This window comes from Uranotaenia lowii, chromosome 2, assembly GCF_029784155.1.
Source record: "Uranotaenia lowii strain MFRU-FL chromosome 2, ASM2978415v1, whole genome shotgun sequence".
NCBI lineage: Eukaryota > Metazoa > Arthropoda > Insecta > Diptera > Culicidae > Uranotaenia > Uranotaenia lowii.
Genome location: NC_073692.1, coordinates 168,639,729 through 168,778,511, shown reverse-complemented (window position 1 = coordinate 168,778,511; position 138,783 = coordinate 168,639,729). Strand labels below are relative to the sequence as shown.

General features: G+C 35.7%; 1 protein-coding gene across 2 annotated transcripts; it reads left to right on the top strand.

The window, feature by feature from the left end:
- The first annotated feature begins 20,542 nt into the window (after positions 1–20,542).
- Positions 20,543–129,472, top strand: LOC129745772 (proton-coupled amino acid transporter-like protein pathetic). 2 transcript variants are annotated; one of them, XM_055739109.1, is made up of 5 exons: positions 20,543–21,041; positions 119,936–120,522; positions 120,589–120,954; positions 121,017–121,173; positions 127,857–129,472. In XM_055739109.1, exons 1-5 carry the CDS (start codon positions 20,964–20,966, stop codon positions 128,115–128,117), a joined length of 1,449 nt encoding a protein of 482 aa, XP_055595084.1. In that variant the 5' UTR covers positions 20,543–20,963; the 3' UTR covers positions 128,118–129,472. The 2 variants fall into 2 exon arrangements, with proteins under 2 accessions (XP_055595084.1, XP_055595085.1); XM_055739110.1 differs by lacking the exon at positions 20,543–21,041 and adding an exon at positions 57,820–58,211.
- The last annotated feature ends 9,311 nt before the right edge of the window (positions 129,473–138,783 follow it).

Sequence of the window (138,783 nt, the reverse complement as noted above, 5' to 3'; positions counted from 1 at the left end):
CTGTCTGTCTGTCTGTCTGTCTGTCTGTCTGTCTGTCTGTCTGTCTGTCTGTCTGTCTGTCTGTCTGTCTGTCTGTCTGTCTGTCTGTCTGTCTGTCTGTCTGTCTGTCTGTCTGTCTGTCTGTCTGTCTGTCTGTCTGTCTGTCTGTCTGTCTGTCTGTCTGTCTGTCTGTCTGTCTGTCTGTCTGTCTGTCTGTCTGTCTGTCTGTCTGTCTGTCTGTCTGTCTGTCTGTCTGTCTGTCTGTCTGTCTGTCTGTCTGTCTGTCTGTCTGTCTGTCTGTCTGTCTGTCTGTCTGTCTGTCTGTCTGTCTGTCTGTCTGTCTGTCTGTCTGTCTGTCTGTCTGTCTGTCTGTCTGTCTGTCTGTCTGTCTGTCTGTCTGTCTGTCTGTCTGTCTGTCTGTCTGTCTGTCTGTCTGTCTGTCTGTCTGTCTGTCTGTCTGTCTGTCTGTCTGTCTGTCTGTCTGTCTGTCTGTCTGTCTGTCTGTCTGTCTGTCTGTCTGTCTGTCTGTCTGTCTGTCTGTCTGTCTGTCTGTCTGTCTGTCTGTCTGTCTGTCTGTCTGTCTGTCTGTCTGTCTGTCTGTCTGTCTGTCTGTCTGTCTGTCTGTCTGTCTGTCTGTCTGTCTGTCTGTCTGTCTGTCTGTCTGTCTGTCTGTCTGTCTGTCTGTCTGTCTGTCTGTCTGTCTGTCTGTCTGTCTGTCTGTCTGTCTGTCTGTCTGTCTGTCTGTCTGTCTGTCTGTCTGTCTGTCTGTCTGTCTGTCTGTCTGTCTGTCTGTCTGTCTGTCTGTCTGTCTGTCTGTCTGTCTGTCTGTCTGTCTGTCTGTCTGTCTGTCTGTCTGTCTGTCTGTCTGTCTGTCTGTCTGTCTGTCTGTCTGTCTGTCTGTCTGTCTGTCTGTCTGTCTGTCTGTCTGTCTGTCTGTCTGTCTGTCTGTCTGTCTGTCTGTCTGTCTGTCTGTCTGTCTGTCTGTCTGTCTGTCTGTCTGTCTGTCTGTCTGTCTGTCTGTCTGTCTGTCTGTCTGTCTGTCTGTCTGTCTGTCTGTCTGTCTGTCTGTCTGTCTGTCTGTCTGTCTGTCTGTCTGTCTGTCTGTCTGTCTGTCTGTCTGTCTGTCTGTCTGTCTGTCTGTCTGTCTGTCTGTCTGTCTGTCTGTCTGTCTGTCTGTCTGTCTGTCTGTCTGTCTGTCTGTCTGTCTGTCTGTCTGTCTGTCTGTCTGTCTGTCTGTCTGTCTGTCTGTCTGTCTGTCTGTCTGTCTGTCTGTCTGTCTGTCTGTCTGTCTGTCTGTCTGTCTGTCTGTCTGTCTGTCTGTCTGTCTGTCTGTCTGTCTGTCTGTCTGTCTGTCTGTCTGTCTGTCTGTCTGTCTGTCTGTCTGTCTGTCTGTCTGTCTGTCTGTCTGTCTGTCTGTCTGTCTGTCTGTCTGTCTGTCTGTCTGTCTGTCTGTCTGTCTGTCTGTCTGTCTGTCTGTCTGTCTGTCTGTCTGTCTGTCTGTCTGTCTGTCTGTCTGTCTGTCTGTCTGTCTGTCTGTCTGTCTGTCTGTCTGTCTGTCTGTCTGTCTGTCTGTCTGTCTGTCTGTCTGTCTGTCTGTCTGTCTGTCTGTCTGTCTGTCTGTCTGTCTGTCTGTCTGTCTGTCTGTCTGTCTGTCTGTCTGTCTGTCTGTCTGTCTGTCTGTCTGTCTGTCTGTCTGTCTGTCTGTCTGTCTGTCTGTCTGTCTGTCTGTCTGTCTGTCTGTCTGTCTGTCTGTCTGTCTGTCTGTCTGTCTGTCTGTCTGTCTGTCTGTCTGTCTGTCTGTCTGTCTGTCTGTCTGTCTGTCTGTCTGTCTGTCTGTCTGTCTGTCTGTCTGTCTGTCTGTCTGTCTGTCTGTCTGTCTGTCTGTCTGTCTGTCTGTCTGTCTGTCTGTCTGTCTGTCTGTCTGTCTGTCTGTCTGTCTGTCTGTCTGTCTGTCTGTCTGTCTGTCTGTCTGTCTGTCTGTCTGTCTGTCTGTCTGTCTGTCTGTCTGTCTGTCTGTCTGTCTGTCTGTCTGTCTGTCTGTCTGTCTGTCTGTCTGTCTGTCTGTCTGTCTGTCTGTCTGTCTGTCTGTCTGTCTGTCTGTCTGTCTGTCTGTCTGTCTGTCTGTCTGTCTGTCTGTCTGTCTGTCTGTCTGTCTGTCTGTCTGTCTGTCTGTCTGTCTGTCTGTCTGTCTGTCTGTCTGTCTGTCTGTCTGTCTGTCTGTCTGTCTGTCTGTCTGTCTGTCTGTCTGTCTGTCTGTCTGTCTGTCTGTCTGTCTGTCTGTCTGTCTGTCTGTCTGTCTGTCTGTCTGTCTGTCTGTCTGTCTGTCTGTCTGTCTGTCTGTCTGTCTGTCTGTCTGTCTGTCTGTCTGTCTGTCTGTCTGTCTGTCTGTCTGTCTGTCTGTCTGTCTGTCTGTCTGTCTGTCTGTCTGTCTGTCTGTCTGTCTGTCTGTCTGTCTGTCTGTCTGTCTGTCTGTCTGTCTGTCTGTCTGTCTGTCTGTCTGTCTGTCTGTCTGTCTGTCTGTCTGTCTGTCTGTCTGTCTGTCTGTCTGTCTGTCTGTCTGTCTGTCTGTCTGTCTGTCTGTCTGTCTGTCTGTCTGTCTGTCTGTCTGTCTGTCTGTCTGTCTGTCTGTCTGTCTGTCTGTCTGTCTGTCTGTCTGTCTGTCTGTCTGTCTGTCTGTCTGTCTGTCTGTCTGTCTGTCTGTCTGTCTGTCTGTCTGTCTGTCTGTCTGTCTGTCTGTCTGTCTGTCTGTCTGTCTGTCTGTCTGTCTGTCTGTCTGTCTGTCTGTCTGTCTGTCTGTCTGTCTGTCTGTCTGTCTGTCTGTCTGTCTGTCTGTCTGTCTGTCTGTCTGTCTGTCTGTCTGTCTGTCTGTCTGTCTGTCTGTCTGTCTGTCTGTCTGTCTGTCTGTCTGTCTGTCTGTCTGTCTGTCTGTCTGTCTGTCTGTCTGTCTGTCTGTCTGTCTGTCTGTCTGTCTGTCTGTCTGTCTGTCTGTCTGTCTGTCTGTCTGTCTGTCTGTCTGTCTGTCTGTCTGTCTGTCTGTCTGTCTGTCTGTCTGTCTGTCTGTCTGTCTGTCTGTCTGTCTGTCTGTCTGTCTGTCTGTCTGTCTGTCTGTCTGTCTGTCTGTCTGTCTGTCTGTCTGTCTGTCTGTCTGTCTGTCTGTCTGTCTGTCTGTCTGTCTGTCTGTCTGTCTGTCTGTCTGTCTGTCTGTCTGTCTGTCTGTCTGTCTGTCTGTCTGTCTGTCTGTCTGTCTGTCTGTCTGTCTGTCTGTCTGTCTGTCTGTCTGTCTGTCTGTCTGTCTGTCTGTCTGTCTGTCTGTCTGTCTGTCTGTCTGTCTGTCTGTCTGTCTGTCTGTCTGTCTGTCTGTCTGTCTGTCTGTCTGTCTGTCTGTCTGTCTGTCTGTCTGTCTGTCTGTCTGTCTGTCTGTCTGTCTGTCTGTCTGTCTGTCTGTCTGTCTGTCTGTCTGTCTGTCTGTCTGTCTGTCTGTCTGTCTGTCTGTCTGTCTGTCTGTCTGTCTGTCTGTCTGTCTGTCTGTCTGTCTGTCTGTCTGTCTGTCTGTCTGTCTGTCTGTCTGTCTGTCTGTCTGTCTGTCTGTCTGTCTGTCTGTCTGTCTGTCTGTCTGTCTGTCTGTCTGTCTGTCTGTCTGTCTGTCTGTCTGTCTGTCTGTCTGTCTGTCTGTCTGTCTGTCTGTCTGTCTGTCTGTCTGTCGGGCCGATCCAGACTGTTCCTTAATTTTACTAAGTATCCGGAAAAACCCGGATGAAAAGGAGCCATCTGACAACCTTATTTTAGGCGCTAACCTTCGTCTATCGATGTTCCACTTTCTTGTGCGTTTGGGTTTTCCCAAGAGCGAAAGAAGCATTTCATTATGAACCGCCTAGAACCAGTAATTCCAATGCATGGGTTTCACCTAAACTGCATCTATGATGTAAAGGTTACAAAGGTTGACTAGCATGATTTTGGTATTTCCCGGAAACTCGTATAAAATTTGACGTCACGGTCATTAAGACCGAATAGTTTCCCTGAAGATGCCTATACATACATATAGAATCATGTAAAGTACCTACGTGTTTCTATGGACGATTTGATGTCTCCGATCAATCTTACAGACGAACGCATTGATGTAACCAGCAAGAAGACTGACTGACGGCGGGGAATCGAACTCAATTCCATTAAAACGTGACTTCCCACCTTCCATTTCCATTCAGAGCAGCTTGGAAGTCCGCTTGATGTTATCCAATCGGTAGTGCACGATCTTCATCTTCTATCGCTGAGCATGTGTGCAAATCCTTCCCGGTTTATACAACAATTGTCTCGTCTTTTTACGATAATGAGGTTATTTCGGTCAATTGGGATAAGCTGGGTTATGGCAAAATCCAGTCTGGCTACCTATATTTGAACTGGGCCTGATTAGCTGTTAGAAACAACAATTTCTTCAATTGAAAATTGCATCTGTCCCTCGCTCAAGTGGCTGGAATTGTTTGAAAGTGGTTTCAGCATACGACATCGGGAATAACAGACACTTGATAGGTGAATCAAAAATTCTAGCCAAGACGATGAAGGTAAGATAATTTTGAGGTAAGTATTTCAGTAGGTTTTTTTAAAATATTTATGTCGTTCACAAAGACGTAGAAGTTGATGTCCAGGAAAGAAATATTAATACCTACGAAGCAAATTAATTTATAGAGGACCTGATTTGATATCAGAAAACTCGAAGAAGATTTCAAAGAAATTTCAACGTCAAAGGTTCACTCAAGGAGACCAAATTAACCACACTTATCTGAAATTCCATCAACCGAAACGACATTCCGCGCAATCATCTGGGATTGAATTAAAAACACTTTTGCCAAATTGTTCAATAAACCTACATACATTCGTTTGAATTTTCGGGGGCACAATTACCTTGAACGGGTTCATTCTGAGGGAACGAACGTACAATGTTATCCTCGATTCAGATGGGAGAAAGCAAGATCCGAGAGATCATCAATGATAAAAAAAATAGCTAGCTCGCTAGAAAGCGCTGGGAATATAAAATAACCCACGTGATTCCGCATTTGCGTGGCCCCAAAGAATTCGTCGTTGATTTGTGCAAAATTGACCGGACGGAACACTTGACCACATACATTCGAGATAACAAGACCCCGAGGATAATGAGATTGCCTTTGATTGAGACTTGGATGAGCTTAGAAGTTGTTGGATAAGTCTTCCTAATGTATAGGATTAAGGTTTCAGACTTTTTACCGGAGTTTCGTCCACTTTTATTAATTTAATTTGTAATATTTGAAATTGTACTTTCATTATCTGATTGAAAATGTATCAAAAACAAAAAAAAATCTTGTTTGTCAGATTGCCATCTTTATCCAGACTGGCCTGAATTGTTTTATTTTGTTGAACCCGGATTAATCATTCATTCATTTTGTTTGCAGAAATTAGCAAAAATAAAAAAATTGGTTATTTTTTTAATTTCTGTTTCCAAAATCAAAATTTTGATAACAACTTTGTTTACAGAGTTACATGAACAAGATTTTAGAAGCTTGAAACACGATTTAAATCTGCTGATGTGATTCAAGTGTTTTTTTTTCAAGGGTTTTTTTTTTTCTTTATCGGTGCTGTAATCGTAGCAAGTGGACAACTGGCAGGGAATGACCCATGATGTGGTATTTGTCTCATGCAAGACATTTGTTTCCAATTTTTCATGTATGACGTAAGTGAGTTCAGCAACCTTTAGCAGAAATTTTATAACATTTCTTTTATGGGGAGATTTTTCAAACCCTGAAAATGTTAAGGATGTTTTTCAAAGGTCTAAAATTTTTGGGATTTGTATACAATTCATAACAAACAATATCATTTTTACTCTTCTTCAACTTGCTCTTGCAATCAAATCTCGAAATATAATATCCCAAGTCAGAAATTGATTTGAGACTTTTTGAATTCTCATTCGTACCTTCCAGCTGCAAAAGCTTTCAAACGGAACCCCTGTGCCATTTTTTTCCTAACATATTTACCTGCACACCTAGAAAAAAGCTTGTTTTTGTTTTGGCATTTTTTTCAACCTGATGAATTGATACGAAAACTGGTTTGCCAAACCTACAATTTCGGTGTTCACTGTTTGTTTGTTTTTGTGCTAATCACCTATTCTCTAGTTTTGGCAAGGTAATGAAAAAACCTTAGCTTTTGGAGCAGCCAGCTGGGATCAACCTTGATTAGTGTATTTTTTGCAAGCCCTGGCACCGAACAGATAAAATTATCTCTAATAATCATGTAGCGAAAATAACATCATCCATCATCGTTGCTGTTCACTAGTGGTGACAAATTTATGCACATCAAATCGAGAGCCATACAACACAATAATACTTCCCCTAAATGCGTTTGTTTATACATATGCGAGAGGATCATTATCCGTCCTCGGGAAAAGGTATCAACCGTGTGCAGTCAGTCATTGGCATTTATCAACAGCAATGGTCCAGCTTTTTCCTGCATTCCGGTATCTATAAATTTCGTTCGCACCACGCAGTTGAGGGCGTGTCGATTATTGCAAAGCAAATCTTTTTTTGCTGGATACCAGCAAAATTTTGCTGGATACCAGCAAAATTTTGCTGGTTTTTGTCTCGCTGACTTTCCAGCCAAATTTCCAGCAATTTAAATTACTAGAAAAAACAGCAAACGTTAATGCTGGTTTCCAGCAATTTAAATTGCTGGAAAATCAGTAATCCAGATTGCTGGAAGCCTGCATTTTTTTCAAAACAACCGGCTGTATTTAGCACCAAATTTATATTTCAATTCTAAATTAAATATTGATTACTGTCTGTGCATATAATGAGCAATGAAATAGAATTTGTTTCTTTCATTTTTAAATTATGTTTGCATTTATTTCCAAGCTCTTATTTTTTAAATTTTCCAACACCGGCCCTGGAGTGGCAGCTTTGTGCCAAAGTGTTGATCATTCGCCACCTGAGAAAAGAGTTCTGATTAGTATCTTTTATGAAATCTGTCCAATAGAAACTCACCCTTGACTTATTTCTGGATGCTAGAATATAGAGAAAAATAAGAAAAAAATATTAATCTAACCAAAATTCGTAAAATTGAGTCTCACCTTGCTTCAGCGTACGAAAACAAACAAACTCCAATGTGACAACTCGATTGCTGATTTTCCAGTAAACTAGATCAGTTGCTGGAAAGTCCAGCAATTTGAAACCCGATTGCTGATTTTTCAGCAAAAAAGACAAGAACACAACCGATTGCTGAAAAATCCAGCAATTCGAAAACCGATTGCTGGTTTCCAGCAAACATTTGGATTGCTGAACGTTTCCAGCATTTTTTTTTGCTGGAAACCGAGGCAAAAATTTACTGTGAAGTCTATTTTAACATTAAAAATCGTTTGCAGCAAATTTGGTAAAAATATCTTTTAAAAGCTGTTGAATGCAATAAGAGAAAATAAATTAATTTATGATGAATTCATTCATTCTACACTCAAAAAAAGATTTATCGTGAATTCAACTTGAATATAATGAACATTTGTGTGTGAAAAATGACGGATTTTTAAAGAAACTTCTTGTTGCCGATAGTTTCAAGCGAAACCATAACCTCTCTCTCCGAGATGCCGCAAATAAGCTGGGTGTATCGTCTACAACCGTGCATCGAGCCAAAAAACGAGCCGGACTGTCGACTTACAAGAAGGTAGTGATTCCAAATCGCAATGATAAACAAAATATGACGGCCAAAGCGCGATCCCGGAGGCTGTACACGACGATGCTGACAAAGTTTGACTGCGTGGTAATGGACGACGAAACCTACATCAAAGCCGACTACAAGCATCTTCCGGGACAGGAGTTTTATACGGCAAAAGAAAGGGGAAAGGTAGCAGATATTTTCAAGCACATGAAACTGTCAAAGTTCGCGAAGAAATATCTGGTTTGGCAAGCCATTTGTACCTGTGGCTTGAAAAGCAGCATTTTCATAGCTTCCGGGACTTTCAACCAAGAAATTTACGTGAAAGAGTGTTTGAATAAACGTCTGCTGCCTTTCCTGAAGAAACATGGTTGTTCCGTACTGTTTTGGCCGGATTTGGCATCTTGCCATTACGGTAAAAAGGCCATGGAGTGGTACGCCGCCAACAACGTGCAGGTGGTTCCCAAGAACAAGAACTCTCCCAACACGCCAGAGCTCCGCCCAATTGAAAAATACTGGGCTATTGTCAAGCGGAACCTAAAGAAGACCAAAAAGACTGCTAAGGGCGAGCAGCAGTTCAAGGCAAACTGGCTTTCTGCGGCGAAGAAGGTGGACAAGGTGGCTGTACAAAATCTGATGGCAGGAGTTAAGCGTAAGGCCCGGCAATTCGGATTTGGAAAAACGGAAGCCTAACTGAATATTTTCCCTGAATTTTATACTAATTAAACTTGAAAAAGAAATTTAATTTGATTTTTTAAATAAACGATTTCACCGATTTACACGCGTTTTCCCTTGACCAAATTTTGACCGTATCATTCTTTAATGGTATGGAGTTCACTCAAACCAATTTTTTAAATATTTAAGAACATATTTTCTACTGCAGTGACAATTTTATATGTTGTATTCTTATTTTAAGCATCACAATCGACACACCCGAATGTGAAAACTGAAATCTCTCATTCAGTCAGCACCGGATCACGGAGGAACAACAACGCACAATATTGTCGAGTATAATTTATTCTCAACCCCATCCCGGTTGCGAACGCTTTGATTTCATTCATTTAACCATTCAGTCGGTCCAGCACCGCGCGGTGGTTTGGTTGGTTCGTTCACTTATTTTGATGTTCGCAAACAGCGAAAGACCAGCACGGTTTTTGTGAGGCAATAAACTCACTTGGTTGTTGAGCTGCTTTGGGAAGTGAATGCAAATTTTTGCACATCCGAAGCTCTCACATAAACTAGGGGGCTGTCGAATATTTCGTCATACCTACTGGAGAGAGAAAAAAAGAATGGTAAATTTTGACAATGGCCCACAAGGGGCAGCCGTTCCCAAAACAAAAGGAGTAGAACTTGAAGATCATCTTTCAACTTTCAAACTAAAAGCGAAAAATAATGAAGTTGATTTTAGTACCTACCATTTATTCAGCAGGCTGAATCGACAAAATGCCGTATCAACAAATGCGGTATCGACAAAATGCCGTATAAGGAATCTTTTTCCAAGATAATTAAAATGGTTACGCAATCCAAGCCTCATTTTTCATAGATTTGCCTAGTTTTAATCATCCCCTCAATATGTGATAGGTCAGATGACATATAGTTGATCAATGAAGTGACACTTGTTACCCCTGATAGTTAGCGATTTGCATTGTAAATCACAATCCTTGCAGAGATTATAGGAATTACACTCGAGTTGTTTCCCAAGAATCTCCCGATTTATTTGATATCACACCTATGGTTTGAACATGTTTGAGTGTGTTGATTTTGAAGAATAATTGACATGAATCATTGGTGCATTAATAACACTAATCTCAGCCGTCTGGAAAAAATATCATTATCATAAGAACATAAGACATAAGAACATGGACATAAGAAAATATTATTCAGTTTCAGAATAGAAGAAAGACAAGAAAAGTTATAGACAAGCAATATTTTTAGAATTGTAAAATACAGCAAAAACAATCAATGTAAAACATTAGTAAAAACATTATTCACATTCCACCGTGACTGAACTGAACTATTCTCCTTCAAGAGGTCAATCAATTTTCTGTAGATTCAAAAAAAAAAAATAGTAGCGAACAGTCACAAATTAAATTTCCTGTAAAATGAGTATGAACTGGTCACTTATACATTGATTCTGTTTGTGTTGTGCTTAAGACTGTGCGTACGGGTGGAGGGGGGTTTTAGGGGTCTAACCACCCCCCCTCCCACAATGGGGAAAGTGGTGGCAAAAATCGAAAAATTTAATTGCTTTGAATGAAGTGTCTTGATACCATTTGATAGCCAGAGAATTCAAACCTAGATTCCCAAAATTTCAGCCGTCTGTGATGAAAACTCATCGCGTCACAGACATCAGACCTAGCAAAATTGTGAAAATTGTAGAAAAAATGCATTTTAAGCAAATGCAATTTTCTCAGCGAATAATAGTCCAATTTTTGAATGTAATACACCGTCGGAAAGGTAATTATCTGAACTTTAAAATGGGTTCGATTTAAAGGTAGGTAACTTTGATCACTATGGTTGCAACGTATCTCAACATCTTCAAAATTATTGTTTTCATGCCTTCTGTGCTAATGGCTTAAAACATCAATTACAGCTATTTTTGTTGGGACTCTACTGAATTTTTCAAAGTTTTCTTTCAAAAACAAATACATACACTTAAAAGACGTACAATGTTTCTGCATACATTTAGGAGTAAAAATTATAAACATTTCTCAATATTTTTTTAGTTAAAAAACAAATGAATTTTTACCATCATGCAATTCCTTAGGTCCTCCCACTGTTCCTGTGTTTTTTTTTATTCAAACTAAGCCATTTGATAGGGTTTTTAGCCATTTGTTCTATGCAGGCTATCTCATAGAAAATGACCCTTTTTTCAATATCCAAAAATTATCATAGAATGACCATAAAAATAACTCGAAAACTATATCCATACAAAGGAAAAAAAAGTTGAATATTCATATGAAACAACCCATTTGTTTCTTTATGCTATCATTTTATCAGGAGGGATGTTTGTTTTTGTGTCTTCGAAAAAACAGATATTTTCCAACTATAGAACTTCATTTCAGGTACTATAAAAAATCTCCAACTACAAACCAAATTTAGTCAATTTGAAACTCAATTTATAGGATTTCAAACGTAGAAAACAGTTTTCAGATATTTTAAATTCGTACTTAATTAATGATAATTATCTGCTAAAATTTCAAGTTGATCAAAGTTCCCCCAGTTTACGGTACTTAAAATTCCATGTTTTTGTTATTATCAGTTCTTAAAGATTGTTAAAGAAATTATTTTGTCGGTTCATATAAGTTTTAAATGATGAATTGAACCTGCTTCATTATAAATGTATAAAGTCAATATTGTGAACTGCAATGACATTCCCTTTTTATATTGATAATTGGAATAAAAAAAATAGAAAAAAAGATCAGATTCAAAGATTTGAGCACTGGCACTCTTGAAACAAATTTTTATATATTCTTTGTTTTATCAAACTAAATTAAATAAGCTACTAGGTATGTGATTGATATAGTCGGCAGATCATCTGCGGCGGTGGAAGATATCTATCACAAACTGAAACGTGAAGCAGAAAGGATTGGGTTGATGATTAATACGTCAAAGACGAAGTACATGCTGGCCTGCGGATCCGAGACCGACCGAACCCGTTTGTCCAGTAGTAACACGGTCACGATCGACGGCGACGAGCTGGAGATAGTCGAAGACTTTGTTTATCTCGGCTCACTGGTGACCGCAGACAATGATACCAGCCGTGAGATCCGGAGGCGAATTATCAGCGGAAGTCGTGCCTACTATGGACTCCACAAGCAACTGCGGTCGAGAAGACTTAGCCCTCGCACGAAGTGTAATCTGTATACGACGCTCATTAGACTGGTTATTCTCTACGGGCACGAGACATGGATATTGCTCGAAGAGGACCTGCGTACACTCGGAGTATTTGAGCGACGAGTGTTAAGAACCATCTTTGGCGGCGTACAGGAGAACGGAGTGTGGAGGCGAAGGATGAACCACGAGCTCGCGCGACTCTACGGCGAACCCAGTATCCAGAAGGTGGTGAAAGCTGGCCGGATACGCTGGGCGGGACATGTTGCGAGAATACCGGACGACTGTCCTGCAAAACAGGTGTTCGCTACGAATCCGGTTGGAACAAGACGAGCGGGGGCGCAACGAGCAAGGTGGTTAGACCAAGTGGAGCGCCCGAGAAATTGGAGAACGGTTGCCATGGACCGAGTGAGTTTAAGGAATTATGTTCGTCAAGTTATGTCGTGAGACGGAATACTATGTAAATAAAATAAATAAAATAAAATAATAGGTATGTGATTTGAATAAATCTTCATAAATTAAATTTGTATTTTTTCTTATCTTAAATTAAAATTTCAAATTCTGAATAAACGATATTTTTCCAAATTCATGTAAGGATTTGGTTGAATTTGGGTTTATTTCTTTTTAAATTTGGTTTCATTTTTAATGTTATCTATTTCTGTACTGCTTTTTATTTGTCGATGATTAAAATTCTTGCTTAATTAAAATATTAATTTGTATTTGTTTTCTATTGTTTCGCAAATTTAGATTTCAAATTTGTAAATTTCTTATTCTGAATATGGAACAATTATTTAAACAATTTATTAATGTTCTCCGAAAAAGTATTGATTTGAATATTTCATTCTGATTCATTTTAAATCGTTGAATTTGAATTTCTAGAGAAACATATATGATGCGTGGGACTACTGATTTCAAACTTAACTAGATAAAATAACTTGTTCCTCTGACTTGTCCAAAGTTGTCAATAAGCTTTTTTAGTGAAAATAATGAAAGAAAATGAACCAGATAAATTCACCAAGTTTACCAGTTCACAAGTAACAGGTTATTACATTTTGTATCTAGGAACAAATTAAAACCGTCCATTCTAATAACTTTTTGATTGAACTATTGTTGAGAAAATAAACGATTGCGTCCTTTCGAGAAATAGGTACTCCATAAGTAGGTTCGTAGCTTTTCAACGGCGCAACAGATGGCACTGTTTCTTATCAAGTTTTAACGGCTGAATTAATAACAGCATCTTAAATTTCACACAGGCTTCAGGATTTTTATATTCGAGCTTGTACATCTGTTCATCTGTGAATTTAGCTATAACTATAATTTAACAACAAATAAGGCTAAAATGTTACAAAAGTAATGAAGGATAGCATTGTTCAATTTGTTATACAGACTCAATTTGTCTTTAAATATTAGAAGCAATTTGGCTTTAAAAATGGATCGAGAGACTTTTTTTAATTCATTGTATTTTGTTGGTTCAATCAACGATATCCTTTTCTGTCCTAAGGAGGTTGAGGGTCGACAGCGTTGAAGATGATTTTATATAAGTGACGAGTGTTGAGGTAAGATATGATGAATTTTGGTTGAATAAATAAGCCTAGTTGGATGCAACAATGGAAGATCGTAAATATTTTTAAGCATCTATTTTGCAAAGTTTAAAATTTATGTAAATGTGATAGAGATATTCTTCCCCAGATAGTGAAAAAGAGAGTGGATGAATGCAAAATAGAATTTCAAAAGGACATGTTTTAGAAAAAAAAAACTCTTCAATCTACACCACCGAGGGGAGAAATCCTTTTTTTCTAAATGTTATAAATCACAACTTCAAGAAGGTTTACACCTCTTGTCTGGAAAACTGATTCATACATAGATTCCTGAGTTATGATATTGCTTTCCCGGACGAATAGAAACACATATGTTTAGTTTTTTTTAAGTTTAAAAAGAGTATATTGTTATTGAAAAATGTAGATAGCGTTTTCAATTCATGTTCCAGGCTTATGATTATTGTATTTGGAGTCTTTCCTGTGTAAAATAAAGCAGTATCATCCGCAAAAGGCCATGCTGTAACACGCATGGAAAGATTACAAATGTTGTTCATGCAAACAAGAAAAGGTATTGGAACCACTACACAAATATTTTTGAATTTGCAGGCTATTACTTCAACCACAACAAATCGTCACTGTTATTCAAATAACTTCGAATTATGTGATTTGCTTTTCTCCTGCTTATTTATTGAATTTTTCTAACAAAATTTCATGATTCAGTGGGCCGAAAGCTTTTCTCAGATCCAAAAATATAGCTCCGACAATATTTTTAGAATCAACCGCTATTATTATTGAGTCAACTGGTTCAGAAATAGCTATAAGAGCGCACACAGCAAAAAATTTCTAAAAGTATACGGAATCTAAAACACGAGTGATCTATTTTTTTACAAGTGTAATGAAAAAAAGGTGTAATTTTCCACTCCTTTTGATGTAATTTTAGTCTTTTTTCAAAAAGCGGATAGAAATAAATTGTTTTGCTATAATTTTACATTCCGTGATGTAAAAATCAACTGGTCAATGAAATTTATATCACAAACAGTGTAAAGTTATATCTATTGAATTTAAAATTGAATAAAACAGTCTGCCTGAGCCATTTGCCAGTCAAGTCAGTATTCGGAAACCGAGTATCTTGTTTTCAAGACGCAGCTCCAGCATCTCAACACTTTGCTAAAATTGGTAGGTTTCTGTGAAAAAAAGACGAATGATGTTATTGAAACTAATAAGTTATGTCTCGATTACAGCGTCGGCTGAGTGGCAGAGATCCGATAAGATTGTCTGGAGAGAAATTTGCCTGAACGATCCAAGGCCTTTGTTAACAAAAACACATCCTGACCCTGCTGACGACGTGTGAATCCGGACCATGACAGTGCGGAAAGGTATTCCCTTTGGTCCCCCAGAGACGCTGACCGATTGGAATATCAACAGGATGTATATGTTCGTGTACAACATTGTCTCAGTCTGGCGGTGCTCGTGATGGTGGGTGTACTTTTTTCCATTACTATTGATGTTTTTTGTTTAAAAAATAAATGTTTAATAATAGTAATATAGTGTATTTTATTGACATAAGACTTGAATATTTCATAAAAACTGCAAATATCGAGAAAAAAATATAAAATTTTACATCGCTGTGTATTTTTACACGACAATAAGCTGTTCTCTTTTCGTGCATCGTATTTGGTATAAATTTACACGCCTCAATGTAACGATGATGTAAATTTAGATTGAAAACGATGTTCCATTTTCGTGCATCGTTTTCAATCTAAAATTACACGAATTTTTCTTGCTGTGCAGGATCCTGATCTGAAACCGTATTGCATTTTGTATAAAATATTATCACAACTTACTCATGACTCTGTTTACTAGTAATTTCTCGAACACTTTGCTGAAGACCCGCAGCTCGTGGGGTAGAGGATAGTCTTCAAATCTTCTATGCCAAACATCAAAACCCGGTCACGCATACATAGTACACTTTCTGTGGGTTGGAGGTTTCAGCATTTGTAAGATTTTCGCCATCATATCTTCGAAAGATGTACGCTTAGAGTTAAGAAAAAGAAATCTCCTCGAGGAAACAACAAATTTCAATGAGATCCTGCATGTGTTTGTGTTTGTTTAAAATAAAAAGACACTGAGCGAAGAAATTGGTCGATAGTTGTTGACATCTTCTGGATCACCTGATTTGATTATTGGTTACTTATGCCACTTTAAGGCAATTTCTAAAACATCCTGTTTCAATCATTGAGTTGAATAACTTTGCATGCAAGAATATGAGAAAAAGAAGTTTGTTCTTTACTTGTTGTATAAGTGTTAGTTTTATTACTTTTTGTGAAGCAATCCGGTTAAACTCCCCCATAGGGTTCCAAAATGCCAACCGAAATGTTCTTATCTAAACTCAAAATTTTAAATTCTTTATCAAATTTTTATAAACGACTATAAAAACTTAAGTCAAAACCTCGAAATCTTATTCTAGGTCCACAATTCTACTACAGTTTTTGAAAAAAAAATTCTCCCTTATTGCCAGAAATTGAGTCCCAAATGTAATATAAAATATATAATGCTGATCCAGAATTGAAAAATCCGAAACAGTTTCATCGTTCGGAATTTTCACTTGGATTTACAAATTGAATTTCGAATAGATAACTAAAGAAAGAAATCATATTAAATGGCGAAAATCTAGAATTCAAACTAGAGATTTCTGATTGAGCGTTTTGATACAAATTTCAATTGTTGGCCATAATTAAAAGAAATTATTATCTGGCACATAGATAAAAAGTTCGTAGTCCATGGCTATTGCGTATTTCTTTATTACTTATTATTATTACTTATTATTTACAATATTTGAATTCAACATTTCTTCACTATCACATTATAAATTTTCATTTGGTTGTTGTGGTACGAGGCGGGTTGGGGGCGAGTGTTGGCGGTTGGTGGGACGGTTTGCCGCAGGCGGTGGCTGGCAGAGAGGGGATACAGAGAAAATTCGGTATGGTGGCGATTAGTGACGAAAATATTGCTAATGAGGATTTCGACTGTTCGTAGCCCCCAGTGAGATTGCTCTCTGTTTAGGGGGTACTTGCGAGCTTGTTTTACAGCTGAATTAGGTTACAGTTGATTTTTTTTTGCTTTGGTTTACTTTAAGTTAGGTAGTTCATTAAGTTGGTTTTCAGGTAGGCTTTTACTTGGCGATTGAAGCTGAGTTTGTTCGTTACAAGCTTCAAGAATCCTGGGAGGTTATTGTACTTCAATTTGCTATAATATTCGGGTGATCTCTTCATCTTCTCCGTATTGGCTCTTCTGTGTACTAGGTTTCCCCTTGATCTTGTGGGAAACCTGTGCATCAAATACTGAATTGGTTGGTTATGGTGAAAAAGCGGATTATGTAGCTTGTTGTGGATCTTGATGACGTTTTGGAGTTCTCTTAATTCGGCTATTGGTAGTATCGACAGCGAGGCTTCTTGAAATAGGCTGTAGGTTGAGTACAATTTGGGTCGTTTGTACACAGCTTTCAGGCAACTGTTCTGCATAGCTTGAAGTGGTTTTATGTCACTTTTCCTAGCTGATCCCTAAATCGAAACCATGTATTGCTGCTTAGCTTGCACAAAAGCATGGTATAAACAAGTTAACTGTTTGGTTGGTACGAACCTCGATATTTTCCAGATGATACTGTGTATTGCACTTAATTCTTTTCGAAGGCCATTTACATGCACGTTCCATCTTATACGCTCGTCAAAGTTAAGACCCAGATACTTAAACGTTGTAACTTGTTCAATTGTGGTTTGACCAATTTTCAACAGAGAGTGGTCCGCAGACAGGCGATTCGTTGATCTGAAGATCATATATTTAGTTTTATCTAGATTCAGCGAGAGAAAATTGGCGTCGAAAATGCCTTCAGCTTTTCCAAATCAGTTGACATCTGGGAAATTATTGTCGAAACGTCAGCGTGTTCGTATGATAAAGATGTATCGTCAGCAAACAGTCTGGGTTTACCATACAAATTTAACTCATGCAAATCGTTAAGATAGATGATAAACAGGAGAGACCCTAGGTTGCCTCCTTGAGGAACCCCAACTGGAAGTTCTCCTAGATCGCTTGTTGCTTGATTAACTTGTCAAAAGCCTTTTTCAGGTCTAAGTATAGCACGCCCATAAATTTGCGATTATCCAGAGCATTGTAAATGGCATCAACTAGTTCGGTTGCTGCTGTTTGAGTACTCGATCCTTCTCGAAATCCGTATTGATAGCTTTACAGTAGTTTATGGTGTTTTAGAAATTGCGTGACACGAACTGCTATAAGCTGTTATAGGATCTTGCTAGAGACCAATGGTATAGAAATAGGTTATAGTTACTACGATCCGTTTTATTTCCTGCTTTAAAGATCGGTAAAACTCGTGCCATTTTCAGGAACTCTGGGAATACACCGTTATGTATGCAGTCGTTGAAAATATCCTTTAACAAAGGAGCCAAAAAGATGTGATTTGCTTTGACAGAGTGCGCTGGAATCCCATCTGGCCCCGGACTTTTAGAAGAATCAAGCTTGCTAATTTTCAGAACAATTTCTTGTTCTGTCGCTGGTTGAAGATAGATACTATGTCCGCTTCCGATGTATCGATGTTCATTACTATGAACATTTCTTGGGATTGTGGCCGCGAGCTGAGCCCCAATGTTACAAAAATAGTTATTGAATGCATTGGCTACGGGTTTTCCTTCCTCCGTTACCAATCCATTTAGTTCTAACTTTACCATCTCCCTTTTCAATTCATTCGCTCCTATCAAATGATTCAAGTTTTTCCACATAACTTTCTGATTCGAGTTTTGGAATAGTTTTTGATAATAAATTTTCTTCGCCTCAGCTTTGGCACGAATGAGGTTTTTCGATACTAGCATCAAAGTATTTTTGAATTCATCGTTAGCAGGGTAATTTTTGCTACGTTCAAGAGCTTTTTCTTTCATTCGCCTCAGATTCCACACGTCTGGCGACATCCACGGGCAATATCCTTTGACCTTAGCTTCGATAGATATCGTTTTTGAGTATTTTTCTTTTAGTTGTCCATACAATGTACTGAGTTTTTCTAGTTTTCTGGCAGGACTGTTCCTTGAAGGTAATAAAACGCTACACGGAACGCTTCGTTAAGTTTTTCATAATAGACCACTACTTTTTTCAACTTGCGGTGAACTATCGATTTTTTTTAGATTCAAGGTGGTCAAAACCATGCTGTGGTCGTTAATATCGAGTGGAACTGTTTCATTTAACATTTGTTCGAATAATAAAACTGGGCAAACAACGTGATCGAGTCAGATTCCGAATTCAGATTTTGAACTCAGGTGGAAAAGGCAGAATTCAGATCCGGAATTCAAATTCAGATTCAACTCAAAGTTTAGTTTTAACATACCAATGTGAAAATTCCATTATGGATTCAAATTGCAGAAGATCGCAGTTTCATAGTTTTAAAATTTAAATTTAATATTGAATCAGAGTCAGTTTGGTGACACAAACCAGCAGAAACCAGAAATATAAAATAAAATTTGGATTCATGAATTTCGTTTTTTGAATTTTACAGATTCTAATTTTAAAAATATTCCCAGGATTCTAATTGTAAAGTACATTATTCATGAATTTTTATTGGTAAAGAAACTTGTACTTTATCTTCAAGTGAAAATTAGCCTGTAAATATATGTTATTGGTTTTCATATTTTAAATTAAAGACAAACACCTTCTCATCCGGTTGAGGCTTTACAGACTGAATAAATTATTTAAAACTGCTTAGTTTATCAAAAATTAAGTTTCTTACTAAAATTTTAAATTTTAATTAGGTTAACAAGTCAAGACCGTTTTTCGTCTTTCTGGTAACATTCCGAAAAACGTGAGAATCTATAAATGGTCAAAACACGGATACGCAGGAGGCATATAAATTCCATGAACTTCGAAAATTTTACCACAATGAGATATTTCGACATTTATTCTATGAAAACCATTACAAATTACAAGCAACATTTAACATCGTTCTGAAGGCTAAGTCGTTCCTAATTTGTGAGTTTAAACAAAACAGGGATGTAAACTGAATTCACGTCACAAAATTTGAAGGTATTCTAAACCATTCTTTACAGGCATCAAATTTTCTGTACACTTTGAAAAGTGATATCGTGTTATTCCGAGTTAACTTTTTCTAATTATTTCTTAATTTTGACTAGTAATTACATAACAACGTATGAAGGAATCAAACGTTATAATTATCTACTACTGATTCTTATTATTTTTTTTTACATTATTTATTAAGTATTTTTATCCACTATTTTTTTCTTTACCTTGCATTAGAGATCCAATGAAAATAAATTTCTTCAAAGATAATTTAAAACAAAAAAAGTCACACCCCCATATTGCAGATGAAAAAGATTTAATGAATTTTATAAGTTTTTTTATCTATTGGGAATCAATGTATGAAGAGGAGAGCTTAAGCTAGCGTTGCCTTGGAAGAACGTCAAAATTTCCACTCCGTGATTTTTTTTTCCAAAAGTAACAAAATAGTATAAAAATAGTTAATTGAACATCGAATCAAGCTGATTCTAACCACAAAGCAGAACATAATTGTGAAAGTGATGTTGCTAATGGGAGAATCCAGCCAGTGGATAAGCCGAAAATATGTGAAAAGAGTATAACCAGTGTTAGAAGGTTCGGATACAATTGTAGTCCTGCTTCTGTTTACTGAAGACGCAGAAAATTTATCCTCTTGATTACAACTTTTTTGGTAAGGTCCAAACATTTCATGGTTTTTTACTTTTACATTGCATTATTTTTATGAAAACTTATACCTGGCCTTTTGGCGGGGAGCTCCACGCCTTATTCCTTCCCTTGCTCCAGTATCTTTTGCGGTATATACCACATGGTTGGCCTGACCGTAGTAATCTCTGTAATGTATTTTCACGTGTGACAGAGATTACGTTGAAAGGAAAAATGAAGAACGCAAGTTTTTCATTTTCCAGGATGCTTACATGTTTTGGCTATGTTGGTGAAGAAGAAGAAAAAAAAAGAAAAGAAGAAGAAGAAGGAAATAAATGTATGAAGAAAGTCAATGAATTGAAGGTATTTTCTCCCTACAGTGTGATTTGATACAGGTTATCAAGTTTTAATTTATCATATATCCTCTTAAATATCGAGGATCTAGCTTTAGAACCACTTGAAATTTTACCATGTACCCCTACCCCAGTTTATCCGAAACGGCCCTCAAATGATTTTTTTCTAAGCACCATTGTCGGTACCAAAAAATTATACCATTTCTCGGAATTTCGTACATACATAAACCCCGTTTTTGGACCCTCCAAAATTGTCCGCGCGCCATCATCGTAGCTCAACTCAATTGTCGGTCAATCAGTCAAGCGAACTATTAAAAACAGCATGTTTAGGGGTTGCTGTAGTGAATCTCCTGCTCCCAACTCCACACTATGTTGCTCGCCAATGAATGATGATGATGATGAACGGAGGGCCCCCAACAGCATTGTCATTCATGGCAAAAACACCTCGCTCAGTCTCATTTGAACCACGATCCAGGTAGAGCGCTGTAACTTTCGATTCCTCGGCCCAAGTCAGCCAATAGGTGGATTCGCGAAATTCTGTTGCTGTTTTTTTTTAACCAAGCCAACTTTTGGCTATGCGAGAATGTGTGCTATCGCAAAGTGTGGTCCATAATTTTAAACTGGTTTTACTATTTTGAAAGCTTCTTCTCCACTCGATACAGCCAGAACTGACGAGCTGGCCAAAAGTCCTTGGCCTTAACCATCGATTCGTGTCGCGTGTGTTCCATGTATGAAGTTCTAGGCTTCAATTGATTCGAAGTGTACTCAAATTGTGTGTCTGGTGGTGGTAAAGGTGGTTAGGCGAGAGATTATTGGAAGTTTTATGATTGGGAATCGTTTGGGTTGCTCAACTTAGTATCGATAAAACAGCTGAAGCTGCCACGTGATGGATAAGAACGGGAATAAAAATGTTGAATCGAACACCGGTCAACAACAACAAAAACCAGCTGGCAAAGAACCTCAGGTGAGTTCCAAGGTATTCGATGCGGAATTCAAATGATGCGATTTGGCATCCTATGTCGCTTTGCTTTCGAGCGATAGTTGAAACAATATGCATAGCTTGACCACTTAGTGTATTTTCTAGTCACCTATTTATATATCTGAAAATTATTGTTAAGGTAGTTTAACTAATACGAGTCCCAAATAATATGACAAATCTAATTAACAACAAATGTATTACGAGCTATACTAAAACTATTTAGAATATCAGAATATATGGAACAAGATATGAAGATCACATTTTGAGAAATTTTGATCATTCAATCCTGATAATTTTACATATTCAGTAGCCTAAATGTGAAAAAAGTGCCAAAGCTAAGTTATAGTTCGATTAATTTCTCCCGTCCACTATCAACTTTGATTCCCCTAATATACCACTATTTGATTTTTCCACTTCAGCGCTTCACTGGAAACTCATTACAAAAACACTTTAACGGAAGATTCTATTCCATGTAAGGACACGAGTTCAGGGAATTTTCCTGTGGAATGATGAATGGAATGATTTCCGGTTTGTAAAGATGTATGTAGGTACCTCACTGTTTCCGAAAGATAAATAACGAACCGGGCCGGCATGTTCTAAAAACTAAATGCTAATGTTAAACACTCGGTCAGTGACAAACAAGGAAATGTTATCTTGCCGCAGAGCAAAAGTTGTATTAATGGTGGAATTCGATTGCTACTGGATGTTGCTGTAATTATGTATGAACGCCTCAAAGCAAGTTTCACTGATTGACTCCAAAAATGTTCTGATTGTGTATTGGATTTAGTCGTATTTGAATTCCTCATACCCTGGGGTCTAAAAACCTTTGTTTTAGTTTAATCCTCATCAATAATTTTTTTTTTTCAAATTTTTGAGTAACGTTCACATGAGTAAATTTGAACTTTTAAGTTTGTATGGGAAAATTGAATATTTGTACTGGAAAATCAATATTATTTTTGTTTGTACTGTGAAACCGAGCCTGCTCTTGGTTTTTGTGCCAATTTATAAATTCTCTAAAATAAATTTTCCGGTAAACAACTTTGTTGAAGCATGTAATTCCATATGTTGGATATTAGGCAAAAAGTTATTAGCCGTTTAACAGAAGAAAATCAATAAATTCTATTGACATCACTGCTGGTGCCTCGCGCAGCATTGCATAAAAAGTATTCATGCAATACCTTGCTAGGCCACCCAGCGGTGATGTCAATTCAATTTATTTTTTTAATGCCAAAAGACACCTAATAACCCTAATGATCGTAATCTTAATATACGAAGTTCGATAGAAAAAACAAAATTAATTTTGATTTTTCAGTACCAAATATTCAATTTTCCCATACAAATCTAAAAGTTCTAATTTACTTATGTAAACATTCTGCAAAAAACCATGAATAGTCTATTGTGTATAATCTTAAAAAATATGGAATTTTAAGACGTCAGTTTTAATACATTTCAATTTTTCTAAAAATATTTATAGGCTCTTAAGCTTTGTAAATTGATTGCTAAGAGCAAGGAAATCAAAATGCAATAAAATTCTCAAAATTTTCAGTAGATGGGCATAACTGAAGTAACACAAATTACACCAACTGGTGAAACCAAATTTTAATATGATTTAAGTATGGCTTTCTAATGCAGCTTAGTTTATTGCTGAATTATTCGAACTTTTCGAAATGCTTAAAATCCATATGAATATTTACCGTTAACTGGGGAACATTGATTAATTTCGAATATTTTGGAAGGGGTAGCTTTTTTGTAACACTAAAAAGTTTTAAAATATTTACTGAGGTGAGGAGTATAAAGCATGATCATTGATAGCTGAATATTAAAACGACATTAGTTGCTTTAACTTAAGCTTGCCAGATTGCCCGGTTTTATCCGGGTTTGCCCGGATATTTGATGCAAAATTTCCAGAAAGTCCGGTCCGGCCCGGTTGCCCGGATATCGTGAAAAAAGTCCGGATATTGCCCGAATTTTTTCACAATTTTCACTCAGAAACCAAAAAAAAAATCAAAGTTTTTGAGTAAGTTTCAGCAAAATTGATTAACGGAATGGAAATTTTCAACGGTTGTTTCAAATAATTTCGCTGATTTACTGTTATAAACCTTTTTTTAAAGTGTTCCAAAAAGTTTTTGGAAGTCTGCAATTGCATTAATAAAATATTAATTTCATTTTTTTGCCTTTTTCCTTTGCTTTTATATATATATATATATATATAATAACATCTAAATTTTGCCCGGTTTTTTTTATTTGAAAATTGAAATCCATGCCCGAATTTTGCCAGGTTTTTTGAAAAAATGCCCGGAATTGCTAGGCCCGGATGGGAGTGGAAAAAATTCTGGCAACCTTACTTTAACTACAGTTCCCCCACAATCATGGGTCATACACAATTATTAGTCACCGGTCATTTGAACAGCTGATATCTACTGAACTAAAATATTTTTTTTCAAACTACTATATTTAGTTTATCGATAACATCATCAAAATGCATTAAAATATTATGGGTGCGCTTGATTGCAGTAAAATTGCTGTTTGAATAGTATTTCTTCTATGTTAAAAATTATCTGTTGAACTATCACAAAATTTTTCAATGTTATAAGGTAGGCATCTTAAGTCGTTAAGCTCCTTATGCGAGTATTTGAAGAATTCCAACAAAATAAATATGTCTCATATAAGCAAAAAGGACGAGTTTACGTTTTCCAAATGAAACTGAGCGAATAAAACGCGAAATTTCAAAATTATTTGCAAAATAAAATTGGCCCATAATTGTTACAACATCTACAAAATTTCACACAATCATGGTTCACTTTTTTGCTAACAAAGCAAAACATTTCTTGGTTGCTATAGCTCAACGCAAATGCCCCTTGAATTTATACTATTAAAGAATGCCCCTGATGGTTTTCCAGAAACGCGATGATTTCCATGTTGATATTTGGGTGTTGCCACGAACCTCTATGTGACTAATAATTGTGAGCAATTTGACTAATAATTGATGCGGGCTACAATTTTGACCCATAATTGTGGTTTTTAAAAACGCTGATTGTTTCGATAAATTATGTTATTTTTTAACAAAACTGAAAATAAAAACACATTTGAACTCAAAGAAGAAGCATTTCATGACTGAAATTCATGCAAAGCTTGATATTTGGTCAACTAACACCCGAATAAACAAGCATTCTGTGGTGGAAGGATACGTTAAGTGACTAATGATTGTGGGGGGACTGTAAATGTTTGTCACCAAGTCCCTACGCACCATCTAAAGCATGGATCACTACAAATCTGGACGCACTATTTATTTTACCATAGTGCTCCTAGTTGTCGGATCTGGAATGTTTTGGCAGCACTTTGTAGAAGAATGTTTCTTCTACCAGTGCTGAAAATTTCATTACGATTCGTTTTGTTTCAAAAAAGTTACACGTGATGGAAGCCGCGAGATGAAAATAAATTTTGAACACCCACGTCAAAAACCCGACGTGGTCGGGTTCAAAAATCGCGAAATCGTTAAAAATGGTCAAATCAACCGTGTGTAGCGTTCTCAAACGTTTCCGTGAGATGCATACTATCGATCGGCAGGTTCATACCAAGCGTCATAGTGGAATTAAGGATCGGAAACTGCATTTGAAGGTGTTGAGAACGATCAAGGAAAACACAGGGTAGTCGGACTATGACATTGCCAAGAAATTCAACGCCGACCGGTGCACCGTCAGCAGAATTCGTCTACGCGAAGGAATACGATCCTATCGGACCAGTAAGCAACCAAACCGGACATTGAAGCAGAATTTAGTAGCCAAAGGACGTGCCCGCAAGTTATACAAGAAGATTCTAACAAAGTTCGACGGATGCATCCTCATGGATGACGAAACGTACGTGAAGATGGATTTTGGGCAGCTTTCTGGCCAAAAATTATGTAAAGCCACTGCAGTGGTGCACTGCACTGGTCATGGTGATGTCCCCGGCAACTTCAAATTCGTTTTTGCTGATAAGTTTGCAAGAAAGTGTTTGATCTGGCAAGGTATTTGCAGCTGCGGACGAAAAATTTCGGTTTTTGTGAAAAACAAGACCATGGACTCCGAAATTTACAAGGAGGAATGCCTGAAAAACTTTTTTTTTTTCGTACATTAGATCTCACAAAGGACTAGTTAAGTTTTCGCCAGATTTGGCAAGCTGCCACTACAGCTAGGAGGTTCTACAGTGGTATTGGGCCAACGGGTGGATTTTGTCGAAAAGGACATCAACCCACTCAACTGCCCTCAATTCCGCTCTACCGGAAAATTTTGGGCAATTGTCAAGCAGAAGATGAAGAAGAATGGTAGGACGACTCGGGAAGCAACAGAGATGAAGAGATTGTGGAACAAAATGGCCGCTGAGGTCAGCGAATAGGGTGTTCAAACTATAATGAGTGATACTCAACCAAAAGTTCGAAAATTCATCAAAACAACATCGGAATATTTTTTTTATTATTTTTCCTTCAAAGTGCAATAAAAACCCTACATTTCAAGTACAAACATTTTTATTTCGTTTTTATAGCTCCAAGATAGACCCGTTTTAATGCGTCCAGATTTGTAGTGATCCATGCTTTATTCATCGACTTCAAAGCCGCATACGACACGATCGACCGTAACGAGCTATGGAAAATCAGGGACGAGAACGGCTTTTCCGGGAAGCTGATCAGACTGATCAAGGCGACGATGGATGGAACGCAGTGCTGTGTGCGGATTTCGAGTGAATTGTCGAGTTCATTCGAATCGCGCAGGGGGCTTCGACAAGGTGATGGTCTATCCTGCATGAAGTTCAACGTGGCGCTAGAAGGTGTTATTCGACGAGCGGTGGGCGAAATGCGGGGCACGATTTTCAACAGATCCAGTCAACTTATCTGCTTTGCCGATGACATTGATATAGTCGGCAGATCATCTGCGGCGGTGGGCAAACTGAAACGCGAAGCAGGAAGGATTGGGTTGATGATTAATACGTCCAAGACGAAGTACATGCTGGCCTGCGGATCCTAGACCGACCGAACCCGCTTGTCCAGTAATAATAAGGTCACGATCGACGGCGACGAGCTGGAGATAGTCGAAGACTTTGTCTATCTCGGCTCACTGGTGACCGCAGACAACGACACCAGCCGTGAGATCCGGAGGCGAATTATCAGCGGAAGTCGTGCCTAATGTGGACTCCAAAAGCAACTGCGGTCGAGAAGACTTAGCCCTCGCACGAAGTGTAACCTGTGATTCAATAATTTAAATCATAAAACCAGCGGTGATAATCTGTTAACACACAGTGTAACCTGTATATGACGCTCATTAGACCGGTTGTTTTCTACGGGCACGAGACATGGATATTGCTCGAGAAGGACCTGCGTACACTCGGAGTATTCGAGCGACGAGTGTTAAGAACCATCTTTGGCGGCGTACAGGAGAACGGAGTGTGGAGGCGAAGGATGAACCACGAGCTCGCGCGGCTCTACGGCGAACCCAGTATCCAGAAGGTGGTGAAGGCTGGCCGGATACGCTGGGCGGGACATGTTGCGAGAATGCCGGACGACTGTCCTGCAAAACAGGTGTTCGCTACGAATCCGGTAGGAACAAGACGAGCGGGGGCGCAACGAGCGAGGTGGTTAGACCAAGTGGAGCGTGATCTGGCGAACGTGGGGTGCCCGAGAAATTGGAGAACGGTTGCTATGAACAGAGTGAATTTTAGGAATTATGTTCGTCAAGTTATGTCGTAAGACGGAATACTATGTAAATAAAATAAATAAATAATAAAGCTGTTCAATGTGCAAACACAGGACAATCTTAGGATAAATTTCAGCGAATAGAAATCAAAATTTGCTGTTCGACACTATCTTGAATCCAAGATGGCGGCTTCCACTTTTCTTTTTAAATACTGTATCGCATGATATATTGGTATTTATTGAAAGGGCCCAATGGTAAGAATTTGAACTTCGTTTTCTGAAACTCAAGAAGCGGCTTTTCGCTTTTTTTTGCATTAATAGCAAAAAGATGTAAGAAAACCCCTTAAACATGAGTAAGAAATGCAAAGCCTCATCGAGTAGAAGCTAAATTTCGATATCTAAAGTGTCTTGAAATCCAAGATGATGGCTGTGGCTATTTTTTACAATGCTTCGAATCAGCATAAGAAGCTTGTAAGAGCAAGTTCACTGGTGTTGGGAAAAAGTGGTAGAAATTTTGACATTTTGAAAATTTTACCATGCAAAAATGTTTTCAAGATCTTGGGGCGTTGTATTTTTATACAACACTGTTTCTATTTCAGCCGTATGTGATAGAAATATTTCTATTTTTGCATCACAGCATGTGAAAATACAACACGTGTTGTAAAAAAACTAGAAGGTCACGGATCTTGAAAATGTTTTTACATGGCAAAATTTTCAAAATGTGCCGTAAGTGTCAAAATTTCTACCACATTTTCCCAACACCAGTGAACTTGCTCTAAGGAAGAATATTGGAAGAAAGGGCTTATTGAGTAGAAGTCGGAAGTCTTCGTCCGATACTATTTAGAAGTCTCGTTACTTTGGGTTGCGTTGATATGTTATTTAGAATTTACAGTAATAGAATTTTTAAATTTAACCGTTTCAATATTTTTTTCTTATTTTTTTCGTTCTGCTATATTTGGTTTATTGTAATAGATTTTATTGTTGTACAATTTTTATTAATTCTGTTTTGTATTGTTTATCCTGATTTATTTTCGTTAACATTGTTGCCAGTAATTTTATTTCATCAATTTTTATTTTTATTTGACTAGTTTTGGCATATTTTAACTTGCTTGCCCTATTTTAATTTGTTTCATATTGTTATAATTTACCTGTCTTGGTTTGTTTTAACTTATTTTCCCATGTTTAATCTTGTTTAGTCTTTTATTTGTCGTTTTTTATATAGTAATGTAGGTATTGGATTAAGCCTTATTTATCCTTGTTCCATATTGTTTCATTCATGTGTTATCATGTTTTTTCTTCTTTATTTTGTTTGAACCTAGTTCTGTTTTGCCTCACCTTATTTTGCCTTGTTTTATTCTGTTTTTTTGTTGTCATTTAAATTTTTAAATTATCATTTCTACTTAGTTTAGCCTAGTTTTAACTTATTTAATCCTGTTTTATTCTTGCTTTGTTTTGCATTTATAATTCTATTTAACATGTTGTATCTTGTTTTTCTTGTTTTATATTGATTTATTCTATTTTTTTAGTTTTTATCTTGCTGAATTTTGGTTTATCAGTTTTTATATGTTTAATTATGACTTATTTCATTTTGTACTTCACTGTTTCGTTTTATCTAGAAATGATCGTTTTATCTTGATTGACATTGTATTCACTAGTTTTTATTTAATAAAAGAAGAATTAAACGTTCGTTCTGCCCCACACTAGCTTACACAATTAAACAAAAGTCTTGAACTTCACTTACAGTAAGCTCTGGACCTGAAGCGATCGCTGACTCCAAAAATTGAAGTTATGCGAAGAACAGGTTCTGAGTTATTTTCGAACTCTAAAATTTGGCTGATATTAAAAAGTAAGGATGTAAATGTTTTCGGCGTTTTCAGTCTTTATAAGATGTCAAAACAAGGTTTTATACTACATCCGACGTTTCGGCATAATTTATTCAGCCTTTTTCAAAGAATGGTAATTTGTCGTTTTAACTGTCCAGTATATTTCTAGAATCTACTAAACTGTTCGATATTAAAAATTGTTCGCGTCCAGAGACTGAAAATGCCGAAAACATTTACATCAATACCTTACCAGTCGATAGGAAAATTTAATATTAAAAAGAAAGTATAGCTCAGTTGGCAAGTCAGTTTCCTCCTAAGCCGATGTCGTTGAGTTTTTAGCCCCAGATAGAAAAATTGGACTCTGTTGAACCGGAAAAGTTTCCCGATGAATGTCCGCCAACTACAAATCGCTAATGACACAACGGTTTCTGGAATCGGGAATAGGGTTTTAACAGCATGAAATGGAAGAAAAATAGTATCCATTCTTATATAGTTGGGTTGAATTTTTATGGATTGGTCACAATTTACCTATCACTGTCTTAGTTTTAGCATTTTTTATATTTTACTTTTCCTGCTTTATTTGAGGTTCGAAACACCAATTTAATTTGAAATAAGCTCAATTTTCAAACCTCACGATAATCTTACTGTTATATTATTCTTCGGTTTAGAAATTATTCTTATTTCAAATAAAATTGAAGTACTCTCTCTCTGTGAAAGCTGTGAATCATAACGCTCACAAAAATTCAGGAAATGATTTTTTTTGTAACCGTAAAATTGGAATCGGTTAGATTCCAACCGAACATCAGTATCCCGCTTAACAAAATAAATGCTTGGAATGCTTGAAAGAATGCTTGGATTTCAAGCATTCTTCAAGCATTCCTTCCATTGAATTCAAGCATTAAATGGCCCAACCGATTCTACTTGAAATGGTTTTCCCGGTTCAAAATGACAGCTTACACACACATATGCTATGCTTGGTTTGTTTTGATTATGTGCATATGTGTTAGTGAACAAAAAAAAATGTGCGTGTGTATTTGTGAGTGCAGCTCATAAATGGGAATTCTGAAATGTTTTGTTATTTCGGAAGCATAATAAAAAATTTCGAATCATTCAAAAAAAATATTCACATAAGCTTTATTTCACAATTAACGTCTAATTATACACATTTTCTTCTCCTATTCAACACTATCCACTTGTTTAACTTCCGTTTCTATTTTCACTTGATACCATACGCAGTTTTGTTTCCCGGACCGCTACCGCAGTTGTTGTCTTTTGGCCAATCATTTTTTTTCTGGATCAGGCCACCCCGAGCTCGTAGAATGTTGAAAAACTCCGGCAAACAGGGCTTTTCGGAAGAGAGTCAACCAAATTAAACTGCATTGCACCGCACTTTTTGCAAGCTCCTGCTGGGGTGATGAGGAGAAAATGTTTTTGCAGCAGCATTAGACCACCTTCAACTGAAATGAAAGTGAATTAAATCGACGATTTCTAGAATTATTACTGTAAGCTTACCTGTTCGACAACAAAAAACTCCGATGCTGCTGTTGGAAACGTTGGTAGCAAAATGGCCGTTGGAAACCCAAAGATTTTCTCAGGCCTGTTTGGATCACTAACACTCACATGTAGAAAGTCGTTAAAATGATCAACCATCTATCGTACAGAAAATGGATTTATCTGTTTTGTAATTTATGATCATGTATATGTGCAATCGGTGCAATCAGCTGACTGGACGGATGCACGCTTGGAGTTAAAAACCCAAATTTATAGCATAGAACGCAACCCTACGCGCGAAATCGTTCGTTCAAGACTTTAAAAGGGCCTGCGGGATGTTTTTCGTGATGTATTCATGCCTATCATTGCATACATTCTGGCGTTTACCGTGCAACAACCAACTATTTCATGTCACACTCAGAACGAAACGGGATTGTCGCACTACGTCCGTGCATTATCAAATGTCGCGAAAACGGGTGCTACCGTTTCCGTTTCGAAGGCAAGACGTTATAAATCTAGATAAATTAACTGGCCGTGATAATGAAAACATATTTAATAGTTTCGAGAATTAAAAAAAGATAATCTAATTCACTTTATTTTTGAGGAGATCAGCGTATTGTGTTGGATGTAAAAAAAAACTAGCAAAATACCGTCATTCGGAACACTTTTTAACATCAAAGGCCTCTAAAATCTTCATGTCCACAGATAATCATATCGCTTGTACATCAAAAGTTTTAAGGTTGATGGGACATAGTCAGAAAAATTATTGATTTTCTCCCTACTAAGAAAAGGGGGAAAGTTGCAAAAAACTTTTTAATGGAAAAATCAAATGAAAACGTTTATAGTTTTTAATAAAATTGTGATGTCATAACGCGCTAATGGTAGACATTTTTTGTTTTGTTCACATTAAATTTTACATTTGTTCTGTTAAAAATGTTTTTAAAAAAAATCATAAGGGGGCTGCAAACATTTAGGGGAGAAAAATACTACAAAAAATATAACAATTGAAAAGTTTGGATGGATAAAATTTTGCAATTTACAAACACGTTATACAAATCAAGCATATTCCAGTGTGTGGAAACAAGATTTTGAAGGCGAACCTTTGATTTGCATTTTGATGCATTTTAGGCTAGACTGGTAACTGAATTATAAAAATATTAATAAAAAATATATGGTGATTGTTGGAAATTTTACACCAACAGTGTTGGTATAGATCATAAAAGCAATATTAAATCTTAAGGTGATTTCAATAAGCCATTCCATCAAACTGGGTAATGATTTTTTAAAGGAAGGAAGTAAGGAAGTCAACAAAGAAATCAATAAAAGTAGAGAACTGAGAATTGAGAATTGAGGATTGAGAATTGGAAATTGGGAATTGGGGATTAAGAATTGAGAATTGAAAATGGATAAATGAAAATTGAGAATTGAGAATTGAGAATTGAGAATGGAGGATTGAGAATTGAGAATTGAGAATTGAGAATTGAGAACTGAAAATTTATGATTGAGAATTGAGAATTGAGAATTGAGAATTGAGAATTGAGAATTGAGAATTAAGAATTTAGAATTGAGAATTGAGAATTGAGAATTGAGAATTGAGAATTGAGAATTGAGAATTGAGAATTGAGAATTGAGAATTGAGAATTGAGAATTGAGAATTGAGAATTGAGAATTGAGAATTGAGAATTGAGAATTGAGAATTGAGAATTGAGAATTGAGAATTGAGAATTGAGAATTGAGAATTGAGAATTGAGAATTGAGAATTGAGAATTGAGAATGGAGAATTGAGAATTGAGAATTGAGAATTGAGAATTGAGAATTGAGAATTGAGAATTGAGAATTGAGAATTGAGAATTGAGAATTGAGAATTGAGAATTGAGAATTGAGAATTGAGAATTGAGAATTGAGAATTGAGAATTGAGAATTGAGAATTGAGAATTGAGAATTGAGAATTGAGAATTGAGAATTGAGAATTGAGAATTGAGAATTGAGAATTGAGAATTGAGAATTGAGAATTGAGAATTGAGAATTGAGAATTGAGAATTGAGAATTGAGAATTGAGAATTGAGAATTGAGAATTTAGAATTGAGAATTTAGAATTGAGAATTTAGAATGGAGAATTGAGAATTGAGAATTGAGAATTGAGAATTGAGAATTGAGAATTGAGAATTGAGAATTGAGAATTGAGAACTGAGAAATGAGAATTGAGAATTGAGAATTGAGAATTGAGAATTGAGAATTGAGAATAGAGAATTGAGAATTAAGAATTGAGAATTGAGAATTGAGAATTGAGAATTGAGAATTGAGAATTGAGAATTGAGAATTGAGAATTGAGAATTGAGAATTGAGAATTGAGAATTGAGAATTTAGAATTTAGAATTGAGAATTGAGAATTGAGAATTGAGAATTGAGAATTGAGAATTGAGAATTGAGAATTGAGAATTGAGAATTGAGAATTGAGAATTGAGAATTGAGAATTCAGAACTGAGAATTGAGAATTGAGAATTGAGAATTAAGAATTGAGAATTGAGAATTGAGAATTGAGAATTGAGAATTGAGAATTGAGAATTGAGAATTGAGAATTGAGAATTGAGAATTGAGAATTGAGAATTGAGAATTGAGAATTGAGAATTGAGAATTGAGTATTGAGAATTGAGAATGAAGAATAGAGAATTGAGAGTTGAGAATTGAAAGTTGAAAATTTGAAAATTGAGAGTCGTTTGTTAATTCATAACTAAGAAATAAAAATAGAAAATTGTGAAGTAAGAATAGAGATTGACTTGTGAGTTGCTCTTTAGAAAATAACTCTAAATAAATTGGTTTTATCTCAAACGTGCTCAATTTTTCTACCCAGGGGAATTTTAACCCATCATGATTGGCGCCAAACAGCAGCAACATTGTGTGTGCGCGCGCGTTGGCTTTTGATTCAATTCTACCACTCGGTGCGCACGTACCGGATACGCTTTGCGCCACGAACTCGCGAATGCATTCGGCGTGTGACGTCATGGAAAATTTCCAACCCCACAACAAGAGGAAGAAATTGTCTGTGTGTTTTGTTTTTTTCAGCAAACAGTCTCGTGCATAGAATTACCTATATCCACTTTGTTTACCTTTGATGACGACGAAGACGGAGACGCGTTTATGTTTAGCATTCCTCTCCATATGAGTAGGGAAAGACGAAACTTCATGCAGTTGAAACGCGCTCCCTGAAAGTGGACACTCACCACGTATCAGTTCTGGGAAAGTTACTGGAGCTGGGCACGAGCATGAAGGTTTGAAAATAGTGATAACTGTTCATGGTTTCCGAATTCCTAGTCAGTCATGTGCTCAATGAAAAAATTGCGCAAAATAAATTAAACTTGAAGAGTTGGAAGCTGTAAGGATGGCTTGCCTCAAAACTAGTCTGAATCAGAAGTCTGAAGTCAGAAGCAGTTTTTTTTTTAAATCAAAAAACCAAGTGCTTCATTAAAAAATTAAATATTTGATAGCCTTGCAGAAGACAAGATTATGCTCTTATTATTTCCTTTTCAAAATCTTTTAAGAGGAGAATTATTTTTCTGTTTCAGATAAATTTGTTTTAAATCTGTCACGTTATCCAAGAATCTTTTGAAAGTTTGATTCATTTTTGAGTGTGTTCCGGATATAACAAGGGCATACATTGATCACTCGATAAAAACCAGGAAACATGAAAAAACGAAAAGTAAATGAACATTTAAACAACGTGCTTTTTTGGAGCCAATATTCTCACAATAAAATTATTCCATTAGCAATTGGTAAAGAAAGGAAAAATCAAATTCAAGCGCCATTCGCTGATGTCTTTTAGAGCTGACAAAAAAAAAATCCACTTTCGAACCAGATTGTGCCGACTCTTGTCAATTGAAACAAATGAAACCAATCCGAGACGACAGTTGATGATGCTCAATTGATAACTGCCTCTGCGATAAACTTTGGATGATATGATTGGAAAGATGACGATCGAAGAGTAGAGGGGACAAAAAAATCTGTCACCAGACTTTGCAAATGCGTACCTACTCTCGATTCTTTGCCATGATGGCCTTGATTGGTCAAGTTCTTGCCAATTCCGAATGCTGTGGGACTCCCGCTTGATCATATTAGGAGGGTACTCCAGCCTGGTTCAAGTGGCGTTTCGCGAAAACGAAAAACGACGCGACATTGATAGCCTTTGATTGGTACCTTTAATTGACCGTTTCCTACGCATCGACTTTTGAATGGCATAAATAGAAACGTAAATTTTGGAACACTGCTTGATTGAAGAATTTCATTCGACTGTCATTTGTCATCAAAATGGGCAAGTTCCATTCAAAAATTTCCCACATCACAAAACACGATTGTTGAAATGCCTCAATAAGACGTCAGAGCAAACACAAACGTGTACCGGTCAAAAACACGTGGTTTCATGTTCTCACATGTTCATTGATATACCTGAGAGATCCGTTTATGAATTGGAGCTTTTTTTTGCCTGCCGCTCTAGTGACAATGCAATATTTCTTCAGTCTTCTTTCTCGTATTACCCAAGATTTAAGGGGCATGATAATTACAAACGTAAGTAAGTTCGCTCTCAGTGATGCTCATTTTGTGTGGCATGGGATGTTTTTTTTTTTTTTTTTTTTTTTTTTTTTTTTTTTTTTTTTTTTTTTTTTTTTTTTTTTATTTTATTTACTGAAACTTAAAACTATTTACAAAAGAAAAATTAAAATAAAAAAAAACAAAAAAAATTAAAAATTAAAAAAAAACGAAAATTTTAAATGAAAAAAAATACTGTTTTTGAATATTCACTCCTGTCTAGCTACCTGATTTTCCTTATTTTGAAAAAAAAAAAATAAACAAAACCAAATTTATAATCCTATCATTTCTCCTTTAACCAAAGTTCAAATAATTTTGAAAATGATTTGCAAATAGTATTCGATTGTTCCAACGAGCACTTCGAATCACAGCCTCAAGCTCGTCAGTATCCACACCATCTCCTTTCTTCAGAATGTATTCAATTGTTGAAACTGTTAACCACAAAGCAGCTTTCATCTTATAATTTTTTTTGTTGATAGAGTAAGAAAAAATATCTTCCGCGTCGTTTAATTTTAATTTTAAGTTATGCTCTAATTTATTATTCAACCAACACCATATGGGCTTCGAAAACGTGCAACTCTTGATTCTATGTTGAGCTGTGTCTAATGAATTGCAAATTGCGCATAAAGGAGAATCTGTTCCGCGAACTTTATGTTTAAACAATTTTTTTCTGGTTGTTATTAAATCTCTGAATAACGTAAACAATATGGATTTTTGTCCAGACGAGAGAAAATTTTTATTGGAATTTTCAAAAATATATTCCCATGGTAGGGACGGCAACTCTTGTTTTATTTTTATCTGTATATTTTGTTTATTAATCAAAGATTCGTATATTGATTTACTTGTATTAAAATGAGGTAAATTTTTGTATCCCTGGGCAAGCGTTATGCATTCTCTAAAATTTCTAGTAAGTTTATTATTCCTTGATTGATTCAACATAAATTCGTCTAAATTTGTTTGACCATTCCTGCTATATAAAAGATTCCTGATAAATAATGACTGAGATTTCGCTTCGATTTCAACAAGAGAGAGTCCCCCTTTATCAACTGATAGGTAAAATTCACTACTCGATACAAAATAAAAATGACCCTGTCTGATAAATTTTATACAAATTTGCCTAATCAATCCTATTTGACGATTATCCATACAAAGAACTTGCGAAATGTACCATAATTTACTCAACAAATATGTATTCAATATCCACACTTTTTGAAAAATATTCAAACTTCTCCTGGAATGTTGAATAAGAGTGAATTTTATGTTTGAAATCAGTTTGTTATAATTATTGTTTATCATTTGTTCAATCGATTGACTAAAAATAACTCCAAGAATACAAATTTGTTCTGATTTCTTTATTTGATGTGGTCCTGATAAACAATTATTCAATCTCAGATAACTTGATTTATTTAAATTTAACTTAATTTTGGAAAATATGCTGAAATAGTTAACTAGCTCAAGTACTATGTCAAATTCGTTATTATTTCTCACAAATACATGTATATCGTCGGCATACACTATTATCTTTATGAAAATGTCATTTATCAAAACTCCGTTTACGTTTCGGTAGATACTTCTTATAAGAGGTTCAATGTACATTGTGAACAATGCCATACTTAACGGACAACCCTGTCGCACTGATTTTCCAATTCTGAATGGATTAGTGAGAAATCCATTTACTAAAACTCTAGATGTTGCGTTTTTGTAAACTCTTTCTAAACAACCTACGAAAATTTCAGGAAAATTGAATTTCCGTAAAATTGCCCATAAAAATTTGTGATCCACTTTATCGAATGCTTTCTCCATATCTAGACTTAAAATCATTCCTTTTAACTGTTTCGAGTTGTTAGCTTTCAAAATTAAATTTCTCAAGACTTTCAAGTTTTCGACACAAGATTTTTCTTCGATGCACGCTGTTTGTCCTGGACCTAACAGTTTACTCATTAGGGGTTGTAAACGATTCCAAAGAATTTTCATAAAGATTTTGTAGTCGGTATTGAGCATACTTATTGGACGTTTGTTATTTAACTCAACAGGATCTCCTTTTTTTGGAATAAGTGTTATTACACCTTCCGTGAATAATGCCGGTGGATATTGCCCGCCTGTATAATAAGAATTGAATACTAGTAACATATCGTCTTTGATAGTTTCAAAAAACTTTTTATAGAACTCGTAACTTATTCCATCAATACCCGGAGAACTTTTTTCCGAACAACCGTTGATTGCATGTTTCAATTCTTCCATTGAAATTGGTTCTACCAATCTGTCATTCTCATTCGAATCTATCCTGTTTGTCAAATATTCTAGCATGTCTTGATCATTAATATTTCCTACCTGATGGTCTACAAAACTTTCAGAAAAATTACTATAAACATAGTTTTTAAGTTTGGTTGGATCTGACGTTACCTCACCATTTATATTAAGTTTAATTTGAGCTGAAGAACTATTTTTAGAAATGTAAGAAGATAATTGAAATAATGAAATTTTTTCATCTGAGCAAATGGTAGTGGCTTTTAATTTATATTTATATTGGTTAAGTCGCTGCTGCTCTAAATCCATGATTTTAGATTTTATGTAAATATTTTCATCTGAATAGTTTGAAACGATGTTTGGGTTTTCTGCCAATTCTTTTAAACAAACGTAATAAAAATTCTTTGCTCTATGGTATTCCTGATTTAGTTTAAAACTTTCAGATTTGAAAAAAGATTTGATTTTTCTTTTGAGATCATTGTTCCACCAAAAACTCAAACTTGCATAAGAATTTCTCTGCTTCAAACTGTTGTATTCAGCAACAAACAAATCCGATATATTTTCATTATTAAGTAACCCTGAATTCATTTTCCAAAAACTTCTACCTATTGTGATTTGATTGTTATTTCCTATTTCGTATTTCAATAAAATTCCATGATGATCTGAGAATGCAAGAGGAAGAGTAGTAATGTTTTTAATCTTCTCAACAAAAACATGAGGACCATACATACGATCTAAACATGATTTACTATTTCCGCGATAAAATATATACAATGTTTTTCCTTTTTTTACATGATGCTCTATATCAATCAAATTTAGAGTTGTTATTAAATACTTCAAACCGTTACTTATATTTTTTATGTTACTATTAGAATCCTTGGAATAAATTATCGAGTTAAAATCTCCAACAATTACATTATTTTTCGTGGTACTCAAATGAATAAGTATATCGTTTGTAAAGAGCTGATCTCTCTCCTTTTTGAAACCAGAGCCAGAGTGTGCGTATACGTTTATGAAATTTATTCCATCTATTTCCATTGAAATCAATCTCCCATTATCATTCATTATTATGTTCGAAGTTTCAATTGTCTTTCGAACAAGAATTGCCGTTCCTTTACCATCAGAACTGATATTAACGTAAGCAAGATGTGAAGAAAGGAATCTCCAATTTTCAAAATTCACTTCTTGTGCACATATGATGTCGATATCATGATTCCACACAAACTCTTTTAAAAGTGACTGTTTAAGATGAGAGCTGATTGCATTCAAATTAATCGTTGCAATAGTTCTTGAAAAGGACATAGTATAGACAAATAGAACCCAAGTTATGACTCAAAATTACTAAGAAACAACGAATACAAAACGAATAGAAGGGACAAATTTGAACATTGTTAAAAGAAGAGAGCTTGGAAAAATGAAGTACAAATATCAAATTTCAAAGGTATAAAAAATCTCTAAAGCAAGTTTAAAAATTTAAATGAAAATCTTATCAAAGGCAAAGGAACAAAGATGTGAGCTTTTAAACGCAAAACAAGAAAAAAAACTGGCAACTAACGGTTAGCGATAGCACCCAGCACAGAATCTACCTTTTTAGCGCTCTTCATCTTTCTCCCTTTACCCTTACCTGAACCTAGCTGTTTTTCTCCATCTGTTTCTGTAGAAGACACCGATGCACTTCGTCGTTTTCCAGTTTTAAGCCCTTTCGAAACGCCACCGTCAGATGCTGCATCTTCATACTCCGTTCCGCTTTTTCCCTCTCCATCGGTTTCGGTTTCGTACATGCCGATGGAATCACGCTTCGGCTTGGCTGCTTTCGTCGTTTTGATGTTGATTGAAGAATTTGGTACCGTTACCGCCGTTCGTGTTGGCTCTTCGTTGATCGTTGGTTTGAATGGAACCCGATCGTCATTCACCGGTGCTTCAGCACGATCATCTTCGGGTACGTTCATTGGTTGGTTGGTAGTAGAATTGGCTGCTTCGGAGCTTTCCTTGATGGTGGGATATTCGGTTGCGTAGTTGGCGTCGTGTTCCTTGGTGATCGCTCCCAACTGCTCGGCAAAGTTTTCGCTCGGTTTTTGTGGTATGGTTCGCTATACGATTGGTTTCAATGGAAGCTTGGTCATTGAAGATGTTGTTGGTAGAGCCGAAGACGCAGCTGTAGCCAGACGTATGTTAGCTGTTACCTGGCTGAATGAGCGATCACCTTGTTGCTCAGCATCAGTCTCATTTTGTCGGAGACCGGCGAGCTTGGGACAATCCGCTTTGATGTGGTTTTTAGCTTTGCATAAAAAGCATTTGTTTTTCAGGCCCTCGTAAAAAACTCGGGCCCGAAAATGTCCAATGAACAAGTTGGCTGGGATCTCCTTCTCCACCTCCATGTGTACGCCTCTTATCCCACTGTACACAGGGTACGCATAGCCGTTCGGATAACGTTCCCGAATTTGCTGTCGCACTTTTCCGTATCTGCCCATCACCAGGGCAATTTCTCGGTCATCCACCTCGGGTGGCAGATTGAAGATGCGTATGTAACGAAATTGTCGGCTAGCCATCTCAAACTGCACGAATACCACCTCTCGCTCGTTGCTGGTATAACGGTATTTTTCTTCCATCGAACTGGAAAAACTGTTGAATGACGCCTCGTCATTGAACTTGATGTAGAATGACTGGTCGTTCTCGTCTTTATAAATACTGTAAACTTCTGATGCCGGAATTTTAACAATCTTGGCGATGAAATGTAGAATTTCCAAATGGCTTGGTGTTCTGATTTTGGGGGTAAATTGCATTTTCAACGTGTTTTTTCTCGTCTCCATGTCCGTTTCTTTTTGGATTCCGCTTGAAGAAATTTTTTCACACGAAGTGAATCGCGACACTTAACTTTTTGGAGAGCACTCGTGAAAGGCGTCTTGATTCATCGGCGTCCGAGCGAAAACTGGATGTTAGTGCGGCTTTCTTGATAAACTTTGTAGAGCTGAGAGTTGCCAAAGATTTTTTTCTCAGATTTCCCGAAGATTACACTAAATTTTATTCAGATTAGAAGGCATTAGGATAAGGTTGCAAGAATTTTTTTCAGCATGTATCCGGGCCGGACAATTTTGGCCAATTTTATCTTAAAACCTGGTAAAATCCGGGCATTTGATTTCGAAAATGTCAATAAATTTCGTTTGGACGCATGAATAAAAAAATTTCTACAACACAGTTTTAAGAAGTAGGCAAATAAAGTGAATAAATCCAGGCGCAATCCGGGCTTTTCAATGAAAACCTGGCAACCAGTCCGGACTGGACTTCTCTTAAATTCTGTTCTTAATATCCTGACAAACCCGGATAAAATAGGACAATCTGACAATCTTACACTAGGAGATAGTTCTCGACTAAGATATGATTTAGAAAAGAGCTGATGGAATTGTTTAATTTAAATCTATTTTTATATCTAACAAAATCTCATTTTCTAGCCACACGCAATAGTGAATTTTCTCATCCGATTGGGGCATTGTACCAGTCTTAAAGGCATGCATCTCGTTTACGTATGTACATTATTGTACATATGTACCACATATCACATAGGTACGAATATATACCTTTACATAATCCAAAAAATGGTTGTCTTCAATCGTTTCCAAACGAAATAAAAATTGAAAAAAAAATCTGGTTAGAACATTCGTACAAACTTTGAAAGCACCGATTCCAAACCCTTTTTACGATCTTATTCAATTGCGCAGGATTTCAATCACTGCTGAGAGCAATAAAGCGCCGGTTCGAAAGCGTCAGCTATTTTTTTCTGGCTACGTTTCGGTTTGTCAATGTTGGTTGTACCTACATTATTTGTAGGTAGGTAAGCACTTTTTGAACCAAATCGGTTCGGTCAAAGCAAATTTGTTATTGAAGTGCAAGGTCTATGTCGCAGCCGGTGTAAGAATTGTTCATGAAATTAGAATTATGTATTCAATAGTATTTCAACAATGCATTTCACTACTGTCTCAAAACTGCCAAAGTAGACTGTGTTGATTTGGAGTCAATTTTGAATTTCTTAAACTCTGGGGTCTAAAAAGCAGCATCTTGGTTCAACACTCATCCATGATTTATTGCAGAACTTTTAAGTAACGTCTACATGAGTGAATTTGAACTTTGAGATTTCTATGGGAACATTGAAAATTTTGTACTGAAAAAGTCGAGCCATTTACTGATTTTTGTGCCAATTTATAAATTCTCTAAAGAAATTTTGTTGGAGATCATAACTTCAAATTTTCTTAGGCATACAAATTATTACCTGTTTAACAAGGGTATGTCTTTGAGCATTGAAAAATAATAAATTTAATTGTCACCACTGCTTGTGTCTCGTGAAGTATTGCATGGAAAGTAGTCATGCCTTTCCTCGCTAGGCACTCAGCAGTGATGTCATTTGAATTTATTGTTTTTCAATGCCAAAAGACATGCCTCCATTCAACACCTTATACCTTTTTTGTCCAATAAGATACGAAGTTATGATCTTCGACAAAGTTGTTCAGCAGAAAATTTCCTTTAAAGAATCTTTAAATTGGCATAAAAACGATGATCATGCAAGATTTTTCTGAGAAACAAAAATGATGTTGATTTTTCAGTACAATATATTTAATTTTCCCATACAAACCTAAAAGTTTAAATTTACTCATGTAAACGTTACTTAAATACTTTACAAAGACCCCAGGGTTTGATAAATTCAAAAATGATCCCAAATCGACTCAGTCTATTGCACTAACCATGACTGAAAACTTCTCAAATAAGACCGAAAAAATCTTTCGTGTGAAACTAACAATCAGTCAATTTAAGTTTCTGATATTTCTGACGGTCGCCATGAAAGGCAAACTATTCACGGTGTCTCAGGTGGAACGATTCCATTTATCGAAAATTAGCATCGCTTATTTTTTAACCATTCGAAAGCTGGGACTCTCTCTTATCATTTGAGCCAAAATTTGAAATAATTTAATTGGGGGGGTCTAGAACAACTTATTTTTTTTGAAGATTTTTTTTAACCTTTTTAATGGTTTTTTCAAGCAAAAATCATACTAATCGCTGTGAAAAGTTTGTCTTACCTTCAGCTTTCATCCAACTCTAGATGTCAATAACACGATCTAATAGAATATTTTCTTAGCTACTTCTCTGTACAATACATCAAAGTGACACAAATGGAGAGAAAAAAGTTTGTATATGACACAAAGAGTGATTATAATTTCATATGAAAAATTTAATAAAACTTATCGTCATTGATCATACCAAGACCAGAAATAGTATTCTACCAACTCAGTTATTGAGTTCAGAATGTTTAAATGTTCAGGATAGTTTACTTACATTAAAAAATCAATCTTTTACATAAATTTGTTCAGGATTATCTGAAGAAAAACTACTATTAGATCATGTTATTGACATATGGAGTTGGATTTACGCTGAAGGTAAGACAAGCGTTTTACAGTGATTAGGGTAAATGTACCCAACCTTGGCACCTAAGGCATGGTTTACCCTTTTTTTCGACATTCCTACCTTCCTGTTGAGTGCACCGTATAACATCCTTTGAAGAATTTACTTGCTAACTTGCTTAGAGTTAAAAAAAATATGTTTTCTCTATGGAACTTTCATTAATGTGAGTAAAATGCATGCAAAATACTCACTGCGGTGCTCCAATTACTTGGCCGCCGTACCAATTATTTGCCGTTTCGATGATCCGATTCTTGACCACCAGCAATGTGCAATAGATCTTTACCAACAATGCTCAATTGACAGTTAACAGAATCGTTGGCTATTCTGATTTCTGAATATAAGGCCACTGACAGAATGACGTCAGCTGAGCGTAAAGTTCTATGCGACGATGAAACACCGGGCTTCACTCATACAACAAAAAGGCTTTTGAAAACATTGATGAAATTTGGTTGAAAGGGAAGCAAAAAATAAGCTTTCTTTTCAAAAAGTCGGAAGTCCAGAAATTCCGCAATGCGATTGCGACACATAGGGTTATTTTCACTACCAAACAACTGTCTTCATATTGTGGAGTTTGGCTTCATAAAGTAAGAAATTGAAAAATTCCTTGAATGGTATTTTAAAATTTCGCCCTTTTGAATTTGTTAGCTGAGATTATGAGCTTCCAGCAAGAGCCATCTCGAATGCCCGGGGCGTTGCGCAGTGGTTTGACACGCCAAATAGATGTTAGAATGTAAACCTTGTTAAACAGTTTTTTTAATTCGACTCACATCAAATATTTTAAGGAATAATTGGATAGCAAACGATATTTTCCTGAACTTCCAACTTCTGTTTCCATGAAAAAATTAGAACAAAATTCCAAAAAAATTAAATCTGAGTAAGTATATGGTTCCCAAGCAATAGAAAACGATTCCAAAACTCAATTAATTATGTATTTCATATACTAAAGTCATAAATTGCCATCGATCTAAAAAAAATTTAGATAAGAAAATCATCTGAAGTCTGGTGAGATGCTTAATTTAACTTATTTTTATCAATATTTCGAACCACTGTGTTCTGTAGGAGACCACGTGGCTTTTACTCGGCAGACTGCAATGCAAATGCTGTTCGCACGCATACCAATGTACCTTCGATTCATGGTTCCCAAATAGCGATTTTTGCATTTAAAATGCTTGGATATGACTTTTAGTTAGTCGAATCACTTATGTTCTCCAACTCATTTCGAAGCTTAAGTTGATAGCAACGGTCTTATCATACAACCCAATCAGTATGAAAACATTTGTGCGTAGTTTTAAATGAAGTTTTAGGGAAAATATCAGCCCAAAAATACCTCTTTAATGAACATGTATTTTTTCCAGCTTCCAACACTGGTGGTGTATTTCGATTGAAGTTGCATGCCAAGAAAAGGAACAAAATAAGTTTTAAATTTTTATTCAAAACCTAAATAAATATTCATTCTTTAGTCTTTCTAGAATTTTTTTATTTTTTGCCGAGTTTAACTGTAAGCATGATTATTTATTGCAAATTTTTCAAATGAATGTCCGCGTTTAAAAGCGCATGTGAATTTAACAGTTGCACTAGAAAGGTGAGTTCATCTGATTTTCATACGGTGATTTCCAAAATAATTTCCTCGGATGCAGATCGAAAAAAATTAACTTCTTTATTAAAGTACAAACAATCGAAAAATTCGGTATGCACAGATTTGAAACAAATTATTCTCTTCGCAATGAAAATATATTCAAAATTTTTCAAGCTCAATTTGGACCTGAAAAACATGAAAACATGTTGGCATGCCAAGAGAAGGACCATGCCAAAATAAGGCTCACTTACCCTAGTATGATTTTTGCTTGAAAAAAAAAACAATTAAAAAGGTTAAAAAAATCTTCTGAAAAATTAATTGTTCTAGACCCCACAATGGATAATTTCAAATTTGGGCTCAAATAAAAGGGGAAAGTCCCAGCTTTCGAATGGTGCAAAAATAAGCGATGCTAATTTTCGAAAAATGAAGTTTTCTCGCAAAGACACCGTGTATTTTAACTCCCAACCATAAAACGAATCAACCATTCATCGATATGAAACTCGAGAAAATTTTCAGACCAAATATATTTTCTTACGAAGTGCGTCAATGGTATAACGATAATCATCCCAAAACGGCTGAATCTTAAAGTATTAGGCAGCTATGTTGCTAATGTTCATCTTCAACCAATCATCAACAATATTAACCTGCTAAATATTGGAGGGAAAACTAGCCGCACTTATTTTTAACTTTAGAATGTCCATACTGGGATTTCCCGGATATTTGGAAAAATCGGGACTTCCTGATTTCCGGGAATCATAGTTTCGTTCCAGGGAATTCCCGACATGTATGAAATTATTTCTCTGAAAAAGCCTGATGGCCTTCGGAACCATTCTAATTGATCTTTTTGAAAAGTTATACAAAACTCATCGAGAATATGCCAATTCCTGTGACAGTAGACATTTTGCAGCCAATTCGCGCAATTTTTATTCAAATAGATAAGTTTAAAAAGCTTATATGTATTTCCATACCATTTTTATTGAATAAAAATCCATAAACCTGCAAAAATATATATAAAATCGCGCAGCAGGTAGGCACATTGTGTTTTCTGGAAAGTATCATTTATGCTCTTGTTTCCCCCTGGTTTTGAAAGCCAAATGAATTTCAAAACTTAAAAATGACCTAGACATATTTTTTTTTTCATATGAAGAACAATCATGTAAAGTGTTCAGAAAAACGGAAAAAATTGGATAAATCAAACAAATCAAAAGATACTGTTTTTTACTAACCAATAATTGCATGAATGATCTCTTCATTTGACCTTTCCAGGTTATATAATAGTTTGTTTTACTGTTTTTTATTTATCATTGTTGAAAACAATTTGATTTATTTGATAAAACATAAGTTTAAAAAACATTATGAAGAGTTCATTTGGAACAAAGAATTGGCTTCTATGCAGGGAAGGTTCAATAAGCTATATTACATCGTTGTTTTAAAAATTTCCCGGGATCCCGGGAGTTCCCGGGAAACAGGGCACCCGATTTCCCGATTTCCAGGAACGAGAAAATGGCCGGGAAATGAACACTCTATATGAACTTGTTCCTTGTCAAAAATCTACGAAATGTTGGAAAAAAATAAAAAATAAACAGTAAAAAGTGTCTTGAAGTGAACATACCAATTTTGAAATACTATATAAAGCAGGGAACCAATGCCAGGTCAATTTAGTTTTAATTTTTTTTTCAGAAGGCCTCTTACAAAGTATCAGATAACACTGCACCACTATTCTATGTATTGAATTCTTAGTTCGCGATTGATACGCTCAATTTTTTTGGGTGGTCAGTTCCAGCTACGAACTTTGGTTTTGGTGCGTTGACAATATCCCAAAATTAAGAAAGCAAACTGAACTTTATTTTGCGGCCTTGGCAAAGTCAATTTTGGGTTGTTTTGATTATGAGTGTATATTTGCGCTATCTCATGATTCAGATTCTAGTTCTATTTTTTTCCGCAAGGCGGAACAGATTCTAACTTTTTACAGATAGCACGTTTATCAAGATAGGTTTGTTCATTATATCTTTTACTTCAACTTTGTAGAACATTATTAAGCTCTATGTTGTTCACTTACCTTGCCAAAATTATAATTTAAAGAAACTGGGAAAATAAATTTTTCCTCTTGTTTTAGTTTTCAGCTGTGCAATACCTCGAAGCTCTTCTGTACTCGATTGAAATCGACTCAAATGAGTTACTGGAGAATTTATTCGTTTTCTAGAATTTTCAGTTCAAATCGCGAAAAATAAGATTAAAATTACACAGTTTTTAAATTGCCATATCTCGCATTATATTTTGAGGATTTGAAACTTGACTTGTTCATTTAAAACACGTTATAACCGACCTAACCTAATGGAGTAACCGATTAATCGACGCATAGGGCTGAGATAAAAGATCTCCACGAGCCAGCGTCTTTACTTGCTGCCAGCCAAGTTTCTCGTCAACTATGAGGATTTCAGCGGCTAGACTACGCCGCCATGAGCTTTTGGGCCTGCCTCTTCTTCGAGGCCCATCTGAATTCTAGTCAAGCGCCTCTCAGCATCTCTTCGCAGCGTGTGCCCAATCCATCTCCACTTACGTTCCTGAACCTCAATTTCTAGTGCCTTTTGATGACACCGGCAATGAAGTTCCACGTTTGAGATCCAGTTGCCAGGCCACCAAGCGCAGATGATGTTCCGCAGGCAGCGATTCACAAAAACTTGCATCACAGCATATGTGCACCAAGTTTCACACCCGTACAACAATACGGATTTGACGTTTGAGTTGAAGATTCGGATTTAAGTTCGTAAAGAGATCTGGCGTGACCGCCAGATACCGCCTTTCTGATCCGGGTTTCGATGTCCTTCTTGGTACCACCATCAGGCGTAATCTGGCTACCGAGATATTGGAAGCACTGCACTTTCTCAACCTGTTGTCCAGCTACCACGAAACTGGAACGATTTTCTGTGTCGATTTACATCGACTTGATCTTTCCAACATTGATTTTGAGACCTGCTGCCTTGGAACTTTCGGTGAGGTCGTCGAGTTTGCTCTGCATATCCGGTTGTGTTTGAGCGAGCAAAACAATATCGTCAGCCAGGTCAAGGTCGTTCAGTTGCTCTATTGTTGAAGGATTCCACGGCAATCCTCGGTTTGGTCTACAGTCAATCGATCCAGTCAAGATCTCATCCATTACGATGAGAAAAAGCGGCGGTGACAAAATACATCCCTGTCTCACTCCAGCAGTTACCGGGATTAGTTCGGACAAGACACCGTCGTGCAAGACCTTGCACGAAAATGCCTCGTACTTTGCTTCGATGAGATGGACTAGTTTCTCTGGGACCCCTCGTCGTCTAAGAGCAGCCAAGATGTTTTCGTGGTTCAGTAGGTCAAATGCTTTTTCGAAATCAACGAACACCAGCAGAAGAGAGTCCTGGAATTCGTTGATTTGTTCCAGTTTTATTCGTAGCGTTGTGATGTGGTCCACACATGATCGTCCGGATAGGAATCCAGCTTGTTGCCGTCGGAGTGTAGCGTCGATTTTCTCCTTGATCATGTTCAGGATCACTTTGCAGAGTACTTTGAGAGTTGTACAGATCAAAGTTATGCCACGCCAGTTACCGCACTCGGTCAGGTCTCCTTTCTTCGGGACCTTTACAAGGATACTCTGCATCCAGTCGGCCGGGAATGTTGCAGTATCCCAAATGTCAGCGAAAAGACGGTGCAACATTTGTGCTGACAAGGCAGGGTCGGCTTTGAGCATTTCAGCAGAAATACAATCGATTCCAGGCGCTTTGTTGGATTTCATGTCCTTGATTGCCGCTTCTATTTCAGCCAGCGAGGGCGCTTCCGAGTTGACGCCATTAATGCGACTTACTGTGGGCGCCTCGAGCTGCGGGTTCTGTTGGTCATTGCTATTTGTAACTCGGAAAAGTTGTTCAAAATGCTCAGTCCAACGCTTGAGCTGATCTGTTCGATCTGTCAGCAGCTGACCTGCATTAGTCCTTGCACCACTAAGGCGGCGGCTCTTTCTCCCTCTTCGGCTAGGGAGTTTGTCCAGGCTCTCTTGTCTCGTCTACAAGCTCGTTTAACTGCCTTTTCCAGCTCCGCATATCGTAAGTAGGCGGCTGCTTCGGCTGACCCGGTACATGCCTGCTCAATTCCGACTTCCGCCTTTCTCCGATCATCGATCATCCGCAAAACATCTGTCTTCCAAAATCAAAATGTTTAACAAAACTGATTATTTAAAAAAAAAAAATGCATGAATATTTGCAAAAGGAACACTAGATTTAGCAATGGATACTTTGAATAATCATGCCACTAGCATTTAAGCAAATTATTGTGATTGGGGATCGAGTTACGTTAATTGTTTGGAATTTGTTTAATTTCAAAGTCAAAAGGGCAAGTTCAGCCCCATTCAATCCAAGCATAAAAGCTCACACTGTTACGTATTCCTTCACTCAAAGTAAACCACCTAGTATGACACTTGACACACACAGAATAGAAAAAAAGCTAGTAACATGGACGACACTACTATCGTAGGCAGTCTATTTTCGAACACGTTTTTAATTTTTTTCACAACAGTTGCATTTTAACAGACCTAACTGTAGGCCAGTGTGTATTCATTGGAATTTGTACTGACTACGCTTTAGAAATCAGCAACTTGCATTTTACAAAAATATAAACAGGATGTGGGTTGAAACATACCATGATTCATACGCCGTTTTACATGCACGTTTTATCATGTACATGCATTCAAAACTTTGATCTATTTCCTAAAAATTATTTAATCTATTTTTTAGAATTATTTTTGATACTGGTTTCAAAAATAAATGAACTTTTTAACGATAAAAAATTCATACCAAAACAGGAATAAAATTATTTATTGAATTTTGTCGTTTTCAACCTTCACTCCAACGTACAAATCCGAAAACGAAATTTGACACTAAATTTCGTCATTATTAGCTAACGTAAGATTTCGCATCTTCGCGCAATCAAACCATGCACAAATATACGCAAATAAAATGTACAGGTTTAAGATCTTTTATCTTATCTTTCGTTGATTCATCGTGATTCGAACAACTTTTCAACCCAGCTTCCCGGCTAAAAATCCCTTCAAACGCCACAGCAGGGTGAAACTTTGTCACGAGATATCTACCTAGTAACGTAGGGCACTCGAGGAAAGTTCAACGCTCTCCCATTGCCGAAATAGAAGGAATGAAAAAAACGAACCGCCCTCTAGGAAATAACAGCCAAAAATAAAACACGTCATCGTAAGTTTGTTTATTAGGACTCGGAATTCAAAGAGCTCTGACATAAGGTGTATCATTCAGAATGCAACTGATCCTAGTAAATAGTCCAACAACAGTCTATCCATAGATTGAAATTGCATTCGATCAGTGGGATGCATGTTAGTAGATCATTTAAAATTCGCTTTAAAGATTGATTTGACCCAGATTTTGAATTCTAAATTGGATTTGATTTAGCAATTGCTCACAAAAAAGCTATTTGGGAATGGTTATACAAAAAACTCAAATATTCCTGTCAACCTGTGAAAAAATTTAAGTGAATAAATTGTTTTAGTTCAATCGTCGTTAAATTTTCAATTTTGCATTTTGTGCTGAGCAAATTTGTAAATATAAAAAAAGATACAAGATGCTAAACAACTAGGCATCTAGTACCCTGAAATAAAAATTTCAATTTTCACATTCGAGTTATTTGAACGTTAAAAAAATTATTATTATTTAATTAAGGGACTTTTTAGCATGAATATGGGATTCGTGTTCGAAACAGAAAATAAATAGAACAAAATGATCACATAAGTATTTGTATGATTCTTTGTTTAGCTTTGAATTTATTGATAAAATTTCTCATAGCATTAAAAGATAACCTTAAATATATTTAATCAGATATAAACCACATTTAAATATGTAATGTTCAACGAATTAGTTATCTTAATGTTTTGGATAATTGTGTTCTATTTATACTGCAATTGATTTGTTTTATAACTAGTGTAATTGTAATTTCATATCCATCTAAATCCAATGAACCATTACGTCAATATAGCAAAAATAGTGAACTGTTAACCCTTAAAAATAATTTTTAACAGTTGGAAATGATGAGTACATTTAGAAGAAAAATTAAAATAAAATACGATTTTTCACTTTGTCCATGCATTGATTGTTGCAAATTTGTTACATTGTGAAACGAAGGATTAATATGGAAGACCCCTTTTGCTGATTCTTGACACATAATTACACACTTGATCATTAGCCCGTCCCTCCGAACCCTCATGGTCAAGTTTTCGTCACAATCCGATGCATAATAATGACACAGCACAGTAAAAATAGGAAACAACTGATATAGACGGCCCCTTTGGCCAACCCCTGAATCAGAATAGGATAATTTAAATTAATTAACCACTCATCATAACCCCTATGTGCAATTTTTTCTGTATCCAATGAATAATCACAACAATAACGTGAAAAAAGTGAAATAATAATACGAATAACCACTTTTGCCGTCCCTGGCCTCAAATTTAACACCTGAAATCGATTTCTCAACTTCCATTTGCCAATTTCATCCTAGCCCAAAAGGCATAACATAGTCTATATCGCAAAAACAGTAAACAGTTAATATGGATGATCTCTTTCGTCGAACCCCGACAAAAAATTTTATACCTGGGATTTGATTGTTCGTCTCTAAAAACATCTGTTAGCAAATTTTTATCGCATTCCAACGCATTATAACGTCAATATTCCTAAAACAGGTATTTGCTTTGTATAGACGACCCTCCTCAAAAGGAGTCATAAGAAAATCTGTGAACCTTTTTCGTCCTTCTTGGTCCTGATGAGAACTCCTGCCAAATTTTGGTTCTCTAGGCCTTAAGACGGCTGAGCCTATTGAAGACAAACATACAAACAAACAAACATAGGGAAATTGTTTTTTTTATATCTACAGGGTAACAATAGAGTTTTTTTTACTTTTTAAAAATCCTTCCACGACCTCAATACGTTCTTCCACTCAAATGCCTTCGACGATGCTCGTTTGCTCGTTTTCCGTAAATATCGTTCTAAACACTATCAGCGTTATTTTAAGGTCATCTCCGGTACCACATCGTAAAGATGAGAGTTGTTCCTATACAATAGATTACAGGGGATGTTCTTTTAGGTATTGACCTGTGAGTTTGGCGAGCTGGTATTTTTTATCCTAGAGCTCCAAAAGCAAAACAGAACAGATTTTTACAATGACAAAGGTCGATTTAGCGAAATTCGTTAAGCTGTAGATCCATTTGGACAAAAATGCTAAATTGTGCACGACTTCAGTGTGTTACGGAGGATCTGGTGCTTAGAGATTAGCAGTATTGGTCTCGATGTTACACTCAAAACACTACACAGGGATCAATACAGGGACACAGGTTCGGTCTTTTTCGTGATTAAAGTTGTAAAATTTTTGAGATGATGAGTTGTTGTAGCGAGCAGCGACGAAGGCATGTTCCACTTACTGTAAAATTGTATGGAAGTCTACAGAAGGTATTTTGAGCTATTCTTGTATGTTTTCGGTTCAACCTGATAGCCAAGATTCCAAATAATGTTACTATGGTTTGGTTGATTCGATTAGAATGTGTATAGTAAAGGTCTAGATTGTTGAAGTATTTATTAAAAAAAAGTGCGGGAACTTTATTGTCACCCCAAATGACTCGAATTTTGAAAAAGTTATGTGCTGTAGGCTAAAATTGATGCTAGGCCTAGTAAAACAAGTCATCCCAAATTTGGGATAAATTGGATCACGGGAAAGGATCGCTCAATAAGCCTGAAGTGTATAGGATTCTGGGACATTTTGTGACAAAAACCTTCTGTCGATTTCTTCCTGAATAAGATTTTTCTTAAACCCCAAATCATGACCAGTGTTTTATTCGAAGATTTAATTTCGATTAGATTCAAGATAAGGGGTTGTTCAAATATTACGTAACGCCATTTTCGAGCCACCTCCCCCCCCCCTTCCCCTAAGTAACACATTCATCGCAACATTTCTAAGTAAAATCCTCAAAGCGTAATAAACTGCTATACCCCCTCCCCCCCTAAGAGCGTTACGTAATATTTGAATGGCCCCTTAAAAAAGCATTTGTTTTACATCAGTTTCTACCATTTTCTAATTAAATTATACGAAAATGTTGCAAGCGGAACTAAAATAAATCTAAAAAAACAAATATGCGCATTTAGTCCACCCGATTTTGGAAATCGGCTATTTAGACTTCTTTTGTTATAAAATCATTCTCTAATAAACTGTAGAAGATTTCAACATAAAAATTGCAGCAATGTATAGAAAATAGATGTCTGCTCATGTACATATAGTTGTCAGACTCCTATCTATTGCAATATGGGAGAAATGAGTAGTCTCCTTAGAATACGCAGCCCACCTCTCCTCTAGGGTGCCTGCATTCTTTTTTATCAATTTCCGCTACTTTTTGGCATAATACTTCTTTTTTGATGGAAACTAAGGGCATTTTGGTGGATTCAGCTGTTTTGAAATTAACAAAACTTGAATATTTTGTGCCACTGAAAAAAGTTTTTACTGGGATGTCTGCCGAAAAAATGTGACAAAAACGAATATGATATTGAACTTCAAATCAAATTATGTTTGGACAGCCTAAACCAGTGAATCAGAGTTAGCTATATAAATGAGGATTCAGGATGAAGAATGGTAGAGTAAGTGATCCTAATGTGGCATGTGTACCTAATGTTAACATACTGTTCGATTTTGCCTGTTTTTGACGTTATTTTTAACTTATCACAATTATCAAAAAAATGATAATGTAAAGGATCATGTAAACTTTAATTTAACAAACAAATTAGCTTTCTAATTCACAAGATTTTTAGTAAAATCCGGATTGTTTCTAAGTATGTCCAAATTGAATGGAATTGTTAGAAAATTTCTTAAAAAGCACCTGTTTAGAAATAGAAGATTAAAGCTGAATTTGTCAACCGATTTTTTTGAAATTTTTTGTCGGATTGTTTTTTATCATGATTTAAGTAATAAGTATGTTAGAACGATGTTTTGTTCGTGTAAAAACTAAAAAAAGCATATGTCCACAATTAGGAACACTATTTTTAATGTGTTTCTAATTATGGACATAGTCAAAGTTTTCCAAACTATATCAAAGTCATAGAATGTATTTGAAATAAATTTGATTGGAAGAATTGTGTTTTAACATAATTTTCAACGATCTGTTAAAATAAACTGTTTTGAGCTAATAAAACATGATTTTTTTTTTCACTTCAGTATATCGCAAAGCTTAAAATGTTGAAAAAATATTTTCGCCAGGTTGTAAGGAACGCATCTTTCGCGACAGAGAAGGAAACCATCAAGTTAGAGAGAGCTTCTTAACGAGAACAGAATCGAAAGGAAAAATTAATAAAAAAAAAATCTCAATAAAATACGTTGTATACCGTCTTTTGGGGCATCATGCAACACTTTTCAACTTCAATTGCTTTTTAAACCCTAATGTCCACTAATAATCCTACCGTTTGTACATCAAAAGTTTTAAGGTTAATGGGACATCAAATTAACGTAGTCAGAAAAATAATTGGTTTCACCAGTTATTTTTAAATTTACATAACATGCGATTTCCACCCTACTAAGAAAAAGGGGTATCTAAGTTGCAAAAACCTTTGTTCTTCATGAAAAATCAAACAAAAAAATTTGAAAAGTTTTTGACATATTTGTGATGTCGTTACGCATAAAGCACGATCTGCAGTTATTTAAGATTTTGTTAGAATTAAAGTTTATATTTCTCTTTTAAAAGAAAGCAGAAGGGTGCTGATGCATTTAGGGATAAATAATACTACAAAAATTGTACATCATATTCTAGCATATGGGAACAAGATTTAAACTGTGAGTCAGTTATTTGCATGTCGATGCATTTTAGCCCAGACTGGTAACGGAATTTTAAAAATATTTATTTTAAAAAAAATATTCATACACCAACAGTGTTGATGTAGGATAATAAGTTCCATATAAAATTTGTAGGTAATATCACTAAGTCAATCCGACCCATTGTGTAAAGTTTTTTACGGCATCAAAAATGTAAAAAATTCGATGTTTCGAATTCAAAAGAGATTCAAAAACTTCATAAAACTCTCTCACGATGTGAGAAACTATGGCATCATTGTTTTTTTTAACATTAAATGATAATTTTAATCAATTATATTAAAATAAAAGTTAAATAAGTGTTGTGGTACCCAAATGTTGCATCTAACAATGCTGTTGCATGATGCTCTGTTTAACTGAACTTATTTGTATCCATTACAATGAATTTTCTACTTTTTGAAATATAATAAATGTATCCATTGGAAAAGGTAAGGCTTTGAATTTAAATGAGCTCAATATTCACTATTTTCTTCAAAACTAGCGTAAAGGAATATTGTGTAGGATCTAAATAGTTCGTATTTCCCTATTCATATTCCAAAAACGTTGTTATATTTATAAAAAGGTGAGTTTTAAGATTTTTCTTTTTAAAGTATTAAAAAAACAGACCCATATGCAAAATCAGAAACAAAAAGTGTAATATTTGGGTACGCGGATACTTTTTCCCTCATATGTTAACATTAGGAACAATTAGTGCCATATTAGGAACATCGACACACTCTATAAAACATGTTATTTTTCGTAAATTAAGGCTTGAAATGATTATTTCAAACCAAAACAGAGTTCAGAAAAAAATTTGGAATCTAAAAACCTCTGACAAAATATAGCGAAATTAGGCTCATTTACCCTAAGTGTATATTGTTTTGGTAACCAAAAAATAAATATTAAAGATGTTCTAAAACGCTTGCATTGTTACATGACGATGGCCGATTCCGCCCAAAAAACAGTGCTCTGATTATGTTCGCTCGCGAAATTCCTAATTAGAGCTTCGGAACAACAGAAAATCTTTCTTTTTATTGGAATAAATGGAAATTGGTTCAGTGATTAAATACTTTTAAATCAAAATCTAAATAACATTGTAGCAAACGAAAATAACTTTTCATCAAATGAAACTGTTTTTGTATCAAAGCATTAAGATTTTGATTCAAACATTTTTCAATAGAAAAATTCTTTGAAACAAATGAAAATGCATTCGAACCAAAGGAATTTTCTTTATCCCAAAATCAAAGGAAAAAATCCTTTGGTTTTGAGGCACTTTCCTTTCTTTTTCTTTTTCTTCTTCTAACACCAAAATGGCCAAAACTTGTAGGCATCCCGGAAAATGTACAACATGCGTTTTCCATTTTCCTTTTCAACGTAGTATCTATTACATATAAAATGCATTGTAGATACTAGTACGGCCAGGCCAACCATGTGATGAAATCCGCAAAAGATACTGGAAAAAGAGAGGAACGGAACGTGGAGTTCCCTGCCGAACGTTTCATATGAATACATATATGAAAGGGCTTGATTATAAAATGATGTAGTTTAAACTTACAAAAATATTCAACACTCCCCAAGCAACCAAAAGTCACGTATTAACTTGAATGAAGCCATTGAAAGTTACATTATGGCTGACAAAGATATTCAAATGCCCAATTTCCTTTAGTGAACTTTATGTACTATTTAATGAACTTGAAAGTTGCAAAAGTGATTAACATGTACGTTGTATGTGACTTGTTTTGCCCTATTCCCAAAAGTGAACTATATGTTCTCATTAACGAACTTGAAAGTTGCAAAAGTGATTTATACGTACGTTGTAGGAGACTTAAGTCACATAAAGGGTTCAAAAGTACTCAAAACGGGATTTGGTAAGTCACAAAAAGTGCAATGAGGTGCTCTCAAAATTAAATCTCCAACTTCGAATTTTAGTTTCAGTTAGAACAACATTTAGGCGTGGTCTTGTGGTAGCGTGTTCGATTCTCACCATAAGGGTGGGGGTTCGATCCCCAAGCCGGGCAAGTTATTTTTAAACAGTAATTTGGTAATTGAGTGGCCATTATGATGCGATATATGTAGGAAATGTAGGAAAGAAGCAATTGCGTAAGGCATCATGCCGGCTCCATGTAACAAACATAGTAAATAATCAAGAAAAGTTTATATGAACAACCGATGATAACGGGTGCAGTTGAGATAGAGAGAGATTTTTTGCTCATTATACAAATTTTTGGAAGCTGAATTAAAAGGCCGCTGGAAGCTGAATAGAAGATCATTAAGACTTGTTTTGCAACTTGAAAGTATCAATAAGAACTTAAATTTTGAGCTGCGTAGAACGTACTTCATATCGATGATGGGGCTGAGTAAGCGGTTTTGTACCTGTTTTATGGGACTTTTGTTTGCCTGGGTCCTTCGAAATAAACCTAAATCGAATGGACAGATATCGATATAAAACGACCACTATTGCGCCGAGAGGGCCTGGGAAACTTGAAAGCAATTAACTGTTGTCCAATCTGACATAATTTTGAATTCAGCTTGTCCGAAAAGTTATTCCGGCCTAGTTCCATTTCAATGCAGGTACATACGTAATCCGATTCGGAAAATACAGATTCGCACAATTCGATTCACCTCACTTTTAACTTAAATTTTCTAGAATTTTCTCTGTTCGGAATTTCTCTGCTGGGAAAAACACACCCGTCATCACTGCAGCAAACCCTACTTCATTTTTGTTTTTGAGGCATTTTCCTTTGACATAAAAATCTATTCGCTGCGTGTACAAGAGTACTAGTAGGTATAAGCTTTTAAAAACAGCGAAAACCAAAGATTTTGTTTTGAAAATTGTTGTTTGTTTTCCACAGAGGCAGAGTCTTGGCAAATCATTATAATTTTTTAAAACCAATAGCAAATACATACTTTAACCTGCAATGGGAATCGACCAAGATAAATGCTATAGGATTGAACCGCTGGAATTTGTTTGAAATACGAATTTTTACAAGTCTCATTATCCATCAAAAGTCACCTGTTTTTTGCTCTGAAACTTGCAAAAATTTGTTCTTTGTTTCTAGGTTTTAATGACTCGAAGCTAGGCAACACTTTAAGGTGATTTAAGATCATCGGGTTTGCGGGTCATTTCAGAAATTAACACTAAGTTTTTCACCTATTCAATATTAAAAATTCTGGTAAGAGCATTGACTACCCTGACGACCCTTAACCGTAGTTGCCGATAATGTGTCTCAATCCAACGCATGATTCGAACTTTGTGGACATTTTTGACATTGTTTTCATCTTTTTCCACCACTAACGCACATAATTTTTTTTTGAAGAATCAATGGTTTTGCCGCCTATCGATTTAATAATGATGGATTTTGAAGAAAATTGTACAAAATATTTGTTTTCTTTTTCTCTTTCATCGTAAATATCTTGAACTCGCATGAATTCTAAAATTTGAAAAATATAGGTCAGACAGTATAGGCAACAAAATGCTGTCAAAATTTTCGCGTTCTACACCATGTACCTAATACTGAAGGTTTTCAATTTCAGCATTGTTAAGTATTCAGATTTTTGGCCGAGTAAATGTTTCTAAAACTAACGCCAATGAAAGCTTTAGATTTTAAGTGTCGTTCGCCGTTATAAACTCAAATCAAACTGAATCGAGAGTACGTTACAACAGAATCGATACATGACAGTGCAACAATTTCCCTTTACGTCGACGGAGACATCGCGACTTGACGCAACACCTGTTTATGTAGTCGCGGAAAGTGCAGTATCGCAATACATAACGCGGCGCGCGCGCAAAATTTCCAACGGACCGAGCCGTAGCACATGGTTCTTGCTTTTTGCTCAATGGGAACGACGAAATCTATGGCGGCTAGTCGGGTGACTGGCTGATTGTACATTTTCGCGGTAGGTTAGCTACTAGAGCTACAACAATAATAATCGTAGAACTGGCGGTGGATAGGAGGTGTATAGGCAGAGACGCTGTAGGACTGTCACTCGCTTTAGAGAGCATCGTCGAGTTGGATATAGGCAGGCAGGCGATTGGCGAGTCTCAGAACGAATATACTTTTTTTCGGCCAGGCCGCCATTCGCGACCGGAATCTCGTGGAAAGCGGACGTACTTTTCGGAATCGAACTACTGGACTCACTCTCGGGGGAAACTCCGGTGGAAAAACTTTTCAACAGTTGGTAGTTTTGTGTTTTTGCAAACGATAAGACGAGTAACAGTGCAATCTACAGTGAAGCTGATTTGTATTTACACAAACGGGGATTTCAAGGGCAACACGTGAATTCTGAGGGAAGTCAATAAACTTCTCAGGAACTATTGAAGGACTTTAAAAAAATCGGTTCAAACAATTTAGGAATTAAAGGACCTGATCAATTGTGCAGTGATTGGTGCTTTGCAACACACAATGGATAACTTTAAGAAAAAGACAACGGAGCGTCCCAATTTGGAGTACATGGTAAGTTCAGGGTTCTGGCTTTTGGCGGTCAAGGGAAAGAATCTTGGGAAAATTTAAGAAAAAAAACGGTCGGTTCATTCTTGCAGTCGCACCTTGACGCACCTTCGATGGTGACACTCTGGGGGTGAATTGCAAGCTTCTCAGCTCAGTTATTCGAAACGGCTAGCAAGCAAGCACCCTTCTTCGGTCGAGAGTTAAATTTAATTTTCATTCTTTTCCGTTTGGCTGGTTTACGCGAAAAAGCCGCCAAATGTGCGGCATTCATATGCGTGTGTGAATAGAAAATCGTCGGGGCGTCCCGACGCTGAAAGGCGGAGATTTTTCATTCAAGCTGATGCTGGTGGGCGACTCACTCAAGGATCCGTCTCAAACGTGCACAAAACCGTGATCGGATTATTTTGTGGGAACTGAGAGAGCGCTGATGGTTTATTTAACGTGTTTTCAAGGAATCGCGGATGTTTGGCCATTTCCGAATCTGTAAGAAGCTGCTGCGGAAGTAAACATTCAGTGGCGCTCTGCTTTGATCGACATCGATGGTAAATGATACTAATTGGATTACTCGATTCGGTATCGGTGGATGAAATCACGTGAAAAATATGTGAACCGATAAAGGGCTGTGATTTTAAGTAGAAACCAATGAATAAAACTGCATGAATAAACATAGGAAGAGAACTTATATTGGTTTGCGGGTGGTTTAAACTGTGAAGCAAATAAAAAACGTTCGTCATACAATTTAAACTCTTGATAAGCCGTAGACTTATCACCGAGTTACGCATAGTGGCGTTCTTAAGCCGATAATATGTCAAAACTACCAACACGAGACATAAATTGCAGTGTTCGGCACAAAAGCGATAATCCGTTAACCGCTAATTAGTCCGCTAACTTTTTGTTAGTTGCCGCTAAATTATAATTGAGCTTACGAATTCAAAGTTCTGCTACTTTTTGGTTCCGCTAATATAAGACCGCTAGCTTCTACATAAACATAAGTTTATTTGTTTCAAACTGATCAATTAGAACTGATAGAATTAAACTTTTTGTCATTTATCAAGTTGAGGAGGTACTGGGTATTTTTCTGACCTCAATATACGCTCTAGTCAAAAATTGTCTCTTCGAATGGTCTCAGTGGTCAGACGAAAGAAGTATTCATAGAAGAATACTCCAACAAAATTTGTTTAACAATACTAAACAATTTCTCACATCCTTCAATAAACTTTTGAAAAACTATGACCACACGCTCCTTTTTTATAACTCAAAACTAAGTTGTTTTGGCCCAAAACAGCACCTCAGTGGCAATCCTCAACTTTGAGTTCGATTGGGCAATCGCAAAACTAAGTTCAGACTGACATACTCAAAACTAAGTTCGACAGCCGAGCTCCAATCAGAACTTTTTCATTCCTTTATTCGTCGCTACTCAAAATGCAGTTCAACTGCAGAACTCGCTAAGTGCTTTCAGTTCAACATACATAAAAAGGTTTCAATTTTGAGTTCATTAGATCGATCTCAGTTTTGCTCCCTCGCCGATAGAAAAATGGGATTAGTTTTAGTTCGCTCTTGGATTTTATCGACTTTTTTCGGCGAGTTTTAATATAAAAAACCAATTTATACCAGTTGTCCAGACGTTTCGAGCTACTCTGGCTTTCGCTCCTCTTCAGTGGACACTAAAATTATATTTTTCTTTAAACATTCAATCTTAATTTTAAATTTTAATTGGAAATTACAAATTACTGGCCATCGTCTAAACTACTTTGATTTTGGACAGTTTGTTTTGTTTTTCATTTACATTTGTTTGTCAGTGTCTGTGTTAATTTAGCAATGACAGGGTCGTAAGCAGTTTTAAAATTCAACGAATCCCTTTGTCTATTGACTACATTATCGTCGCATATTAACTTAGTATAAAACGTTTCGGTTGTTATCCTGGCGTTGTATCCAGCGACTCTTTCCAAAATTTTGGAAAGTTTAGTTCGCAGTTCGAACTCCGTTTTGAACCATAGCAAGGAGGATAAATGAAACTCAACTTTAGTTCGTACAATCGAATTATGTTTTGACCATGGTCAAAACAGCACTTCAGTTGTAGCCTTCAACTTTGGGTTTGATTGGGCATCCGCAAAACTAAGTTCTGAAAGGCATACTTAAAACTAAGTTCGATAACCGAATTCCAATTTGAACATTTTTTATGCCTTTATTCGTAGCTACCCAAAATGCAGTTCGACAAAAAAGACACTAATGGGATAAGTTTTGAGTTCGCAGTTCGAACTTCGTTTTGAATTATCGCTAGAAGGGAAAATGGAACCCAACTTTAAGTTTAAAGAATCGAACTACCCAAGTAACCATCAGCATTAAGCCATAACCCTTAATCAGCATTAAATCAACATTTCTAATGCAAGTTAGCATTATATCAACATTCATAATGCTTCTTAGTTTAATATAAGCATTATTAATGCATAGAAGCAATAGAAAAAATTGGCACTAATAATAGCACGATATGCAAATATAGAGCTACTATATAAAATTAACAAGCATTAAGACTGTAGCACTAAAACTTCCTGTTAATGCTGATTTAAAGCTTTTATGAAGCTTTAAATCTTATGAGTGATCCGAACAGTACTTGAAATACGGATTTTTTCACCTACCTTATCAGCATCAAGAGTGTTCGAAACGGTAAAGGCGCAAGGAAAGATAAAGGCTGCTGCGGGATCCTCGGTTTGAGACTCATCAATGGTAATTCATAATTCAATTATAGGCACTTCTCATTTCATAGAACCCTTCATTTAGCAGGCATAATCCTTCATTCAGCAGGTTAATTTTATTTTTAAATTTTTGTTCATTTCAATTAATCAAAGAATAATTTCCCATTTTGAATTTCCGTTTCACATCAATCATGATCAATCAATTGAATAATTAAGAGGTGTTCTAATTACGCATTTTTAATGCTTTTATACGGCTGGCGAAAAATGACGTTTTGACGGCGCTCAAATTCAGCATTTGTAATGCTTATTAAACGCTATGTTGTGATAGCATTTATTCAGCCCGCTATATCGCCATTTTAGTCTTAATTCTGCAATATATACGCATATAGTGCAAAACAAGCATTAATTCACAGTTATATATGGGAACATAGGGTTGCTTAAGGGCTATGTTTTAGTGCTTATGGCAACTTGGGTATATTTTGAACCATGGTCAAATTTTATTTTGAGTACCGTAAACCGGGGTAAGATTGATCACTTTTTTCAATATATTTTGATTATTTTTTCTGTTAGGGTAATGTGGCATGTTTTATATTTTTAAAACCAGTACTGGACTCCTATGAACGTAAAACAAGGATGTAGAAATTTATTACACTGCTTAAATTTAATTTAAAAATCGTTTTCGTCTCTGATAAGAATTTGATGCTTTGGGGTGACAATGATCAGACTCTATTCTGACGGTTTTAACGAGTTTTCATGATCATAAAGGATAAAAATCAACTTTATAATATTTTCATATGATAGTTTATCAATTTAACCTTGATTTTGAACGTTTTATTTTAAAAATATTTATTATCGAAAAAAGAACTATGATACTGCCTACATTTAGATGTATGTATGTATGTATGTATTTCTACCACCCAGCTAGCAAGGCACAGCCGGTAGCAGCGAGCTACTTGTTCTCTATAACTTGACCAAGTTTCATAAACTAGATGAACTCAACATGTCTTTGAATGGACTGTTTCAAGGGATTAGAGATGCAAGCAGAGGCACTTGCACATCTGATTGGGAGAAGGAACGAGATTCATAGGGATTTTTTAATTACGTAAGTAAATTTTTCTAACTTTATTTAGCTTGATAAATAAAAGAAGCATATGATGCGTATTGAAGTCAACAACATATAGAAAAGGCTACAAACCAGCTTCAATCACATTGGAGGTTAAAAATGTTAAGCCGACTTTGGTTTGCTTATCATTGCTTTGCAAAAATTGCATGACATCAGAATGGCTTCGATTTAAATGAAATTATTCGAAGGAAATATTGATACGTAACGATGAACATACCCCCCTCCCCCCCCCTCCCCTATGTCACAATTCGTAACGCACGAACTCTGGCACAATTTTTGTTTTGTTTTGTACGAATTAAATTTTAAACTTTTTCTGTCACTAATTTGAAGCTCGATATTCGATCAATCGAAAACGCTCACTGAAGAAGGTAGTAAGTTGCTATCGAAATACCGGAATATGAACTTTAAAAGGAAAATTAAAAGGAATCTTTCGATTGCTTTGATTCAGTTGAATTATTTATCTACTCACATAGTTCAAATCCTTAAAAAAAAAGTTTTTACGTATGAAATTTTTCAGTAAAATGTTATGCACTGCTGGCTAAAATTGATCCTAGGTCTAGTACAAAATTCCAATGCAAATTGGTGCCAAATCGGAAAATGGGAAGGAGTCATTCACTTTTGCCCTCTTCAGCAGAATTCTTTTTAATACATTTTTTCTAAAGCTTCAGTTATGACAAAAATTTTATCTGTAGACCGCATTTTGATTAGATTTAAATAAAAAAGCTATTGGGCTTCGAATATGGGCTGATATTTTTAAGGGTGGTATTCATCACTGTTGATGAGGCGTCAAAATGTTTGGCCGCCCCGACAAGAACACTGTCAACACATGCCATTTCGTCCAATATTGAAAAAAAAAATCGATCGATTGGGACAAATTTTATTGATGAAAAAGTGGTTTTTCAAGTTTCTCCAGAACAAAATCTCATACAACCTTCAGGCTCATTGAGCGACCCGTTCCTGTGGTCCGATCTTGCCCAAACTTGGCATTGGACCTCATACTAAGCCTAGGATCAATTTTAGCCTGCAGCGCATAACTTTTATAAAAGTCGGATGACGCTAGTCTTAGGTGATAAAATATAAGATGTTAAATATTTATAAAAAATATTGAGCGTTGGAGTATACAAATGATGCATCAAACTCCGTTTTCGCATGATGCCCCTATCGCTGCATAAACTAAATACTTTTCTTAAGGGGGGCGGGTAGGGTCTAACGGGTAAAAAAAAACACCATTTTCACGATTTTTTTCTAGTGCTATCGTTCAAACAAATGTATTCAATTTTTTTGCAGTATACAAAGCATGGTTAAAAGAACATTTAGTAATTTTTTCGTAGAATGAGCCGGTGACGGAACACTTTCGAGGATGCCTTTTAGAAAACAGGATTAGCGGTGGACACTGTATCTCAGCACAGAATCATCTGAAGTCAAAAAATCAGAGCAAAATATTTTTAATAGATGTTTTTCTGGACCCCAACGTTTTTATTTAACTTAAAAAAATTTTATGAAATTTTTGTGGCTGTTTGAAGTAAAAACTACGATTTTTCACGAAAAAATCCGCCATTTTTTATCTGTAAAAGCTCCCCAAAGTAAAAAAAATCAAAAAAAGAAAAACGTTGGGGTCTGGTATTTTATATGTAGAAAATATGTTCCAAATTTGAAAAGAATCGGATAAGTAGTTTTCAAATGACGATGACCACGGACTTCAAAAATGTGCTTCCGAGAAAAACGCGTTTGAAGTTTCTGCTCTTGCTTTCTTGCAGTATTAGATAGGAAGAGATAAAGGTCTATAATTTCTACAGTTTTGCTTCAATTGACTTGAAAATTTGACACAACATTCTTGAAATGTTTTACAATAAGAAAATAAAAAAAAATCGATTTTTTGAAAGTGTTAGACCCTACCACCCCCCCCCCCCCCTTAAGGATTGATGATTTTTAAAGATACTTAACTCACACGCACATTCGGACCAGTCACGTCGGTAAGAAAAGATAACACAATCTGGCTGATCAGCGTTTAACTCGATTGACACCGAGCCATATATTGCAACATCGCTCCGACAACCTTGAACTCACGTAATATTTTCTCATATTGGCCCCAATCCAACATGGTTTCTTATTCGCAATGTTACATACTTTTGGCAACAGAGAGGAAAAAGCCGAAAAAAAATAAACAAAAACACAATCCACCTTCCGCATTCCCTTTTCCACTGAGTAACTAGGCAAACGAACGTAGCCAGCTCGATTTCATATCAAATTCAGATCAGCCGGTTAGTGTGTATTTCTATCAAAACGAGACGAGACGAAGCGAAAACAAAATTAATCACACGAAGAAAAGTACAACAACCAACCAAAAGGCAGAAGGGAAAAAAGATTTTCCGAAAAGATGAAAATCCAAATTGCAGATTTTGTTTTCACCGAACCTTTATGTGTCCGGTGTACGCGTTGTGGTCATCACTGACACCCTCTTTTGAAAATAAGTTTTTTACGGGAATTTTCTCAAAACGGTCTGGGTCTCATCCCATGTTAGGGTGGTTCATCGATTTTAAATTTTTAATTTGTTTTGTAGATTCAAACAGTCAGTTAGAAAAGGATAAATTAGTATATATTTGCCTTAAGGACAATAAGTATCTCTTCAACTGATGAAATACCTTACCACGCACAATTCTGCAGATGGTTCGACCCGTAATAAGAAGTTTCTCATGTCATGCTAATACATATTTGCAACACATACACATAACCACCGCTCTGATCCGGTTCGAGAGAAACTTTTTTCATTCCGTTAGTAAAAATAGCTAACAAAAACAGGCACCCACCACCCCGTGTAAGTCATAACTCGCCCGCTGTGCACGATTCAGATTCACGCGTTAATTTTTTTTTTTTTGAAAATATTTTCAAAATTGCTTCTTGCTTTTGTTTTTTTGCTTTTCTGTTTGTATGTGTCATTTTCCTTTTTTAAGTACTTTGACGCACTTGATTTAGCGTTTTAACTTTTTCGCAGCGAATTTAAGAACAAGAACCGCCAAAGTTAGGATTCGTCGTTCGTGCGTATTTATAAATTTTTCATAAACAAATAAGGCCGGAACAAATACCGATATCTTCTTTTGTTAACCAACAGCCTCCCCCCAACCTCCTGAAAAATTCCAAAAAACACGAAGTGGAGGGGGGATAAATAAAGTTTGAGGTATTTTGTGTAGATTCCAAAAAAATTATCAAATATCCGAAAGGTTTAAAGAGTAAATAACAAATTGTGAAAAATATAAGTTTTATCACCTTTTGTATCCTTAATTTTCTTTAAATTTTTCGATAAAAATTACTTGATTTATAGGTTTTGTGCAATGATTTAGTATACACTTTTGTTGCATACTAGCTTTCGTGCCATTTATTCCAATTTATTGTTTTTTGCATTATTTTTGATTATCCCCCCTCGCGATGATCCATTTCCAAGTGACAAAAGAAGGATTGGAAATTTATTCTGGCCTAATAAGTGTAAAAAAATAAAAGTTCAAATTTATGTTGGAGTAATACGAAATGTCAAGATGAATGAAAATAATATAAAGAGTTGAAAATTATTCGACAAAAATGTTCAAAAACATTTTACGCACGGGCCCTGAAAAAAGCAGTAAAATTTAGATTTGCATGGATGACGATTTGTTAAAATTGCCTTTCAATACACTAAAAAAAACTAAAAAAAAACAAAGAAATACCCTTCTTACTTGTATACAAATTGAAGGATAGAAATTTAGCTGAAAATTGGGTTAATATTTGATTCGAAATTTTAGATGGCATGTTCGAGAACCAATCAAGTAATTGGTATCAAATTTGGCATGTGGTGGTATTTGGGTACGATGAATGTTTCAACGAATATTTGGTACCCCTCCCTCCTCTCAGTGGGGTGATTGGAAGGGGGGAGGGGGACATTGTAATTGTAAAAATTTTTCATATATCTCGAAAACTAATCAAGATATTGGAACCAAATTTGGCATGAGAAGGTATTTGGATACGAAAAATATTTCACTATTTATTTAAGGCCCCTCCCTCTTTTCAATAGAAAGGGGGAGGGGGCCTCTTTTATATTTTTTACATAAATCAAATACTTATAAACAAATGGAACCAAATTTGGCATGGGAGGGTATTTGTATATGAAAATTATTTGTATGATTATTTGAGACCCCTCCTTCTTTCCAGTGAGGAGATATAAATGGGGGAAGGGGCCTCTCTCATAATTTTTTTACATAAATCAAAAACTAATTAAGCAAATGGAACCAAATTTGGCATGGGCGGTAATTTGGGAACGTGTTATGTTCTAATGATTGTTTGAGACTCCTTTTTCTTCCAGCGGGGAGAAATGAAAGAGGGAGGGGAGTTTCATACAATTTTCACTGTATAACTCGAGAACTACAATACCAAATGGAACCAAATTTGGCATGGAACGATATTTCTGTACGAGAAATGCTTCTATGAATATTTGGTATCCCTCACTCCTTCAAAGAGCTCTCATTTCATAGCGATTGATTTTTAATTATGTTCTAATCTGATACAAAACAATGCCAGTAAAACAATAAAAAATTGAATAATTTCCGATAATATCATTTGTTTGTAAAAGGTGTAGCAAAGCTCACCGGGTCAGCTAGTATTAAATATAGGTGAATAGACTGGCGTTACTATTCATGGGAGCTTTTCATCAACATGCCCTCTAGCCTAAAATATTAACATCCATCAAGCTTTCTTCTATTAGCGCAATAATGCCTGTTTATGCACCTTTCTATCATATTCCATAAAAATAAAATTTCATTCTAGAATTGCATCCACCAAGCATGTAACCTAAAATTTCGAATGAAAAAAAAATAGTGATTAAAATCTTATACAAAAGATAATATTTGAATTTTGAAAAACAACACTTTAGAAGAAACTCTTTATCAATGGCAAAATCACAGCAAAACAAACAAGGTCGCCATTAAAGTAAAGTAGTCAAGCAGCGATTTGTTTTTTCATTGCCATCTAGTTTTTAATTTGAACCAAACCAGCTCTAATTTAACAATTAAAGTTTTTCACACGGTTACGCAAAAAGAAAGAAAAAGAATTGTTAGTTTGTACAAGTCTGAAGATAATATTTTAAAGCCACTTTTAGGTTCGTTAGTTCTCTTTCTGATTTCATAAAAATAATGTTGAGCTGTTCACCCGTTTCTTCATTTTTCGCTTTTTTTAAATTCGCATTTCATGAAAAAAAACTGGATTTTTATATTAGGTATGTGGTGTTTGCACAAATATTTGTAGAATTTGTAAATTTGGTTGGCGAAAGAATGGCAGAAAAATCTCCTGTTCAAGAAATGAATTTACCATAGTAACGTGAAAATACTTCATCCCAAAAGGGGTTCAAAAATAAGTGTTGAAAATATGTTAGAAAAAAAGCTCGAATTTGGTATTTAGTCGCCTTAGTCACTCTAGGTTAAGCTTGCCAGATTGCCCGGTTTTATCCGGGTTTGCCCGGATATTTGATGCAAAATTTCGAGAAAGTCCGGTCCGACCCGGTTGCCCGGATATCGTGAAAAAGGTCCGGATATTGCCCGGATTTTTTCACAATTTTTACAAAGAAACCAAAAAAATTCAAATTTTTTAAGTAAGTTTCAGCAAAATCAATTAACGGTTTGGACATTTTCAACGGTTGTTTCAAATAATTTCGCTGATTTACTTTTATAAACCTTTAAATATTTAAGTGTTCCAAAAAGTTTTTGGAAGTCTGCAATTACATTAATGAAATATAAATTTAATTTTTTTTGCATTTTTCTTTGCTTTTATGTATAACTAGCTGACCCGGTGTGCTTTGCTACACCTCTCAAAATCGAATGATATTTTCAGAATTTATTCAAATTTTTATTGTTTTGTTGGCATTCTTTTAAATCAAAATAAAACATAATTCATGAGCAATCGCTATAAAATGAGAGCTGCAGCTGGAGTTTCGAATTGCTACACAAAAATAACTTAAACTTATATTCTGAATCTTGATTTGTGTCAAAGATCTGATAATTTTAATCTGATTCTTTAAGCTCCGCCCTAAAAAAGGAGGGTTCCAAATAATCGTAGGCAAACAATCCAACTAATAGAATATGGTTGTTTTTGCTTGATATGTTCTGAATTTATGCAAAAAAAACTCATAAAAGAGGCCACCCCCCCCCCCCTGTCCTTCCCTTCCCCCTGGTGAATGGAGCTCGTGATTTTTAATAATCATACCCATTTTTCTCGTTCCCAAAAATCTTCTTGTATTAAATATTGTTCCATTGGTTGATAATTTTTTAAGCTTTACAACAAAGTTTATATGGCACCCCCTCCTTTCTTCCCCTCTCTAAACTGTAAAGCGTTAGGGTCTATAATAATCTCGTAACCAAGTACCTTTCTATGCCATATTTGTTTCCATTTTTTGGCTTCGTTAGAATAAACTGAGAACTTATGCTAAGAAAATTGTATTGGGTTCAACCCCCTCCTCCTATGTACCTACTCACTGAAAGGAGGATGGTGTGTCAGATAATCATAGAATCATACCAAAATGGATTTCCATGTTAAGTTTTGTCCATTTCCCGGATTTTATGAAAAAAAAGTTAAATGTAAGCTTTCCTCTTCCCTTTCTTAAATTCCAATTCTATCATCTCACTGCAAGAAAGGAATTGTTTGACATAAAAAAATTTCTCGTTTTGAAATACCATCTCATGCCAAATTTGGTTTTATTTGCGATGTAAATTTTTGAGTTATGCTTAAAATTGAAAGGAAGTACCAACCCCCTTCCATTCGCTCCATTGAATGGAGGGGTGAGAACTTAATATTCATAAAAGTATTTTTTGTACTCAAAAAATTGTTGATACCTAGTTTTATTTCATTTACTCTATGTATTAATTCTCAAGTTATTCAAAAAAAAATGTATTGTAGCCCCCCTTTCCCCTTTATATCTTTCCGCTGAAAAAAGGTGAGGCTTCAATTTATAATAGAAACATTTCTCGTATCCAAATACCCTCACATGCCAAACATGGTTCAAATTTACTCGATCAGATTTCCAGTTATACTGAAAATTGTAAGGGAGACCTCTTCTCCCTCTTTTCATCCAACTTTTTGAAGGATTGAGGAATACCAAATAGTCAAAGAAGCATTTCTCGTACCCAAATATCGGTCCATGCCAAATTTGGTTCAATTTGCTGTTGTAGTTATTGAGTTATGCAATAAAAATTGTATGAAACTTCCCTCTCTCTTTCCTTTCTCCCCGCTGCTGGAAGAAGGAAGGGGTCTCAAGCAATCATTAGAACATGTCACGTTCCCAAATATCCGCCCATGCCAAATTTGGTTCCATTTGCTTGATTAGTATTTGAGATATGTAAAAATTAAAAAGAGGGCCGCTCCCCCCTTTATATCTCCCTACTGGAAAGAGGGAGGGGTCTCAAATAATCATAGAAGTATTTTTCGTATCCAAATACCTCCCCATGCCAAATTTGGTTCCATTTGCTTTATAAATTTTTGAATTATGTAAAAAAAATATGAAAGATTCCCTCCCCCTTTCAATTGCAAAAAGGGAGGGGTCGCAAATAACCATTGAAATATTTTTCGTATCAAAATACCTTCCCATGCCAAATTTGGTTCCAATATTTTGAATAGCTTTCGAGTTACATGAAAAATTGTAAGGTAGCCCCCCTCCCCCCTTCCTATCACCTCACTGAAAGTAGGGAGGGGTACCTTATATTCATTGAAAAATTCACGGTTCTCAAATACCACTCCATGCCAAATTTGATACCATTTGCTTGATTGGTTCTCGAGTTATGCGAAAATTTGTCTTTTGCTTGGGAGGCCCCTCCCCCCCTTCATGAGAAAGGGAGGGGTCTCAAACCATAATAGGAACCTTCCCCGGCCTTCAATACCCCCACCTGCCAAGTTTCACGTAAATCGGTTTAGTAGTTTCTGAGTCTATAGGGAACAGACAGAAAGACAGACAGACAGACAGACAGACAGAAATTCATTTTTATATATATAGATAACACCTAAATTTTGACCGGTTTCTGCCCGGTTTTTGGATTTGAAAAATTGAAATCCATGCCCGGATTTTGCCGGGTTTTTTTAAAAAATGCCCGGAATTGCTAGGCCTGGATGGGAGTGGAAAAAATTCTGGCAACCTTACTCTAGGTCTAAGACGTTTCATACTACGGCTCTTTACGACTCGAATTGAAACTAATTTTTAATTGTCAATTTCGATTTACAATTCAATAAACCTTTTGCATTGAAACACAAATCTTGAGTGTAATCATAACTTTATTATTTATTACTTTGACAGTGAAAAAAATCTTCAAAATTACTACAAATTTTATGTAGATAGAAATATTTTTCAAGAAACCAATTTTGGTCTCAATTTTATTTTGTGCTTTTTTATCTTCTAAATGTTTAACTCCACATTCAAAATTCTCTTTTTTCTATGGTGTGAAATAAATAACTAATTTTGAATAATTTTGGTACCTTGAAGCCTTTGGAAATATGTCTAAATTATTTATCCCTTCGTTGTATAAAGTAACAAATTTGCAACAATTAATGTTTAAAAAAAAGTGAAAAATCGTATTTTATTTAAATTTTTATCATCATTTTCAACTGATTAAAATGATTTTTAACGAAAAATTAAAAATCATTAAATGAAGGGTTAAGATAAAATAAAAAAAAACTAAAAATTGGTTTTTCTCATCATTCTCTAAGACCGCAAGTTTATTTTATTCAAATAATATGTTGAATTTTAGAAATTACTAAATGCAAAAATCAATAAGTTTTTCAAACCTCAACGAATTTGTTAAATGATATAAAACCTTTTTTGATTTTCTTCAATAATATCGTAAATATTTACTCCAAATTGTTAAAAACTGACGAGTACATTCTTTTTTGATTATTCAGCGTCATCATCATCGTCAAGTTTCAATTCATTCATTGAATAAAACATAATAAACAAATTCATAATCAGTTTTTTGTTTGATAAAAGCTTATTAGCTCATCAGTTTTCAATGATTGATTTCACCCAAAACTGATTCATTTTTAAACTTATAATCTTCATATCACTAATAAGAAAGGTGATAGACAAAATTTGAAATAACAACGAGTTCAGGAGGCCAAAATCTACCATGGGCATCAAAATGTTGTCTCTTGAATTGTTAAATATATTCCATTAAAAAAGTTTTAAAAAAATACGTTTTTATAGAAAAAAAAAATTTCTTACATGTTGAATCTTATCGTTTCATCTTCATTATATTTGAATTTGAATTTGAAAAAGTTTAATGACCTTTAGTTATATATATAAAAAAAAGTTATAAGGATTGAATAGATATTGAAAATAAGTAAGTCTTCATGGATCAAATTTGGATTTTCATAATCTTGAAATGTTCTTACTAAAAGTAGGGGAGAGTGTGTGTTGAGATAAAAAATCTCAATCCAACTGTCATCGTCGTCGCTTTGCATAAGCATGTTTTTCTATATGTTGTTGACTTATGAACGCATGATATGCTTTTTTATTAAACTAGCCTAGAAAAATGGACTTCATAATTAAACAAGTACCCGAAAAATTGCATCCGCGGGAGACTTAAAGTACATAAAAAAATAGGCTCATACGCTTATGATCTTAGTTTTGTCATGATCTTTCACGAAAAGGAATTTTTGATGTAATATCAATAAGTCACACAAACGCAACCAATTTGCAAATCATAGCTTGTGGGCAATCGTGGGCCACATTTTGTGGGTTATCTCGGGCCACCTATATTTTGGTGATTTTATACACATTCAGAACTTAAAATACGTTTATCATACCTGAAAAGTTTTCTTAAGCCAAATAAAGAGTTGTGAAGAATATTTTGTCCATTTTTTTCCAAATCGATAGAGACAAACATAAATCCTATATAAGGAATTTTGCCGAAACGTTCGCGAGCCAGGATTTAGAAACTATTCGATCATACACAACTCTCTTATTAAATTCTCCAACTGAAATTGCTTTAAAATAACTAAATGAATTATGAAATTTCAGTTTTGAGTCAACTCATAAACTTTGCACGTTATTTAGTCAATTTGTATTTAGTGGCCCACGATTCCCCACCATTTTTCAAAATCCAAACGTTATTACTTTTTTTAAAACAGTCAGAATTCGGGGAATCATTTTATTTAAAAAATAATTAAAAATGTCTCATGATACCTTAAAAATGTAGAAAACCTTTCCATTTATTTTTTTTCTTGGTATCTTTTATAGTAAAAAAGTAATGAATCAAAGAAAAAAGTGGCCCATGATACCCCGCTCTCTCCTACTTAATTTTACCTTTAAGGACGATAAATTTAATAAACATTTTATAGTTATTTTCAAATAAATATACCGAATATTATTTAAAGATTTTTTTTCAATTTTCAAATAAACTAACCCAACCCAAGCTTATCAAAAATAATTGAAGTACTTTTCATAAGTTTGGCTTTGTTTTTCTACTATGAGTTTTTGTGTTCTGATAACATAATCTTGGAATCTTTTTAACAGAAGTTTTTAATAAGAAAGACTTGTTTTTTGCTTTTCTCAGGACCCAATATTTCAAGTGACGACGCCAAAACATTCATTTGATAATTGGAAGAGTTTGAATATGATAAAAAAAATTATCGCTGACTTTGATCCCTGGCATTCTTGAAATATTTTTTTTTTCTTTTTATCAATTGAATTTAATCATCATCTATCTGTTTTGAATAAATTCGCTCAAGTTCGTAAAGGATTTTCTTTTCCTCATCGAGAATTCACATTTCAAATCGTGATCGATTATTATCTCAAATTCGAATGGGCACAGAGATATATTTAATCTACTCTTCAATTGAAAGTAAACCAACAGAACATCAAACCGACGACGAACCAACCTGAAGCACACCGAGACGACTGCTGACTAGGAGCATTTTCTTGACGTCGATTTCAAATATGAAGAGACGGCCGTTAGGGAAACACGCGGCAAAACAAGTTGTGAGTTTCGAGATAGTGTGCATAGGAAATAGTTTTTTGTAAATATGTATTGTCAAATTTATTACTTTCTATCTAGTTTAAATACAGTTTTTCTGAAGATGGCTGAAGCTCAGTATGCCGAAACGTAAAAAACAGCAGTTTTAATTTCATCCTAAATAAATCACCGAAAAATTATCAATCAAAGAAAACCAATTGAAAGTAAAAGAACAATATGTTATTTTGAATAATTAATATGGGAGAGTGGGGAATAATGGGCCACTTTTCTTCGTTGTTCCATAACTTCTTTATTATAAAAGATAAAATGAAAATAAAAAATGGTATGGTTTTCTACATTTTCAAGGTATCATAAGATTTTTTTTTTAATTTTTATTAAGTTTTTTACCCCAAATTCTGACTGTTTGAAAAAAGCAATATTTTTTGGATTTTGAAAAATGGTGGGGAATCGTGGGCCACCAAATCCAAATTGACCAAATAACATGCAAAGTTTTCGAGTTGATCCAAAACTGTGATTTCCTAATTCATTTCGTTATTTTAAAGCAATTTCAGATGATGAAATAAAAAAGAGAGCTGTGTATGATCGCATAGATTTCAAAACCTGGCTCGCGAACGTTTTGACAAAATTTCTTATATAGGATGGAACAATATTTTTCATAATTTTTCATTTGGCATAAGGAAACTTTACAGATAGGAAAAACGTATTTTAAGTTCTGAATGTGTAAAAAAACTTAAAAATATAGGTGATTCAAGATGTGTGGCCCACGATTCCCCACAAGCTATGATTTGCAAATTGGTTGCGTTTGTGTGACTTATTGATGTTTCATCAAAAATTCCTTTTCCACGTGCAAGATTATGACAAAACTAAGATAATAAGCGTATGAGCATATTTTTGTTTTTTACTTTAGGTTCCCCATCGATAAAATTAGCGGCTGTTTTTTAAATTATGTATGCAAATTTTTCTAACTTTTTTCAGCTTGATAAATAAAAGAAGCATATGATGCGTATTTCAGTCAACAACATATAGGAATTTATGCTCACGCAAAGCGACGACGATGACAGTTGGTTTGAGATTTTTATCTCAACACACATCTGAGATATTAAAAGTGGCCCACGTTTCCCCATAGCCCACGATACCCCACTCTCCCCTACCTATTTAACATTTATTTTACTTTGCCAAAAAAAATCAATCATGGTTTATTCCTCTCAAATTTGATAATATATATATATTATGCATTCTAGTTCTGTGCACTGATACTCTTGTCCAAAGTTTGAAGTTCTGGTTTTATCCGAAATTTTTACTCACATTCGTTCTTTGATATATATTGACTTAAATTTTTTAGTTCATAACAAGGATCATCATTTTGAATAAATAATTTATAACTTACTGGAATCAAGATTGATTTTAAACATTGATTCTTATTTATTTTTAATCGTATAAGTATAATTTATAATTTTTTTTTTTTGGAAGTTGGCTGATAGTTACAAGTAACAAAAAATGGTTAAGAAATCAATTTTGCCTATTTATTGTGCATTTTTTATATTGGTATTATTTCTAGCTAAAATTGAATTTCGAAAACTCCTTCCATGGGAGGTTTCTTTGCAGGAGTAAACTAATCATTTTTCTTGCTAAATCTGAGCAATTTTTCCAATTATGGTCTAGTAAATCTCCACGGAACTTGAAAATATGGAATCCGTCAAATATATGGACGAAACAAAGTTTCTACATAAATCATCAGAAATAGAATAGTTATGAAAAATTGGAAAAGTTCCTCCCTGATAGTGGTAGTAGCTAAAGAACACCGGAATTCGTTCTCTTTTACATTTTCTTTGTCCTTGCAATAAAGAATTGAAACATTTAAATCGGATTTAAAAAAAAAGATTTAGATTGATTTTCAAGAATAATTTACATTGTTGCAAAAATTTTGAGATTTTTAACAAGTTTGTGATGTTGAAACACTTGACTTGAACTTTTGACTGCTTTTCCAAATGACATAAAATCAGCAGCCAATTAACTCACCGATTGAGTCTTAAACCAAAACTCACCGTCACAAAAATAGCGTTATTTGTTTTTCCAATTTGATAAAGAAAAACAAACATTCATCTCAAATTGCAACGACGACAGCTGGATATACTTAGATGAACCCAACAATTTTCCCCACCGAGGGAAGATTCTCTCTCTCTCAGCAGACGACAGTTCCTAGATGTAACTCTCCACCCATTAAGGTCACTGTCAATCATCACATCGGCTCGCATCAATTCCGATGAAGCTTTCGCCACCCTTCTTGTTGGGGAAGAAAAAAGGGTGAACGGACATCAACGAACGACGACGTCAATGATGGTCTACAATGAATGAAAATAATCTGCCCACGACGACCAGCCACCAGGCGCATCCCCCAAAGGGAAGGAGAAGGTGGTTGATCTTTGATAAGTGCTGGTACGCTCTATGCTGATGCTCAAGTTTATAAACAGACTCATAGTATCGGTTCGAAAGATGGACGACAAAATGGAGACGCTTGGTGTGGACAGTTGGTCAAATTATGGCACGTGCTTTGGCGAGCTTGTAATTTTCTGGCGCCGCCGTCGTGTTTACAAGGAAAAGAAAGGAATTGTTACATCAAACCAAATTTCAAGCCCTTCGGTGAGGTTTTCTCAATAAGGGATTGAGTTTTCCTCTCTACAAACCTTTCATAAGCTGAAAATAGTGTGTCAGCATTCAAGGTTATTAGATAATTAACTCGAAAAATTCCAGTCAGCTAAGATTAATTAGAACTGGAATAATTGACGAAAATTATCCACCGTGCACCCGTTCAGGTTCCACGAGTGTGTGGCTGCGTAGTAATTTTATCAGGTTCAACGTATCAACTCTCCCGTCATCATTCTACCTACTATCCCACATCCCACTGCCCACTACACTAGAGATATAATAATGTCAAATCAAGTGGAAAATATGATCGGTTCCCGGTTCACTAATCGCCCGGTAATTAGACGTCATGTTCATCAATCAACAAACCACACCGTCGTCGTTGTTTCGTACTATTGTGTCTGTCTGTATGATATTCACCTATAATGACGCCTCAAGTTTGTAGACGCCAGAGGGAAATGTGATATGCAGTGAGACGGCGACGATGAAGAAAAAACGTGCTCAAATTAACACAATTACCGAGCAGGTTGTCATTCACGCGCAAATGTAATTTATTCGCAAGCTAAGCTACCAGCTTAGGCTTGGTATCAGGTCACAAAACTGCATCTACTAAAGGTATACGTCTCAGAACGGTTCGGTTCTTTCCAGTCCGATATGTGTGTAGAATGCTGCATATATTTGTTGTCTTTCCAGCTGAATCAACTTTTTTTTTTCAAACAAATATACACAGAGCGTGTACCATTTCACTTGACTGCAGTTTGATTAATTTGTGTTCCTGTTTCAGTTCGCATTAAGATTGGCGAAAGAAACTGATTCCACTTCCTGGCTTACACTAATTCTAGAAAGTTTTACTTATTCTAGAAAGTTTGAGCGATTATGCTTAAATTCTAAAACATGAGCTTAAAAGTGGAATTGTTAGAATCTTAATTTTTGATTACTTAGCTTGAAATCCTAACACGGATTTTCTACACACTGCTGTTATTCATTTAAGCATAAGAAAATTTCTATCCTTTTTTTTAATTTCCCTCCAAGATGAAAAGCATATGATATTATGATGGGGTTCAATGGATGTTGATGTTATTATACTTCGTCTCTTTGGGTTTATCGACTGTGAACAAATAAATTATTAAAAAATTTATCCTGTAGGTACATGATTCGAATTTCTAAGAACATAAATTGAGTCTGTACTATGGTTCTTCTACCAACTCTGAAATGACCTGTTCATCACCCATTAGTGGCTATTGAAAGTGCCTCCAGAATTATAGTCGCAGGAACAACCGTAAAAGGAGTCCAAAAACCCTCCGAAAATTATTATTGATAATTTATATAAGCAAACAGAATTTACGAAAGTTGTTTCAGGGGACCTTGGAGAATACTTTACGTTGTCAATAAAAACTTTGCTCAAACGACGCGACCCTAAAACGCTTTACATTTATTACATATTTTTAAATTGACAAGGCATCAAAGGCAACAAGGTAACATATTTTTATAAATGACTAGCTGACCCGGTAAACTTCGTCTTACCATGTTTAACTTGGCTTCTCGCTTTCGTGAACATGTCCTAGTTTTTTTTTACATATCCTTCTTGTCACGCTTAATTCTATCGGAATCAAACCTAAAAATTTAAACTCAATTCTACGGGTCTTAACATATGTAGGTTATCAAAACATTACCCTCAATCGATCTACATGCATCTTACAGGAAAACTTTTAATCTACTTTTCTTTGATTCAAATGCTTTGAATATTGCCGAATGGTGTCAGGTATCAGCTTCCCGTTGAAAATTTGAGTTTTTCAGCACTCAACGCGACCATCAAAGTTGGTAAGCCTCATGCAGCATGCTTAAAAAATCCACTCTTTGTAGCTTGTTCCATAAATAACTTTATGTTGATAATATCTATGTTTCATTTATTAAATACCATTTAGTTGATTTCAGAATGGGGGTGCCCAATATTATGCCTAACGCAGTACTTTCAACTCCCGAGTTTCTTCGGAGAGGAGATTTTTTACTAACCATTTTCAAGCAGCTTTTTGTTCACTTTTTTACCCTTGGCAGTGATAATTAAATAATATCCATATTTTCATCAAAACCATGTCAAAAAAAAGTTCACCGTTTTATTAATAATTTCAGCAAAAAATACTAATTAAATTCCTTTGAACATTTACCCAATAAATAAAAAAAACGATCGGTTTTGAAAGGAGAAAAAAATATGTTTTATTGTTTTATATTCAACCAAATTACAGCAATTTTATTTGCATTTTTATCCTAATGGGAATATCTGCCAATTTAAACCATTGTTTTTTTAAGATTCTAACTGAAAAGGTTATTTAATTTTTAAAAACCGAAAAGAGCTAATCTGTTAAGGCTACAATGATTCCATGAGTTCATTCGTTTTTTTCTGGAAGTTTTCATGTAAATATACCTCGAAACCTTAAAAACATATAAGTGTCTTTCGGCTATTATCACAGTTCAACTTTCATATTCTCTCAAAAAGAAATATTTAAGTAAAGGTACATTTGTCCCATTTACTGATGCAAGTGAAAACACATTGCTCTTTTTCAGATGCGTCAGCGTAAAGACTTTGAAATAAATTTAATACTTTTTTCTGTTTGTCTATTTTATCAACTTTCATTGATATATCTTCAGTTTTTTCCAGAATAAAATAATGCTTGGTACTTCAACTTCGCTGAACACTGTTTTACCATAAGACCTTCATTTACATAGACATTTGATAATTTTGAATATCCGCTTCAGATTCAACATTCAGCATACCGTTTCTGATCATTTTGAAGAAATAATTCTTAAAAGGTATATGTTTCATGACTAAAAGGCGCGTTGCCACCGTTGGTTTCACCGTGTGAAATGACAGGAGTTAATATCATTATCGACACTTTCAGGTCATAATAAAAACTTATCAAAAAAAAATTCTGCTTCTGCTATCAAAAAAATAATGCTTCTGGAATATCAATCACAGAAAAACTTTTCAACAAATAAGCGGATCTAAAGTTGATGAATCTCATCACTATTGGTCACCCTGAGATGATGATAACGCCGTAAAGTAGACTAGATTTCTAACAATTTATCCACCGCTATAATGATGCCAGTTGTTCATTCCTTTGTAATTTGGTTCATCATTAAGCGGGAAAAGTTGAAATTAAGGCAATGTACAAAATAAAAATCCTCTTTGGTTTTAGTTTTCCTCAAGAAAAGTCGTTCTTATTTTCCCTACCCGAAGTCAGAAAATGGTCTGACGAAACATTGGTGCCGTGACCAGGATTGGGCAGCTTTCGCCGGAAGATTGATACTTTTGACATTGCGTTAAGCTGCCCTCTTACCTGTTGTTTAAACCCGTAATACAAGCAACTCGATTGAACCGGAAATTAATCTACCCAGAGGAGCAGAACTTTATGGCCGACGTGTTACCCTACCGAGTAACCCTAGACGTATCAAGGTGAACCTGGACCCATTGAGCAATCCTGAACTGACCCTAGACCCAACGCTTCCAGAGTTTTTTCATCGTGTAACCAGTTCCAGTGAGCAACGATCCAAGCCACCCTGTAATCCCAGTTTCATTGTCCCGTTCCCGATCAGCGAATGACCCAGATGGGAGGTACTGGTTCCAAAGCCAGCCATCTGGGCTCCTGCCGTACCGGTCGCCCGGCCAGTACTAGCTCTCAGCAGTACATCGAAGGTGCTATGAGAGTAATTGCGCCATTTGCTGATCACTGGTGTTTTTTGGATCTCAATTTAACTCACTCGAACGAAGAATTCCGATGTTTATAAGCCCATGTCCAAGAAGAGTCCCGCAGAACCGCAGATTTGTTGACCCGAAGACCCGTTGTCCCGCTGTCCCGCAGAATCGTTGACCCTCAGAATCGTTGACCCGCAGAATCGTTGTCCCGCAGAATCGTTGTCCCGCAGAATCGTTGTCCCGCAGAGCCGTTTTCCCGAGGATCCTCAACTTTCAGCAAGCACGACATACCTACCTTTCCGTTCCATTCTGACCATCCAGCTGATAGACACCGAAGCACCCGTTGACCTGCTAAACGATTTCTTAAAAAATATTTCATGTTTTCCGCCGAAACCTGCAGATTTAAGGTAAACAGTGTACCGCGCTGATTGAACAGAGGAGTGAAGTGAAATCTAAACAAAGCTAGGGTTATCAATTGTAAAACAGTCGTTTTAGGTGGCCAGTATGATGAATCTCATCACTATTGGTCACCCTGAGATGATGATAACGCCGTAAAGTAGACTAGATTTCTAACAATTTATCCACCGCTATAATGATGCCAGTTGTTCATTCCTTTGTAATTTGGTTCATCATTAAGCGGGAAAAGTTGAAATTAAGGCAATGTACAAAATAAAAATCCTCTTTGGTTTTAGTTTTCCTCAAGAAAAGTCGTTCTTATTTTCCCTACCCGAAGTCAGAAAATGGTCTGACGAAACAAAAGTCTCTTCTATGTAGCCAAAATATGAATACTGTGTAAAAAAATAGGAACCTGTAAACAGTTTTTCGGTGAATGATTTAAAAAAAAAGTTCAGTTTATTTAGTCAGATTGTTTAATTGGGCTCAACGGTTTATAGATGAAGAAATAATGTGAATATGTATATATGAATAACGTATAAATTTTTTGTAAATGTTGAACGTTTGCACTTGATCTAGTGTATTTTTTAACTGAAAATTCTTTCATTTTTATTGATAACTTTCACTTATGCTTGCAAAAAATCAAAAAGTTCTTTGCATTAGGCCTTAAAATAAACATCAATTCTATATAATCCTTTTGAAAAGACAGACTCTTGTTCAGCTCATATGTCTGTTCATCTTCAATGGATTTTGTTGTTGTTCTGTAAATTTAAAGGCACCCGAAACATTTTCAGTTAAACACATTTGTACATGTTCGAAAAATGTTTCTAGGGGTATTGGATTTTAAAATTGTATGTAAATCTTCCCACTTTCTTTTTTTCAAATGTCCGCAAAGAGTCGTACCATAATTTTATATGCATCAGTACTAAGTTCATATTTTTCAGACAACAATTTCTGCAGAACTTGAAATAGTTTTGTTTTTAAATCGTTGAAATGGTATTGATTTGATTGGCAAAATATCAAACTGGGCGTCATTCATTACTATGGGCTGTACAAATGATCTAGGAATCAAGAAGAAAAAAAACACATCTAGGCTTCATATCGCTACCACATGCATTGAAATTATGCTTGGTTTAGAAATGCGCGCCCAAATATTTCAACTAATCAGTATGCTATGCCATCGTTACCATCCTCTCTCGACGTTTGCTTGCGACGCCTTGGACGACCATGGAGACGAAAAACAAATCGCCCGGCGCCCGAAGTAAAAAAAATCTCCAAAAATGGATGTCATGACTTTAATTTCATTCAAAAAACTACTAATTTAATTATTACGGACAATTGATGCGACTTTCTGTTATTTTTATTCGATATAAACCGATTCGCATGCCTACAGAATATTCTAAAAATAATTGCATTTCAATCGTTTGGGTAACTTCGGAGGAGTAGTACTACAAACACCGTTACAAGAGAATTTTATATAATAGATTTTTTATCTATCAGCAGCTTTTTGAGATAACTTTTGAAAACAGGTTGAATTGGATATTTACTGAAACGCGTGCCTCTACAGTCCGTTTTTGTTATACAAAGGTTTGAAAGGGAATTGGTATCGAATTCTCTCGAATGCGAGCATGAACGTTACGAAATGTCTCCCAAATAGACTTTTTTCTATACTTTGATCCTAGCCTTTAGGCCGAGAAGCGATTTAAATAGCCTTTTTTGTGACATCTCAATTGCATCACTCAGTATTGAAGCTACAAATAGGGCCCCAAATTGCTTTCTATGGACATGAATTTACAAAATGATCACCTATATTTTTTTGCTATATTTCAACTGCATTCGCCATTTCATAAATATGAAATTAGAACGATCATCACTAAAGGGTGATTATATGCTGATGAATCTTTTTTTTTTTGTAGTTTGGACATTGTTGAAATGTATAATGTTTATTGAAACTGGCAACCAGCGTTGTCAGATCTACGGATTTCTCCGTAGATCTACGGATTTTAAGCACTTCTACGGAGCTAAGGATCGATGCCTAAAATCTACGGACTTTCGGCATTTCCTACGGATTTTCTACGGATTATTGAAAAAAATGAACGGGTTTCACCGGATTAACGAAAATTCTACATGACGACCGAAAATAGGTCATATTTCCAAAATCAGTACATTTGTTGATTTTCGTCAAACCTACGGACGTGAGCTGTTTGCAATCTGGCAACGCTGCTGGCAACTGACCTTCACCCAAACAACCTTCCCCAATGTGCCAGAATGCTCTTCCAGCGTAACGAGAGTAACCCTCTCCGTGATCAGCTGCACCCTATCTCCGCTTCTGGCTTATCCAGCAGCTAGACTGTTCGAACTCTACGCTGCCCTGTTGCGAATCCTGGGAATTCTTTCGGACGTCGGACGTGACGGCTTCAAGAGTAACCCTCTCGATCCGTGAACCTCCCCGGACTCAAGCTCTGGAGGAACGTCCTGGCTGGCCAGAAACATCTCGCTGGCTGTCTACTGGCTACTGGCTAGTGGCTGGCTTTTCTGCACTGGTCGCTGGGGAACTCGCTAGCCGCAAGTATTGAGAGCAGTGCTGCAATTTTCTGAAGCACAAAATGAGAATGACTTTGAATTTCTATCAGTGTAGAAAGCTCAAGCTGACATGAATGGAGCCGAGACGTCAACAAATTCAAAAGCTTCTGATCGACACAGTCATTCTCATGCTTTCGTCAAGCTTTGTCAATATAGCTGTCAGTCAGTTGAAAGCTCATTCGTGAACCAGGACAAACTTGTTTCGCTCGGCTGCTACGATAGCGATTTTCGCTCTTTGTATTCGATCAGTGAATGCAGCTTTAGCATTCAATCAGTGTCAGCAAAAGTTGCTGATAATTTCGGTAGACATTTGTTTCTGCCATTTTTGCAATTGGAATTTGAAATGAAAACACGATTTGTAAACCGCTATGACTAAACGATTTTTCAGACGAGGGACGGGTGGCTTCGTAGGTAAGAATTTTTTTTACTGAAGTAGAATTTACTAAAACTTTCTCAACGGAAGTATTTTAGCGACAATGACTTGAATGACAAAATATATTGTCTATTTTTATGACGAATTATCTGCACATAGTGTTTGTTATTAACTTTCTTTTAGTTTTTCTCAGATCATCTTTGTGATAAATAAAATGACCACCTCATGAATTAATCAATTTTATTGCATTTCGGATTATTTTACTAGCAAATTCATAAGTATTCCATAATATTAACCTGCAATCCTAATTAGTTTTGATAAGTTTCAGGATAAAAATTTAAAAACAAAATGTTGAGAAGTTCAACAAATTTCAATATAAAAAAGTTACAACGCATGCAAGTGACCGACTACTCGAATGAAAACGCAATTTTGAAAGGTTTTTTCATAATTAATTTCATCGTTGATTGTCGTAAACATAGTTTCTTCCGCAAGCCTAGCGAGTCGATTCGCCCAAGCTTTGTCACCATTCGACTAAACTTAATGATATTGAAATGAAGCTTTCATCACTATCAGCATTGTTTGCCTGAAACTGAAAATGAAGATTTGCTAATCTCATGAACCTGCAAAGAGCCTGAATGTACACTAACAATCGATGTCTCCGATTGGTGAATGAGTGTGCAGAGTGCTTTTGGGATTGAGCTTTCTGTTCATTCTCGTATGAATCCAGTTTGAATTGAACTGACCGATACACTGCAATAAATTCAATTGAATATTGAAAGCTGACACTGAAAATTTGCAGCACTGATTGAGAGAACCCTCTCACTAACTCGTTTTCCAAGTTTCCAGACGCATCTGGGCCCATAACCTGTTGAAATGAGTAATAAACGCAAGTTTCAGTGGTGAAATTGAGTCAATTCTTTGTTCATTGCTTCATTAAGCTCCTTACATAGCTACACTCTACACTAGCGATTGCTAGGCGAGGCTAGGCGACTGCCCAATCGTGGGTTTCAACATGATCATTACATAATGTTATTCTTCTAAAACCCATTTTTTTCAATGAAACATTCACGGGAGTTTTATTTTTATGATTATATACCACATCAGTTTTACGAAGTACATTGTCGTTCAAGAAACATTTTTTATTTTTTTTTCTAAAATTGTATAGCTACATGGGCAAAATAACTTAACGTTAATACTTTTCGGTTGCAAATTATGAATATATTTCTCGATTTTTTGTCGTTTTTCAAAACCCCACCATAAGTCGGGGTTCAACATTTTTTCGCTACATTTTTTTTGAAACAATAACTCCAGAATGGTCATTAGTTTTAGACCTAACTGTAAATTACTATTTCAGATTAAAAAAAAACCCATGGATGAAGGATTTCTGATGCTACTTTATTTTTTTAACATAGGTCCATTTCAAGTTTTCTCATGTTTTTAAGCTTAAGCGTAGTTGTAGCTTTTAAAAACTGCTCGTCAAATAGTTGTTATTATTTAGCAATTCTGCGCAAAAAGTTAATTTAAATGTCAACTAGATTTTAAGATGGTTTATATAATTCTATTTTTGATTTATTTTTTCATGAAGTAACAAAAGAATAACAGACTTGTATGTATAACATAAAGAGGCAAAAGCATTTTTTTTCAATTAGTTTTCCGTAAAAGTATGTCATGGCCTGTTAAACACGATTTAAATAGAAAAATTAAAAACTTTGAAATGAAGGGTCTTTTTGTGAAAACCCTTGAATAAATTCCAATTCTGAATAAGTTGATACACTATTTATTGCAAGTCCAGATTATGACAAAAAGGATTCGGAACTCTAGCGAAAATCGACGGACAAAATCGAAAAGCGCCACCATCAAATGCTGCGGCAGAAATGCAACTAATCAGTAAAACCCGCAAAGGAAAACAGTACACGGTCGGAAATAACAAGCAGTTTGAGGGTTCATCTACACGACAAACACACTGAGGTCTTTCTCTACGTGGTCTTGGCTCTCCAAAATTAGCACGGGTTTTCGTTATCAGAGTCTTCAATCGCTATTTAAAGCTTTTTCTTCCTTGGGGGCTGTTCAGATACCACTTGGATAGAAAAATGAGATTTGAGACCCCCTCCTATCCCTCAGTGAACAAGCGTGGAAATTTGGCAAATCCCAACCCCCGTCCCCGGATAATCACGTGGACAGATTTGAATTTTTTTTTTCAAATCTAATTTGAGAGTACTTTACACTACTTTTTGCTTTTTTGTTATTGAAATGGCTGATTTGGAAAAAACGAAATAGCACTTCCTGATATAAAATCTTTTCTCAACGGGATCCATTTCCTCAGAACAACTGGATACGGCTGTAAGAAATATTTCACCTCTTGATTCTTCCTTAAGCCGTATTTCATTCGATGACGCAGCCATTCTGAAGGCGACAGCCAAGCTTAAAAATTCATCATCTACGGGTCCGGACGGGATACCAGCTATTTTCTTGAAACGTTTCATGCCACATCTACTGACTCCCATTAGGCATATTTTTCGAGCTTCGCTGGACTTCGCAATCTTTCCCTCGCTTTGGAAAGAAGCTTACATGTTTCCTGTTCACAAAAAGGGAGATAAGAAAGATATAGACAACTATCGTGGAATTTCAGCTCTTTGTTCGATAGCCAAATTGTTCGAATTGGTTGTTCTGGATCCGATTTTCTCGTCCTCGAAGCAATACTTTTCCAACGATCAACACGGATTCTTGCCAAAACGATCCACGACAACAAATTTGCTGACTTTCACATCATTCGTGCAAGATAGCTTTGCCATGAAGACCCAAACTGACGCCATCTATACTGATCTGTCTGCTGCTTTCGACAAAGTAAATCACGATATTGCAATCGCAAAACTCGAACGCTTAGGATTCGGTGGATCCCTCCTGGACTGGTTTCGGAGCTATTTAACAGGACGAAAGTTATCAGTGCAAACTGGAAATTACTTTTCAAGACAGTTCTCCGCTTGCTCAGGTGTGCCCCAGGGAAGCCACTTGGGACCGATAATTTTTGTCATCTATTTTAACGATGTACTCATTCTCTTGGACGGACCAAAACTTGCGTATGCCGACGACCTCAAACTTTTCCACACCATCAACGGCCAAGACGATATCGATCTTTTGCAAAGGCAGTTCAACACCTTCGCTCACTGGTGTGACACCAACTGCTTGCCTCTGAACCACAGCAAATGTGCGGTCATTTCATTTTCTCGCAAGCGGAACCCTCTTTACGCAGAGTACACTCTCGGGAACGAAACCATCGCCCGGGTGGAACACACCAACGATTTGGGAGTTATCCTAGACCATCGGCTGGAGTTTAAGACTCATACGAATTACATCGTTGATAAAGCTTCTAGAAGTCTTGGCTTCTTATTTCGCGTAACAAAGGAGTTTAAAGATGTGTACTGCCTGAAAAGCCTGTATTGCAGCATAGTCCGCTCAACTCTCGAATATGCATCTGCAGTTTGGTGCCCATTTTACCAGAACGGAGCTGAACGAATAGAGGCTATCCAGCGGCGCTTCATACGGTATGCCCTGCGACACTTGAACTGGTTAGATCGGTTTTGTTTACCCAGTTACGAAAACCGTTGTCGCCTAATTGATTTAGACACGCTTCAAAATCGTCGAAACGCTGCACGTGCTTTAATCGTAGCAGATCTCCTTGCGTCGAGGATCGACTCTCCTACGCTGCTGGAGGCTATTCCCCTCAGTGTGCGGCCCCGAGGATTAAGGAACCAAAATCTGCAGCTCTATGTTCCCATCCGGCTGAATAACTACGGAGCCAACAGCGCTCTAATTGGAATTTTGAGAACTTTCAACCGCTTCGCTGAGTACTTTGACTTCGACGTTTCAAGAGCTACTTTCCGAAGAAAAATTTTAATAGTTTCGAGAACTTTGTAGTTTTAAGTAGTTTTTAATTTATTATTTTATTAGGCTATCATTAGGATCAACATGTGATCCGTTGATGTTTTACACAAATAAACAAATAAACAAAATAGTTTTGAAAGTTTTGAATTTCTTATTTATCATATTTACCACATGCTTTCAAGTGGCTACTAGTTGTTTAAACTTAAACTGGGAAGCTTTGCAATTTTAAGATTTTGATTTAAACATCTTAATAAAACTAAATAAAATTTATCAGCATTTGAATGAATTAAACTAAATTAAATTAAGACCTTGGGAAAAAATTCTGTAAAATATAAAAAATCAGCATCCCAATCAAAATAAATATTGGCCACGTCATCAAAACCCTGAATCGCAATATCCTCAGCCCTGTTCCGTGGAATTTGGAATCAATAATCAGTCTTAACGAGATATGCCATACAAATTAGTTATCTGTTTTAATTGAAGACTTTTTTCTCAATTAAATTGAGTCAGTGGCATAGCTTTTCTTCAGAAATTGGTGAAAGTATGTCAGAGTGCATTTTCAAATGTATTTCAAAAATGAACAAAACCATATAAGAGTGCATTTTAAACCCTCCGGAACGAGGGGTACAAGTGAAAAATTCAATTATCGAGAAATGTTGACCTTTTCTGTCAGTAGATGGTGTTAAGGTTTGTTAAAAAATTGTCCGTTGGCATTTATATGCAAAATTTCAAGAGCTAGGTATCTTTGAATATATTATTTTTGTCAAAACCCCTTTATATTTCTTAATACAGTAAAAGTAACTAGACAATTTCAGAAGAATATTTGAGAATCACGAAAGTAGTAAAAATATCTACATCACAAAAGCCCTAGCTCGCATTTTCACCAACTATTCGACTAATTATAATAAGGACAGCTCGAACGAGTATGGTTTTAAAATCTGGTAAAAAATACTTCGAAGAACCTTCAAATACGGGAGTGGGCACAAACAAGACAATTTTCCTAGCGCCCAGAAAAAAACATCTTTCCTAGTGTATATGTTTATTTTGGAACATTTTTTTTTTCAAATCTAGCGAAACATTTCAAAAGGGCGAACTTTCAAAAAATTGATAAAATTCAGTTGGGCGAAACTGCCTGTTGATGCATTTTTGTTGAAACGTGAAGTTACGCCTATTCAAAATGAGGTTCATTTTTCTATTCGTGTAGGGCCAATAAGCGTAACTGAGTTGACCGTGTATGACAAAACGGCCTAATAAGTTTTTACGTGTAGGACCAATGGGCGAAACTTCAAAACCAAAACAAAAACGGCCGATCAATAATGCGAAACTTGCAGGCGTAACTGAAATCGAAAACAAAAAAAGGCGAAACTCGAAAATCTCTGAAATTTAGTGAAAAAAGTTAAAGTTCTTGATAATCAACGAACAATAAGTGAATATAATGCACATTTTCTTTTTATTTTTTTTAACATAAAATGGTCGATTTTTCAAATAGAATTTGATCTGATTTTTCGAAATTTCAAACGCATTTTTCTCGTTTCGAGCTAACTGCTAGTTTCGCCCTTATAAAATGTTACGCTAGAAATTTTTTGAGCCAATGGTTCAATGAACATAAAAAAATAATCATAGCTGCGAATTTTGTTTTTGAATCATAGGGATTTTTATGTATTTTGTAGTTTAAAATACTTTCAAATTCGAAGGAAAATCATGAAGTCAGTATCAAATTCAAAATATTGTAAAAAAAAATTCATATCGGATTAAAAAGTTTTTTCTCAAGAAATATGCCACTTTTTTCGAGGCTCAGCTCTGTAATCGGACAACTGCGCCTGTAATGCGACTACCAAATTAAAATCATTTTATGAAACTCAAAAATGAGTTATATCGTAAAATTGATGTATATGTTCGTTTAAAGGTCAAAAATCATATATTAAATTTTGAGTCTGCACTCGGCTGGGTTTCAATTTACACCAATCATATCGTCAATATCGTTTCCAGATCATTCATGCAACGAAAATTAAAAGTTATAATCAAATTTTAGAATTGACAAAAAAGATCAGTATTTCTATTGCAATTAATTGCGACTCTACATTAAAAAATAATTTAACTGCACAAGATGCACAAGATAATTTAACTACACATTTATGCATGTATTTTAATAACTGATTTTGAAAGATTCTGGCATTATGATTTCGAATATTTCGTCAGATTTTGTCATTTGAAGATTGCAAAGTTTCAATAATAACTTAAATTTTGGGCTGCATAAAACGAAGTTTTTGTTTGTAATGTTTGTTTGTTTTATGCAAGCATTTAAATATCATAAAGCGTATTTTCAACAGAATCCTACAAAAATATCAGTTTAAGACTGATATAAACTTTGAGTAAATCTACAAAATGGAATTTTTCTGAGGTAAAATATCCTTTTTGTTAATTTTTATAAGTATAAGGAATCCTAATTGCTTTGTACAAATCGAGGGATTGCAACAAAGGGAGAATAAACGGGAATGATCACTAATTCTAAAAATCTAAAGAATTACCAAATACAGTTTGATATGAAGAATCGTATAGCATAAATAAAAACTCCAAATTGATCTTTTATGCATGCGCTTACAGTCCTGTTTTCTGAATGGCTCAATTGGAAAATTTTTAATCATTACAATCCCAAATATAAAGGATTCTCTCACGTTTGGAATCCCCCGATTAAAATACAATGAAACTGCATTTCATATCCTATGAAGGAAACATATTAAGAAACAGTTAAAATATTTGCCACAAAACGAAGCATTAGTTTGTCTAATCGACCAGTATTTGAATTTCATTCGCGACGATTTAGATCACCGCTGGATGTAATATTTCGGGGTTTCTTTTGTTGATTTTGTTCGGTGATGTTTTTAAAAAAAAATCGCTTGTTTTACGTTTCGGTCTACTTTATTCGACCATCCTCAGAAAAAAAAAGCTATTTTTCCACCAGGCTAGAGCAGAGAGACGGCCCTAGCAGGCGGAAAAAATAGCTTTTTTTCTGAGGATGGTCGAATAAAGTAGACCGAAACGTAAAACAAGCGAATATTTATTAAAAATATCACCGAACAAAATCAACAAAAGAAACCCCGAAAAAGTATTTGAATTTCGTATCGAGTCCTTTCACCAGCAAAACACTCGGTTTTGACCATTTCTCTTGAACTTGCAATCAATCAGCGGCTTCTCCATTGCTCATTTTGGGAAACAATCAGCCACCCGCACTCCCAGGAGCCTCATTAGCGAATGACGTTCTTCCGGTAAGTGTTTTTCCCGAAATAAACTACTAACATCCTGGAAGCACGCAAATGCCACAGGACGGCAGCCAACCAGCCAGGCATCTAAAGAGAAGCTTTCGAACGTGTTATTTGTGTGAGCATTTTTTTCCTTTTCCCGGTAAGTTAATTTTTCCAAACAGGTAACCTGTAGGGAAAAATAAATACTCGGCTCATCGTTCATTGAGAGCGCCATTCAGACATATGAGCTGCCTGCCGTTGAAAAGGTAGATATAGGAAATAGTCATATGAGTTTTCCGCTACTCGAAAGCACTTGTTTTTCTTCCGTGTGCCTGATGTGTGGGAGTGAAGTTGCTCGCGAAGGCTGCCTTCCTGCTCCCGGAACTCTTGATGGGACTGAAAATGACCGGAATAAGTAAACAGCTGTCTGTACCCCCACCCTTTTCTCCTTTCTCCACACGTAAAGTTCTGTTTTCTTTGGAATGGCGCAGCATTTTCCAGCACCCAGAATATCTGCTTGGTACAGTGGCAATATTTTGCAACGGTTTATTACGACTTACGCTTATGAAATTGTCTTGGAATGCTGCCGGGATGTAAATTGTTTTCATCTACAGCACGTTTAAGCTCAGACACCTAGGTACCTAATTCTCGGTTTGTTCTGGGAGTCCATAAATTTTCGTGAAGTTCGTTAGACATTTCATTAAAAAGCACAAATGAATTTTTGTTTCATTAGCAACTTCTCTTGTCTGGACATGGTTGAGCTTTCTTGGCATCATCTGACGACATAGAAGAAGGAAACAAGTATTTCATTCAATAAGAAATTTCATAAAACCCTAGGAGAGCTCTCTTTACCTTTTGATCGTACATCAGAGAATTACACATTAAATTGATTAACAGCAATTAATATCGTGCAGCGTTTAAATTGTCAACCAAAATTAGGAAAACACTTCCAATTTTAAAAGGTTTTGATTCAGTTTTTGTCAGGTTCAACATTTAGTTAATGTTTGTGTCAAAATTTAAGATGAAATCCCATAATGTTAGTTTAAGAACCTTAAAAACCATTTACTGTAAAGAAAATGTCAATTGGACTTAGTTTAAGAACTGTTTTGTGCATCATTATCATGATTAAGGTTGCCATAATTTTTTCAGCGCGTATTCGGGCTGAAAAACCGGGCAATTTTCATATAAAAACCTGTCAAAATCCGGGCATTCGATTTCAAATTAACGACCATAAATCCGGGCAATAACCGGGCAAATTTTGTCAAAACTCAGAAAAACCTCAACAAAAATCAAAAAAATTAAATGAAAAAAAAATGTTATCCTCAAAACTTATCGATTGATTTTTAACCGTATTTTAGGCTTCCAAAAAACTTTTCATGTTTTTTTTTATAAAACTTACTCAAAAAATTTCATTTTGGAGGTGTTTTTTTTTGATTAATTTGTCAAATAAATTGAAAAAAATCCGGGCAAAATCCGGGCATTTTTCAATGAAATCCGGGCCACCGGGCCTGGCCAGACTCAGATGGTGCACTGGGTAAGATGTCGGACTGGCCAGCAGAGATGAGATGTTACAGTGAGTTCGATTCTCAATATATATTTTTTTGGGATGAACTATCCAGTAGGATGAAATCTAATAAAATGTTTTTCTCGTTTCGCTTGAATGTTGTGGTCATGCGGGGGCTCGAGTCTTTATGACAGTAGCGCTTTTTCAATCATATCATCTTTGGTACAGTACACTTTCAGCGCATTTTCGGATTTGCCTTGCTAAATAGGCATTTGATTTTTGCAACTTCGAAACAACATATTTCCTCATGACCAGAATTACTCTTTCGATTAACAGCTTCTTTGAATTTTATCGAAGATTTCTCCCCAAATTATAAGTTCTCATCCACTGATTCGCGCTATGATAACACCAACAGCCATAATAATTTGGCTGCAAAGTTCTCCAAAGAAGCTAAAAATACATTTCCAATCTGGCCAGTTTGACACATTTCTAATCAACAAAGTTTTCCAAATCCGGGTGATAGTACACGCCATGAAACAGACATCCTCTGTCATCTTTAATTACATTCGTCGTTGCTACAAGCAGCCGAGCTATTCCCCGAAGGTATTTCGCAATAACTTTGTCCATCAACAGGCTAAAACAACGTGTTTTTTCTTGTCGTCATCCGAGCTCTCCCAAAAAGAAATGCGCTTTTCTAGAAATTTCCAACACATTTCAAGGAGCCGAAGAACAACTTTGAGCGGTGAAATCATGGCCGTGAACCACCAGCTGCTACTACTTCGATTCCTAGACCACGCGGCAAAGGACATGGAAGCCAAATGGATGACCTTGAACGTCAAATTCTCCCCCTTTATTATTTTTTATTCCCGGCGCAAACGGAGTTTTCCCCCACTTGCAGCAGCGCACGGTTCATTCATGATTTGAAGTTGGTTGGTTTTTCTTGCGACGCAAAATCTTATCCTTAGCCAGGAGTTATCCCTTTGCTTCCATTCGTGATTTAATGGTCCTTTAATTTTTGTATTTTTTCTAATCAAGCCGATCAATCAGCTTATGTCGAAGGTGATTGAAAGCACTTTTTAAAAAATAATTAATTATAAAAAATCGTATTTTTACTGTTCATGTGTTAAGGGATACAGATTATTTTCTGAATTAATATGTTGGTCGTTTCGTCGATACTTGATACTCACAGAAGGTATGCATTAGCATTGCCCTTGATTTGCCGTTTGTCGATTTAAACATGCAGAGTAGAGTTCATTTGAAATGAAGAGTGGAGTGACCATTTCCTGGCCGTTTCAATCGGACGATCCTTTTCCCGGAAAATGGAAAAAAAAGATTTTAACACTGTACTGCCAACGAAACCTTATCTTTGTGGTATTTTTAAATTTTTTATTAGTTGTAAATCAAAACATTTAAAACTTTTATATTTCCTCAAACATTCAATTAGGAATTTAGAAAACAAAAAAAAACATTAAAAGAATGGAACCATATTTACAGTTTATAAAAAGTTAAAAATATTAGGTATTTAAAACATTTTTTTATTGGCATTAATCTTTTAGTTACTGGTAACCGAGGAAATTTCCCCTTCTTTTATAATTCATGCAAGAGACGGTAGAAACAATAATGCAAAATCATGAAAAAACATTAAAAAGAACAATCAGTATAGGTACTTAGGAATAAAAAGACATATGAATTTAAGAACAAAGTGTATAAGTATCAAATCTATAACCGACGAAATTGCCTGCTTCCTGCTGCAAAAATTTGAAATAAGTGAGAAAAAATTTTCACTATCGATAGAAGACTTCAAGTTGTTCATCAAATCTCGTAAATTTTCAGATCCATTCGCTATCCCTTGTTTCAAAAAGTTTCACTTCTAAGCCAAATATTTTTCTGCCAGCAACAGTTTGCGAAAAGAATTTTTTAATGATGAGTGTTGCAAAATAGATCATGCAATTTTTTCTCGTGACGTTTCTAAATTTGAATTCCTTGGTTTAAATAATTTTCCTTGCTGAATCTGATCCATTTTTGCTTTAAGGTCGTGTAAATTTTTCAGTAATATATTTCTATTCATTGGGTTTGAAAATTCCCGGAATTTACCAACGTTTCCCGAGATTCTGAAATTCTCGAATTTTTATGATTCTCGGAAATACCCAGCCGGAAAATCCTAGATTGGATACTCCATTTAAGACCGATAAAATGAGCAAACTATTTTTGGAGCAAAATGAGAAATGAGAAATGAGAAATGAGAAATGAGAAATGAGAAATGAGAAATGAGAAATGAGAAATGAGAAATGAGAAATGAGAAATGAGAAATGAGAAATGAGAAATGAGAAATGAGAAATGAGAAATGAGAAATGAGAAATGAGAAATGAGAAATGAGAAATGAGAAATGAGAAATGAGAAATGAGAAATGAGAAATGAGAAATGAGAAATGAGAAATGAGAAATGAGAAATGAGAAATGAGAAATGAGAAATGAGAAATGAGAAATGAGAAATGAGAAATGAGAAATGAGAAATGAGAAATGAGAAATGAGAAATGAGAAATGAGAAATGAGAAATGAGAAATGAGAAATGAGAAATGAGAAATGACAAATGAGAAATGAGAAATGAGCATTGAGTATTGAGAATGGAATATTGAGAGTTGAGAATTAAGAATTGAGCATTCAGAATTGAGAATTGAGAATTGAGAATTGAGAATTGTGAAATGAGATTGGAGAATTGAGAATTGAGAATTGAGAATTTAGAATTGGTAATTGGCAATTGAAAAGTGAAAATGGTAAATTGAGAAATCAGAATTCAGGATTAAGAATCGAAAATTGAGAATTGAGAAAAGAGGGTTGAGAATTGAGAATTAAGTATTTTCTGTATCAGTCCCTATAGAATGGAGTGGGCACCACACAAAAAATAATAATTTAAAGGTATTCAACAGAAAACTGCCCACGCTTCATACAATTCATCGAAACATGTCTATCAATCAATCAACACGTGGAGATACCCCAGGTACTTCGCTAAAATGTGTCACCTCATGGAAAAAAGAGAGAATCGGTTCTTACCAGTTTCCAATCCCGAAACCATGAATGGTCATTCTCCTAACGATGTGGAGTGGGAGAAATCATACCTAGGTGTGAACCGAGTCAAAATGGTGATGTAAATAGTAAATACCACTACAAAGTAACATGTAAGTGATAACAAGACATTGGATTAGTAACTTAGAAGTGGATGTCGTCGCATTAAGTGTTTCGTAGAGGTTTGCAAAAATTTTAGCAGCACGTGTGAAAAAAAATTGAAACCTAATCTTCATGAAAAGGTGCGAAAAAGTATAAAGGAAACAGAAAGCGTGCATACAATGAGTTACAACTGTCAAGGGGATTCCAAGATGGTGCTGATTGTAATTTAAAGCGCGACACATTCTGTTTGAAATGCAAATTTAAGAAAAGTTCGCTAGTACGAGTTCTTGGAACTCGATACACTGTACAAAATTTAAAACGTGATTCAAACTATTATCCTATTTTTTTTCATTAATTGATTCTTTCAGTCTTACACCAAATAAGAATTTTTTTCTATTAAAAACGGATTCTTGCATTTTTTAACCCATGCTTAAAATTTAAAACACATAGATAAAATTGTTTGTTTTTTCTACTGGTATTTAACGACTTTTGCCCTCCCTGGTTGGTGAAGTAAACTAATGCAGTTTGTGTGACGAATGCAAGATACACAATGCTCGTTGGATTAGTCAAACTTATTGAACCGTGCCTTTGGAAATGGAAATTTCCACTGAATTTATTTGTTTTTATAGTTCCTGTGACTTGATTATGTCCATGATAAGAATTTGTATCCCTTAATTTATTTATTTATTTTTGCTCTTTCAACATAATATCGAAGCTCTCATTAATGCATGACGCATTGAAAATTTTAAGTGGCGCTTGCAGTGCAAATTTTTATCTAATGAATGAGTAAACGTACAACCGACTAATGCAATGGCTCGAGCATTCTGCTCGGGAGGTACCTCAAATATTGGATCAACGATAATGAAGATACTTTAGTGAGTGGGTAGGTTTGATGTAGTAAAAAGCGGAATTTTTATCAACCAACGTACAGTAAATAATTGGGGAAAGCCTATCGTAAAGTGGCGAGGGGTCGATTTCACAATTTAATTTATTTGTTTTAGACAGTCACTCGGCTCATGAAATGATCAACCGTTGTAGCAGTTTTTAAATGGACAATACTCATTCAAGTCTTCAATAAACATCCAGAAACACCAACAACATCTCTTGAAGTTATGTGATGAAAAGTTTTTCAAATTGAAACTAACCTTCCGCTCATGTTTAACTTTGTCATCTAATTATAATCTCCTGTCCGTCCATAATTTTTAAATTCTTTAATATTCTTTCTCAAAAAATATAACATTTCACCGATAAAATAACTCGTGAAACAATAAAAAAAAATTTAATCCAAACTATTAAGATTTTATTCATGGACAATCATCCATGAAAATTTTATTAAAAAGATCAATTTCTCACACATAGTCATAAAAAACTCAAGTACTTAGGTTTTAATAAATTTATTTATTTTTCTTTCCAGGTGAGTTGAATGCCCTAATAATACGATATGATTGTCGTGTATGGAATTAAACTTTGGCAAGTACAATGTAACAAAAACATAATTAAACATCAAGTTGTTTATATTTAAACGACAATAAAACATTTCAAAGCGTTGTTTATAGTATACATAAACATTAAATTTTTAAATATGTTTTTTAAATGGTTTCTAACATATAAGCTGTTGTTTAAAAAAGCCAAGAATGAATAAATTCAGGTCACAAAAAACGATCGTTTTACATGCAATCGTGTAGAATAAAACTTTTACAATACAATTATTGATCCCAAGAGATAAGAATGTCTTTAGAGATATTGAACATTGAAAACAAACTTTTTTCAGATAAAATCACCAAAAAAGTAATTTAAATAAAAATACAGATTTGACACTTTCGATAAAGTTGTGTAGTTTAAAAATTGTCACAACTCTCTCATACAAAATAGGCCTCAAAACCGCCTTCGTAAAAGTTAAACGAATTTTTCGTTTTTTGAAGTTTGTTTTTAAAAAAAAGTCTTTAAAATATGTATGTTGTTTCAATAGATTGAATCTTGTTGTCTTCAAGAATGATGTACAACTTTCTCTCGACATCATTGCAGTTTAATGATTAATTAAAATTGTTAGGCATATTCTCACAGTTTTAGGTGAACTGATCAGGAACAAATTTCCAACAAAACATGTTCATTTTGAAATGATAAAATATTGTAGTTCAAAGCTATTTTGACATTAAAGCCTGCAAAACGCAGGCAGATTACGTTTTTCGAGTTTTTGACATTTAAGCCTTCAACAAGCAGAGGCAGAATACGTTTTTCGAGTGCAGTGATGGTTTTAAAAGGGTAGCGGGTGCTGACTTTAACTTTTTATCTATCTAGGGTATGTGAGCCTTAACTTGGCATGCTCCTTATCTTGGCATGCCAAAATGGATTTTGGTAATTTATATGTCAAACATATGCCTAAAAATATAAAATAAATCAAACATAAAAGAAAATCGCATTTGTCTACATTCTGCATAGCATTTGTCCGCAATTGAATATAAATAACTGCGTAATAATTTTTTTTCACATGACGAACTGGAAGTAAAATAACGATTTTCGGAAAAAATCTGAAATGAACCTACCTTGCTAGTGCATCTGCCACTTTCGGATCGATTTTAAAAACACACTTCCCTATGAAAAAATCACTGAAAAATACCGTTGGTTACAGCAAAACGTGGCAAAAAATATAAAATTTTAGCCTACTCCAAACAACGTAAATATTTGATCTAAAATTTAAGAAAATATAAACATTTTTTTCGCCTAATCTTGGCATGAAATTCCACTAATTGAAGTTTGTATGTATGCGTGAGAACGAAATCAGAAAGCAGACGGTAGCCGGCAGCCGGCAGCCGAATCGTCGGCCGTTAGTGCACAGTGGTCTGGAAATTTAAAACCGGTCGAAAGTAAAAAGAATGATTGAAATAACTTAAAAATGTCATTAATGTATTTCGGACTATAATCAATTCATTTATCTCTCAAGCGTATTTGGCATCTTAGTTGGAATTATAATACTAAAAGTTTAGCTGCCTTTTTTTTGGTAAATTTCTAGAACTTTTCCTCTCAACTTCTGAGCACGAAATCAACAGGATTCGGATCCGAAACGAAATCTTGGATCTCAAAGTTGAAGTAACTTTATCCATACCAAAAAAAAATTACAATTGGAAATAAGGTTCAACGTATTTTTATTTCATTTTATTTGTGCTGGAGATGAACATTTGCTGTATATGTGTCGCTTTGAAAGGAATGGTTACAAAGTTCAAATTATGACATTCTAAATATTATGTTTATTGAAAAAAGTAATGGCATTACAATGTTGAAAAATTATGTTATTTAGAGCTAAATTTTATTGTTTTCAATTTCATGTAAAATCAAAAATAATATTTTGACCAAGTTTGTTTTATATTATGGATCACTGTGCATCAGCAGAGGTGACGCATTTGTTTTCCGTAGGAAAGGAATATGCGAAGGAAGCGCTGCCGAGTTTGGATGATGATTTTGCATGAGTGCGAGTGAGATGCAGCTTGAATTTCACCCAGCTTGTAAATTTGTTGTTCGCTTCCATTGGCTATAGTCCCCAAACGAACGAGTGAGATGCAATCTATTTCAATCAGGCTGGCTGGAGTGAGCGATAGTTTGCCTTGTTTTGCTATCCGGGTGTACGCAAACGATTGCTAGAAAATTCCTAAGGGCGACATTTTAAATATGTAGGTATGATTCAAAGAATCGTTCGCTTACTTGAGTTTTAGCTTTAGTTTGCTTCTTGCCTCGGTCATAATGGTTTTTAAAATGTCTTTCCTCCTTTTATGGGAGTGGAATAAAAAGAATATGAACATTCACTATCGTATGTTAACTTCAATGGAAACAGATCTATCATGATTATATTTTAAAAAATTGAACAAACGATTTGTTTGCACGGTTAATAAACATATTTATATTAACCAATGCAATATTTTGGAACCTATTTGTTCTAGATTGTCATTCTGATAATAGAAATTTTAAACACACCAAAAACTGAAACGAACAAGTGAAACTTTTTACGTTAGTTTATAATTCTGCACGGAAATATCAATTCTAAAAATTGGTTGACATTTCGTACTTTCGACTTTTTGAAAACAACACAGAACATTGTTGTGCTTCCTTCCAGAATATTATCAACGAATTCGTGGGGGCTGTTGTTGTATTAGTGAGGCAAATTTCTTCTAGAGGCGGCCAATTTAAGGAACTCATAAAGGGCCACAATTCGGAACGGGGGCCACAATAAGGAGCATTTCAATCAATAGTTTGATCAGGTTTATCTCAAATTATCCACCGCTTTAAAGCAAGGACATATTTTTACTACATTTCAGGCTAGTAAGCAATCATATTTGTCGAAGGACTTTTGAAGGTACATATAACAGGGAGACTACAATCATGGGAAATATAGTCAACCATGCCTTAGGGGCCAAGTTCGGGTACATTTACCCTATATATATAAAAAGCAATTTCTGTGGGTTTGTTTGTTTGTTTGTTTGTTTGTCCTCTATAGACTCAGCCGCCTTAAAAGCTAGAGAGCTGAAATTTGGCATGGATGCTCATTTGGACCAGGAATGATGAAAAATGTTTTCAGATTTTCGGATGATCCCTTCTGAAGGGGGTCGTCCATATGAGACAAATATTGTTTTCGCAATATTGACATTATTTTTCGTCGGATTGTGATGAAAATTAGCACATGAGTCTTTGAAGGCACGAGAAATCGATTCCAGGTTTCAATTTTAGGGTCAGGGGTCGGCCAAAGGGGTCGTCCATACTAAACTTATACTGTTTTAGTTATTTTGACATAATTATACATCGGAATGAGATGGAAAATGGCACATGGAAGTTTTCAGGAATGAACAATAGATTTCAAGTGTTAAATTTTGTATAAGGGGTCATCAAAAGGGGGCGTCCATATTAACAGTTCAGTGTTTTTGCGATATTGACATTATTAATCATGGGATTGAGATGAAAATTTATACATAGGGTTTTTAGGCGATGGAAGATTGATGTCAAGTTTCAAATTTTGGATCAGGGGTGAGCCAAAGGGGTTGTCCATATAAACTTTTCACTGTTTTAGCAATATTGTCGTTATTATGTATCAGACGGAAATGAAATTTTGCACGTGGGAGATTCAAGGCGCCCATTGATTTCGAATTGGTGGTGTTCGGGACCCAAAACAGCAACATCACGACGGTCCTCCTGCGAGATAGTGGGGTTAGCTGCGGGCCTTGCGAGCCTGTGACTACTAAAAAACATAAGCAACGAATAACGAACAACAAATTTCGGATGGAAATCGGCAAAGACCCACGCGACGAAAAGGGACTAGCGATTGGAAACTTGGAACATGGAACTGCCGATCTCTAAATTTTGTGGGCAATTTTTTTGGGCAGAATTGAAGAGCCGCAAATTCGACATCGTAGCGCTGCAGGAGGTATGCTGGAAGGGCTCCACGGTACGAACGTATCCAGATGGTCGTGCCATCTACCAGAGCTGCGGCAACACACACGAGCTTGGAACAGCTTTCATAGTGATGGGAATGATGCAAAAGCGCGTGATCGGGTGGTGGCCGATCAACTCTCGAATGTGCCGGTTGAGAATCAAGGGCCGGTTCTTCAACATCAGCATCATCAACGTGCACAGCCCTCACCTCGGAAGTACCGGTGACGACAAAGACGAATTCTACGCGCAGCTGGAGCGTGAATACGACCGTTGCCCAAAACATGATATCAAGATCGTCATCGGGGATTTCAATGCTCAGGTCAGCCAGGAGGAGGAATTTAAACCGACAATTGGAAGGTTCAGCGCGCACCAGCTGACCAACGAAAACGGCCTCAGACTCATTGATTTCGCCGCCTCCAAACGAATGGCCGTACGTAGTACCTTTTTTCAGCACCGCCTCCCACACAAGTACACCTGGAGATCACCGTACCAAACTCAATCACAGATCGACCACGTTTTGATCGACAGCCGGCACTTCTCGGACATCATCGACGTCAGATCCTGTCGGGGCGCCAACATCGAGTCGGACCATTATCTGGTGATGGTGAAGATGCGCCCAAAACTCTCCGTAGTGAACAACACGCGAAACCGGCGCCCGCCTCGGTTAAATATCGCGCGACTGAAGCAACCTGAGGTCGCGGCAGACTACGCGCAATCGGTCGAAGCAGCGCTGCCGGCAGAGGGCGAGCTTGACGAAGCCCCTCTCGAGGACTGTTGGGATACCATCAAAACAGCCATCAACAGTGCTGCGGAGAACGTCATCGGTTATGTGGAGCGATCTCGACGGAACGACTGGTTCGACGAGGAGTGTAGGAGGGTGATGGACGAAGAGAATGCCGCGCGGGCGGCAGTAGTGCAAAGAGGCACCCGTCGAAATGTGGAAAATCACCGACAGCGGAAGAGACAGCGAGTTCGACTTTTCCAGGAGAAAAAGCGCCGCCTGGAGGAGGAGGAGCTCGAGGAGCTGGAGCAGCTGCATCGTTCCCAAGAAACACGAAAGTTCTATCAGAAACTCAACGCATCCCGCAAAGGCTTCGTGCCGCAAGCCGAAATGTGCCGGGATAAGGACGGGGGTATCCTGACGGACAATCGTGAGGTGATCAAAAGGTGGAAGCAGCACTTCGATGAACACCTGAACGGCGCACATGCAGGAGATCAAGACGGTGGGAGAAGGTACATCGCCGGCGTAGCCAACGACGAAGAGGAGCCACTCCCAACGACGAGTGAAGTTAAGGAAGCCATTCGCCAGCTTAATAGAAACAAGTCGGCTGGGAAGGATGGCATCGCAGCTGAACTCATCAAAATGGGCCCGGACAGGTTGGCCGATTGCCTACACCGGTTGATAATCCGGATCTGGGACATAGAACAGCTACCGGAGGAGTGGAAGGAAGGGGTAATATGCCCCATCTACAAGAAGGGCGACAAATTGGACTGTGAGAACTACCGAGCGATCACTGTCCTCAATGCCGCCTACAAAGTGTTGTCCCGAATCCTACTCCGCCGCCTCACGCCACAAGCAAACAGATTCGTGGGAAGTCATCAGGCCGGCTTCATGGAGGGACGGTCTACGACGGACCAGATATTCACATTACGGCAAATCCTCCAAAAATGCCGTGAACACCAAGTCCCTACGCATCATCTATTCATCGACTTCAAAGCCGCATACGACACGATCGACCGTAACGAGCTATGGAAAATCATGGACGAGAACGGCTTTTCCGGGAAGCTTATCAGACTGATCAAGGCGACGATGGATGGAACGCAGTGCTGTGTGCGGATTTCGGGTGAATTGTCGAGTTCATTCGAATCGCGCAGGGGGCTTCGACAAGGTGATGGTCTATCCTGCATGATGTTCAACGTGGCGCTAGAAGGTGTTATTCGACGAGCGGTGGGCGAAATGCGGGGCACGATTCTCAACAGATCCAGTCAACTTATCTGCTTTGCCGATGACATTGATATAGTCGGCAGATCATCTGCGGCGGTGGAGGAGATCTACCGCAAACTGAAACGCGAAGCAGGAAGGATTGGGTTGATGATTAATACGTCCAAGACGAAGTACATGCTGGCCTGCGGATCCGAGACCGACCGAACCCGCTTGTCCAGTAATAACAAGGTCACGATCGACGGCGACGAGCTGGAGATAGTCGAAGACTTTGTCTATCTCGGCTCACTGGTGACCGCAGACAATGACACCAGCCGTGAGATCCGGAGGCGAATTATCAGCGGAAGTCGTGCCTACTATGGACTCCACAAGCAACTGCGGTCGAGAAGACTTTGCCCTCGCACGAAGTGTAACCTGTATATGACGCTTATTAGACCGGTTGTTCTCTACGGGCACGAGACATGGATATAGCTCGAGGAGGACCTGCGTACACTCGGGGTATTCGAGCGACGAGTGTTAAGAACCATCTTTGGCGGCGTACAGGAGAACGGAGTGTGGAGGCGAAGGATGAACCACGAGCTCGCGCGACTCTACGGTGAACCCAGTATCCAGAAGGTGGTGAAAGCTGGCCGGATACGCTGGGCAGGACATGTTGCGAGAATGCCGGACGACTGTCCTGCAAAACAGGTGTTCGCTACGAATCCGGTAGGAACAAGACGAGCGGGGGCGCAACGAGCGAGGTGGTTAGACCAAGTGGAGCGTGATCTGGCGAACGTGGGGTGCCCGAGGAATTGGAGAACGGTTTCCATGGACCGAGTGAATTTTAGGAATTATGTTCGTCAAGTTATGTCGTGAGACGGAATACTATGTAAATAAAAAAAATAAATAAATGATTTCGAATTGGAAAAGGATCGTCCATATTGATTGTTCATTGTTTACGCGATATTATAGCGCCAGCACTAAATTTTACTTCGGAAGTCCGGACTTCCGATCCCGAACTTACTTCCGAACTTTTGACAGTTGTGTTTAAAAAATATCAGTGTATTACATGCAACGTTGCCACACATAAATTTGTATCCACCAGAGTATCTCTACATACTTTAAGCGGGCCACAGACTACACAACATTGGTACAAATGCGATGAAATTTTGTCGCTGTGAACACGATTTGCATCGTGTATGGCACTGCTTGTATGATCGCCCAAACGGTTTGAGTAAAATCGGACGGGATCGAAATATTTTGTACAAATCACCTTCTGCCGGGGTAGAAATGTTTTTTTGTTGTTGTTGCTGTTACTGTTTTCGCCAGCAATCGTTCGTGTTCGCGTGAAATATACTCTTCCGGGCAAGAATGAGGTACACAAACGATTCAAATTAATTTGTGGCAACGTTGATTTTATGTGAATTTGGCGCACGCTTAAATAAAACGACTCAATATGTTTTGGTCGGAAGTCAGCCATGATGCCAGTTCACCAAAGACGTTTATAAATTTTTTATCTAAACGCACAATATTGTCTTGATTATGCATCGGATTGAGATGAAACTACGCACATAAGAGTTTTGAGAGACGAGTAATTTATTTCGGGTATGAAATTGAGAGTCACAGGTCGGCGGAAGGAGTCGTCCATATTACCTTTTCACTGTTTTTTTTTTAAATAGTTACGTTGTAATGCATTCCAATGATATGAAAATTTACCCACAGTGATTTAAAGAAATTAACAATCGTTTTAAGGTATCGAATTTAGTGTAAAGAGTCGGCATAAAATCGATTTGAAAATTTATGCACTGGGATGTAGTGATAACATCAATGTAATTTTATGTGTTGAATTTTGGATTATTGTACAACGAAAAGGGGCAATTTTTTGAACCATCCACCATTTTTGTGAAATTGTGGTGAAAGTTAAACGGGTCAACGTGCTTATTGAATAAAGAGATTCGAAAAGAAATTATTATGTCTTTCATGAAGTAGGGTTCTTAACTTATCAATAAGGATACTCTCAAAGCAAAGGTATTTTTCTTCAGTATAAGGAATATCGAGATTGGATAAAAACATTAAAGTCTAATCTGATCAAATTTTTACTGTTGTTAGCGAAACGAAGTTCGGACGGGATCAGCTAGTATATATATAACTCGAGAACTTATCAAGCAAATCGAACCAAATTGGCTGGGAATGGCATTTGAATACGAAAAATGTTGCAATTATTATTCGAACAACACTCCTCAATCTTTCAATGGAGAAACAGGAAAGAGTGAGAGGGGAGTCCCATGCAATTTTTAATGTTCAATATAACTGGTAAACTTATCGAACAAATATAGGGAATTGTGATATAACAAGGGACGGAATAAGCTATCGGGGGCAATTTTTCTCGGGGGTCCCCTAGAATCTATATGTATTTTCCTACATGTCATCCTAGAGAAGACACAAGATATATTTAAAACAGAACAGAAAATTAATTCAGTATAATGCTTTCAAATAACCATTATGTCAGCGTAGAAGGTAGTTTCTGATGTCTTCAAACAATAATTATTTCTATATCACGAGCACACATTGCGAAAGAGTTAATGACCTAAAATAAAATAAAAACTCTGATTAGAGCTGCTAAATGCAAAACTCAGTTGCCAATTTATTCATTATCCCCATCATCAACTAAAAATCTCTGTATTATAAAAAAAAATTAAAAAGTAGATGTTAAAATGTTTCCAATTAACCATTGATCACTTGATATCTGCTCCATCGAAACCAGAATCAATTTTTCGCTGGTAGAAATTGGGAAGTAAACAACATTAAAATTTCCGGCAAAGAATCTAAAATTAAAAAAAAAACCCATACCTACTTGAATCCAGATTCCTTGGACACACAGATATGTAGCTATGAAAAATAAGATTTTATAAATAACCAAAATTCAGTGTAGCAAATTGAAATCATCATCATCAATTACACAAGAAATAAAAAATTAAAAATAGAAGTAAAAATCAGAGAAAGGCAGGAATTTAATATTTTCAATAATAATCCAATTTCATATCTTCAAAACACACAAAAAACCGTTTTCAAGTAATGCGTTAAAAGTTAGTTTGTTAGGACCATTTTTGTCATTCGAGTGATTCAAATGTGTATCTTAGTAACAACATTTTGTTTATTTTATCGTAGAAATCAACAGTTTTAAAGTGTTCAAAAAAATTAAAAAGCAATAAAGTTCATAATAATAAACCTAGATCAATCGCATCAGATCAAATAGTCATTCCTAAACTTGTGTGGAATTTTTCTTATGAATGTGGCAAACGTAACATTCAAAAACTGAAAACTCAGAATTGGTATAAGCTGTTCAATACACAGATTCAGATCAGTTATCACTTACCAAACCGGTGAAAACATTTTAATAAGTTTTATATCTTAAACAAAGATCTCGCGTTTTCACACAATTACACAAAGAATCAGAATGTTTTAAAGATGAAAATAATTTGAGAATGGTCAATAGGAAAATGTTAGGCTGAATACAGAATGTTTACTTTAGCAGAATAATTTTAAAAGACGAGTTCCTCAAAATCAATAGGTTTTAAACTTCCGTTGAATCAGTTGGAAGATATTTTTAGAAATAAAAATTCTATAAAAAAATTCAGTTTTGTCGATTTGTCCAATTAAGGCAACATAATTCTGAATTTTCGGGAAAAGGGTGTTAATTAATTGAGCATATTTTATATACCTACTCATATCGTAACTTTTAAAATTAGCATTTATTTAATTTCCGGCAAAGCTTGAGAAAAATCAAAATTTCAAATTATTTTAAATATTTTTATTCCATATTCTCATAATTTTTTTCCAAGTTTAGATCATGGGTGGCCAAGACTTTTACCAAAATACCCATATTTTAAACCTAGCAGAAAGCAGAAACTGAATTTGTTTATCGTATTTTGCATTGGAAGTTGGATTTTCGACTCACTTTTCCAATCACAGTTCAAAACTGTTAAGTTTTGTTGCCAGGAATTATTTTGTATCGAATATGAGCATTCATAAATAAAAACATTTAAAACATGATTTAAAAGCTCTTGAAAATACGTATTTTATTTATTATAAAACATTGAAAACATTAAATTCATACACAACAATTAATTTCTGTAAAAAAAAACATTGAAGAATCGAAATGTTTTATAAAACAAATAAAACAGTTTTTCTATCGTGATTACTAGCAACACTTCCTTGGTGCAGCTGCGAATCGTCCGAGCGACTGACTGTCATCCAACAAAACAACAACAAACTGAGTAAAACAACAACAAACCCAAAAATATGACAGATCACACTTTTGGTCACAGTTTTCTACCGTCACACTTTAAAAGTGTGAAGTCCAGTAGAGTGTGAACTGCACAATATTTGGCTAAATAAAAATGACCCATAATTGTTACAGCACCCACCAAATTTCACTCAATCATAGGTCACTTTTTTGAAAACAAAACAAAACAATTCTTGGTTGCTATGCTCAACCCAAATGCCCCTCGAACGTATACTAGCAAAGAATGCCCCTAAATGTTTGCCAGAGAATTGATGAATTCTATGTTGATTTTCGGGTGTTGCCCAAGGTTGCCGAAATCACAGAAAAATCTGTAATTTCACAGAATTTTGAGCAAATTTTCATCACAGAATCTGTCTCACAGAACACAGAATTTTGAAATTTTCACAGATTTCACAGAATTTTTGAATTATGAATAGATTTCAGAGATTATATTTTTTCTGGCAGTATCCAATTTAGATTTCTTTCTTTGAATTAGAAGAGTATGGAAAGATTGGTAATGGTAATTAATTTGGCCCAACTTAGCTGTGAAAAAGACCCACTTTATCATGAATGTTGATGTTGAGTTTTCGACTTTATGTTTTGATGAAATTATATTCGGCAAATCAGTCCAGTTTCTTATAAAATTTATTTTAATCCTACGTTTCGGTGTTGTATAACACCTTCATCAGGGATCCTATAATTTGTGTGGTTTAAAAAGTGTAATGATTTGTGTTTTAAAAGCTTATACTTAGTCCTACTTACAAAATGGTCAATCTTATTGTGCTTTAGTAAAAGCGTATTGTCCGGTCTATTTTTTGTTGGATTCCACTGTAAATATATATAATTTTGTTGTTCAAAGTGTTATAAAATCTATCTTACGTAGTTAAATTTAAAATTTCAAATTTTCTACACACAAAACACTTATCAGTACTTTTAGGCGGTATGATTGCTATAACATAGTTTCTTCTTGCGGTGTTTTATGACTATCGGTATTTTTGGCGTTTGTTTCTTTATGGCTATCGGTATTTTTGACATATGGTTTTTTATAATTGTGTTTGTGTAGTATATCTAATAGTGAGTGGTGGCCACCGACTACCCCAACGTCAGAATCGCCAGCAGGAGAAACCTAACAGTAGGAGATCTACACACACGTGTGAAAGACCCAAAGAGGATCGGAGAGAAATCCAATGTTGTTTACCAGATCCCATGTGAAGAGCCCTGTCCATGCGTATACATTGGACTCACCAAGAATACGCTTGACCAACGACTCTCAGGACATCGTAGCAACATGAAAGTACTAGCAACAAAACAAGACAGAAATGTAAACAACACCACAGCAACCAATAGACAGAAAGAGAAAGACAATACAGCTCTCATCGAACACATTTTAGAGACAGGGCACACATTCAACCTTGATAAAACTATCGTACTGGATAGTAGTTTCAACAAACACACTCTAAACTTTCTAGAGATGTGTCACATATTTAACACCAACAATACAGTCAACCAACGCACAGATGTAAACAATCTCAACACTATCTTTGCCTCAGTATTAGATATACTACACAAACACAATTATAAAAAACCATATGTCAAAAATACCGATAGCCATAAAGAAACAAACGCCAAAAATACCGATAGTCATAAAACACCGCAAGAAGAAACTATGTTATAGCAATCATACCGCCTAAAAGTACTGATAAGTGTTTTGTGTGTAGAAAATTTGAAATTTTAAATTTAACTACGTAAGATAGATTTTATAACACTTTGAACAACAAAATCACAAAATTATATATACATATTTACAGTGGAATCCAACAAAAAACAGACCGGACAATACGCTTTTACTAAAGCACAATAAGATTGACCATTTTGTAAGTAGGACTAAGTATAAGCTTTTAAAACACAAATCATTACACTTTTTAAACCACACAAATTATAGGATCCCTGATGAAGGTGTTATACGACACCGAAACGTAGGATTAAAATAAATTTTATAAGAAACTGGACTGATTTGCCGAATATAATTTCATTTATCATGAATTTTCAATGAAAATAAAGGAAATAGCATCACAGAAATCCATCACAAAATTTTTGGGTAAAATCACAGAAAGTCAGAATTATTTTTCTCAAAAACACAAAATTTTTTTCGGCAACCTTGGTGTTGCCATGGACTTCTATGTGACTAATAATTGCGGGCAATTTGACTTAATTATTACAGGCTGCAATTTTGACCCATAATTGTGGTTTTGAAAAACGTTGTTTGTTTCGGTACATAATTTACTTTTCAACAAAATTGAAAATTAAAACATATTTGAAATCAACGAGGGAGTATTTAATGACTAAACATCATGAAAAGCTTAATGATTGGTCTATTTACACCCGAATAAACGATAATTTTGAGTGACTAATGATTGTGGGAGGACTGTGAATATTTACTTGGAAACATTTATGCCTTTTTTAACATAATGTTACTCCCAACGCAATCTGTTAAGGCGTCCGCACAATAAAGGCGCCCGCACAATAGCCCGTCGCGTTGACATTTCATTTTGGGGATACCGTTTTCCGTTTGAGCCACCACAATGGTGCGTCGTGTCAGTGACAGCATTGTACTAAAACGCTGAACTTGTTCTAAGCAGCAGCGTTCTCCAGCGTCGACGTTTTCGTTTTGAAATAAATAAAAATTCCAGCGCGTCAGCAGGGTTTTGAGTATTCTTTTTGAATGCTTTTTTGTCAAAGTTTGACACAAATATACTCAAAAATAAAATTATCGTCATTTTTTGTGTTTTGTAATGTTAGGCACCCCGAGTTTTGTCTCAAAAATTCTGGAAAGCCTTGTCAGTGGACGCTGTATTGTGCTGCAAAAAATTCCCTGTGCGTCGCGTCAGCGTTTTAGTACTCAACGACAGCGTTGACAGCTGACGCGACGCGACATACGACGTGCTATTGTGCGGGCGCCTTAACACCTCAGCTGTCAACGCTGTCATCGAGTACTAAAACGCTGACGCGACGCATTGTGGATTTTTTGCAGCACAATACAGCGTCCACTGACAAGGCTTTTCAGAATTTTTGAAACAAAACACGGGGTGTCTAACATTACAAAACACAGAACAATGACGATAATTTTATTTTTGAGTATATTTGTGTCAAACTTTGACAAAAAATTATAAAAAAGGAATATTCAAAACCCGGCTGACGCGCTGGAATTTTGATTTATTTCAAAACAAAAACGTCGACGCTGGAGAACGCTGCTGTTTAGAATAAGTTCAGCGTTTTAGTACAATGCTGTCACTGACGCGACGCACCATTAAGGTGGCTCAAACGGAAAACGGTATCCCCAAAATGAAATGTCAACGCGACGCGACGTCCGACGGGCTATTGTGCGAGCGCCTTTAGAAGTACAAATATGCCTGAATGTAGGCTATAAACACCATTAAATTTAGAGGAAGAAAATGCAGTTTTCCAAATGCCCAATGTCATCCGGTTTAAAAACTTTTTTTTAAATTTCCATTTGGCCCATGCTGAATTTCAGTTCATTTGAATAATTCTAAGGGGTCACTAAACAATCCCAGTCTGTATTAATCAATTAAACATACCAGCAAAATATGTAAACGTTCTCAGGAGATATCATCAACAATGACAATTAAATTACATCGGGAGACGATGTGATTCATGACAATCTCCTCACTGCTCATTCAACAGCCGGCAACGCCACGTGGTTCGCGAGATCGCGAAATTCAATCCAGTTGAAACCGGTTCGCAATAATGGCGCCTCGTGCGACTGGATGGCACATTTAGTAAGAGGAGTGAAGCAATCGATGTGCACCTGATGCACCGCACTTTTAGCTTATCTACTAGCTTGGTACTGACGACTATTCCCAATCCAATCCAGACTTCTACTCGACAATGTCTAGGGGGATCAGATTAAATGACAGGAAACCGGCCGTGTGAAACAAGCAGCTTAGTCTACGACTGGAAGGGGAAATATTAACGCACCAGCTGCTACCATTTGGGGGCTGCTAAGGCAAAATGCACCTCACATAAAAAATAATCGATTTTTTTATGTATTACATCTAACATATTTACCAAAACTGTTTGAGAGAAAAACTAATCCTTTCAAAAATATTTTAAAAGTACCCTTTCTCTTCAACCCAAACGAATTATCACTTGAAAGTTTTATTCGGATTGGGAAATGGACATTCCATACGAATGATGCGTGAGCCAATTTAGCCGGTAGGTGTTGATCGTGCACCCAGTAAAAGTGGAAATGCCATTGACATTTTCATGTGTACAATCTTGAACGAATCCACCCACGACTTCGATCGCCTCGTTCAAATCTACAACCATTCGCTGGAAGCTGGGTAAGCTGAATTGAATTTTCTCCTCAGCAGAGCAGAATTGATTGAATTTTTCGAATTGTTCAGATTGAATTGTAACATTTATGATGATGCCCTCATTCAGTTGCAATTTTTTTCTTTTATGAATACGAGTTTATAATTGATATATCCTGTTATTAAAAAAAAAATCAACGAAAAGTCCTTTTCTATTAACAGTAAACATTCAATCCACATGATTCTACGCCAAACAAATATGCCATCTGTTGCCAAAGATTGGAGAGATTGCGTTGACACGCCGGGAGCAACGCGCTTTTTGGCAAAAACAACCAAATGACATACCCGCCCGAAAATCTGTCAAGCCCACTTCAGCCATCAATCATTCAATCAACCGACCGGGCCCGGGGCGTTTATGCGTCGCAATCCTATTTGTGTTCGACGACTTTTATGATGGCCGAAAAACAATAAACAATATCTATCTGTTGCCTCAAGCAGCCGCAAAACTCATATCCTGAATCCGTAAACGAAAAAACAAAACAATTGAGGAAAATTCACGTTCAAATGTACCAACACCATGTAGCCGATTTAACATGAGATGACGATAGTGAACCGAAACGGTCACGACCGTGATGATGATCGTAAAGAAAAATTTGCGAATCGCGTATCCCCCCAAAATAGCACAACGCCGGGTACGTTATTCGGACAGATGTTTTTCCAACGATCAGTAAATGTCAACGACGATATTGTGGCGATAACGAGATTTGTGGGTTTGTCACTTTATTTTTAAGACTTTTCTACTGATTTTGGTCATAAGATTTTAACAAAACTCATCAGTTTCCCTATGATTTGTTTTGATTTGTATACGATATGTAAGGATATTTTAGGAACTTGGCATTGACTTTGCTAGACTGGGCACCCCATTCAAACAAAACTTCTCCTTGGGATATTTTGCTTTGCAGTTAGGCACCAAAAAAAAGCCTTTTATACTTGGTATTTTGGTGGAAAAAGTTTTGGAGTTTTGGCTTTTATGATGGAACCCTTTTTGGATTGATTTTAACTGACATCCTTTTTTCTAACTTTGAAATTTTGACGCTTTAAAAATATTTGAAAAATAATTTGGGGACTTATCATAGTTCATCTTCGGTTCTGAACTCAAAAAAAAAAAAAATGAAAAAAAAAACTCAGGTAACAAAAATCAATAAAATTATGACATTTATCATTTCGTTAAAATAATATATGAAGGTACGTACTTATTTTTATTTAATCAAAATAAATGTAGATAAATAACTCAGATAATTTCCACGTGATGGATGAATCTATCAAACTTATTTCTTCCAAACGGGATAATTCTTAAACTTGAAATTATAGGGTGTCCCATTATGTCTAAGCATGATTTAAGTTGAACAGCGTTAACACAATTTTGGAGCAAATTTTATTTTGTATATCACATTTATGTACTTTATAGTCTTCTTTAACAGTGAATTAAGACAAAATAAGAATTCCGTTAGTCGTAGGCGAGTGATCGAATATTTGATCGAAGACTGCTCATTTTTAGCTTCAACACAGACTGATTTGCAATGATTTGAGCTTTTTTTAGTCTTTTGCTAAGTTTTAATCTGCAGGCTTCACATATCTTCTCAAATACGATTTGATAAGTCGAGCTTGACGACAATTTGGCGGATTCATCTTCTTCAGAACGATCTGAGCTTTGTTGGATTGGGACAAAGTCATCTTGTCTTTTAAGTAGTGTACTGATGCCAAAACCGGCCAAAAAGTACTGGGTGATTAAGCTTGCAGATCGTGAGCAGCAGGCAACAGTTCAGGCACTCACGGACGTAAACACATATGGCTTGGCAAACCGTTGCCTTTTTACCGAATTTCTCTGTAAAAATTATGTCTCCGTCTCGTCAATACTTTGGCTATCCCAAACAGTGTAAGACTGATCACTTGGAAGCGTTTTGTAATCAAACCTGCAATAGGTTTTGTCATTGATGATAACGAACCTTAATTTTCCACACAGAAGTTGATCATAGAATTTACGAGCTCTTAGTTTGACAGAAGCAGCTTGTTTCGTCTCGGCTTTGGCTTCTTTTGTTTCACATTGGTTTTTATTGAGATCCAATCTTACTTTGGCACGATGGCCAGTGTGAAAGGAGATCCATGATTTTGGCCACATTCTGAACTGAAGCAGTTTTTTTGATTGGCGTAAGCAGGCATGGTCCAAAGTTTTGTCCACCGGACCTGATTTTCACCCAATTTTTTTTACCCGCTCCAATGCTTTTTTGAAGACGCTCTAATATTTACTTCTTCCATTTTCGCCAACAGACGAAATGTTGGGGATAAACTATTTGAACACGATACTTTTGCGCTTTTCCAGGGAAATGCTTCTCATTTTCATGAAAACTCTGAAAGGTGGAGCTCACGATACACTGAGCTTTAAGCTAAAATGTAAAAAACAAAGCCAAGTCGTATGTATCAAAATCGTGCTTAGACAAAATGGGACACCCTATAGCAGCTTAATCAATAAGCAGAGCTAAATCCAAAATTATGAACTTATTCATAAAGAGGAAAAACTACTTTGTTTCCTTAAAGAATCTTATTTGTTCGATGATATGTCAACTATAACAAAATTCTTCCAGAGACGAACCAGCCAAAGGCTGAAAGTCTCTTAAAATAAAGAAAGAAAATAAACTTATTCATAAAATCGGTATTTGATTTAAGTGTTGATAAATCTTCATCTTTATAAATCTATAAAGCTTTTATAAAGCTTTGATCTTTAAATTTAAATTTTTCAACTTGTAGAAGACTATAAAATAAAATAATTTCAATAATTATTCATCAGTTAGCTATTATGCAATTTCAAAACTACAAAACTATGCAATACAAAAAAACAGGCTGCTTATAGACTATTGTATATGTATTTTGGTTATCCAGCATGGGTGCACGGATTCACCGCAGTTTCTGCCTAAGTATGTGCTCACATACACATGCATATAAGAAACATAATAACAAACCGATTTAAATTTCAACAAATTAGATGAATAATCGAGCTCATTGAACGTTTCGATACTGTGTATCTAATTATTATTCCTTGTTGTTGAAGTCCCAAATATCGTAAAAAAAACTACTGGAAAATTATCTTTTTATCAAGGAAAAAAAGTTCATCATAAGAAACGGATAAGATTTTTGTAGACTGTAGTTACTTCTTTTTACCTATACAATTCAAAATCTAATGTGGAACACAAAATGGTTAGAAAATTTATGAATATATTGATTATTTTTCGGAAAATAACCTTATTATTGAATTAAATATTTTTATTATTCAGTTACCAGTCTGGGCTAAAATGCATCAAAATGTAAATCAAAGATTCTTTCTCGTTTCCATATTATCGTTTCCAAACAATATTGTATATAATTTCAGATAATAGAATTTTTTATAGTATTTTTTACCCCTAAATGTATGCAGCACCCATCTGCATTTTCTTTAAATATATTTTTGACAAAAAAATGTAAAATTTAATTCGAACAAAACCAAAAACTGCTGCAACTGGTACTTTATGCGTTATGACATCACAAATAACGTAAATTGGGGTAACTTTGATCGACATGAAATTTTTGCAGATAATCATCATTAACTAAGTATAAAGTTAAAATATCTGTAAACTGTTTACTACGTTTGAAAGCCTGTAAATTGAGTTACAAATAAGATAAATTTGGTTTTTATTAGGAGATTTTTTATATTACTTTAAATATAATTTTAAAATCTCAAAATATCTGTTTTTTGAAGGCTCACAAACAAACATCTCCCCTGATCAAATTTAAGAATTTAGGAGCAAATGGGTTGATTAATTTGAAAGTTTATCTTTTTTCTTGATTTAGGTTTAGTTTAGGTATTATTTTTACGGTCATTTGATGATAATTTTCGGATATTGAAAAAAAAAACGGTCATTTTTCATGAAAAAGCCCGTATAGAAAAAATGGCTAAAAACCCTATCAAATGGTTAAGTTTGAAGAAAAAAAGAATATGGGAACAGTACGAGGACTTAGGGAATTGCAGGAAAGGAAAAAATTATTTGTTCTTGAGGCCAAAAAATATTGAGAAATGTTTATAATTTTTGCCCCTAAATGTATGCAGCAACATCTATCGAGTATAATTGTGTTTGAAAGAAAACGTTGAAAAATTCAATTGAGTCCAAACAAAAAAAAATACTGCTATCGATGTTTTGAGCCTTCTATGCTTAATGGCATCAAAACAATAAATTTGAAAATGTTGAGATACATAAAAACCATAGTGATAGGAGTTACCCCGAAACTCGAAATCTAGTTTTGTAACAAACATTTAATCATAACAACCAATGTCGTTTGAATTTACTACAATCAATGATCATGTTTGATACTCCTCACATCAGTAAGGGTATTAAAGCTTTTAGGTATTACGAAAAAGCAACCCCTTCCAAAATATTCAAAAATGAATGAAAAAAGTGATCAAAGTTCCCCCATTTTACGATATATAAAAACCTTTGAATTTTAAAACTTTTTCATTTGATTTTTCATTTAAAACAAAGTATTTTGCAACTCACCCCTTCTCCTTAGTTGAGTGAAAATCGTATGTTTTTGTGTCATTAAAAATAACTGGCTTGATGTCCCATAAACCTTAAAAACTTTAAAATCTGTGGACATTAAGTTTTTAGGAGCCATTGAAGTTGAAAAGTGGTGCATGATGCCCCAGTTGATTGTATTCATGCTTATTTCAAAGCTCTACATTTCCTATCATGAAAGTCTCAACGTAAGATAAATAATAATAATAATAATAACTAATAATAATAAATAAATTCGATTTGAAAATAAAAAAACACTTTTTTCAAATCATATGTACAACACATTGAACATTTAAAAAAAAAACAAAATAATTAATAACGAGAAATTTCAATAAAAATTTGACCCAGAACAACAAATTTTTGACTGAATAATCTATATTCAGTGTTGACTTCTTATCTTTAGTACCAAATTGAATGGATCTTTAGAATTGAAATAAATTATAAAAACGGAAACATCATCTGCTTAAAAATCTTTTTTGGTCAATGAAAATTATTGTTAAAAGCTCAAACCTAAATAACTGAGAACTGATGCACTGAACATGTAGTTTAAGCTATTTTGAAAATATGATGATTCTTTCAAAAATATATTTTCTGAAGGTTTGTTATAAAAATACATAAATAAATAAGAAGAGCGATCAAGAAAAATCGTACAAATCGAAGTATTAAGAAAAAATTATTTATTTACTTTTTGTGAAAATGTATAGTTTTCCATGTTGAAATAAAAAATAAACCATTTCTCTCTCGCTCAAACGATTTTAAATATATCGTTTGTGTATAAGAACCAACAATTGAGCGATAAATTAATAAAAAAAAAACTTGAAATCTTAAAAAATTATAACGTTTGTGATCTTGATTTATTGTGATATCATCTCATCGAATAGGTGTACAAACTTTTTTAAAGAAAAATCACTGAATAAAGCGTCTTATTTTTGGTCCTACTTTAAATTGAAAAATACCTTACTTTTTCATAGTCTTTTGAACAAAACGTCCTACATTTCGAAATTTTATTTCGGTTAGCCTATGTTTATCATTATTTTTTACAATTTTAGGAGTATTTTGTTTTTAGTTGAAAAAAAACCTGGTGTAAGGAACAATGTAATGTCGACCTTCCATACCTGTAAAATTTCAAATGATTCATATTCCCAGGCAACGCTGAATTTTACGAATCACTTTAAAAAAAAAAGATTGTTATCTCTAATTGCAAGAATTAATAAACAACAAACAAACATAAACACTTTGAGGTAGCAAAAACATCATCAATTTTCACAGAAGATTTTTCGTGATGATAAAAAAAACAATTCAAACCATGAAGATGAAAACGAAAGTGCAGGAAATTATTCTTTGGAGAACTTTTCCAAATTTTCAGAATATGAAGAATTGTTTTTAATTTGCTCTCTAGAACCTCCTTGAGAGGCTTCGTTCTACGTTTATTACCGTTTGCAAGTCTTGTTTGTAATTACAGTAGTTTATCGATTTTATCACTGTTCGATTTTTTCAATACTCGCCAAATTCACGCTCGATTTTATTACTGTTATTGTTTCAATTTGATGTAGTTTTCTTTAAATTGTTTTTCAAAATGTGCATAACGGCTGTTTAATTTCCATAAAAACTAAATAATTCAGTTTAATTAGATGTAGACTATCAAATTGATATTAAAAATGAAAAAACATAAAATTGCTATAGAGAAGAATAATTTAAACTGAAATCGATCGTTTGTGTTTAGTAAACTCTGATAATTACATCTTGTGATCAAAATTTATTGATAAAAAGGTTTCCAGTAATGAGCACATTATAAATGATTGATTAAAGACAATGAAAATAATTCTTTCCAAATTAATTTTTAGTTTCGCCAGATTAACGGTTTCGCCAAATTCACGGTTTCGTCATATTCACGGTGGAATTTTTTTTACCGTTATAAAATCGAAAAACTACTGTACTTACAATAGCTTGTGTTTATTTATAACGAAGCTAGAATTCTAAAAATTATCTTATTAGCAAGACTGGCTCAGCAGTTTTATGCACGATTCTCATTTTTATCCGTAATGAGCCAACGTGACACTCCTCACATCGATACGCGTTTTTTCTCATGCGAAATTCCTAACCTTTTTTATAACAGTTTATTTGAGGCATCTGAGTTATGTTAAACGTTAGTGTCATATTTAAGCACATTATTCCATTTTTATCGAAGCCCATTTTTATTCACCATAAATTAAAAAAAGAAAAAAAATGTGCACATTATTTAGTAAACGATGTTTTTCCTGTATTAAGTTATCTCGAAAGTAAGAGCTTATAGAAAAAAAAAATAAATGCATATTTGGAATGGGGGTGCTCATTAGTAGAAATAGCTTTTGATTAAGTTTTTAGCACCTCGGAAAAATGTTAATTTTGATACCATATGTATGTAGATTCCGAGATCTGATGCACGAATAAAACCCGCAGATAACCACACCGAAAGACACTTTTCGGATACAAAGAACAACTCAGGCGATTTACTGGGAATCCACTTTATTCTACCAAACGCAAATGTACGACCGTTCTCGATAACAGTCGGCAAAACACTGTCGATCGCGTTTTTCTACACCTTATCACGTTGAATAGCAAGTTATGGAGATAGGGATGTTCAATCCAACATTCGGCCGTCCTGACCTTCAACCGGCCCGGTTGAAGCCATTTCTTTTGGAATTGCCTTACTAGAATCGAACCAGGTTTCTTCCTTGTGGTATCTAACCAGGGTACTCCTTCTTCTTCGCCGTCGGCGCCGTCTGCTACTAGGTATCGGTACCATTCTGTTTAGTTTTCGGCACATTGTACGATGGATCAACTCAGATTGGTCTTGCGCGACCTGCTCGAGTATGTTGTCGCACGACCAAGCGTAGACTTTATTCTCTATAACCGGGTCTCTAATGTGCTCAACAGGATCACTGGACACCGTTGTAATGAGGTGAACAAACTGCTTTTCCTTTGCTAAAAACTGTGTTCCATCGGCCGAAACTTTTATGTCACCATGGAGCAATAAATTTCGTCCGATTAGAGGTCGCATGTCAAAAACTTCGTTTGCAAGCACACTAAACTGTAGCATCATTTCGACACCATCGATTTCGATCTGTAGCATCGTAGTGCCCAAGGTCATGACCGAATCACTGATTGTTTTTAGTTTTTTTCTATCACTTTTGTTTATTTGTGCTCCCACTTGTTGCATGAAATTTAAAGAAACTAACGACACATCAGCGCCACAGTCGAAAAATGCTTTTATCGGCACACCGTTCACTTGGACAGCTAAGTATGTTCCATTTTCGATCGGTCCAACACTGCACATTTTCACACCACTGTTTTCTTCGGGACAGTCTTTAATGAGATGTCCTGGGTCTTGGCATCTGAAGCAAACCTTCGGCTTTGTATTTGAAACATCTCCTCTTCTAGTGTTTTTAGATTGATATTTCCCATTAAATACACTGACGCTTTTGGAATCTTTGATGTTCTGGTAAACTCTCAGTTTCACTTTAAATTCATCGATCGATTTTGCACCATATAGCACGGTTTTGTCAGGACCACAATCAATAATCCCATTAACAGTATGCGCAATAATTGCTTCTGGCTCAAGATCTGCCTTTGCCCCCAGCTCACGCATCAAAATAAAATACTCGAAAACAGATTCCGAAGTCGATTTTTTGCGTGCACGCATCTTATCATGCACTACAGTACTGTTCTCAATGTTGTCGAATTCACACATCAAGAACTGTTTCAGGGCATTCCAGCAAGTGACATGACTTACAGTGTTAACTGAAATTCTAGCCAACCCTGTTAACTTTTTCTTCGCGACAACGTACTTGCGCAACTCGGAAAGTCCGATAGCCTCGGCCATTTCTTCAAAATCGCGTATCCACTTTTGAACGGAATAGCAATCCGAACCCGAAAATTCGTTAAAGGCTGATTCAATTTCCGACACGGTCAGCTTTGCAGTTTCACACGCGACGGTACTGTTCTGAAAACTTGCAATATGCTCTCGGCCAACATTATTTGCGTATGACTCGCGTTGTGGCGTACTTCGTGGCGTAGCTCGTAGCTCATCGATCACAGTGTGCAGACGGCTATTTTCTGCTCGTAGCTCGTGCATCTCACTGCGAATTTCATTTAGTTGATGAGAAACACTGGCAAGAGATACGTTTGAGAAATTCAGTTGATCGATTAGGCGGGCAAATTCGTTGCCATTTGGTGACCACGTCGTCGTAGGTCTACCAGGAGGTGGAACACGGGGGTTAAACCCAGAGGGGAACATTTTGTGTGCCTTTGTTTTAAAACACTCCACAGATTTTCTGCAACGCACCACAAAAGATATTGTGACCAAGTTTTTTTTCACTTCACTTGGCTGCTACGGTACACTTCTTTTGTAAGCGCAAAAGTGCCACGAAGAGATTTTTAGAACAATTGGCTTGCCACCAGTTTTATCCACACTGATTTTGATTATGGTGATAACAATCACGTAATATTATCACTCTTCACAGATTAAGTTCTTAATGAACTTTCACTCGGGATCAATATTCTCTGGATCATACGGTTTGTGCTTCCCGGTTGAGCCCCCAAAATTGTAGATTCCGGGATCTGATGCACGAATAAAACCCGCAGATAACCACACCGAAAGACACTTTTCGGATACAAAGAACAACTCAGGCGATTTACTGGGAATCCACTTTATTCTACCAAACGCAAATGTACGACCGTTCTCGATAACAGTCGGCAAAACACTGTCGATCGCGTTTTTCTACACCTTATCACGTTGAATAGCAAGTTATGGAGATAGGGATGTTCAATCCAACATGTAATTCTTCATCGATACCTAAAAGAATCTTAAAACTGTTCAAATTATTACGCAACACAACTTATTTAACGAACTTTATTTCATTTCTATATTTCAGCCAATCCGACCAAACTGGACCGATTCAACGAAAACGATGGCAGCGGGCTCGACGCTGCCTTTGGTAGGAATTCCTCGGAACGATGAAGAAGCCGGATCGTACAATCCCTTCGAACATCGGGACCTCAGCCATCCAACCTCCAGTACCGAAACACTGGTACATCTCCTGAAGGGCTCTCTGGGATCTGGAATTCTGGCTATGCCCCTGGCTTTCCTCCACGCCGGACTTTGGTTCGGATTGGGAGCAACCATCATTATTGGCTTGATTTGTACCTACTGCATTCACATTTTGGTAAAGTGTTCTCACATCCTCTGCAGGAGGGCACAGATCCCTTCGCTAGGGTTTGCTGATGTGGCTGAAACGGCCTTCCTCGCTGGACCGGAAGGCATCCGAAAGTATTGCCGGCTAGCAAGGTTTATCATCAACTTGTTCCTGGTTCTGGATCTGATTGGGTGTTGCTGCATCTATCTGGTGTTTGTTGGCACCAATCTGAAGCAGGTGGTCGATTTCTACACGCACAGTCACTACGATGTGCGGTACTACATTTTGCTGCTGTTGGCTCCACTGATTCTGATCAATTTGATTAGGTGAGCATTACAATATTTTATTTTTTCCCGAAAAATATCAAAAATTTCCGTTTAAATCAATTACAGGCAACTGAAGTACCTGACCCCGTTCTCGATGATCGCCAACGTGTTGATCGGCGTCAGTGTTGGAATTACGCTGTACTACATCGTAACGGATCTTCCTGCCTTCTCGGAACGGAAGGCCATTGCCGATGTGCACCACATGCCGATGTTCTTCGGAACAGTCATCTTCGCCCTGGAAGGAATCGGTGTAGTTATGTCCCTGGAGAATAACATGAAGAACCCACAGCACTTCATCGGCTGTCCCGGAGTACTGAACATCGGAATGAGTGTGGTCATTTTCCTGTATACTGTCGTAGGATTCTTGGGCTATTTGAAGTACGGTGAAGACACCAAGGGTAGCATTACCCTGAATCTGCCCGTTGAAGATCTGTAAGTATATTCTATTTCAATGGAATGGTGGTCAAATTTTTAACATGAATATTTAATTACAGATTAGCACAAATGACAAAGCTGATGATTGCGCTGGCCATCTTTCTCACCTACTCGCTACAGTTCTACGTCCCGATGGAAATCATTTGGAAGAATGTTAAGCATAACTTCAACGAGCGAGCTAATGCCGCTGAGTATGCGATCCGTATTGGACTTGTGGTAAGTTTAGTGGGAATAGTCTAAAAATATATGAAATAAATAATTATGAAAAGATAAAATACATAGTTAGGAACGGATAGAAAATTAGAAGCAAATCTATAAGTGTTGATAATTGAGATTTTATGATTTCAAGAGTAAATTGTTACTCTTCCCACGGGGGATTTAATAAAAATAAAATGTTATTTTATGGGAGGTTTTTGCAGAGGAAAACGTCAAGGCACAAGCTACCAAAACATTGAATAACATCAGGTTTAATCAGCGTCATCGAGTTTTCTAAATCGACTTCTAAACAGCTCGAGATTTTTCAACATTACAGTACACAAAAATTTCAATGTATTATAGAAACCCGAAAATAGCTTATTTTTATGCCTGTTTTGATAGTTTGAAGAATGGGATTGTGACTTGACTTATTATTAGGACTTGAATTATTATTGGGACTTGACTGTATAAAACAATTTAACCAATTTGAATAAGCTCATCACTGCCACTTGGTGGAATGCTTATTTTCAAAAGGTTACAGATTTTTTTTTACGTAATAAGGTAATAATTTGAATGGAGATACAAAACATACGTTTTAACTTTCTAGAATTACTTGTTTTATGTCTCGTTCAAAAGCTGAATAGCCTTCTCTCGAGCTTCGACTATGGAACTTAAAAGATTCGATAAAAACTTAAATCTTGAGCTGAGTAAAGCTTGCTTCAAATAGAATTAGAAAAAAAAAAAACAATTGCCTGTATTTCAGTTATTTATTAATAAATTCAAGATCTCTTTTATACAAATGTAGCGATTTTTTTATAATTTGAAGGAAAAAAACTGATAACATTATTCGTCACGGTTTTGATGGAATTCTCGATTTTTTCCTGTAACATGGTTCATTACACGGTGCACACTTCTTCGTCCATCGTTTAAGCTGTCTTATTCTACCAGGTCTCCATCCTCTTTGACAACCTTTCCCTTTGCTTTGAGTCTTCATGATCTTCATGATTGCCCAGTGTGGAAGATGAGAATGGTTAAAAACCGTACATAAAATAAAATAGAATACGGCAATTATAAATATCAATGCAAAATATTATTAAAAATCATTTAGCGTGCAGAATAACGTTTTCGTTAGGATTTACGACAACCCTGCACGATCTCTCTCACTCGCACTTGGTTTGGTTGTCTAAACGGACAGGATGAACACGAGTCAGTTGAAAGGAAAATGTTGCGGAAGATACACGCACTTTAAATTACTTTAAATCGTGCTTATGCGTGATTGACGCAGTCAGCCATTATTAAGCCGGATGAAAACGGCCAGTTACGACACCCAGTATTTCTCAATAGGGCGAAAATGGGGGCAGTTGGGTGGGTTAAGGTTTTTCGGAACAAACTGGACCCCTTTCTCTGCATACCATTCTTCAATGACTTTGCTTTAATGACAGCTTGCCAAATCAGGCCTGAACATTACGGGATGGTCGTGGGGACGAATAAACGGCAAAATTCGTTCGTGGAGAAACTCTTTTTGGTATAGCTCCGACTTCGTTGTCTCATTTGTAACGAAAACTTTCGTTTTTTGCCACAGCTGCAAATGCCTTGCCAAACAAATCATAAATTTTCGTGTAGATTTGTCGGCAAACACAAACTTAAATTCGGCTGGAACATCCCACGAGCCAAGACGAATTTTTGACTTTGGATTTGCCCGAAGTCAGCATTTACATAGGTTTCATCGTCCATCAGAAGACACTGAAGATTTGGCTGTTTGCTAGCTCGATACGATTTGATCACTTCCCGGAGTCGAATTCTCCTCACAGTACTATGGGCAGCACCGAATTCTCTGGCTGTCGTGATTTTACGAATCTTAATTCAGAGATTCACTTAGAAACATCTAAGGGAAATCAGCAAACAATCAGCTGCCGCAGCAGACTTAAAAATCTTCGCTTCCTAAGCCAATCAGTCTTATTCCAAGGAAATCGTCTGCCAATTGGTCTTATTTCACCGGAAGGCCAAACCAAAATAATCAGCAGCAGCAGCCTTAAAAATCTGCACTTCTAAAGCAAATCTGTCTTATTCCACCGGAAGGCCAAAGCAACACGAACAATCAGAAGCAGCAGCCTTAAAAATCTGCGCTTCTTAAGCCAATCCGTCTTATTTCACCGGAAGGCCAAATGTACACAAACAATCAGCAGCAGCAGCTTAGAAAATCTGCGTTTCTAGAATCCGTCTCATCCCACCGGAAGGCCAAATCCAAACAATCAGCAGTGGCAGTCTTAAAAATATGCGCTTCTAAAGCCAATCCATCCGTCTTTTTTCACCGGAAGGCCAAATCAAAACAATCAGCATTAGCAGCCTTAAAATTTTGCGCTTCTAAAGCCGATCCATCCGGCTTTTCCCACCGGAAGACCAAATAAAAACAGACAATCAGCAGCAGCAGCCTTTAAAATCTGTGCTTCTTAAGCCAATCCGTCTTTTTCCACCCAAAGACAAATTCAAAACAATCAGCAGCAGCAGCCTTAAAAATCAGCGCTTCCTTAGCCAATATGTCTTATTCCACAGTAAGGCCAAAAGAACACAAACAATCAGTAGCAGCAGCCTGTTAAAATTTGCGCTTTTAAAGCCAATCCGTTTTCCGGTGAAATAAGAAGTCTTATCTCACCGGAAGGCCAAATCAAAACAATCAACAGCAGTTGTTTTAAAAAGCTGCGCTTCTTAAGGCAATCGGTCTAATTTCACCGGGAGGCCAAATGAAAACAAACAATCAGCAGCAGCAGCCTTTAAAATCTGTGCTTCTTAAGCCAATTTGTTTTTTCCCATGGGAAGGCCAATTCAAAACAACCAGCAGCAGCAGCCTTAAAAATCAGCCTGCCAATCCGTCTCACCTCAATGGAAGGCCAAATCCAAACAATCATCAAAGGCAGCCTTAAAAATCTGCGCTTCTAAAGCCAATCCATCTGTTTATTTTTTCACCAGAAGGCCAAATCAAAACAATCAGCAGCAGCAGCAGCTTTTAAAATCTGCGCTTCTAAAGCCAATTCCGTCTTTTTCCACCGGAAGGCCAAATGAACACATACAATCAGCAGCAGCAGCTTAAAACATCTGCGCTTCTGAAATCCGTCTCATCCCACCGGAAGGCTAAATCCAAACAATCAGCACCGGCAGCCTTAAAAACTTGCGCTTCTAAAGCCAATTCATCCGTCTTTTTTCACCGAAAGGCCAATCAGCAGCGGCAGTCTTTAAAATCTGTGCTTCTAAAGCCAATCCTCTGTCTTTTTCACCGGAAGGTCAAATCAAAACAATCAGCAGCAACAGCCTTAAATATTTGCGCTTCTAAAGCCAATCCATTCGTCTTTTTCCATCGGAGGGCCAAATCAAAATAATGGAATAGATAGAAAGATGGGATCGAAAATAAACCGATTTAATCTGTATATTCTTCTTGCCATTCTAACAAGGATTCATTTTTTGCCAGGTTAAGTGCGTCCATCAAAGGTATTTTGGAGTATATTATTTGTTGTGCATTGCAGCCTTGTTTCGAGAGTTGGTCTGCGATTTCGTTCCCATAGATGTTGCAGTGTCCTGGGACCCACTGAAGTTTGATTATTTTATTGGTGATTTCAAGTTTATTTAATATTTCGTTAATTATAAAGTTATCTTTAACGTAGCCATTTTTTAATGATTGAAGCCCTGATTTAGAATCGGTGCATATCACGAATTTATTTTCTGTGCTGGAATTGATTTTATCAATGGCTGTATTGATTGCTAATAGTTCTATGTTCATTATAGATAGTTCTTTGTTTACTCTCGAGTTGAATTTATCTTGGTTGTATTCTATGTATATTCCTATTCCGCTACTTTCACTTGTTTTTGAACCATCTGTATATATTTTTTGATAATTAGCGTATTTGTTTTGGAGAATTTCGTTTACTATGATCTTAATTGATTTTTTGTTTAAATCTTTTTTATTTAAATCTTTGATGCTATCTTCTATGTTTTTATTTAAATTAAAATGTTTGATTGAGTTAGAGTTTAGATTGTTGGCAGTTTGTACTATGAGATAGTTGTTTTGATAAGTTGTTATTTCTAATAGTGTAGCTTTTTTAGGAAGGATATCAATTTCTAGAAATTCTTTTAAGTATTCGGTAATAGGTTTGTTGTTGGAGAATGCTTTGATTGTCTCTTTTTTTGCTAACCATTGTGCCCTCTTTTTAACAGGCATTTCTCCTGCTTCTGCGTAAAGCACGTTCAACCCAAATACGAACGAACGAAATACCGAAACAGCTGACAGCACATGTAAACAAAACTAATTTGTTTTTGTTTTATTTTATACACGCTCCCGATTTTATACTTAAATTTTCGTTTATTAAACACTAATCGGCTAATGAATCGATTCAAAAAATCGGAAATTTGAGTTCGAAAGATCGATCTAAGATCTACCAATCCTAAGACTCGAGCTCCCAAGCAAAATGATGCATGACAACTGCATTCCAGCGAAACAAGAAAAATATATGAAGGATTAATCACCGTATTTTATGTTTGTTACTTATTTTTTGGGCCTTATCGGTGAAAACTGATGTCCTTTTTGGGAAGAGCATCTTAAGATTATGAAATTTCATAGACGGATAGAAAGTTAGAAGAATTGAAAGATGGTGAAAATGAGCGGGTAGACAAACATAAATTTCGGTGATTAATCTTTTCATAAAAAGCAAGCAAAGTTATCAACTTTTTATCAACAATGGTAAAAAATTCATTTTTGTAGTTGAATATTGAATCGTTCCTTGTTTCAAGAACTCCTAATTAAAGGCGAACACGAAATTATTGCGACACCGAAAAAGTCATGCCAACGTCTCATAATGATTAGAATCAAACCAAAATTTTGGGGTAGTTTTCAACATATATTTACTTCAAAAATCAAAAGAAAAGTAAATCTATGGAACCTTCAGTGTAAAATTGAACGCATTCTCGCTTGATGCCCTCCACCAAAGTCTTTACAGTGTCATCCGGTACCAGTTTCTCAGTTTTTTTTTTCTCCATTTTCTCAACATGTCCTTCTCGTCTTAGACTGTCTTCTAGCTCTTCCGAAGTTCCCGCTTCATTATTGCCCAGTACTGCTCCACCGGGCGCAGCAACGAACTGTTTGGCGGGTTCATGTCCTTTGGAACAAAATGGACAGAATTGGCCTCATACCACTTGAGGACACATTTAGAATAGTGGCATGATGTCAAATCTGGCTAAAATAGCGGAGCTTCGTCGTGCTACTGCATGAACGGCAAAATGCGCTTCTCGAGGCACTCAGATTTGTGGCCATTTACCGTGCCCTTTGTCATGAAAGGCTCACTCCTCAGTCCGCAAAAGCAGATGGCCTTCCAAACGAAATATTTGGAGGCGAACTTCGACATTTTCTTCTTCTTAAATTTGGCGTCCACATCGAACATGTTCTTGCCGGTGAGAAACTCCAACCCCGGAATTTGTTTAAAATCGGCTTTAATATACGTTTTGTCGTCCATCACACAGCAGCCACATTTTGTCAGCATTTTCTCGTAGAGCCTCCGTGCCCGTGTTTTAGCCGTAGATTGCTGCCGCTCATCGCGGTTTAGGAAGTTCTTTACCTTGTAGTCCAGCTCTCATCTTTGCATTCTGGACGTAGCTCTGCGACATGCCGATCTTTTAAGCCAAATCATGGCTTGAGTCGTTGGGATTTGCTTCAATCATCCGCCTTTCCCTCCGTTTTTTTCTTCTCCTGTCCCGGTTTTCTTCCAACTCCTTTGCCGTGGTCCAACGTCAACCGCTTCTGGAACCGCTTCAACACTCTGGAGACGATTGAATGGTGAATTTTCAACATTTTTTCCAACTTCCGGTGCGACAGGTCAGGAAATTCCAAGTGTTTGGAAAGAATTTGTTCACTCGACTCGCGTAGGTTCAACATTATTTTCGTTGAATCGAAAAACAGGACTTCCAGTTTTGCAGCATGTAAACAATACACATCAATGAGAAAGTGTGCAAAATTTGGTTTTTACCCAGTGGTAAAAAAGTTATGCCCTGTTGAATGTGTCGAAATAATTTCGTGCTCACCCTTTAAATCAAAGATAAGACTGAAAATTCAAAGTTTTTGACCTTCCATTTTTGCCATTTTTTGACAATTTAATTTCAATATAAAAATCTGAAATTTAGACTGAACTTAAAATTCCAGTTCTGATCGAAATATTTTTCTTAGCCTGCAAATCCTGTGAAATATTTTGAAATTATAATATATCATCAAACAAAATCATTCATCGGTATATGGAACAACAACAATTCAGCACATTTTGAAATATTTAACACATATTGAGTCAATAGCCAGACCCTCATAGTTCCAAAAAATAGGTACATGTTCAAATATTGAGTTACGCAAATACCTTCAAGTAACAGAAAAAAGAATAAAAAAAAAGTTGACTGGCAATAGCCTTAATAAAACGTTAAGGTGCATAACAGACTTAAAAATGGTTTTCTAAGGTTTGAAAAAGTAAAATAGGTTTTAAATTGGACTTATAAAATTGTTGAGTTTTGGTAAATAGTTTAGTTTGAAGTGATCGCACTGCTGTTCATAGTAATTTTAAAACTGAAAAGACAAATTAAACAAAACTTTTTTTTATTCCGAAGGAGTAAAACTCGGTATTCGAAAAATTGAGCATTAAAATTCAATTGAATATTTATTCCCGATTTTATCATTCCAGGTTCTCACCGTGGTCATTGCCGCAGCGCTGCCCAACATCGGACCCTTCGTAACGCTCATTGGAGCCGTTTGTCTCAGCACCCTGGGCCTAATGTTCCCGGCCGTGATCGAGCTGGTGGTGTACTACGAAAAACCCGGCTACGGTCCCTTCAACTGGGTCTTGTGGAAGAACATCTTCCTGATTCTGTTCGGAGTGGTTGGTTTCATCACCGGAACCTACGTCAGTATCGAGGAATTCTCCCAGCATCTGGAAGAAGTATAAAATGGTTCGTCGTTTGAATGTTCGTGGTCGGATGTTAGTGTTTGCATACATTTAGGTGCATATCTTAAGTAGCTAAAAGACTTGTCACTCGATTGTCGAGTGCCAAACAGCAGTTTAGAACCTTACTTTCGACCTGATTGATCCGAAGATTGAAAGAGTGGATGTTCGCAATCGGAAGTGCACGTGGTGGTGTCCCGAGATAGGATCAATGTTCCAGTGATGAAAATTACCAACAGTGTATGTGTGAAATACTCTGTTAGAGCTGACTTTTCAAGAAGCTTCCAATCTCCAATCTTTCAGCACACCAGTCACTTTTGCAGTCGAACATACCATCGTTATTGGCGAAGCCAAAATTCAGTCATCCCTTACCACTTTCCCCAAATCCAAGATTGAAATGGCATCAAAAAACGTTTGACCCCTCAAAGTAAAAATTCGTTAGACTTAGCGTGGTTTTAAGTGGTAGAGTATTTGGCAGTGTAGCACCGAAACCAATGTGATTTTGAATCTATCTCTAATTATTTTACCATTTAGTCTAAGGCTATGTATAGTTTACAAATAGAATAGATCCAAGATTTCAGTAAGTTGAAACATTAAAAATGGAATGACCCCCCAAAAATACCGAGCTTGAATGTTTCTCGAAAACCATGAAAACCACAAAGACATGAAAACCAAAATTTAAAGCTACCATATCGTTAACCCCAAATCGAACTAAAGTTTTGTTGATATCTTTTGAGAAAAAATCTAATGAAGCAACCGGTCTTCCAAACGCCATCCAAAAGCTGGAAAATGAGATAAAACACTGCATTAAACACAAATAAAATAGCTTTAAATATTTTTTATTTAAAAGAAACACAATGAATTGATACAATTATCAATGAAAAAAAAATAAAACCCAGATGCTGGAAACTGACTTGTGAACACTCATGTTCCTAATATTTAGTAGATGCAACGATGCTATTTAAAAACAAAAGTAGTGAACAAAGTACCACACAAAAAATCTAAGAATCAACGATATTTTACCCAGGCACAAAATATTTTGGAAACAAGTCTGCTAGTTGGACGTTAAAAAATTGATTCAGGTTTCATTGGAAATATTTGTAACACCCACAACCGAGAGAAGGAAATTGACATAGCATCGTAGTCGCGGCGTTATACGAATGTTAATCGATTTCTACGATAATCTACGAATAAACATATGTAACACAGTAGTGATTACTGCTGCCGTTGTCAAAAGTTAAATGCGATAGGTGATAAGCAAAGCTCATTGTTACTAATGTAAGATATACCTTAAACTATGCTTTATAAAAGTGGATTGAAAATCTATTTAATAAATGATACTTGGCCCCTGAGAAAAATTTTTCAATTTAAGCAATGCACGACTAGTCCTTTTCTATACAATACCAAGATAAATAAAACGAGATTATCACACATCATTTACTCATTTATTCTAAATCATAGGTAAAATCTTAATCTGAAATTGGTAAAGAAGAAAATACTTCTTAAAATTCTGAATTTGAATGTATGTATTTAGGAATGTGAAACAATGCTTCGAAGCATCGTTAAGGCAACATTAGCCCCGAAATCACTATCACCCCCATCACAATCATCATCAGAATTCAGATACTAATTTAGCTTAATGTATAATATGGTTCAAACAAATTATTTCATATTCTGAACTTAAATTTTTTCAAGAGTTTTATTTTTGAAACTTAACCAGAATAGAAGAATATTAAATGGAAAATGTTCGAAAAAAAAATATGAAATAAAATGGTTTTACCTTACATGATGAAGTATCCATTTTCAGGCAATGATTTTATGTCGGTGTTATTTTAGCAAAGACGCAACCCTTCCGAGCTACGTGTGCTGCGCTCTGGCGATATTTGAAATAAACTAATGCATTCGAAAAATGTATTCATTAGTTCCTTTCTTAGCCGTCAGAGTTTCAGCGAACACTTACCGAAGCAAAGCATAACCCAGGATAGCTTTGAAACTATTCGCAACGTAAAGATATGTTGTAATGTTGTATGTATAGTACCTAAATGATAATCCAGGAAACAGCATTTTCTGTGGTATTTTTTTTTTAAACCTGAATCTGGCGCCCTGAATTTGAATCTATCACCCACAGGCGCGATCCTAGAGCTGGCTGACTTTCTAAATTTTCAAAAATCAGTCAATATAAAGGAACGTTAATATCGGGTGAAAAAACGTTCATTTTGAGAAAGCGAAATAAGGAGGGGGCAAATGCAAATGAGTCTACAATTTAAGCTGCACATTGCTCCTTCTCCTCTCTTGAATTTCACTGATCAAAAAAAGATGCATTTCAAAAAATATGGAATAAAATAAAATAATTTAAACTTTCAACAAATTTTCTAAATATTTATAGAACAACCAGCGGATAATATTCACTGAAAAAAAAGTTGATAAAAAGATTGTGGTTATTTGTATATCCGGTAGTTTAGAAGATTAGGAATTGTCACTTTGAAAGCTTTTTAAAGAATTTGTTGTTTTAAATGTCATTTGTCACACGTTGTTGAGAGAGGAAAATTTAGAATAAAATTATTAAAGTTATCTAATTTTTTTTTTCTGGGCTTCTGAATATCAGCGCTAGGCACAAAAATAATTTCAATGATTTCCATTTTGCAACTATACGTTTGAAAAGGCATATTTTTGAGATGAGTGTTATCTGATTATTGATTTGAATTTCAAACTGATTAACGGTTTCTAGTTAACGTAAAAAATCAACACTCTAAATATAAATTTTGTTGAAAATTAGATAATCAAAATCAGTTTCTGATGTATGAAGCTCCTTAAACCTAATTTAATTGATTTGCTGTTGAATTTCAATTTATCAAACAACATTTTTAACATAAATGGTACTGAAACGAATGAAAAAGTTACAAATAGTTATAAAGAAAGTGAAAATTGTTTTTTTCCCTTTCAGGTACCTACACATAATTTCAAATTTTTTAAATAATTAAGAATTGAAATTTAAAAAAAAAAAGAAATGATGAGTTCATTCTAATAGTCAATACTATTCTTTAGTGAAGAGTCTTTATCAATTGCATTTGAAATAACCAAACTTTCAGATGCAGAATATCCATCCTTAAACTGGGTTTTAACGAAAGTTTCAATATTATTTTGTGAATAAGCTGAAAGCAGTAACGGTGATATAATTGGTGTTGATCTTGAAATCCACTGCTGGAGTCAAAAATCACTAAAAGATCTTCCGAATGTTTGGCTTGATGGATTGCCTTATTTCCGAAAAAAAAAATCGACTGATAACGGGATAGTTTTTACTAAGAAGAGAAATTAAAACCTAGGAAAACTGATTTTGGAAGATTTCCGCGTTCTTAATTCGATTGTTTGTAAGATTTTGTCTGTCATTCCTAGTTTTTTTTTGGTGTTTAGTAATTTTAAAACAAATCAAGTTAAAGTTAAATCGATCAATGATAATTGATGAAGTTAATAACCTACATGAACAACAACAAAATATTTTATATCTTTTTATCATCCTTCAACGATACAGATTTAGAGAAGAATGCGAAATAGTGGTAAATTCTTGAAATAAAACGAACGGATCACCTTTAGGTAATTTTTTTTCCCGAAGATACAACGATTTGAAAATATAATTTTATTTTTTTTATGATAATTAAATAAATTACATTATAACTATTGCTAACATCACAAAAGAAAGGTTTGTTAAGTTATTTGTTTACTATTTGATCCTGAAAATTTTGATATATTTCACAACTTTGTTGAATGCTTAAAAGCATTTTCTCTTGTGCATTTAAAAATATCCAAGATTTATTTTGGTTTTAAATGTTTTCAAAATTCCCGTATTTAACACAACGAGGATACTTACTTCATAAAACTTGTCGCCCAAAAGTCACGGTAAATTGCATACAGTCTTCAGGAAAATTGATCATTAGGTAAAAAGCTTTTGTTTCTTTTTTTTTGATATTTTACACTTTTAATTTTTTTTTTAATTGACATTCGTTTTACAAAATTTTTCAATGAATTTTTATTTTGAATTTTCAAAAGTTATACCGGAAACGATACCTGATAGAAATAATACAAATTTGCATTCAGTGACCCTAAATAAGTCAAAATCAGTTTTCAAATTCTGTGTACCTCAGAAAATGTGAATTTTGTTACCTTGTGTTATAAATTGTGAATGTAGATTTTAGGTTCCGGATATGAATTGAAATCTCTACCGCAACACACCAATTCCTTCATAATGAAGCAGCTTTTCTAAATACTTTTTGTTCCTTTTTGGCTCTCAAAACTCATAGGGAACGCAAGTGTTACAAACACACAATATTTTCTTTTGGTTTACTGTTGATGGAATCTCTTGTGTTTTAACATACTAACTGGAATTTAGAATTTTCTAAAAGGTGTTTAAAATTAAAACTCTTTATATTTCAAATTCGATTCCTGTTTGGCAGTACGTTTTTCACGGTCATTAAAAATATGAATGATAGATTCAAAACAGAATTTAATAAAATTAGATCTAAAATTTAAATTTTTGGTTTTAAATTTCATGATTTCATAAAAAACCTCAATTCTAATTTTGCAATCTAATCATAAATCCCTTGTTAACGCAAGTGAAAATAGTGATGCAATAGATTTAGGAATGAGTTTAGCTTTAGACATCTGATATGACATTGTAACTGTAAAAAAAAGAAAAAAAATCAGAATTTGATATTCTGGTCAATATTTGAATATCAGATACGTAATAGCTTTTTGTTTTTGAAGTAAAGTTTAATTAGCAAATTTTGTTCTGATTCTAAATTGATGGTTTTCCTTCGATTTCTAAAATATATGGAAATACAAATGAAAAACCAATGATAAACCTTTCGTTGCCCGAATCTCCATTTAAAATGAATTTCATGCGGCTTCAACACGATGATGAATATGACGATTAAATTTGTTTTGTGGAATATTGGCAAGTAGGACTACCAATACGTTTCTTATGCGCCACTGGAAAACTGATCACTCCAATGGAGAATTTGACTATAATTTTAATTTCTTACAAAACATTTGACAGCCGAAGGTCCTTTTTCACTTTTTAGTAAGAACGACCAAGATCTGTTAATCCATTAAACATGGTAGAAACTTCTGAAAATTGAAGAAAATTGCAACTCACATGATTCCGTACCTACATATACAGCTTAAGGATTTTTGTTTGTTTTCTTCTTGCTGGGCGATTAAAAAAACTACATGTTAAAGGCAATAAATGCATGACGTTAAAAAATATTAAAAGTATTTCATTGTTATAACCATTTTCACTCCACTTTTTGACTTTTTCAAATTTGTCATTTTATTAAAATTCAAAACAAAATTAAGAATTAAGAAGCTCAAAATTTGAAACAAATGGAAAATTTATTACCATTTGCTTATGTAAATTTAGGAATATGACGGAAATTAGAGAAATAAGAAAATGGTCCTTACATTTGATTACCTAGCTCAAATGTCTAGTAGATAGGTAAATGGTTAGCGAACTCAAAGTCAACACAAAGTAAATTGCAAGTTACAGCTGTTTTAGTTTGGTGAACCGATTTTTTTTTTCAATTCTGAGCCTTTAAGTGATTAAGAAACTTTTTTATTGAATAAATACTCCCACGGAGTGGGAATTTTTTGAAAAGCACATCTACTAGGGAAAGTTCTAAGTTTTTATAGAAACTCGAGCATTTGCAGGTATTTTGTAACGGTATCTTGCCACTTTTGAGAACTGGAGAATTGGAGAACGGTTGCCATGGACCGAGTGAATTTTAGGAATTATGTTCGTCAAGTTATGTCGTGAGACGGAATACTATGTAAATAAAAAATAATCTTGCCACTTGGTGATCACCCCGACATGACCGCGCATGATTACCTGCCTGAGGCGTTATGGTGTTAAGGATTTTATAAATAGCTGATTTTTGAGTAGTCATTGAAAACTGATAAGTTTTCATTATTTTATTCAAAATAAGCTTGATACTAAAAAAAACGATAGTTGAAAGAAATAAATAATTATTGCATACTAGGATACATAGCCACAAAAAGTAAAGATTATCTCAAACACTATTGGCACCTCAAAAAAAAACTTGTTGGCTTTTGAAACATTTATTTAAAAAAGTATTTTAAATAAACATATCATTAACGAAACGAGTAATCCAAATAGTTGTACAAACCCCTCTCACGGCTCGATTTGAGCACATGTGCCAAAATAGTTATTTATGAAACAAGTAAGTTTTAAGCCCGAGTCGTAATTTTATTCATTTTCCGATACTGTTTTGAGAGTCAACAAATAAACTTTTTAACACAGAATTCATAAAAAAAATGCGCAAGTATCATAACTTGCTTTTGTACTATTTGTGGATTAGTTTTTATTATTTAAATGACAAAAATAACTAATAAAATGATGTAAAATGACAAACATTACAAATTTGATCAATATAACAAAACTCATAAACATAACAAAAAGAGTGCAAAATTGGAAAAAAATTTAAAAAAATATAATTAAAAATATTTCTATAAAAAACATCAGCAGATTCTAAATCGTTTTAAAGGCTTTGAAAAAATCGAATATGATTATTTTGTTAAAACTTGCTAATTTTTTTTTAATTTTTGACTTGAAAACTTAAAATAAAATATCCTAATCCGAGTAACGGAATAACACATAATATGAGTTCGGCTTTGATCTGCGAAAAAAATCGAAAAGTGAACTGCTCCAGAATACACTACATGGCTTTTCGAGAAAATATTTGCCTTTTTTTTAAATTGAATTTCCTACATATGAAGTTTGTTATAAAAGATTTCAAGAGTTCTATAAAGACATTTTAACAGTACTTGAAAAAAAAACCTTAAATATTTATGCAACAAATCATTTGTTACATGAAAAATCAAATGTCAAATTTCCCATTCATAACTCTGACATTAAAAATGGCTATAAAAGCAAAAGAAATGGTAAATTTGGATAACATTCTTAAATTTCGAAAATTCATTGTAGGATTCATTTGTTAACCTATTTATCGTAAAAATCAATCGATAAATTTTCCACAAAATCGATATACAGCCAATATACTCAATTTAGTAACCAAGAACAATTTCCATCATAATTTTGTTCATGAGCCCTTTAAAATGGATGTTTGATATAATATAGCTTAGCTTAGCTTGTTTGACTACTCATATCCACCTTAAATCATTGAACTCGAAATGCTATTTGATTGTTTCGGGGGATTGTAAAGCAATTTAATTACTCCAAAAAAGCATATGGTTTTCTTGCTATTTTTTAATGAATTCTAGCGCATTTCGAATTTCATGATCGCTGGCGTGGCTAAGCAGAACAAGTTCCACGTTGCCAATGGTTGCTACTCCGTGATTAATCGAGGCCATCAATTTTGCGCAAAGTCCAAAAGAATGGTGCTTGGGATTAGCAGTTCATTCTCAATGCACAAAACTCATGCTCTCCCTTTTTGAAATGATTAATAACGGCGCCGGCCACGTCCTAGTAGTCAATGGGGAAAAAGGAAGGAATGTTAGTTTGATACTCTTTAGGTTCAACTAGCAACCTCTCGCTTCTGCATACTCCAAAAATAATTTTGAAATATTTAGAACCAAAGATAAGTTAGTATCACCAACTATGGAAACCGTCTGTACGTCTGCGAATCCATATTCAAGTATCTAAGGAACGGATTGTGTTAGTTAGAGAAAGGTAAAGATCAGGATCCATTTTGGCAAATGGTGCGATCATGTTTTCCTACACCTCCTATGCTCCTAGACATTTCCTAAGGAAAGTCCTATTTTATGAGGCATTGAATAAACTTTTTAGTTAAGTAAATTAATAGGTATGGGATAATATAATAAACGTATTGAAAGGAAATTGTTCTCTTGTATTTCTTCGTGAAATAATATTTTATAGTTACTGGACTAGTTTATTTCCCTGACCAAGATCCCTTATGCAAAGAATTTACAAAATGGCTTTTAATGATAGAAGATCTGCAATGAATTGAAAAAAAAAACTATTATATTTAGCATCAACAGACTTATCGAACTGTTTTCATGATTCTTTCCATTTTGGAAATTATTTTATACTATGTTTCTCTGTACCTCATTCATTAAGTAAAACTGAATTATACAGTCAAAGTTTTCGACTTCGTATGACAAGCTTCAATCATAACATTGTTCTGCCTTTAAAAAATCTGAAATATTATGTAACATTCACTTTCATTGCTTTGGTAAGGAATCAAATCTTCTGAAAAACATGCTTGTCCATGACCACCAATCAATAAACCATCGATTTGATTTATTTATTGTCACAAAAATAAACACGTTAATTATTTAGCACAAATAACTGAAATTAAACCCTTGAATAATGATTTCATGATACCTTTTCTATAATCTACTATTAGCTATAAATCATTCATCTAAAACATTCTTCTAACTGTACACTTTAAAAGGTTGTATCATCCTATTAATAGATCCTAGTGTTGTGGATAGATATTGTTTCTAATCAGTTAGCATAATTCAAAGAATATTTTTATTACAATCGTTCTAAAATTATTTAATTAACTGAGTGTACACAAATGTTCTTACTAGTTTATTATGAATTTATCTCTCAAAGAAAATTAATCTAAGGAAGATAATCTAAACACAACTCCCGGCTTGCGCAATCTTTTTACCATTTTGAATGATAGTTGAATGATAAATGTTCAAAATCGAAAAATTCTAGAAGTTTTTAATCTATTTTTTAAATGCGCACATTGTAAGGCCTGCCAATTGTTTTCAAAATTTTCACTAAGATTCTTAAAACAATTACCTCTGAAACTGGTTCATGGCATGGAAACATTTGTTTATTAGCAGAATATGCAAGAGTTAATAGTTAATTTTTCTAAGATCGAATTCTTAAAATGTTTCGAAACGCGCCTAAAAAGTACTCATCATCGGTAGCTCCTATATTTAATGCTATCACCATCCTTCAAACTTTTATAAAAGTTCTTGCGTCATCTACATTATTTGGATTAGCTGTTATGGAATCATTTTTCACAAACCAATTCGGTTGTGAAACGCTACCCTAAATAATCATAAAAGTTTAATTGAATCTAAGATTAGGTTCATAGTTTTGGAGTTTTTGCGCATGTAAATTATTCTCCAAGATGCTGCCACTTTCATACAAATACTTAACTTCTATCAAACCCAGCCTGAACTTAAACCTTATGCGATGTTTTCAAACGTCATCTTTTATCTTTTCCATTTAATGCTTTTTGCGATGATTGGTAAACATTCATTACATATGTCAACCAACGCGTCATTCGAAGGCCAAATCTTTCAATGGTCAAACTTTTCTTACAATGATTTTAATATAAAAAACATACATATTCTATGCGCATTGATAAAACTAATAGCAAACAAAATAGTTTTCATTTACTTTCTAAAACATAGACTTGGAAAGCTCATCGTGTTACGGAAAATCTCGAACAGTTGGAAGAACTCTTGGCTTTGTTGCATGATACTTAAAGTTTCCGAGTAGCTTTTTTTTTTAACTTTCTTGTATGCAATCTTTAACGGAATTTGAATAGTTGATTTTTTTCTAGGAAATATTTAAACCTCCCAGAAAGTTGAGGTTTTGAACGAGCTGTAAACGTTAGACTCTCATGATTTATAACAAAATTTAATGAAACATCAATTAAAAGACAAGTTTAAAGGTAAAATAAATTTTCCACTTAGCTTGGGTATAAGAAGGATAGACATCCTCAAGTTCCTGGCTTGGATTCCATCAAAATTCTCTGGAGTTTGTTCGAAGGGCATAGTATGAGCCCCTTTTCTTCAGTAGTAGGTTCTGTAGTACTGAGACAGCTCGAAAACAAATAACACTTTTAACACTAAATATTGCACAAAAATTTCTTTCCCAAGGTATGAAACTTAAAAACACTGCACTAAGAGTCGATCACCATTATTTAGCCCAAATTAACCAAATTTTTTGTACGCGAAAAAACAGACGAAAAAACGCGACGTCGGAAAAAACAAGTCCGTTCTCGAGCACGGCTTGCTGCGACTCCCGGTACATTTTCAGATCGTCTCTAAAATGGATGTTTGATATAATATACTATATTTACTGATATTACAGTGAATCCCCGATTTGGTCACGCACCGATTATGTCTGACTACTCCCGATTTTGGCACCTTTTTTGACCCGATTTTGTCACTATTTTTTTATTTAATGTAAAAATACTTTAATACTTTAATTTTATATAAGTATTTTTATTCAAATTTGAACAATAATAATGTTGGTAAATTCAATCATAATAATAAATATTACGACACAACAAATCATCGATATGATCAACAAGCTTGTTTTTGGACCCTTGGATCTAAAGGTTTAAAATTGAGAAATAGCTTATTTCGGGAAAACACGCTTTCAAGTGGTTGTGTTATTCCAATTTTCATATATTTTTTGAAAAATTTTAGCAGGTGGAGGTCGGATGAAGAAATGTGGTTTTAATAAAAGATCGAGTATACGATTCCACTTTCAAGATACTATTGAACGAGAATTTATTTCCTTTTTTTGAAATTGCGTATCCAAGTTCCCTTCTTCCGTTTGCTCTCGCTCTCTTGATCGATGAAGGCTTAGTTCATCTTACTCATTTTTAGGTTAAACACAATAGTAATTAAAACCCTAAAAATC

What these genes read in the sequence shown, in the direction of transcription:
- LOC129745772 (XM_055739109.1), top strand. Translation starts at nt 20,964, where the DNA reads ATGGATAAGAACGGGAATAAAAATGTTGAATCGAACACCGGTCAACAA. An exon ending in AATCTGCCCGTTGAAGATCT is followed by an intron (nt 120,955 to 121,016) that starts GTAAGTATATTC and finishes ATTTAATTACAG; the next exon opens with ATTAGCACAAATGACAAAGC. An exon ending in CGATCCGTATTGGACTTGTG is followed by an intron (nt 121,174 to 127,856) that starts GTAAGTTTAGTG and finishes TTATCATTCCAG; the next exon opens with GTTCTCACCGTGGTCATTGC.